The sequence below is a fragment of the Taudactylus pleione genome, unplaced genomic scaffold (assembly GCF_031769625.1).
Source record: "Taudactylus pleione unplaced genomic scaffold, aTauple2 ptg000183l, whole genome shotgun sequence".
NCBI lineage: Eukaryota > Metazoa > Chordata > Amphibia > Anura > Myobatrachidae > Taudactylus > Taudactylus pleione.
In genome coordinates this window covers 1,562,843-1,707,021 of record NW_028284585.1, presented here as the reverse complement: position 1 = coordinate 1,707,021, position 144,179 = coordinate 1,562,843, and the positions used below count along the sequence as shown (strand labels likewise).

Below are 144,179 nucleotides of genomic sequence, written 5' to 3'. Positions count from 1 at the left end.
AGTGCAGCACGCGCTTACTCGTGGGACATCAGACGCGCTGCACTAATGAGAGCAGACTCAACAGAGCAGATAGCAGAATTGCTAGAGGAGGCTGGCCCTGTAATGGTGGATGGCCAAATAGGAGCCTGTCACAGAGAGAGCAACCTGAACAGGAGTGCCCTGGAGAAGACAGACGATAAAAGTTTTATTATAAATGTTTATATTATATTTATTTAATATGGAATTATTTACTGAAGGAAAACTGTTGCGTATTAAAGATAATAGAAGGGGGTCAGGCATGTATATGTGTCTAAATTCAATTTAAATAATTATTATATTATTTATTATACTAATTATGATTATTTAGAATTTAGAATGTATACACATTAATTATTATAATATGTATTATTGTATGCATTGTAGGTATTGCTTTTCTGACAGACCGATTGGAGTAAAGTGACTGTGAGGTAAGCTTCGATTTCTTTTTTTGTTATGTTATTAATGCAGTTTCTACGACATATAGGAGTGAAAATAATGGGGCAATCCAATTAGGAGCAAATTATTCGCGACATTAGAGATGTGTCAAGAGAACGTATTTGTAGGAGGGCGCAAATTTATAGTTTGCAGGGGGGTGCCAAAGACCCTAGCACTAGCCCTGCATATATATAACATAATTGTCATACTGATATCGAGAAGTATAATTATGGAACACAGGAATTTTTGTGGGTTAAAATTTATTCAAACCCATATTTGATAGTGATTGATATAATGCTGTATTAATCTGGAATACTGTTTAATACTTACTGTCACTAAGTAACTGCCTGTATCCAACCTGCTATTTATTATTACATCTTACAATCTAAAGCTGGAATGTAAAATGTTACCATCTGACACTTAACCGCTTAAACTTGGAATTTTGACTTTCGAATTTGTTTTCCTCAATGTGACCTTTCTAACTCCAGTACTCCACTGATAAATATCTCCTTTCTGAGTTATCTCTAATCAAGACATTTTAGTTAATTAGGGAGACGTACATATGAGAGCAAAGTGGCATTTTATTTTATATGTCCTAAAAACATGTGCTAATGATGCCTTCCCTACTTCCACTCCAGCACGTGTACCATGCGTGCCCTCTGCACCACTCCACATCTCATTCATCTGTGAAGTGCAATTGGACGCTTTGAAGTGTGACTTGGAGAGGTGGATGAGTAATGAGACTAATAAGTGGATCAAACTAGTTGAAGCAACTGTTTTTTTTTTTTGCCACCAAAGAAAAGTTTAGCTGGAAGCCTTCTAATTAGGCTAATGATTGCAACACCCATTTTTTTATTACTACTCATGACCTCGAAGAAAGTCATTATGTTAAATAATTTGATATTTTTGTCTGGCACAAGTTAATGGAAATTGCAGAAGACATATCAAATATAGATGGAGTGATGTGCCTGGAAAAGATGATGGTTTCCTGTCTGCTCAGCCTCAATTAATTAAGTAATAGCACCAATAAAGAAAAAAGGCAGCGACTGCAGGAGCAGCAACAGCAGGAGGGATATTGGCCTGACACTCACGAGAAGATTCCTTTCCCATGGATATGAAAATGGAAATCAGGCATGAGCAGGAAGCTATGTTAAATACAACAGACAGGAGACAGCTTGGAGCATTGGGTAGTGTGGGGGTGGGGTGGGAGAATATTTGAAAGAAACTGAGAGACTGATCATCTAAATTATGTGTCAGGAAATAAATTCTTGCAGTATCTCTCAGGCACACAATCCGTTTTTATAACCTCTCACAGATAGAAATTGGAGAGCAGAGACAGGGAGAGAAATTGCCCATGCTGAGGGATATATCAGTGAGATGTGATAGTGGATAGCCCTGTTCTAATGTAAGCAATAATAGTAATTAATTGCTGCTGCTTGGCGATAATGTCATACACATAGACCAAATGTCCTTTCAATCAGTTGGAATGAGGAGGGCTACCAAACGATTTAATGGAGAGGAAAATGCCAGAGAGAGTGTGGGGGAAGTCATAGGGCATTCTTAATGTAGTTTGTATACAGTAGTATATAGTATATAGTTTATGCAGTTTATAATAGACCCTGCAAATGATAAGAAAAGACAAAAAACTTTGGAAAAATTCCAAGAATACTGCATAACTAATTCTGCATGTAATACAGTATGTGTTCAGATTATAGAGCGATGTGATTCACAAAATGTATCTTGATTGTACTGTTTAATCCCTTAAACATTTGGAATAATGTGATGCATTGTATCTATTCATTTTCTGTCGGTCTACCACGTGTACACAATAAAAAAGGCACAATAGTCTGTGATACCCATTGATAATAGTTTTGCCCCTTGACAGCTTTAATGTCTGCCTGTTCTGAGAGCAGCTGTAGGGAGAAAGAGCACATGTGTAATGTGACCCTGGGTCACACGGATATACATAGCGCTGATGGAGACAGGTGATTGTCTTCTGCACCATATCCCCCCTTTCTGTGCTCTCAAATAGAGAACATGGGAGACAGCATGACAGCTTGTGGGTTCTAACTACTACGCAACGTGCACCAATTGTAAAGGAACATTATCTGCTTATAAATCCCTAACAATAAGATAGATAGATGACATTTTGTTATGGGCATACATAATCTGCCTGTCTGAAAATCTGTGCACTATTCAAGTGTGTCTGTCACTTTTACTTGTGTACAAATTTGATTGATTATTGTATATTTGCTTTCTGTGTGAATTAAACATTATAGTGGTTAGTACCACTTTTGCTGTAAATAGCCTCACTACATAATGCTATACAGTATATGTGATAACAGCATACTAAAAAAGCAAAGTTGAGTTTTGCAAGATGATCATGACTGATTATATATACAGACAGGTTGGAAAGTATGCACTGATGTTTAATAATAGCAGTGTGACATTCAGGAAGGAAATAATTGTTTAAAACGAACGCTTACATGAAGACGACATTATTTATCCTCCATATATGTCGTAAATATTTAGACATTCACATTTAATGTACTCTCATATTAAACTTAAAGTTTCCACTATATAACAAATGAAATATAAACGTGTTTTAAAGTATGACAGTTTTTTAAATGGGTAATTTTAATACTCACAATAAGTCAATATTGCACACGGGAATATACCAGTACTCAAATGAAAAATACACCTTCACACTGAAGCAGACTTATACCCCTTTTACACCTAAATTCCAGGTCTGACCTGGAGTTGGAACAGGGTTCCAATCCGGATCAGACCCGAAATTTAGCCGGCGCCGACCCAGGACATAACCGAGTTGGCGCCGTTCACACCGGAGTCAGGTCTGCATAGACCCGGATTTTCCGGCGTTGAAGTGGACGCTTGGAGATTACATCATCTCCAAGCGCCACTGAAGCCGGACCAATCGGACGGCATGCAGCACGCTCCAGGTCATCGTGACCCGAAGCGCGACGTTCACACTTTCGGAGCAGTGAAATTTTGCATTGCCGAGTTTGACTCAGCAGTAATAGTGCACCTCCGTGAACTGGAGCTCACGCAGGCGCAGAAAGCCCCAGCGTCCAGTGGAAGGAGAAGGCCAGGGGACTCCTTGCAACTCGGGACTCCTTCCCATAGAGTGGGTGTTTGGGAGCAAACGCTATCTGAAAATGGTGAATGTTCCTGCAGTCAAATTCCGAAAATATTGTAATTTCGGATCTTGATGAATTTAGGTCCCTATACTAGTGTATGGAGACAGCGGGGCCATTCCGAGAGAGAAAGGTAGGCAGGATATATCTGTGATATCTCCTGCTTTACTTTTATGATGAATGGCCCCAAAACTCAATTTCTTCAAAAGTAGGTGAAAATGTTAAATTTCACCTGTTTTTGTAGAAATTAAGTGATAATGACTAGACCCCCTCAGTTGCATATAGATGTACAAGCCCCAGTGGTCAATTTATGTTAGCAATTCAGTTTGATCACTTCTAGTTGTCTTAATTATGTGAATAAGATGTATATTTTGAGCAAAAAAGATGCTCGGCACGGCAGAATTGCATGGGTCTTGATGCACTGAGAGGGGCTATTTTACGCGACTTGAGTCATAGTGTATGAGGATACACCTGTATATGAAGCCTTCTATATCTTCACTATCGACACAATTATATACTCATTAATACATTACCATCAACCTTATATAGAGATTACGTATCCCATATGCGTCCAAGCTTTTTTCCATATTAATTAATTTGAACAGAGACCAAATGTTTTTTCTCAAAGCTCAGTCCCCGACCCCTCTTGCCCTTATATGCCACCTCAGGTCCCCCTTCAAGAATTTAAATGCCAGCCTATTCCCCCCCTCATGTCCATATAACCAGCTCAGAGCACTCTCATGTCCTTATATACCACTTCAGAGCCCCCTTCATGTCCTTATATGCCAGCTCAGAGACTCTCTAATGTCCTTATATGCCAGCTCAGAGCCCATTTCATGTCCTTATATGCCAGCTTAGAGCTCCCTTCATGTCATTATGTGCGAGCTCAAAGTCCTATTCATGTCCTTATATGCAAGCTCAGAACCCTATTCATGCTCTTATATGCCAGCTCAGAGCTCACTCTCATGTCCTTATATACCAGCTCAGAACCCTATTCATGTTCTTATATGCCAGCTCAGAGCTCACTCTCATGTCCTTATATACCAGCTCAGAGCTCACTCTCATGTCCTTATATACCAGCTCAGAACCCTATTCATGCTTTTATATGCCAGCTCAGAGCTCACTCTCATGTCCTTATATACCAGCTCAGAGCTCACTCTCATGTCCTTATATACCAGCTCAGAACCCTATTCATGCTCTTATATGCCAGCTCAGAGCTCACTCTCATGTCCTTATATACCAGCTCAGAGCTCACTCTCATGTCCTTATATACCAGCTCAGAGCTCACTCTCATGTCCTTATATACCAGCTCAGAGCTCACTCTCATGTCCTTATATACCAGCTCAGAGCTCACTCTCATGTCCTTATATACCAGCTCAGAGCTCACTCTCATGTCCTTATATACCAGCTCAGAACCCTATTCATGCTCTTATATGCCAGCTCAGAGCTCACTCTCATGTCCTTATATGCCAGCTCAGAGCTCACTCTCATGTCCTTATATACCAGCTCAGAGCTCACTCTCATGTCCTTATATGCCAGCTCAGAGCTCACTCTCATGTCCTTATATACCAGCTCAGAGCTCACTCTCATGCCCTTATATACCAGCTCAGAGCTCACTCTCATGTCCTTATATGCCAGCTCAGATCAGAGCTCACTCTCATGTCCTTATATGCCAGCTCAGAGCTCACTCTCATGTCCTTATATGCCAGCTCAGAGCCCTATTCATTCTCTTATATGCCAGCTCAGAGCTCACTCTCATGTCCTTATATGCCAGCTCAGAGCCCTATTCATGTTCTTATATGCCAGCTCAGAGCTCACTCTCATGTCCTTATATGCCAGCTCAGAGCTCACTCTCATGTCCTTATATGCCAGCTCAGAGCCCTATTCATGTTCTTATATACCAGCTCAGAGCTCACTCTCATGTCCTTATATACCAGCTCAGAGCTCACTCTCATGTCCTTATATACCAGCTCAGAGCCCTATTCATGTTCTTATATGCCAGCCCAGAGCTCACTCTTTGATGTCCTTACTGTATATGCCAGTCCAGAGTCCCGCCTCATGTCTTTATTTGCCAGTTCAGAGCCCATATTTTTATATACCAGCTCAGAGTGCCCCCTCATGACATTTGCTATCACTGAGCCCCCTTCACATTCTTATGATCTAGCTCAGAGCTCTGTTCATGTCCTTATATGCCAGTCCAGAGCCCCACCTCATGTCCTTATATGCCAGTCCAGAGCCCCACCTCATGTCTTTATTTGCCAGTCCAGAGCCCTCCTCGGGTCCTTATATGTTAGCTCAGAGACCCATTGCCCCATCTCATTAATTAATATGCCATGTCAGAGCCCCCTCATGTCTTTATATGCCCAGAGACCCCCCTTTCAGCCATATATGCTAGCTCAGAGCCCCCCTTGTGTCCTTATATGCCAGCCCATCCCTTCTCATGTGTTTATATGTCAGCCCTGAGCTCCCCATCATAAACTTATATACCAGCCCTGAGCCCCCCTCATATTTTTAAATCTCAGCCCAAAGTCCTCCTCATGTTACTTAGCTCACTGAAAATGTCCTCCTGTTGACTGCCTCTGGTTCCTACCTTTGTTTGGATCTTATAGTCCAGTCGCCTCAGGCCATAGCACTGACTCCAGTCCAGTGACTATAACAACCACTGATTCTGGAGGGGCAGTGCAGACTGGAGCAAGTTATCCAGAGCTCTAAAGGAATCCCAGATGGGGGGTCAGATTTTAGTAGGTTGTGGGTCACATTTTCCCAAGGAAAGATATGGCTGATCACTAAGGTATAGTTGTTGGAAAAAGACCACTTTTAGTTGGAGCACCTATTGTTGCAATGGTACACAATAACTACCACAATAATATATATTTTGAAAAGAAGACAGATTCTTGAAAATTAAACCCGGCTTGCAAAACAGGAGAGGTGAAAAACAATTATACAGTGCAGACTTCAATTATGGTAGCTAGTGTATAATATAGTACAGTACCTACAATACTCTGATTTAATCCAGAATCACATTCTGTCAACAAGTTTACAAATCACATAGTGTAGCATTTCTGATGTTTAAAAGCAACAATATGCACTGTGACACTAGTAACGTCTGTCACTACTACTGGGGACACTACTAATGGCATTACTACTGGGGGCACTACTAATGGGGGCATTACTACTATTGTATTGCATAAGGGGCACCACTACAGTGGGCATTGCATAAGGGACACTACTGCTGTGGGCATTATGTGTAAGAATCACTACTGTGGGCATTGTGTATAAGGGTACTACTGTGTGTAATAACATGAATAAGGGACACTACTATGTGGTGAAATGTGATTCAGGGGCACTATGGGCTTGAATCAGAGTTGGGAATAGAGAGAGAAATAGCACTTAACTGTGTACCTGGGCAAACCATGCTGCTATGCAAGGGGTGTAAATACAAACTTTTTTTGCATGTAGTGTAAGTAATGGCTGCTTTTGCATGTAGCTCACAAATACTGCACAGCTTTATTATTACACTGCACTTTAGATGTCAGTTTGGACACCTCCCTCCCAAATCTAAATCTCTCTGCACATTATAAATCTGCCCCACCTGCAGTGCAGCATGATTTCACCAAGATGATCATTTGAAAGAGATATCTCTCTCTATTCCCAACTCTGAATCAGGCCCTATGTGTGGTGTAATGTGAATAAGATTGTGATACTGTGTGGCGTAATTTGAATTGGGGATACTATTATGTGACCACGCCCCTTTCTTTTGAGACCACGACCCTTTGTATGGGGCGCTCTGTCACTTTATTGAAATAAGGGAGGGAGGGTGAAATTTATAGTCTGCAGGGGGGTGCCGAGGACAAGGGGGGTACCATTGTGGGGGGGAGTGAGTTCCACCACGTATCTAGGACCACTTATAGCACTGCTCCTGAGTATATAATTATCTGTGTGTATATATATATATATATATATATACATATTATATATATAATATATATATATACTGTATGTATATATGTTAAAATATAGAGCAAAGGGGGCGTTTCATAGTGCATAAAAGTATTATTTATAAAACATGCAGTTAAAAACAACAACTGCTGACGAGAACTCTTGTGCCAGATATCTCACAGAGTGGGCTGATTACCACTTGGTTCAAATGATAAGGACCCAGGCAAATTGCCAACCACTGCTCCTTCAGCTCCGGGGACAAGCCGCGCACCACCCACTCCTTCTGGAGCTGCAGCACGCCTCTCCACCTTAGGTTGGAAGATGGACACCAGGGACGCAGGGTCACATGATTGTAGCGTCAGCCAGCCACGCCCTAATGTGTTTCGTAATCAACTTTGTCAGAGGACTGGCTTGCATGACGCTAGTGTAATGTATAAAAGCAGGCTCTCAGCCAATCGAAATCTCTAACATTAGTTTAATTGCATAGATGAGAATACAGGCTTAATGGAGTAATAAGTGACTTGCTACATTCAGGCTGAATGACTGGCTAAACCAGGGTTTTTATCCCTTTTTTATTATTAATTAGCTCATCCTTACATCGAATACCAGGTTCTAATACCAATTCACTATATGATCTCAATAGTGGATTCCAAGAACAGTAATGCGGGGATACATCAATAGTGAGTTCCCACCTTAACGAGAACCATCGGATGTCCGATGTTGATGGAAAATCCTGCTAAATACAAATTTCTTATAGCAGAAGTTCCAAAATTCATAAAACAGTGGTTAACACTGCCCCCACATTGTGTCCACTTCTATATGTTGCAAAAATAGAGAAGCTATATCAACATCGATGGTCAATTCGATGTTGGGTCTAACTATCCAAATCACCATAAAAATGCTACCCTTTAGTGAGTCACATGGTTCAATCCCACATCTTGTGTACTTATCCTTCACCAGGAGCAGCAACAATATTTTTAGATAGCTGATTCTGGATCCAGTTTCACATCCATCAATATCCACCATGATACTTAAAACAAGTTCACAGTCAGTCGAATTTTTCAACAACATTTACATACAGCATAGACCTGGATGATAGACTTCTTTAGACAACATTTAATACAGCTTATAATGTAGCCAGTGGTTCACTGATGCAGAGTATTTTCCCTTTTAGCTTAGTTTCTAACTTCCCCACCTACCTCCCCCCCTGACATATTATAGACTCCATTATTAATTCACAGGGTTCAATATATTATTATTTTTATTATTATCCACAAGTGTTCCGCAGCGCCTTACATAGTACATAGAACATAGAACTAATAGGTGAACAAGAAACAAGTAACATACATTACAGTACAGGACAAGGACACAACTTATATACATTGCTGAAATAGTGATTAAAGCACTCACAATAAGCTGCCGGGAATTGGCGGTCCCGTGTTAGGTGCCCTAATGGGGAGTAGAGAGTAGAAGAAAATGTAAAGAGAAGCACATGAAGGAAGAGGTCCCTGCTCATGAGAGCTTACATTCTAAGGGGAGGGGCAGACAGACAGGCGTGACACAGAAGGGTAAGATGGGAAGGAAAGAGCATGAGGTGGGTTAGGATGAGTGCTGGAAGGCCTTGATGAAGTAGTGGGTCTTGAGAGCCCGTTTGAAGATTTGTAGAGAGGTGGAGAGTTTGATGGGGAGAGGGAGAGCATTCCAAAGGTAGGGAGCAGCACGGGCAAAATCTCGGATGCGGGAGTGGGAGGAAGTAATCAGTTGGCAAGAGAGGCGGCATGCATTAGTTGAGCGAAGTGGGCGGGCGGGAGTGTGAAGGGAGAGAAAGTCAGAAATGTATGCGGGAGAGGATTTGGTGAGGGCTTTGTAGGCGAATGTAAGAACCTTGAATTGGCATCTGAAGGGGAAGGGGAGCCAGTGTAGGGCTTGAAGGAGAGGGGAAGCAGATGTAGAACGTCTGGAGAGGAAGATGAGCCGAGCATCAGCATTAAGAACCGATTGTAGTGGAGAGAGGTGAGAGACTGGGAGGCCAGCTAGGAGAAGGTTACAGTAGTCCAATCTGGATATGACCAGTGAGTGGATGAGGGTTTTAGTGGCATCCTGGGTGAGGAAGGGTCTAATCCTGGAGATATTTTTTAGGTGAAAATGGCAGGACTGCGAGAGGTGCTGAATGTGTGGTTTAAACGAGAAGGAGGAGTCTAGGATAACTCCAAGACAGCGCACTTTGGGGCTAGAGGAGATAGTTGTGCCTTCAATAGATAATGAAATTGTGGAAAGTGATGTAGTGGAAGAGGGTGGGAAGATGATCAGCTCAGTCTTAGACATGTTAAGTTTAAGAAAGCGCTGGGACATCCACAAAGAGACAGCAGAGAGACAGTTGGAGATACGGTTAAGGAGCTCAGGGGTGAGCTCAGGGGTGGAAAGGTAAATTTGAGTATCATCTGCATAGAGATGATATTGGAGGTCAAAGGAGTTTATGAGTTCACCCAAAGAGGATGTATATAGGGAGAAAAGGAGAGGTCCAAGAACAGAACCTTGGGGAACTCCTACCTTTAGTGGAAGTGGAGGGGAAGAGGAGTCATGAGAGGACACAGTGAAGGAACGATCAGAGAGGTAGGAGGAAAGCCAGGAAAGGGCAGTGTCACGTAGACCAAGAGAGTAAAGGATTTGCAGGAGGAGAGGGTGGTCTACAGTGTCAAATGCAGCAGAGAGGTCAAGGAGAATGAGCAGAGAGTAGTGGCCCTTGGATTTGGCAGCAAGGAGGTCGTTGCTGACTTTCGTGAGGGCAGTTTCAGTGGAGTGGAGAGATCGGAAGCCAGATTGAAATGAGTCAAGGAGGGAGTGGGAAGAAAGAAAGGTGGTAAGGCGGTTGTAGACAATACGCTCAAGGAGTTTGGAAGCAAAAGGGAGAAGAGAGATGGGTCGATAGTTGGAAAGTATGTTAGGATCATGGGTAGGTTTTTTAAGAATGGGGGAGACAAGAGCATGTTTGAATGCAGAAGGGACAGTGCCAGATGATAGGGAGAGATTAAGGAGGTGAGCCAGATGGGAACAGGCAGAAGGAGACAGGTGGGAGAGGAGACGGGAAGGGATAGGGTCAAGAGTGGAGGTGGAAGGGGGGGAGGACCGGATGAGGGCCATGACTTCCTCTCCAGAAGCAGGGGAGAAGGATGTCAGAGTTGGTGAGACAGAAGGGGAGAGGTGGTAAGGGCAAGGAGGGGGAGGAGTGCTGAGGGTCTGATGGGATATGATGTCCTCAGGTATGGAGTAAATTTTAGATGTAAAGTAGGTGGCAAAGTCGAGGGCAGAGAGCGAGGAGGGAAGGCAAGGAGGGGAAGGGCAGAGTAGGGAGTTGAAAGTGGCAAAGAGACGCCGGGGGTTTGAGGACTGGGAGAAGATGAGGTTCTTGAAATATGTTTGTTTGGAGAGAGACAAGGCAGCACTGTAGGAAGAGAGAATAAATTTGAAATGGAGGAAGTCAGCCTTAGAGTGTGACTTTCTCCACTGACGCTCTGCAATTCTTGAACACTTTTGTAGGTATCTGGTGCATTTGGAATGCCAGGGTTGTGGTGTGGATCTGCGAGGGTGAGTGGTTATTGCTGGAGTAACAGAATCAAGAGCAGAAGTAAGGGAGGAATTGTACAGGGAAGTAGCTTGTTCAGGACAGGAGAGAGAAATGATAGGGGAGAGAAGAGAGTCCAGCAGGGAGGAAAAGGCAACAGTGTCAATAGCCTCAATATTACGCTTAGTAATTGTAGCTTTAGGAGTTAGAGGAGGGGAAGGAGAGAGGGATAGGTTAAAAGAGAGAAGGTGATGGTCAGAGAGGGGGAATGGGCAATTGGAGTAATCAGAAATATCACAACGGTGCGTAAAGACCAGGTCAAGTGAGTGCCCACTCAAATGGGAGGGTGAGGGGGTCCATTGGGCGAGACCAAATGAAGAGGTGAGGGTAAGGAGTTTAGCTGCAGAGGATTCTGTGGGAATGTCAATAGGAATATTAAAATCACCTAGGATAATGGAGGGAAGGTCTGAGGAGAGAAAGTGAGGGAGCCAGGAAGCGAAGTTGTCAAGGAATTTGGAGGGAGAGCCAGGGGGACGGTAAATGACAGCTACTCTGAGGTTTACTGGTTGGAAGAGGCGTATAGCATGAACCTCAAATGTGGGGAATGTAAGGGATGGTTCAGAGGGTATTAGCTGGTAGGAGTAACTGGTGGCTAGAAGGACCCCAACACCACCACCATGGCGACCCCCAGGCCGGGGGGTGTGGGAGAAGGCGAGGCCCCCAGAGGATAGAGCAGCAGGAGAAGTGGTGTCAGAGGGTGAGATCCAAGTTTCAGTGATGGCTAGGAGATTCAGAGAGTTGGAGATAAAAAGGTCATGGGTGGGGACCAGTTTATTACAGACTGACCTGGCATTCCAGAGGGCACAGGATAGAGAGATAGCATTTGTGGGGGAGATGTGAATAAGATTATCCGGGTTGCTGTAATGTGGAGGTAAGCTTAATACAGTAGGACCATCACCACCTGGATACATATTAAGTTTGATAATCCAACTCATTAGTCCTAATATATATATTGTCATCATCTCTAGACTACACCAAAAGCAGTAGCAATATATTTAAAACTGAATCTGGATCTAGTTTCACAAACCACTTTAGATTCACAGGTTAATATTGAATCAGTTTGCAACACATCAACCTAACTACCTTTCACCTTCTTGTTCTCTGTAAATGGAGTGATTTTGAATCCCTCATTAAGTCCATTTGGGACAGTGGTATTCAGTGTAATAATATAATGTTTCTCTTTTAATGAGGGCCTTGTCTCTATCCCCTCCTCTTTTATTTTGAGGTTACTGTCTCCATACCTTTGAATCTTAGCCCCTCTGGATTCCCATTAGGGAATTGTTGAAAATGTCTGGGTACACTATGATTAGTGACCCCTTTCTTTATATTGCACTGATGTTCTATTATTTTTACTTTTAAAGGGCGTTTTGTTTTCAATATAGTTGAGTCCGCAAGGACATGTCAATTGATAAACTAAATATATGTGGAATTACAATTGATAAAACTCTGAATGTAATTAGATCTAATCTCGTTTGCACCCTTCGATATATGAGGTCCCTTCTCCCCTAGTGGACAAATTTGACATATTCCACAGGAATAGAAGCCTTTTAAATCCGTTAGAAAACTCTGGTTAAGAATTTTAACTTGCACTGGTTATAGATGACCCCTAGAAAGAATGGACTTAAGGCTTTTGGCTTTTTTGTAAACAATATTACGATGCACAGGTAAATAATTTTACAAAATCGGATCTAATTTCAAAATATCTTATTCATTGTTTCTCTGAACTAATATATTGTGTCACAAAAGGACAATTAAATAATTTATCAGAAGTAATAGTTTTATCCTTATACACCAAAAGCTTGTCTCTTTCAATATATCTCACTCTAGTCCTAGATATTTGTACTAGATGCCTCAGGTAACCTCTTTCTACAAATCTGTTGACATAAATTTGAGCTTGTTCATCATATTTATTAATGTCTGTACAATTGTTCCTCAGACGATGACATTGGGAGAAGGGAATATTTTCTTTTAAAATGAGTATACTGTATGTATCTATTGTATCAATTTTTGGAAATTTTAGAGTACTCAATACTAGATCCGGAAACTCAATTTTCTTTTCATTGATAGTAGAGGTTCACTCTAGATTGTTCTGATTGTTATTGATACTCTCTATAAACCTATTCAGGTCATCTATTTCTCCTTTTCAAATTAGGAGTATATCGGCAATAAAACATTTATACATGACAATATGTTTATTAGTGGTAACTAAATCCCTCTCCCATTCCCCCATATACAGATACACTAGGCTTGGCGCACAAATTGTGCCCATTGCCATTCTGCACACCTGCAGGAACCACTCATCAAGAAAGAGGAAATAACTGTATTTGAGGACAAACCTCAAACAATCACAAATAAATTCTATTTTATCTTTACACACCGATTGATCTTGACTCAGTCTATTGTTGATAACCTCTATTGCTTTATCATGTGGGATAGCAGTATACAGGGATTGCATATGTACACCACTTATACCCTGCTTCCCAGTGAATTTCCTTTAACATTTGTAGGACATGTGTTGTGTCCCTGATATGTGAATCCAAGAGAGGTACATATATTTCTGTACATGAATCCATATATAATATATATATATATATATATATATATATATATATATATATATATACAGTCAGGTCCATAAATATTGGGACATTGACAGAATTTTCATATTTTGGCCTCTATTCACCACCACAATGGCTTTGAAATGAAATAAACAAGATGTGCTTTAACTGCAGACTTTCAGATTTAATTTGAGGGTAATTACATCCAAATCAGGTGAACGATGTAGGAATTACAACGGTTTCTATATGTGCCTCCCACTTTTTAAGGGGCCAAAAGTAATGGGACAAACTAAACAATCCTAAATCTAACTTTCACTTTTTAATACTTTGTTGCAAAACCTTTGCAGGCAATTACAGCCTGAAGTCTGGAACGCATTGACATCACCAGATGCTGGGTTTCATCGCTGGTGATGCTCTGCCAGGCCTCTACTACAAATGTCTTCAGTTCCTGCTTGTTCTTGGGGCATTTTCCCTTCATTTTTGTCTTCATCAAGTGAAATGCATGCTCAATCGGATTCAGGTCTTGGGATTGACTTGGCCATTGCATAACATTCCACTCTTTAGCCTTAAAAAACTGTTTGGTTGCTTTTTCAGTATGCTTCGGGTCATTGTCCATCTGCACTGTGAAGCACCGTCCAATGAGTTCTGAAGCATTTGACTGAATATGAGCATATAATATTGCCTGAAACACTTCAGAATTCATTCTGCTGCTTTTGTCAGTAGTCACATCATCAATAAATACAAGGGAACCAGTTCCATTGGCAGCCATACATGTCCACACCATGACACTACCACCACCATGCTTCACTGATGAGGTGGCATGTTTTGGATCATGAGCAGTTCCTTTCCTTCTCCATACTCTTCTCTTCCCATCACTCTGGTACAAGTTGATCTTTGTCTCATCTGTCCATAGGATGTTGTTCCAGAACTGTAATGGCTTTTTTAGATGTTGTTTGGCAAACTCTAATCTGGTCTTCCTGTTTTTGTGGCTCACCAATGGTTTACATCTTGTGGTGAACCCTCTATATTCACTCTTGTGAAGTCTTCTCTTGATTGTTGACTTTGACACATATACACCTACCACCTGGAGAGTGTTCTTGATTTGGCCAACTGTTGTGAAGGGGTTTTTCTTCACCAGGGAAATAATTCTTCTGTCATCCACCACAGTTGTTTTCCGTGGTCGTCTGGGTCTTTTGGTGTTGCTGAGCTCTCCGGTGCGTTCTTTCTTTTTAAGAATGTTCCAAACAGTTGATTTGGCCACACCTAATGTTTGTGCTATCTCTCTGATGGGTTTGTTTTGATTTTTCAGCCTAATGATGGCTTGCTTCACTGATAGTGACAGCTCTTTGGATCTCATATTGAGAGTCGACAGCAACTGATTCCAAATGCAAATGTCACACCTAGAATCAACTCCAGACCTTTTACCTGCTTAAATGATAATGAAATAATGAGGGAATAGCCCACACCTGTCCATGAAATAGCTTTTGAGTTGATCGTCCCATTACTTTTGGCCCCTTAAAAAGTGGGTGGCACATATAGAAACCGTTGTAATTCCTACACCGTTCACCTGATTTGGATGTAATTATACTCAAATGAAATCTGAAAGTCTGTAGTTAAAGCACATCTTGTTTGTTTCATTTCAAAGCCATTGTGGTGGTGAATAGAGGCCAAAATATAAAAATTCTGTCAATGTCCCAATATTTATGGACCTGACTGTATATATATGTTTGTGTGTGGAAACCCCCCCATGAAAATCCTGCATTTGCCCCAGTATTTGATTTTTTCTTTTGGTGAGGGGTGACACCGTGAGTTGCAGCACCGGGTCACAACAACCCTAGTGACGCCTCTGGCAGTCTCTATTTGCCTACATCTGTCCTAATTTCAGACAAGAGTGTTAACAGTCAATTGAGATTATAGACAAAAAACAAAAAAGAAGTGTGATATTGGATATGTCAAGTTAAGCTAAAGACTAAACAGCAGCATCTCTGACCTACTGTAGGTTTGATACCAAGCAGAACTACACAGCAATTTGGACTGTTTAATTGCTAAATTTCAGAATTTGCCATTAGTCAGTCATATAACTGTTTGTTGTGTGCATGACATTTCGCTATTTGCATCACAAACATTTAGGGATACACAAGCTCAGTAAATGGAGAGAAGAACACTGCACTTATAGATATCTAATACATCCAGTTACTGTAGATCTGTTAAGATAATAAAAGGTATAATACAGTGCTTGCCCTTACAGAGCTACAATCAGTAACAGCAGTGGCTTAATCCTGTCAGTGTCCTTGGGTTACATGTTTTGGAGATCCTTTCTTCAAAAATGTTTTGGAGGCCAGTACTACAAAACAAATTTATATATAGTGTTCAAACAGGCAATCTAATTACCTTAATGGTGTCATAATATAACACCTGCAGAGATCCTCAATTGCCTAATTTACCTACAAATAATACATAGAGGGCCTAATTCAGACCCGCTCGCGAGCGCTGAGCGCTCGCAAGCGGGTGGATGTTGGCCAAGTGCACATGCGCATGACGGAGGCGGCTCCGTCGTGCGCATGCGCGAGATCCGAATAATGATGGCCAAGCCGTCGTTATGGGTCTCGCACCAAAGGGGGCGTGCTGTCGATGGTGATTGACAGCACGCCTCCTTTGGTGGGTGTGCCGGGGGCATGGCTTCCCAGACGGAAGCGCTCCTATGGGAACGCCTACCGTCTGGAGCCAGCTCCCACTGACATCACTAGTGATGTCAGTGGGAGTGCTTTTGGCTCTGATAGAGCCAAAAGCACGCCAGGGCTTGCGGCAACGAGACCCTTCAGCAAGGGTCTCGTCGCAATCCCGATGGTCGTGATGGTCTTGACCATCGCGACCATCATTTTGTCCGCTCGCTATAGCTGTGGGTGGTCACCCACAGCTATGCGAGTGGCCAGGAGGCCGCTCTTAAATTCAGAGGGACGGCCCTGATTCAGAGCGAGCGCTCTGTCAGAGCGTCCAGCTCTGAATCAGGGCCAGAAATCCTAGAAATAATTTATTATCCCTCTCATCATTAAATTCATTGGGAATTAAAGTAAGATATGCAATTGGTCTCACATTTCCTTAATATATCAAGGCGGTCACCACACTGAACAAGCTCCTTGATTCCTACTGGAGAAAAGTGCTATATAAGTAAAAATAATAAAAATAATAATAATAATAATAATAATAACTACAAAAATCATCATCATCATTATTATTACTAATACTGTTTAAGGGTTATGCTCTGTTCCAAAAATATGTTAACTTAATTGGGTGAGCATTATGAGCTTCAGCAAAATGTTGATGTATAGCACAGGTGTTGCTTTAATGTGCATTTGATGTTCAAAAATTATGTCATGAAGTGTCATAATAGTTCAGCCATCATTCCATGAATTCATTACCAGTCAATATAAGCAGACTAACAGTTCAAATCATTCTTTATATGAAAAAGTCACCTTATTCTACGGGAACCATAGCTGTCCAACTTACTGTATTGCATCTTCTTCCTTCCATCAAATTAAAATATTAAAATATATGTAGTCTATCCCTTAAAAAGTTGGAGCCAGTTTCATCTTAAGACTAGTGACTCTGATATGTATAAATCTAAAATGATCTAACTTAATAACTAACTTCATTTTCCTATAATCTTTGTAAAATCTAGAGACAAAACAAAGTGTATCTGAGGAGTCACATTGTTTTTTCTGGTGTTCTCAATAGAGAACCCCTATGAACCATGTCAGCACATTTTGTCCTACTTGTAGTGTTTGGACTTGATAAGGTGTATCCCTGATTAAGTACAATTACTCCCCTCACTGATAAAGTCCAAATACTCTAAGTTAATTGATACAGAGAGACCTTTGGTAAAAACAATCATCCTCAATATTGAGTGAACGCTATTTTCATTTTATGTGATTCCTGTTATGTTCCAGGCAGGAATGATTCTGGTTAGCAAACTAAGCATGACCTTTTTTTTGCAAACACAGAGTTTGTAAAATGCATTCCTTTAAGAATACAGGAAGAAATTGTTTCATTTTTTTTGCTAAACTCAAGTGTTTTTGTAGAATGGAAATGGCTGGGTATTCTTCTGTCTGTAAATATGTGCACCCTTCTATGTAATTTAATAATAATTTTTGTTCATGAAACTGCAAAACAAAGTACTGATGCAGGGGCAGGTACATAATCAGCCTCTGTACTTGGCAAGGAACAATGTTGCTCCATCCAACTCTTCCTATAAATGCTGCTATCTTGCTCCACAAACCCAGGCCATTTGCAGGAAACCTAGTGCAAACTGAGGTACAAAGAGCCAGAATTTTTTTTTTGAGGCTGCATCCTGCTTTTCTCCACAGCATGGGGCTTAAAACATCTCTGGACAAGGAGAGGAAAAAATATTTGACAATGTATAAGCGCTTATTTCTAGAGATGTGCGCCGACCACCAGGATTTGATTTTGGTTCTAATTAATTGTCGGGTTTTTCAGCGACAGGGACTACCACATGTGGCTGAAGTGATTGGTTTGTTTGGGCCCCCTCAAAACAACCAATGGGCAGCTTGACAATGCTGGCAATGATCTCTACCTGCAAACTGGCTATACAGAGGCAAGATGTTGCCATTATCATCCTAACCCTCATCAGTGTGAAGATCATCTTCACACAATATTAATCCCCACTGGAATCCATCATTACAGGTGACTCTGGACTTTGAAGTAATTGCCAGTAAAGGTCTTCCTTGTGGAATTTGTAGTTCATTTTGATGAACATCATCTTTTCCACATTTTGAGCAAGTAGCCTCCTACACCAATCGCTGACAAGGTTCCCGGCTATGCTGAAAACTCTTTCTGAGTACAGACTGGAGTGTGAACAGCTTAAGTAAAGCAAACCCAGTTTGTGCAAGGGCCTCCAAATTACCTTATTTACCTACCAGTAATCAAAGGGAATGTCTCACATGTCTTTTTGGGTGCTATCGTTAAAATAATCCTCAACCAAGCTTTGAATGGTGACCATATCAGCAGCCAGCCAGTGGAGTGGATAGACACAGCACAGCATAGCAGACACTGTAGTAGATGAGCACATCACAACAGAGCAGCCGCTGGAGTGGATGGACACACAGAACAGCACATCACAACAACACAGCAATGTGGAGTCTGTCGAAGCCGGATGATTGGCTGAGACAGAATCTGTAAAAAATCAAAATCTGCACGATGCCATTTTGTGAATGGCATCAAGACACCATTTTGCGAATGGCCACCCAACGCCATTTTAGCGAATCTCACATAATATCAGTACATACGGCGATCTTATTATTTTACGTCGTGCGACTCCTACGCAATAGAACACTATTAAAAGTCCTCATTATATAAATACATACATTTACTAAAACATATAATATGAACAACCCTGCAAAACACCTACCACGGTGTACTCCACAAGCACGTAGACGCACAACACTAACTAGCGTCTTTTCTTAATATCCCTAAAGGTTCCCTAGCATTAAGGTTAATATTCAAGGTTATATTCGTTATTAATTATGTTATGAAGTGACTGTATTTAAGATCTAAGGTTTAGTACATGGTAAGCAGACCGTGTTTAGTGCTATTCTAAACCACTGTTTATTTGCAGACTTCCAGTTCCATCGGCGAGGAAATCGCAACATGCATCTGCGAATTTTGGATCATAGAGAGATAGGCATTGGAATGTACTCTGTAATGTAATGTTTATTAGCAAGTTTAGACTTGTTCTTCGGCGGCAAAACGGACACAAAGAGCTGTTGGAGGCTGAACTATTACAATACAAACTGACCTATAAACTGTATCATAACAGAAGAACCAGGAAGAAGAACCAATGGGATTATGCCAACTTGTACTATTGTATTGCCTATCTTTGTAAGGGAACATAAGCAGGCACTCTGGATCTGATAGTTAGTTATCTTTCTTTTCTGTTGACGGAGGTTTCATAGTTCATGCAGGGAAATTTGGATCCAGAGCACATGCTTATGTATTCGACTGTACCAAGTGTATAATTTGTTTATGCTAATTGTATTTAGATCACAGCATGTAACTATATGCTTTTTGGTGAATAATATCTTTTTGTGCTTTGGAACCACAATCAAAGTCTGGAAAGCAATTATTTCTTGTGCGACTTATAACGCTAAATAGCGACATTTAGGGGGTGTAGATCATTAGGTATTCATAAGTCAGCACAGTGTGAAATGGCACCCGAATCACCGCAGGGAATTCTTTATAATCCAAAACCTGCGAGAATCGGATTGTTTGAATTAGGGTTAGCTCTATTCTCAGAGAACCGAGCCCGCTCTTCTCTACTTATTACAGGTGGACCGATACTGAGCTTGATGCATATGCTTCCACAAAAAAAGCTATACAGAGCTAATTTAAGCCGTATTTACATCCATATGTTTCATTAAGCAAATGGATGTACAGTATGTCCAAATCAGCCTGAGCCCCAGGAAGTATTGTGATCATAGAATATGTTTTATGGATCTATTATACCACTAAACATAATAATAAGGATACAAATAATATTTGCATTATACAAATATATAGCCCACTAGCTGGCTTATATACATACTCATAACGGTGCAAAACATAACACTCTTATTTTTCCCACTCAGCAGGAACATTCATAATTTCATAAAATATAAGCCATTAAAAAAAATTTAAAATTAAAATGAATATATACACTTTTAAATTGGGATGAAGGTTATTTAGTTAATTATTCATTAAAATAATATTTGCATACTTTAGATTTTTGAAACATGAAAATATTTTAAGTAGAAGGGAAGAGAATATGCCTTTATGTTTTTTTAAGTATTACGTTTTGTGCATCCATCTGAAATATTTTGAAAGCAGCGTGAATCAAATATATTCATATACTTTATAATTACTGCAAAGAAATGCTGAAGGTTATGGCACATATTTCACCTCCAGCAGGAAGAAAATACATTTTAGAAGGCATTCCTCTGTGAATGGAAGCTTCGTGAATGTGCCTACTGTTGTGTTTCAGGAAGCAGCATATGTGAAAATTGCAAGTATGAGTTGAATTTCACATCTAATATATACCACAGGATGTGAGTTGCATTCCACTGTAGTATAGACATGTCAAATTGTTCCTGAATTGTGAGCTCATTACTGAATGTTTCATCTGAGAAAGTATATGGTATTTTTCCCTTGTACTGTCAAATATGTATTGCTGATTTTCATGTTCCACTGAAATGCCAGTTTTAAGGCTAGCTAACTGCAGAATTACATGACCCAGGGTGTACTGTACGTATCTATGCATAATCTGTTTATGAGACTGAAATGGACCCATCTACGACTTCTGAATGTCATTTAATGTCTGATTTCCTATAAGTATTTTGAACTTGTCAGAAAGCAGCAGCAATTTGCATAATTTCCACTAAATAACCTTTTTACAATACGTGGCATCCAGATTTATTGATTGAATTCAAAATGTTGTGGTCAAGATGTCTTACTAACTAAACATTAAACTGAAGGGTGAGTGAATTTCCAAAACTATCCTACGGATTATTTACTTCATTCCACTTTTCCTCATGGAACTTAAGACGTTTATCCAGTGGAAATTGAACTTAGGTGTTATGGATGTAGTTCTCCAATTATTTTTATTCTGCCCAGAATTTCCTATTATTATTATTATTATTTCTTTATTATTGCTATTCTTTTACTGTAAAACACTGTTATATAATGCACCTTTATGGATCATGGTACAAATTATGTACAATTACATGAGACAGAAGGTAAAATGTTCCTGCCTAAAAGGAAGAATGTCTAAGATAGTGGGAAAAAATAATTGCAGTGACTGTTGGGAAAGTGAGTGTGGCAACTGTAAAGGCCCCCATAAACGGTGCGATTTGCAAGTGATCCAATGTCTGTTGCAAATTCCCTTGAATTCCTGAACTTTCCCGGTCAAATGATATTGTACCCACACACGGAACGATTGTACAAACGATCAAACGATATAGATGGGTCGTTAACGACTGCCAATCGTTAATGATATATAGTTTGCAGCAAACAACCTCACTATGCAGGTCCAGGAAAAGAGACAACATATCGTCCATCGTATCGTTCATTATGCACACAAACGGAACAATGTGTGCCAAATCATGAACGATAGGTCGAGATCTTTCTGCAGGTTCAGGTGATCAGAAACTACGATGCACGATGGCAGGGGCACGCATCGGCATCGTGATCATGCCCACCGACGGCACTTTTTTACATGATTGGTCGTTCCAATCGATTGAAAACGGCCAAATCGTGTAAAAAAAAATTGCACTGTGTATGGGCCCTTAAGACAGATGCATTATCAGACAACAACATTAACCACTTGCCTGGCACGGTCGTATCAGATACGACTATACTAGACAGGGCTTTACCTGACATGGTCGTATCTGATACGACCAGTCAGAAATGCCCATTGGGCGGCTGCAGGAAGCTAATCTTTCCTCAGCCGCCTATATCAGAGGGACCTCCTGGTCCCTCTACACCCACGGCTGCCTCTCCAGCGTGTCCTGATCACTGCTGGCCACAGTGATCGGGCACCCGGACCCACCCCCCTTCCAGCGCGGCTGATATCCATTGTAGCAGCAGCCATGGCTCCTGTAGCCGCGGCTGCTGCTGAGTCCCGATCACTGTGGCCAGTAGTGATTGGGATGCCGGCATCACCCCTCACGGCGCGGCTGCAGGGCAGCCGATACCTTACCTCCTGCTTCTGCTTCCGGCCGCACTGCCATGTGTCTCCGGCCGGCGCCATCTATCGCTCCACGTGGCTGCAAGGTTAGCTGTCACTCCTCCGCTGAAAGCAGCAGCCGCAGCTCCTGGAAGCCGGCTGCTGCTGTGACCACCCGGCCTCGCCTCTCCCGCTCAGCTGCTCTTTCTCGAGGGCAGCTATATCTTCCTGGCCGTGAGCAACACCACCTCCTCATTCCTTCCTGCCAGGAGCAGCTCCGCCTCTTCTACCTGCCTTGTGCCCGATCACTGCTGGCCACAGTGATCGGGCAGTAAAGAGTCAGACAGTATATACATATACAGTATATATATATATATATGTGCATTGTATATGTATATATATATATCTACAGTATGTAAATGAAAATATATATATATATATATATATGTGTGTGTGTGTGTGTAATATAAATAGACACACACACACACTAGGGATGGCCACTGACCATAAATGTTTTGCAAAACATTGATGGTAAAAAAAAAGTGGTTTTGCCCTGCTGACAGGCACCGATGCTGCGCATCGATGGCAGCCCCACCGATGTTATACCAACATTGGTGACTGCAGTCTCAAATAATAAATTTACTTTTTAAGCAATGGTTTCCCCACTGACCATTGATGGTACACCTGTCAATAACTACCATTACAGTATACCATAAAAATTGCTATTTTTATGGTATACTGTGTTAAAAAAACAAATATAAATAAAATTGTTTTGGATAAGTTGTAAAAAAGATGTTCTTGACCTAATTCAATCATAAAAAAACCCGACAATTTCTGAGCCATTTTTGGAAAAATAATTTGTCAGTGGATTAAACTGTCACTTTCAACTGGCATTTCTCTGCAGATACTGGCAGGGCTGGATTAAGGGCCAAATAGGTGTAGGGTTGAAAATTTTCCTAAGGTCTATACTGAAAAGGGGATGAGCTGTGAATAGTGCTGTGTGGGTGTGGCCAGTGCAATGTGGGAGTGCACAGAATCCACCGCTTCAGCCTCACTGTCTCCTTATACATAGTACATAAAAATAGAAAAAAATTGCAGCATTTTATTAGAAAACTAGAAATTTTGTTACTACTTATGATTTATGCCAACTGTGTGACCAGCTAGGCAGCAGGTCATCCTCATGAAGGGATGATAATTGGTCTATTTTTATGAGGAGGCCTGGAGCTGTAGCTCCATCCATCCCATTGTTAAACTAACTTTCGATACTGGTGGTGCTTCACTGTTGAAGCGAGGAGAGACAACATGAGCCTGTCACTGTAGAATTCAGTTGATGTCAACCAAGACTGTCTCTATTTATCTCAACTGATTCTTCTTCCTCTCACGGTTTTAGAAAAGGAATTTGCTTTGGTGCTGTGCAGGTACTATCAGTGGTCGAAGTGGGAATTTTGAAGTGGGAGTATGGCAAATGTAGAAGTTGTGGCAGTGGTGCAACCAGAAACAACGCTTCAGCAGTGATATGAGTCGAGGGCGTGCAGAAAACAATGAGCATGGGCACGCATCACAAGGGGTGTGTCAGGCAGTGATTGATGGGGAGAGAGTGAACGGAAGAGGCAGAGGGTGATAGAGAGAGGCAAAGAGTAATGGGCAGAGGGTGCCGGGGTGAGGGTGACGGTGAGGCAAAAGGTGACAGGAAAGGCAAAGAGTGATGGGCAGAGGGTGACGGGGTGAGGGTGACGGTGAGGCAAAAGGTGACAGGAAAGGCAAAGAGTGATGGGCAGAGGGTGACAGGGAGAGGGTGAGAGTGAAGGGCAGAGGGTGGCAGTAAAGAAGAGGGTATCAGGGAGAGGCAAAGAGTGAAGGGAAGAGGGTGACAGGGAGAAGCAGAGGGTGATGGAGAGGCAAAGAGTGATGGAGAGGCTGAGGGTGAGGCAGAGGGTATCAGTGAGAGGCAAAGAGTGATGGGCAGAGGGTGACGGGGTGAGGGTGACGGTGAGGCAAAAGGTGACAGGAAAGGTAAAGAGTGATGGGCAGAGGGTGACAGGGAGAGGGTGAGAGTGAAGGGCAGAGGGTGGCAGTAAAGAAGAGGGTATCAGGGAGAGGCAAAGAGTGAAGGGAAGAGGGTGACAGGGAGAAGCAGAGGGTGATGGAGAGGCAAAGAGTGATGGAGAGGCTGAGGGTGAGGCAGAGGGTATCAGTGAGAGGCAAAGAGTGATGGGCAGAGGGTGACGGGGTGAGGGTGACGGTGAGGCAAAAGGTGACAGGAAAGGTAAAGAGTGATGGGCAGAGGGTGACAGGGAGAGGGTGAGAGTGAAGGGCAGAGGGTGGCAGTAAAGAAGAGGGTATCAGGGAGAGGCAAAGAGTGAAGGGAAGAGGGTGACAGGGAGAAGCAGAGGGTGATGGAGAGGCAAAGAGTGATGGAGAGGCTGAGGGTGAGGCAGAGGGTATCAGTGAGAGGCAGAGAGTGGTGGGCAGAGGATGACAGGGAGAGGCAAAGAGTGATGGGCAGAGGGTGACAGGGAGAGGCAAAGGAGTGATGGGCAGAGGGTGACTGAGAGGCCGAGGGTGAGGCAGAGGGTATGCGGGAGAGGCAAAGTGATGGGCAGAGGGGGCTGGGGTGAGGGTGACGGTGAGGCAAAAGGTGACAGGGAGAGGCAAAGAGTGATGGGCAGAGGGTGACAGGGAGAGGGTGAGAGTGAAGGGCAGAGGGTGACAGAGAGAAGCACAGGGTGACGGAGAGGCTGAGGGTGACGGTGAGGCAGAAGATGACAGTGATAGGCAAAGAGTGAAGGGAAGAAGGTGACATGGAGAAGCAGAGGGTGACAGAGAGGCAGAAGGTGACAGGGAGAGGCAAATAGTGATGGGCAGTGGGTGACAGGGAGAGGGTGAGAGTGAAGGGCAGAGGGTGACAGAGAGGCAGAAGGTGACGGTGAAGCAGAGTGTATCAGGGAGAGGCAAAGAGTAATGGGAAGAGGGTGACAGGGAGAGGCTGAGAGTGACAAGGAGAGGCTGAGGGTGAAGGGCAGATGGCGATGAAGAGAAGCAGAGGGTGACAGGGAGAGGCTGAGAGTGAAGAGCAGAGGGTGACGGAGAGAGGCAGAAGGTGATGGTGAGGCAGAGGGAGATGGAGAGGCTGAGGCATAGGGTATCAGGGAGAGGCATGGAGTGATGGGCAGAGGATGACAGGGAGAGGCTGAGGGTGACGGTGAGGCAGAGGGTGACAGGGACAGGCAAAGAGTGATAGGCAGAGGGTGATGGAGAGGCTGAGGGTGAGGCAGAGGGTATCCGGGAGAGGCAAAATAATGGGCAGGGGGGCTGGGGTGAGGGTGACGGTGAGGCAAAAGGTGACAGGGAGAAGCAAAGAGTGATGGGCAGAGGGTGACAAGGAGAGGCTGAGGGTGGTGGTGAGGCAGAGGGTGACAGGGAGAGGCAAAGAGTGATGGGCAGAGGGTGTTGGTGAGGCAGAGGCAAAGATTGATGGGCAGAGGGTGACAGGGAGAGACTGAGAGTGAAGGGTAGAGGGTGACGGAGAGAGCCAGAAGGTGAGGCAGACAGGGACAGGCAAAGAGTGATGGGTAAAGGGAGACGGAGAGGCAAAGAGTGAAGGACAGAGGGGGACTGATAGAAACAGAGGGTGAAGGTCTGTGGGTAGTAAATATAGGGTGCAGAATGACACACATGCCCAGTATACAAGTCACTGTAAAACTGACACCATTTGCACTTACCTAGGTACAGTGTAGTAGGTCAGCAGTGCTGTGGGGCAGAGTCTAGGCAGCAGCGCCTGTCTGTGTGCAGCTGATGCTTGTTTCCTGTGGCTGCATGTGCCGGTGGGCAGGGAATAGGACAGAAGAGCACACACAGGAAGTTGGATTAGAGAGCTCTCTGGGACACCGGATGGAGGAGGCAACGGCTGATAACAGTGCAAGTGTCACCCGGTTAGAGACACTGTGAGGGTCGTGGCCACGTGGACAAGGGGAGTGGCCACACAGTCCAACCACATGCTACAGTATGTTTATTACTGGGGGTGGAGGAGGTGTGGACTGTGTAGTGTGCCGGCTCCCTCAAGGTGTCAGGAGCCTAGTGCTGCACTTAGTACTACAGTGTAGCACTCTTCTCCAGAGGAAGACTGCACCTTGGTGTCACCCCTCGGTGGGTGACTCCCTGGTGGGTCCGCACCCCCCTTGTGACGCGACGATGCCACTGACCTGCAGTCCGGCTGGGTGGCAGAGAGTTTGGCCACTGAGAGGACTCCCAGAGGTCCCCTCCTTCCACCGGCAACACTCACGAGCTCACCTCCCCAGCGGCGCCAGGCAGCTGCTGACAGTGCAGATGACAGTGGGATTGCTTCTGACAGTTTGCACTGTCCGAGGCAATGCCGGAGAGGTGGCAGCGCTGACAGCTGTCAGGCTGATGACTGTCAGTGCTTCGGATCATCAATGATGATCCAATCATCAGGGAGGTCATCAGGGAGGTCCTATCCGGCAAAGTAACAAAAAAAAAAGGTTAGTGCTTGAAGTGCCGGTATGTCGTACCGTTACATACCGGCACACTTCGAGCACTGGGTACTATTATAGTTATCTACTAGGGGTGTGCACCGGCCACTTTTCGTGTTTTGTGTTTTGGTCTTGGATCTGGATCTTTCTTCGTGTTTTGGATCTGGATTGGATTTGCCAAAATTACCCTACCGTGTTTTGGGTTCTGGGTTTTGTGTTTTGGATCTGTATTTTTTTGAAAAAAAGCATAAAAACAGATATAATCACAGAATTTGTGGGTTTTTCTGCTCCTATGCTATTATTAACCTCAATAACCTTAATTTCCACTCATTTACAGTCTATTCTGAACACCTCACAATAGTGTTTTTATGTCCAAAAGGTTGCACCGAGGTAGCTGGATGACTATACTAAGCGACACGAGTGGGCGGCACAAACACGTGGCCCATCTAGGAGTGACAATGCAGTGGCAGACAGGATGGCAGTTTGAAAAACAAGGCCCCAAACAGTGCAAAGAAAAAAAAGAGGTGCAAGATGGAATTGTCCTTGGGCCCTCCCACTCACCCTTATGTTGTATAAACAGGACATGCAAACTTTAGCAAACCAACCATTTCAGCGCCAGGGTCTGCCACACGACTGTGGCTGAAATGATTGGTTTGTTTGGGCCCCCACAAAACAAGCTGGCAATTAATCTGTCCCTGCACAAACTGGCTCTACGGAGGCAAGATGTCATCCTCATCCTCCTCATCCACCGATTCCTCACCCTCCTCAGTGTTGTGTATATCCTCATCCTCACAGACTATTAACTCGTCCCCGCTGGAATCCACCACCACAGGTCCCTCTGTACGTTCTGGAGGCTGGTCTCCCTGGAAGAGTTGATAATTAATTTTTATGAACATCATCTTCTCCACATTTTGTGGAAGCAACCTTCTACGCCTTCCGCTGACAAGGTTCCCAGCTGCACTAAACACTCTTTCGGAGTACACACTGGAGGGGGGGGCAACTCAGGTAAAATAGAGCCAGTTTGTACAGGTGCCTCCAAATTGCCTCTTTTTCCTGCCAGTACAGGTACAGACTGTCTGACATGCCTACTTGGATGCTGTCACCGATGTAATCCTCCACCATTCTGTCAATGGTGACAGGATCATATGCAGTGACAGTAGACATGTCAGAAATTGTTGCCAGGTCCTTCAATCCGGACCAGATGTCCAAACTTGGTCCTGCCTCCTGCCCTGCATCACCGCCAGCGGGTTGCTTAGGATAACTACATTTTTTTCTGGCAGCCCCAGTTGCGGGAGAAAATGAAGAAGGAGCTGTTGACGGGTCACATTCCGCTTCAGCTGACAGTGTTTTCACCAGGAGGTCTTTGCACCTCTGCAGGCTTGTGTCGGCCAGAAAGAGAGACACCACATAGGTTTTAAACTTAGGATCGAGCACAGTGGCCAAAATGTAGTGGTCTGATTTCAACAGATTGACCACCCTGGAATCCTGGCAAAGCGAATTAAGGGCTTCATCCACAAGTCCCACATGCTGAGCGGAATTGCTCCATCTTAGCTCCTCCTTCACTTTCTCCAGCTGCTTCTGCAAAAGCCTGATGAGGGGAATGACCTGACTCAAGCTGGCAGTGTCTGAACTGACTTCACGTGTGGCAAGTTCGAAGGCTGGAGAACCTTGCACAACTCGGAAATCATTCTCCACTGTGCTTGAGCCAGGTGCATACCTCCTCCTTTGCCTATGTCATAGGTGGATGTATAGGCTTGAATGGCCTTTTGCTGCTCCTCCATCCTCTGAAGCATATAGAGGGTTGAGTTCCACCGCGTCACAACCTCTTGCTTCAGGTGTAGGCGGGGCAGGTTCAAGAGTGTTTGCTGGCGCTCCAGTATTCAGCCCGCAGTCGCTGAATGGCAAAAGTGGACAGAAATTTTTCGGGCCACCCAAGGCGTCTTCTACACGCCCCTGTCGCTTTTCAGAAAATTCTGCACCACCAAGTTTATTGTGTGAGCAAAACATGGGACGTGCTGGAATTTGCCCAGATGTAATGCCCGCACAATATTGGTGGCGTTGTCAGATATCACAAATCCCCAGGAGAGTCTAAGTGGGGTAAGCCACTGGGCGATGATTTCCCTCAGTTTCTCTAAGAAGTTGTCGGCAGTGTGCCTCATACTGAAACCGGTGATACACAGCGTAGCTTGCCTTGGATCGAGCTGGCATTTCTGAGATGCTGCTACTGGTGACGCTGCTGTTGTTGCTGCGTAAGGTGATACATCTACCCATTGGGCTGTCACAGTCATATAGTCCTTAGTTTGCCCTGTTCCACTTGTCCACATGTCCGTAGTTAAGTGGACATTGGGTACAACCGCATTTTTCAGGACACTGAGGACTCTTTTTCTCGCGTTTCTGTACAGTCTCGGTATCGCCTGCCTAGTGAAGTGGAATCTAGACGGGATTTGGAACCGGGGACACACTACCTCCATCAATTGTCTAAATTCCACTGCACTAATGGCGGATACTGGAAGCACGTCTGACACCAACATAGTAGTCAAGGCCTCAGTTATACGTTTTGCTTCAGGATGACTGCTGTCGTACTTCATCCTCCTCGCTAAGGACTGTTGGAGGGTCAATTGTTTAGTAAAAGTAGTGGTGTTCCTACTTCCTCTCTGGGATGATGAACGACTCCCAGCAGCAGCAACAGCAGCAGCGGCAGCAGTAGGCGTAGCAATGCAGGATCCTCCGGAGGAATCCCGGATAGGAGAGTCAGTCATGCCAGTGACATGGCCTACAGTACTACTTCCGATCCTGACTAAGGAGGAAATTGACGAGGAGGGAGTTGATGGTGTGGTTTGCAGGCGCTTGGATACAACAGGACAATGGGATTTAGGTGTCCCTGGACTGCTTATGGTCTTAGCCACAGTTTCTGAACTTGACAGTAACTTTGTATGAATGCGCTGCAGGTGCCGTATAAGGGAGGATGTTCCTAGGTGGTTAATGTCCCTACCCCTACTTATTTCACCTTTACATATGGTACATATGGCAAGACAGTTGTCCGGATTTGGATAGAAATATTGCCAGACCAAAGAGGTGGAATGTTTGGTCTTCTGCCCAGGCATGACCGTGATGGGCTTTTTCATCCCACGGACAACAACTGTCTCCCCCGGGGCCTGATTTAAAAAACCACATCACCATCAGAATCCTCCTCGCCAACTTCCTCCTCAGCGCCAGCTACTCCAGTATCCTCATCCTGTTGTACTTCAACAGTGACATCTTCAATTGCTCCTTTCAGCACTTGCAAGGGGCGTGCAAATGGTGGAAAGAGCCACCTCTTCCCGTCCAGTGCTGGGAAGGTCAGGCATCGCAACTGCCACAACACTTGGACTCTCCTTGAGGATTTGTGATATCTTCTTAGAACGCATAGTTCTTCGGTGTGCTTTTGCCAGCTTAACATCATTTGATTCTTTTAGCGGGAGGAGGGCTTCCATCGTCATGTGAAGCTGAACCACTAGTCATGAACATAGGGAAAGACCTTAGCCGTTCCTTGTCACTCCGTGTCGTAAATGGCATATTGGCAAGTTTACATTTCTCCTCAGATGATTTAAATGTTTTTTTAAGGTCATTTTCCTGAACTTTGTCATTTGGGATTGTATGTGCCCTCTACTATGACATTGGGCATCGGCCTTGGCAGACGACGTTGATGGCATGCTATCGTCTATGTCATGACTAGTGGCAGCAGCTTCAGCACTAGGAGGAAGTGGTTCTTGATCTTTCCCTATTTTATTTTTATTGGAGAAAGTTTGGTCCTCCATTTATGTTATATTGATATATACGTGCGGCTAAGGCGCACGCAAACACAGAAAATAATTTTTTATTTTTGTTGGAGACTAGTGCACTTTGTGGGTTACACCACCCTTTAAGAAATGAGCCAGCCGGCTCTTTACTTAAGGGACACAGGCGCACGCTTGGCGCTGCCCCTTTGTTGATGCACGTGCAGCTACAGTGCACACAATTCACAAAGACAGAAAAAAAAAGAAGAATTTTTTATTCTTTGTGGAGCACTTTGAGGGTTACACAACCCTTTAACAGACAGACGCACGATTGGTGCTGCTGCTTTGAGGATGCAGGTGCAGCTACTGCCCACACAATTCACAAAGACAGAAAAAAAAAGAAGAATTTTTTATTCTTTGTGGAGCGCACTTTGGGGGTTACATCACCCTTTAACAGGCAGACGCACGCTTGTCGCTGCTGCTTTGAGGATGCAGGTGCAGCTACAGCCCACACAATTCATAAAGACAGAAAAAAAAAAAGGAGAATTTTTTATTTTTTGTGGAGCGCACTTTGAGGGTTACACCACCCTTTGACGGACAAGCCAGCTGACACCTTAACTTATGGGACACAGGCGCACGCTTGGCGCTGTTCCTTTGTTGATGCACGTGCAGCCACAGTGCACACAATTCACAAACATAGAAAATGTTTTTTTATTTGGTTTGGAGTGCACTTTGGGGGTTACAGCACCCTTTAACGGTCAAGCCAGCTGGCCCTTTACCTATGACACAGGCGCACGCTTGGCGCTACTTTGTTGATGCACGTGCGGCTACTGCGCACACAATTCACAAACACACAATTTTTTTTACTGTTTTTTGCACTTTGGGGGAGCACCCCTGATGGACAGAGCACCCCCTGGACAACACTACAGCACCCCTTTAGGACTGGGACACTGCACAGGACTTTGGAGTGGACACAGCCCCTATGGACAACTGACTGCACAACACAGTACAGCCAGCCCCTATGGACTTTGGAGGGGTGGACACAGCCCCTATGGACAACAGAAGCACAGCACAACACAGCCAGCCCCTATGGACTTTGGAGGAGTGGACACAGCCCCTATGGACAACAGCAGCACAGCACAGCACTACACTGTACTGCACTACACTACACAGCCCAGCCAGCCCTAACTCCCACCCTCCCTCTTCACTGTCCACAGCCGAGTGAGAAAATGGCGCCGACGCGGATACCTTATATAGAATCCAAAACCCGCGAGACCCGGAAGGCGGGATAATGACATTTTGCCTCGATTTCAGATCTGAGTCAGGCGGGAAAAGTCGATCCTGACTCGGATCGGCCTCAGATCGGGGGGGCTCGGGGGGGTTTGGATTTCAGAAATCCGAACCCGCTCACCCCTATTATCTACCAATTTAGAGTAGTTGTGTGCTTGTTGTTTTTGTTTACTATTATTCTCGCTGCTGGCAATGGAGCCAAAAAGCTTTTTCTCCATGATGTGTGGAGGCAGTTGTTGTCAAAAAGGAAGCAGTAAAGTTCACCAAAGGAGGAACAGAGATGGCTACAACAATGAAAGATAACAGCAATGACCAGTGGCGGCTCCAGAGGTGGGGCTGCAGCACAGTCCAAACTTCAAATAGGGGAGCCATTTAAAATGCTGCCAAACATAGATGGCTGGGACTCACTGGCAGTTGGTGTGACTCCCCTATTTGAATTTTGGCCTGCGCTGCAGCCCCACCTCTAGAGCCGCCACTGGCAATGACGTTGTACTCACAAGGTATAACAGCTGAACTGACATGATTGAGGGAGATCCTCTAAACAAATTTGTCAGTGGTGTGATGACACTGTCCGCAAAACCATGTAATTGCCCACTGCCTTTATAGACATGAGTGCACTTCGGCTGCAGTTGACTATCTCTACCTTCCCTGTTTCTCTAGAAGCAATGAGTTGGAAGTGTAACATAACTTACAAAAAGTGCAATTTATGCAAACATACTCTACACTAGCCCCTATGTATGCAACTTAAGATAGAAATCACCATAATTACAGATTTCTTTTATGTCCTGCTATATCATCCCTTGAAACAAATGCAAGCATTCCCTTAGCATCAAACTCCACAGATGATAGCATTGTCCCTTTTATATATTTAGTAGCTGTTCCTGTTGACAACTATTAATTACAAATGTTTAAGGCAGAAAGTGGAAGACTCACATCTGGCTCAATGAGTGACATAGATGTGGCCGAGATAAAGTTGCAGCCAGATGGAACTTCTTTTTTAATTGGATTACACAGCCACCAAGGTCACTAAGGTCATTTCTCTCAAGCACTTGATAAGCTGCACTAATGCAGGATACATTCCATTGACTTGCAAGTTGTCACACAGATGAACCCTTTAAAGTTACCTTTTTGTTCTTCGAGAGGCTTGCCACCTAGCAACAGCATGTGGTTAGGCAGCAAGCCTCCCGAAAAATGCTGAGGTATAGGAAAGTGAAAGAATTTTCACTTCCTCTGCCTGTGAATAATGCAGTGCGCGCGTGCCCGTGTGTCACGGGAATGCTCGTGTCACATGCACGCCCGCGATCATGTGGGCGTGCGCCTAAGCCGCAAATTTTGATTTTTTCTGTCAGCACTGACATGTAGGACACACTATCTGTCTCTGTGACAGACTCACTACAAACGTCCTCCATGGCTGACATTTATAAAGGGAAAAGAGCCCACAAAAGGGCAAGAGCTTCCTACTCTTCAGAGGATATTCATATTAAAAAGAAAAAACCTTTTCCTGTCAGAAGTTTTGACACTTCTGATTCTTCTGACTCTGAGGAAGAAAAATCTCCTCAGCACTGTGACAAGTCACCTCCCTGTTCAGGGAACTCACCAATCCATAAGAAAACAGGTAAAAATAAAAATAAAAGTAAGTTTAGCCCCAGGGAGGCCTGTTCAGGTGTCATTCCCCCATTGGAATTGTCCGTAGCAGACAACAGCATAGTGCTCGGAGCAAGCACATCACCTCTGCCCGTAGCTGGCAAGATACCTCTGCCTGTAGCCGGCAGCACAAAGGTACCCACTCTAAGCATGTGGGGTCACCTGACAGACAGTCGCAAACTCCCATAGGGACCATGGCCACTCTTCCTCGGTAGACTGGGAATCAGAGGAAATTACCAGAACCTCCGCCTCATCCAAACGTGGTGAATATAGCGAGATTCAGATGGCCAGGGTTGCTTTAGCGGGAAAAACATCGCCCATTAAATTGTATTCCACACACTGGGCCTTAAAAAGTAAATCCGAGGTCCAAAAATTTGCCCAGTTGGCGTCTAGAGTGGCACTTGTCAGAGAAGATGAGTTGGTGTTATGATCCTACACGGGTCTACCAGATGTACCGGCACTGTTTTCTCCCAATATTGACCCTGCCCTAGCCTCCATTGTGGGAGAAAAGAGGCACAATGATTCCACAGACCATACCATGAGAAAAATTCAATATAAAATATCCGACGCAGCTGGCCCACTGCTGTTTATATTAGATAAAGCAGAGAGAGAAGGGGAATCCAGCATCTCTCTGGAATCTCTAGTGGCGTCCAAGCTTGCTCTCCTTAAGGCCAATAGCAGAGCAACACTCATAATAGGCCAGACGTTTAACTACATCACCAACACCCGCAGGTCCAGATGGCTTACTGGCGCAGGACTCGCAGACCTAGCGCCTAAATCATTAGAATTCCCTAACCTTACTGACGCAGACCTCTTCAGGGTAAAATAAGACATAAGACAAGGAAGTCCTTCTTAGACCTCAAAAAAGTAAATGAACCTTTCAAGAGGTCCTTTCTTCCAGGGGGTCAGACTTTGCGAGCCACAGGTTCAACTCGAGACTTCCAAGGCACAAGAAGAGCCCAGAGAGGAGGCTTCATTCACCGATCCAACGATGCCCCAAGAGGATCGTACTCTAACACTTAGAACAACGCCAAGAGAGGCCGTAACTATGGTAAGTTCACCCACTTTCCCTTCTCGACACATAACTCTCAAACAATCATATCTAGAGTGGCAGAAGATTACCACAGACAAGTGGTTGCTGAAAACAATCCGTTCAGGGTTAAACCTCCCTCTAATTCGTTTCTCACACCAAGCGGGTCATATTCCTTGTCCAAGGAATTGCAGCCCTCAATTAGACGAGGTACTGACTACAGCCCTCCAACAGGGAAAAATAGAATTGGCAGACCAGACGGCAAAAGGCTGGGTAAGCCACTTATTTCCCATAATAAAGCAAGATGGCTCTATAAGACCGGTATTAAATGTCAAAGCTTTAAATCAATATTTGAAACCAAAACACTTTCACATGGAAGGTATTCCAGACATTCCTTACCTCCTCACAAAAGACAGCTTCTGTGTAAAGATAGACCTGAAAGTAGGTTTCCATTCCATATCAGTTCATCCGAATCACAGGCATCTCCTCAGATTTTTTTGGAGAGACACCTTATTCCAATGGACTGTTATGGTGTTTGGCCTCTTTTCCGCTCCTTACACCTTTACAAGGCTCATGAAAGCCGTAGTGTCCCACTTGCGTCAGCAAAGCATTCAATGTATAATTTACCTAGATGACATACTACTGGTACACTCAGACTATGACACCCTACTAAGACACAAAGACTTGACCCTTTCCCTACTAACAGACCTGGGATTCATAATAAACACTCAAAAGTCAGTGTTAACTCCGACCCGGAACATAACATTCCTCGGTTTCGATCTAGATACCCATTCTTTCTCCCTGGCAGTCCCTCTAGAAAAATGGCTTGATACGAAAGAGTACATACAAAGAACTTCCCAGAAGTGCAGATTATCCCTCCGCTCCTTAGCAAGGATTATTGGAAAAATGATTGCTATGTCCCCTGGTTTCAGACATGTGCACTTGTCATGCAGAGAGCTACAAACGCTCCTAAGATCTCTACTTTACACGCCACTATTCCTGGACGGACACCATTTTCCTCTCCAGAAGAGCAAAAACAGAACTGTCGAAGTGGAACAGTCTCCCTGTACCTCCTCCTCGCCCACTCTTAGACCCAACACCCCATATGATTATCACGACAGACGCATCACTAAAAGGTCGGGGAGGTTTCTCTCGAGAAAGCAGTCAGGGGCACCTGGTCTCCCCCAAGAATCCAGTCTCTTCATAAACGTACTAGAATTATATACAGCAAAACTTGCTCTAAAAGCCCTAGTTCAATAATTTTACTAGCAACCTACATCCCAGGAGAGCTGAACAAACTTGCAGACTGTGAGGTTCTGAATTTGTTGTGGACCCGGGGTGGTGATAGGAGTAGACACAGAAGCAGACTTAAATGAAAAAGTGAGGTTTTTAATAAGTGACTTAGAAGATATGGGAATGGCAAATGAAAAAGTCCAGGTATAGCACTAAAGTGCACTTGATAACTGTAGTGGGGGTTAATGGGATAATGTCCAGATTGTGACAGGCAGGAACAGTCCAGTATACAAATATGGTGAGCTGAACAGAATGCAGGTATAGCTGTAACTGAATGCAGGTATGGTGATCTGTAACTGATGCAGGCAGAGGTAGTGAAGTCCAGCTGGGAGTGAAAGGAGGCAAGGTGCAGGGAACAGCAAGTTCAGGTACTCAGGCAGGTGAATAGGTATATGGAGGGTGCAGGGTAAGTCCAGCAGGCTGGAGCAGGCAAGGTTCAGACTAGAAGCATATAACAAGCAGGCAGGTAAGGCACAGGTACTCTCTCTCTCTCAGCTGCAGCTGAGAAACACATTGCACTGGCAAGGAAAGAAGGCTCTGGACCTTCCTAAATACTCAGTGCCACACTGTGACTGTCTGGAATGAGCAAATGACCTACCGGATTGGACAGCTGGAATCACATGGCCACAGGCAAGATGATGGCGCCCATGCCAATGGAACGGAAACACTGCCAGACCTCACCAGGCCTAGTTACAATGTGCCCGCACAGAACCATGCACAGCAAATGCCCCTCGCCAAACAGCAGCACCGCTGCCAGACACCCCCCGCCATAACGACCTCACAGGTAATACCTGGTGACTACCATGCCAAGAAACCCTGGCCGTGACAAAGACTCACTATCCCGAGAAAGAATCTCTCTGGGATCCGCAGCATTGACAAACCAGGTCTTCCTAAAAATAATCCAAACATTCGGAAACCTAGAAATAGACCTCTTTGCCAGCCCCACAAATGCCCAAGTTCCATATTTCGTATCCAGAATACGGACAAAAGGGGTATGGAGGTTTAACTTCTCCCACACCATTACAATATGGGGACTGAATTGCCACCAGCGAGCTTCTGAAAAAATCTAAATTCGTAGCTCAGGCGCGTGCCCATGTGACTGTGGGCGTGCACGTGACCCACGTGCGCGCGCCGCGTTATTCACAGGCAGAGGAAGTGAACATTCTTTCACTTTCCTCTACCTCAGCATTTTTCGGGAGGCTTGCTGCCTAACCACATGCTGTTGCTAGGTGGCAATCATATTCCCTAGAACAAATCCAGTTTGCAGGTCATAGATTCCTGCAAACTAGTGTTTTTGTCAATACACATGCTCAGGAACAGTGGAGGCCTGATAACAGACTAAAGAAGACTGATGAAGAGCTCATAGAACAATCAGAAATCATGGCTCATGAGAATCTGCCTAATAAGAATATATGGATAGATTTTTAGATGTCTCGGGAACTGCAATGGTGTGTTTTACCACTTGACTGGTTTATTAAAAGCTTCAGGGGCTTGTGTTATACTTTTTACAAAGTTCTAAAAAGTTACTGTGCAAGTTCTGAATTTCCAACAAAGCTCCCATGCAGCCCTCTTCCCTCATGTGCTTTCCCTTCCCTCACTGATACCATTATCTCCTTCCCACTGCCAACAACAGCACCAAACCTTTGGGTTTGGCCACCCTGCCTCTCATTTGGGTATTATAACTGCTGCTCTAGTAATTTTTATAAACCTTGTCCATGTTCTGCGATGATCTCTACTGTAGGTTACTTTTTTCTTGTTTTGTTTATGTACTCTCTACAGCCTTTGTGGAACCATATAAATAGAGGATAATATTAAAAGTAATAATAATAATAACAATAATAATAATCATAGGTTTTGGAAAGGGGGGCAAAGGGCTATCTCGCCCGCTCCCTACCTCCCAGGCATTTCAGAAAGGCGCCAGGAGCACACTGAGTGCATACTGGGAGCTGAGGCTCTGATACAGAGCCGGACGCTCTGACAGAGAACTCGCTGTGAATCAGGGCCGGGCCATTTTTTTTTTTTGAACGGCCTCCTGGCTGCTCGCATAACTGTGGGTGACCACCGACAGCTTTAGCGAGCGGCCAGGAAGATGGTCGCGATAGTCAAGACCATCGCGAGCATCGGGCTTGCGACGAGACCCTTGTGGTAGGGTCTCGTTCCCGCAAGCCCCAGGGAGATTTCGACTCTAACAAAGCCTAAATCTCTCCCACTGACATCACTCGTGATGTCAGTGGGGCCAGCCCCAAATGGAGCCACTCCCCCAGCCCACCCACCATAGGGGGTGTGCTGTCACTCAACATCGACAGCACGCCCCCTTTGGTACGAGACCCAGAGCGACGGCTTGCACGTCGCTATCCGTGTCTCGCGCATGCGCACGACGGAGCCGGCTCCGTCGTGTGCATGCGCTCTGGGCCACCATCGACCCGGTTGCGAGCGCTCAGCGCTTGCAACCAGGTCTGAATCAGGCCCTGAGTCCCATGAGCACTGTTGCCAACTCTGAAATGAGAAACAAGCAATTCTTGAGTGAAAAACAAGCCCAACCCAATCAGATAAAGCCCAAAACATATGCCCAACGTAATGTGGTGGTACGGGGGTGGGGGTAATTTAATGAAAACCACAAATGTTATTGTTTATTGTTCATTTTATTAAAATACATATAAATATTTGCAAAACACGGCTTTTCCCTGCTCTACGAATAAACTCCACTGTGCGAAGTAAAGCGCAGGGCACTCGGGGCCTGATTCGGCATAGGACGGAATTGCAAAGTCATTCACAAGCAGCTTTGAAATTCTGTCCTTCCTAAAAGGCAAATGCAGCAGAAGGTGTCTGAAATCACCTTGCTGCATCTGCGATCCCAGGCTGTGACCAACGTTGCAGTCTGGGATCACCACTGCAAACATTGATTGCGATGGTTGCACCTTTGGTCAGGCTGCGGCAGCTGAAGCTGGCCGTGTTCTGTCATCCTGCAAGGCCAGGAAGTCTGCGTCCATGGATGCAGATCCTAGCCTTGCCACTCCCGGAAAATGGGGGCTATATACCCTAGTTTCCGGGAATGCAGACAACAGAGTCAACATGCCCCTGTTTCCAGGAACGCAGGTCGTCTACACCCCACAAACTCCTCTGCCTGTCAATCAGGTAAATGCATACAGGTGCCTGTGCGATATAGCAGGACCCATTCTGCCCATGCGCAGAATGGATCCTGCGCAGATTCCCAAGCAACTAGTGTGCACTGTTGAATCAGGCCCTGTGCGTTGTAAAGTACAGGACAAAAGAGCAATTCAAACAAACACGTCAAAACAACATAACTGACATATGGGAAAATGTAACTTCTATTGATCGTTTAAACAAGTCATTCTAGTTAACCAAATCTATATAACTACATATACAGAGAGATATACATACAGACAGACAGCTAAACATAAATGAATTGGTGAAGGAGCTATATAACATTTGCTCACCTTAGTAGTGGGACCTGGCTATCAAGCCCAAAAACAAGCTACCTAAAAAAAAATAAGTCCAAAAACAAGAAACAAGCAACCATCCAAAAAAACAAGCAACTGGGGGAAAAAACAAGCCCAATTCTGCTTGTTATAAGCGGACTTGGCAACTATGCCCATGAGACTTAGCACAAAAGGTCAGAGAGGCAGAGCTCTGTGCTGAGCTCTGATTGGTGGAGCTCATCACATGCTTGGTTGACCCATGGAGGAGTGAGCAGCAGCAGCATCTCATGGGAGGGAGGAATGCATCAGAACCAGGCAGCTAAATGCTCAGGAAGAATAGAGCCCCCTGTAATGAATAGAAGCAGTGAGGTAATTACTGAATTAGGTGCACAAATACACATGTATGTAACATGTCTGACTCACTAGAGGATAAAGTTTAGGGAAAATGACTTTGCAAATATTATTTTAACCATATTTGCAAATCACAATACATTCTATTCACACCTTCTATAGTAATAGGACTAAACAAAACCGACTTAAATGTGCAGCTATTTATATCCTACTGAATTTGTGGGTTTTTTTGTTTTTATTTTCTGTAAGAACATTTTTGTTGTTGTTGGTTTTTGGTCATAATAGGTGAAGTCTGAGCATGTCTCCTCCTCTGGGTGTGACCAGCCCAGCATAGTGTGTGCAGTGGTGTGTGATAATAATTCCAATGTGTAGCATGAATGCAATGTGTACTGAGCCTATTGTGCTAAATTTATTGCGTTATTAGTTGCTTCATGAATTGCTGGATTAGAGGGATTGAGAGTCCCTATGTCTGTATTTGGGTGGAGTCTGATGCTGTAGTCACTATATGTGCACGTTCATGTCTGTACATTGGATGACAGATGGAACAAAGTTTGTGGCGTTTGATATGTGTATTTGTTTATTTCATCCTTGTCTTATTTTCTTGGTGTATACCTACAGAATATTTGCAGTGGTGTGTGTATAGTACAGGGAATAGCAGGGGGCAAACACTGGGCTCAGTCCTATTACGTGTGATTAGAGTCCCGCGAGCCATTCTCACTGCAAACTTGCATTGCATGATGGTCTCTGTAGTCCTAGAGCAAAATTCAGTGCACTGTAGTGATAAACTCCATTGCCTATGTCAAACTACAACTCCAGGCAGTACGTGGGTAACTGTCCTCCTCTCTCGGTGCTGGTTGATTTAATTGCCTGCACAGGAATGTATCTGTGGCTGCATGTGTTCCCGGAGCCGCACGGTAGTGCTTTGTTTTTGTTATGTCTGTGAGTGAGGAGATTGGGAGAGAGCAGTGATGTTTGCATACTGAGGCCAACTCAGCAAAAGCAAAGACTTACTGATCTGTCTTCAGGTGGTGTGGCAGGTTACTCCAGCTGACACTGAGGGGGCGACATTCAGTGATTTAGGGGTGCATTTGGTAAGAAATAACCTTTTTTTCACACAAATATCTATTTTGTATGATAGATATTGCTCCTAATACATTCACAGTGCTTCAAAGGTACCATTTAAGTAAAGATTAATTTGTATGCAGAGCCATAACAGAGCTTAAATGCACTCTGTGCTCGCCCGCCCTCTTATCGCTCAATGGCCCTCATTCAGAGCCGTACGCTCTGAGCAGAGCGTACGCTCTGAATGAGGGCCGGCCTCCATTTTCATGGAGCGTCCTCCTGGACGCTCGTATAGCTGTGGGTCACCACCCACAGGCTATACGAGCGTGCATTGTGATGGTCGCGATGGTCGAGACCATCGCGACCATCGAATTTGCGAGCCGGAGCCTGCGGTTGAGGTTGTCAACCGCAAGCTCCGGAGTGATTTTGGCTCTATCAGAGCCAAAATCACTCCCACTGACATCACTAGTGATGTCAGTGGGCCGGCTTCTGACGGGAGGCGTTCCCGTGGGAATGCCCCCGTCAGGGAGGCACGCCCCCGGCACGCCCACCAAAGGGGGCGTGCTGTCAATCAACATTGACAGCACGCCCCCTTTGATCGGACACAACGAGCGAAGGACTTTCCTTCGCTCGTCGCGTCTGGCGCATGCGCACGACGGAGCTCCCTCCGTCGTGCGCATGCTCAGTCCATAACATCGACCCACTTGCGAGCGGACAGCCGCTCGCGAGTGGGTCTGAATCAGGCCCTATGTCATTATGTTGCGAGGGGGCGGGGCCAGCACCAAAAAATACGTTTTTTTTTTCTTTTTAAAATTTTAATTTTCTTGAAAGTTTTGTTTACTGTACTTTTTTAAACTTTTTTTTTGTACACACAGCCACTTGTAAGTCTTGACACTTTAATAAGCAGAGTAGAGCGCAGCATACATTAACATGCAGTATGCACCCTATACAGTCACTTTGCCAGCACAGCTACTTATGAGTCTCTGGACACAGCCACTTAATCAGCAGAGAATAGAGCAGCATACAGCAGCCTGCAGTGTGCCCCCTTACACAGTCACTTTGCCAGCCCAGCCACTTAAACAACAGAGTATAGCGCATCATACATCAGCGTGCAGTGTGCCCCCTTACACAGTCACTTTGCCAGCACAGCCACTTGTGAGTCTCTGGAAACAGCCACTTAATCAGCAGAGAATAGCGCAGCATACAGCAGCCTGCAGTGTGCCCCCTTACACAGTCACTTTGCCAGCACAGCCACTTGTGAGTCCCTGTACGCAGCCAGTGAGTATCACTATCAGCAAAGCAGTGCACAGCCTGTGGAGCGTGGGAGTGAAATGGCGCCGAGTCCCGGTCTCGGCTCCTTATGTAAAGGCGAACTCTCACGAGAATCCGACATCAGGAGGATGAAGTTCGGCCTCGCAGTGGGATCCGAGTCAGACGAGAACACCTGAGCCGCGGCTGGATGGACTCGGATCCCCGCTGTTCTGAGCAGTTCTTATTCCACAGAATCCGACCGCTCATCCCTAATTTAAATTTGTACTTTTTGTAAATTAATCATTTGAATTGATGTTATCCATTCTAGTCCCTATATGGGGTCATTACAAATAAGTTCAAAAATATTTTTGCATACATCTTCTCTGCCTTTTCTAACTGTTTGACAGTGGTTAGTCCTTGTCGCTCTGCTGTGGTGTAGAAAAGGGAAAAAGCAAAAGTGCAGCCATAAACAGAGAGCCGGAACAAGAGCATAATCCTGATTGCTCAGATCAACTGGGTAACATCGGATCTGTGATAATCCAACACACTTTAACATCTCAAATAGATTTATTTGGGGTACCATACTAGGACAGCAGCTCTACTAGGAGTCAGTACTGGTGTAGGGACTGGCAATATTTTGGACTACAATACTTTTCTGGCATTTGACATCTAATTATTTTCTTACTGATAGTCCATTATTTAAAATGTTTATATAGAAATATATAAATATTCCAGAATAGAAAGAGAACCTACATGCTCATGGTACTTCTAAATACATTATCTCAATGACTTTTAGTGGATAAATAATCACAAATATCATTAATAGCCAGATTCTATACACAATGTCATTACACTACATGATTTTATGAATTTGTGATTGTAAGTTATAAAAAAATAAATAAAGGTTTGTGAAACTCTTCCCCTCCCAGTTGCTACAATAGAAATGTGCATTCAGTTTGGAAAGTACCCCATTCATGAAAAAATAGCTGATGTCTTGAGGAAATAGTGCAATGTAAAACACTTACATCACCAGTGGTTTTGACATCTAAACTGCTGGATATATTATTTAGAAATGGCAAAATCACCCAAGCCACATCAAAGCCACCCAAAAGATATTTAGCAAAACAGATGATAAGGAGGCACACTTAGAGGGGAATTCAATTGTTTTTTGGGGCATCTTAAGCAATGGGCGTCTATTAGAACAATTCAATTGTTTGTCTGATAGATGCCCATTAGCTGCAGCAGATACATTTTTCTCGCAGCCTCCTGAGCTGTGAACAAAACGTGTGCAAAGTGTGTAGCAAACTAGGACTATAGATGCCCAAACCAGGAGTTTAGATGCCCAAACCATGAGTTTAGTCGGGTTTAGCTGTTTTGAGTGTCTAAACCTGGTGCATTTGGGTGCGTTAAACACTAATGGGCATCTATCAGAGAAACAATTGAATTGCTCTGATAGACACCCATTAATTAAGACACCTCAAAAAAATGTAATTGCCCCCAAAACTTATTATGTGGGCAACAATTATATATTGAATATGGTTAGATTGATAGATATTAGTTATACATTACATTTAGTTGACAATATTACATGATATTTCATGATTCCTACTAGGCCCAATAAAAACAATATGTTGGGGTAAACAAATAGAATTTTATATCCCAAAAGATCTGCCCGCATCATGAAATAATAATTGTTTTCTCCATCATAAATACACTTTTATTGGTTTTATTAGCAGTCATTAAATATTGATAATTTACAATTGGTCTAAATAATCTGAGTAATCATTAATTTGCCCCTCCCCCCCAATATATTCTTTAAATAATATTCCTCTGCTTAAGTTTAAACTCTGTTTCATGGGCGTGCATAAATTAGCCATTGCCATCTCCTTGGCAGCATGAGAGCTGTCGGCATGTTAGGAGAACCTCAGTGTTTGAGGCAGGTAAGACTTCACTTAAAAGCTGCGTGGCTGGCCGATCTGCATCAATGTTACTGATCTTTACGCTGTTGTATGTCATCGGACAGATATGAGACAGTAGCAGTGGGTGTCCTTATGCTCAGCTATGCTTTAGAAAGCAATAACATATTTTAGCATCTCTGGTCCGTAAGAGATTACAGTGTAAAGCCTATCACAACCGCCTCATTTTGCTGGTAGTTTTTCCATCAGTTTGTCAATGGTATACAAATTAGTACATTTCCCCTTTGCAGTCATCTTCTATCATGTCATAGAAAAAAATCCAGTTTTACATCATAAACATATCTTAATATGTTGAGTATGTAAATGCTCAGAAAATGTTTGCTTCATTGCCAAATGTTTACAATATACTATTTCTCAGACCACTGGCTACCATGGAAACTGATTTATTTCACCATAGGAAAAACATCTAGTAAATATTTATCCCTTTCTGCAAAGTTATCAGACTGCCAAAAAACTGTGTACAACTTTGAGCAGGAAGCATACTAATGCATTTTCTTAGTACAACTGAATATTTTTGGAAACTAATATATTGAATATTTGGATTTTTTTTGCACAAGAGATTCAAAAGCATTTTAAATTAAAAAAACACAGCTTTAAATGTTTTGGGTCCCAGTCTACTTGGAAAACACTTTGGCTCTGAATCTTCCCTGTACTATGTCACCTAGACCACATAGGAGAATTGAAGTAGCCACCTAATTTTTAGGTTTATTAAGTTTCTAAATCCACAAAATGCAATTTTGTCCTCTTAATATATAAACAAATAGAGGGCCTGATTCAGAGCTGAACGCTCTGGCCAGAGCGCACGCTCTGAATCAGGGCCCTCCTACCTTTTTTTGGAGCGTCCTCCAGCACGCCCCCGGCACGCCCACCAAAGGGGGCGTGCTGTCAATCAACATCGACAGCACGCCCCCTTTGGTGCGAGACCCGGAGCGACGGAGAGCCCGTCGCTATCCGGGTCTCACGCATGCGCACGACGGAGCTCCCTCCGTCGTGCACATGCGCAGTGGGGAACATCGACCCGCTTGCGAGCGTACTGCCGCTCACGAGCGGGTCTGAATGACCCCCAGAATTTTATGTACCAAAAAATCTGCCCACATCATAAAATAATAGTTTTCTCCACCATAAATAAATTGTTATTGGTCTTATTAGTAGTCGTTTAATATTGCCAATTTATAATTGGTCTAAATAATCTGATTAATCATTAATTTTCCCCCCTATTATATTCATTAAATAATATTGCTCCCATAAAATAATGATTATGTTTTTTCCACCTTATTAAATATGTGCCTTATTCCGAGATTTAAGCAATGCTGATTTTTATGCAGATGGAGCAATTGCTTTCCATTGCGCGTACATGAATGCCACACCGTGCACGCGCAGTGATTGTATTGCAATTTACAAATTCAGAGCAAATGGTTATTAAATGTCTGCAATATAGGCAGGACAATGGAGCTGTTTTGCACTCTGGACAAATCGGTTGCTGTACTATATGCTGTTGCAGTGGACTTTAACATGTATTTAAAAAATAATGACTATTATTGTATGTTGGTCATCATTTTGTATACTATACATGCTTACAGGAGCTTAGGCATGATCGTAACAATTCTCAGAAGAGCAACTGTGATCAATTGACGTCTATTTGTTATCACTATTTGCTTAATTACACCTTCTATTTTGTAAAGATATTTCACTTCATTAATAAAAAAAATCACGGTATCCCAAAAGTGTCTCTTCTTCAATGATACTGTCACTGTGGAGAAATGCTTATCATGCTTGGGAAGTTGTTTGTCTACATACTGTGTTGCCTTGGGTCTGATGTGTGCAGTATTTACATACTTCCTATAAATCTGCATTAAATATTTGCTCATTTGTCATGCAACGTGACCTATGCAATAAGGTCTCTATTTTTCTTCTAAAAAATGAATTTAAACTCCATATAAAACAGCATTTATGAATACATTATTAAACACTTGAGATTATGTAATTCACAGCTGTCTTATTTTTATTTTAACTAGGTAGAACTGTAAATGCATTTTATAATGGTTAGGGACAGCCTTTCAAAATTAATTAATGCCTTTGCATTAGTTCTGCAACGAGTGGGAGTTTTACACTACAGCAGATATTAATGCTTGTATGCTTCACTGAAACCTGTCCCATCACTGACAGAGAGCCTTTCCTATACTTGCAAAAGATTTCAGTTTATGTCTTCTACTATCTAAACTACATTATACTTTACATTAGTATTGTATTAATTAGTGTTCCTTTATTATTTAAGAATGAAAAAGTTAGTCTTGTGCCCTTTATGGGGCCTATTCATCATCAGAGACCGTATGGGAGATTTGGAAACTAGCACTGTTAGGGGTGCACTGATATAGACCATCTATAGGATCAATTATTTAATACTGTATAATAATACTCTATACAGTGCATAAGGAGACTAACCTGTACACGTACTTGCCTATACTCCCGGAAATTGCGGGAGGCTCACGATTTTTTGGGTAGCCCCCTGCACCCCCAGAAGTGTAGGCTTATCTCCCATATCCTGCCCACTTACTAGTGAAGTGGGCAGGATGGGGAGATTTAATGTGGAATTTGCTGGTCCGCAAGGAGGGGGCAGGGCTAAACGGATGATTTGTGTCATTTAGCCCCTTAATTGTGTCATCAGTCTGGCCCCGCCCCCTGAACCGGCCTCTAGCGGCAGCTCTCGAGGCTGCTCCTGGAAAGAATGTCTATAAAGTAGGTAAGTATGCCTGTACATATATGTCCAGGACAGTGCTAGGATCTTTTGCTGCTCCCCCAGACTCCAGAACTTGCTCAAATGATCTGGAATGGGGCCCACATGAGAAATTAAAACATTCAGCTCAGGCAGGATGGCCCTAATTCTGCATATAATGGCATACTGTGACTGCTGGTCCTGTATATATCAGAATTATTACCTGTACACTATACTTCATATGACGTATAATATAGCTGGTTAAATGCTGATTATGCCTTCTTCATATACTGGTCATGCTTACTTTAAAATCAAGCATTTGGAAACCCCCCTCTAGAAATCCTGCGTTTGCCCTGTCATGATTATTTATACATATACCCCTTAATTGTGGAATTGTGAGAAAACCCAGATATTCTGTTTGTCACTTTTCAGATGAATTTTGGCTCACAAATCATGAATCAAAATTTATTCCTAACTGTGATTTGCCCTGATCACTTTCTATTAGCCATCTACGAACTCTGTGCATACAACAGGCAGCACAACAATAATAGCAATGAACTATTTGACATGTCTAATCTGCAAAATCCATCTATATCCAAAATTATGCAGATTCTTCAAAGGCATCATTTCTAAAGCCATCATTTTTGCTAAGTACATGTACTTGTAAAGTAATCTAGATTATTTAATACATTTTTCACCTGTGCATTGATTTCAGACGTGATGGTTAGAGGCAACAACTAGGGGTTAAAGTGGGCAGGAACAGGGTGGACCTGAGGGCCTGATTCAGACTCACTCGCGAGCGCTCACAAGCGGGTCGATGTTGGCCCAGTGCGCATGCGCACGACAGCGCCGGCTCGGTAATGCGCATGCGCGAGACCCGGATAGCGACGGGCAAACCGTTGCTCTGGGTCTCGTACCAAAGGGGGCATGCTGTTGATGTTGAGTGACAGCACGCCCCCTTTGGTGGGTGTGCCGGTGGCGTGGCTGCCCAGATGGAGGTGTTCCCATGGGAACGCCAACCATCTGGGGCCGGCCCCACTGACATCACAAAGGGGGCGTGCTGTCACTCAACATCAACAGCATGCCCCCTTTGGTACGAGACCCAGAGCAACGGTTTGCCCGTCGCTATCCGGGTCTCGCGCATGCGCATTACAGAGCCGGCGCTGTCGTGCGCATGCGCACTGGGCCAACATCGACCCGCTTGTGAGCGCTCGCGAGTGAGTCTGAATCAGGCCCTCAGGTCACTTGTGATGTCAGTGGGAGTGCTTTCGGCTCTGTTAGAGCCGAAAGCACTCTAGGGCTTGAGGCAATGAGACCCTACCACAAGGGTCTCATCACAAGCCCGATGGTCGAGATGTCACCCACAAGCCCGATGGTCGTGAGGTCGTGAGGTCACCCACAGCTATACGAGCGGCCAGGAGGCCGCTGTAAAAATCAAGAAGGACGGCCCTGATTCAGAGCAAGCGCTCTGTCAGAGCGTCCGGCTCTGAATCACGGCCTGAGTTCCGTCACCTCTAATGTAGGAGGAACTAGTTCCAACTCCACCAAGTCCCAGCACAGAAGACCCACAGACATAGAGCCACTCATTGTCTGCCCAGGGAGGCTCAATTTCTTCAGAGAAACCAGCATATAGGTAAGGAAAGAATCAAGCCAAGGCAATACATAGGAGTTGCAAAAATACATTGGGCATCCAAGTGACATAGATTAGTTTGTGGGGACCTCACAAAAAAAAACACAGTTTTCACACTTGTTTTGGCCTATCAGACTAGTGTGGCGGGGGGTGGGGAGTAGGCGGCGGGAGAGATGAGTTCCACCACCTCTCCAGGACGACTTTAAGCCCTGGCAATAACCATGACACAATTCCCAATGCAAACTGTAGTAAAACACTTTTTTGATATAAGAGCAATCATAAAAATAATTTAAAACCCTTTGTTATAGAATTGGGCAATCAGGGAAGATATGGGGAGAGAACTTTTAAGACCAAACGGTTATCTAATGTTTGCAATGGGAAGTGTTTCCCCTTAAGGATTGAACAAGAATAACAACCACTGTCTTTTTTAAAGCATTACAAAAATCAAACACATTAAATCTTTTTATGAAACAGCCCCGTACAATAATGAGAAGACATATGATTCTAAGAAGGGGAAATATTGAAAACAGAGTTCACAATCTATTGTAATGATATTTTAGTTATTTTGTCATTACAGGTACTTATTATGGTACATAGCAGTAAAGGTCGATCATTTATTATTTAAAGTGGAAATAAGTTTACAAGAAAAAACAATATATGGATATGAATATGATGGTGCATTCAAATCATGTATAATATGAGGATTATAAAAATCATTATACAGGTATGTGACACAAGACTTTAGTACCAATAAAATATAGATCTAGAGAGGAAGAGATTTGCTTACACATCTATATCTTTTGATTAATTACATGGGTTGTTACACAGAGTGGTGGGATCACAATTATTGTTCACACACATTCAGAATGTCGATACCATTAGGGTTAGGCTGTGGGAGGGGTGGGTTAGGGTTAAAATCAGCAGCAGCTCTTGCCCTCTTACCTGAGGGCGGCTACCACTGCTTTTGGTCCCAGCACCTGCACAATGTCTGTCAGGCACCGGAACTTGCGTATGTGCACATGAGCCAAATCATTGCATGAGCCAAATCACTGCATTTAAAGAGTTAAATGTTAAAAAAAATATGTGGGGTTCCTCCCCCAAAAATCACAACCAGCACCAGGCTTTGAGAGCCAGTCCTGTTTAAGGAAGTGCAGGGGAAAAAATGGCGTGCAGGTCCCCCATATTTCAATGAACCAGCACCAGGCTCCTAAGACGGTCTGCGTTGAGGAAATACAGGGAAAAAATGTGTGTGGGTTCCTCCGTATTTCCATCAACCAGCAATGTGCTCCTACTAGCTGGGGTGTAATGCCGCAGCCAGGGAACATGCTTCACGGGAACCCCCAGACAAAGCATAATCACTATACTAGTCAGCCAAGGCTTTGGATCCCTCTGGAGGTGGGGACCCTACCAATACAGGAGTCCAACCTCTCCAGGCTACCCCAGGCCAGTTAATAGTGTTAAGTAATAGGTATAAACTAATATTATATTTTACATGGGGACTATAGGTCCCAGAAAGCCTCCCCTGCAAGCCCGTACTTGGAGAACCACAAGTACTCTACCAGCATATGAGGCATTAAGGGCCCGCTGGTATCTTTATCCCCCCTGTAAAAGAAATATTAACATAATGACATGACATACACATCATAGGTTGTATTATATTATTACACATACACTTACTCACACTCACCCTCACTCACACTAAAGACTTATTTTGTCCCTTTTGCAAGTCTGTCCCCTTGTCCAGTAGAATCCATGATCACTGTAAAAGAAAATTCCATACTCACCCACCCCTTGGTTCAGGTCCTCTTCTGTCCATGTAGGCATCCATGGTCTTGGTAAAATAAAAAATGAAAACATGGAGCCCACAGTACTGTCTTCTAAGGGCAGTACTTACCGAATAACAGTTCTGCCATGGCATTTCCAATAAAAATGTATGGGCTAACTGTTAATTGTCTGAGAGAGGTGAGGCCCCAGCTCTCTCAGCCAATAAATGCTTCTCCCATAGTCTTCAATGGTGGGAACCGCAGGTTTTTCAAGTTCATTCCCATTATTGGTGCCGGGTGTCCCCCGTATTTTTAGAATCAGCACCAGGCTCTAGTTTTTGGGGGGTTTATGCTTCTGCTCAACACACTGCAGCGATTTCATGTGTGATTTAGGGCCAATACTAGTGAACTAGTCCCCCCGGGGGAATCCTAACCCTAACCTCCCACCGGGGGTGCCTAACCCTAACTCTACCTTCACCTAGCCTAAACCTAACCTCGCGGAGGGGTGCCGGACCCTCCCCCCCCCCGCGGCTGTCCGCACCCGGTGCCTGGCTTACTTTCGATTGGTAAGCCGGGTGTTGGGCTCCCGGCATAACAAAAATGACAGACGTCGGGATTTCAACGCCTATCATTTAATCCTTGCCGGGATTATACAGTTGAGAAGCCGACGATCGGAATTCCGTCCATCGGCTTCCCGACTGCTTCCCCCATTATAACCATCGAATGACAATTGCCAGCCCAACACGATTCTTAGTAAATTTGAGACTTGCTGCAGGAAACGTTCTGACGAGAAACTCCGATTTGTAGCAGCTGAACACGATTGATAGTAAATTTCCCCATAGAGTCACAAGCAATATACTTTAGAAAGAAATACACAATAAGCAACAACACTCATCCAGAATATAGAAAAAAAAGTAATATTTTTCTTCCTTGTGTCACATATATTTGTAATTGTAATTTAGAAACCTACCTAAATAGACATTTTTAGATTTTTAGTCTGTAAATAAGAGTTATATTTTAAAGAATATTTTAATATAAAGAAACGAACTGTGGTATAGCAATTTTCTTTTCTTTTTCATTTGTGTTTGCTGAGTAAATTCTAGACTGCCAGTGGTAGCGTCCATAAGGTAGAAGATAAAAGTTTAAAATAACATCACTACAATTAGGGGGTTATACGCAATTCTTACTTTGGGATTTGTGGTATGGAGCCATGCTACTTTCTGGTTTTGTACATTTACAATCCCAATGATCTACCCTGAATTCCTCCAATGGTACATTGCAGGTATACAGTACAAAATAAAATTAACTCCAGTTATCAAGTACAGTACTATGGATAGGACACGCAAAGCGCTATAGGGTATTTGTAAAACCGATTTTAGAGTGTGGTGTCACTGATCAGGGGCCTATTATATTTTATAGGCCAGTCTAGCTACAGTAAGCACATATCTGCCCTCTTCCATGCCATACTTTTGTGTACTGTATATGTGCAACAAGCTTGATTTATTGCATCATTTGAAAGCGCTTCTTTATTAATGTTGTTAATATTTTTGCTTTATAGCTTATTCTAATTTAAAAAATAAAACATGTTTCTACAGTACATTAAAGAAAAGTCTGCTTAAGGATTATGAGGAAAGAACAATCTGTAGTAAAAGCCACAAAAGAATAGAAGTGACAAGATCTACGGGGAGGTTACAATAAAAGGTAGTTACAGTAGATTGCAGTAAAAGAAAGGACAGGGAGTTAAGATTAATAAAACCAAAACAGGGGAGAGCGATTGGGTAGGAATATTAGTGGGAGGGACAGAGGGGTCTATTCAGCAATGATTTTTTTACATGCAAAATACGGAAACTATGATTTCCGTATTTTTTATTTAAATCCCCTATTCAGCAATGGAATAATGGAGAAGATAACGCAATTATCTTCTCCGTTAATTCCCTGCTTGCAGAGTACCGCACTGTAGGGATCAGGCCATTGATCTCTACAGTGCTTTAAGCTTTTTGCTATTCAGCAAAGCAAAAATTATTAATTCACCCGATAAATATTTCCTTTATATAACGCCATCTCAGAATGGTGTTATTTGAAGAAAATACTTAAATATCCCGAAAACTGCAGGGACAGAGGGAAATTTTCCCATAAGTCCCTGCAGCATCTTGTAAGTCCGCCCAGTCTCCGTGCCTGCTTTCCGGTGACCGCCAACAGGTAAGTCCAACTAGAGCATATTAAGCCGAAAGTGATTGACATGTGTATACAGGCTTTATAGTAGACTGTATACATGTATATTTATGTGTGATTATATTTAACATTTATATATAAAGGTACTTGTGTACTTTACGGACTCATTGCAGACAGAACCCAATGAATGTTTTAACTGGTACTTGTGTGCTTTACCTACACAAGTACCGAAAGTTGTCCCCACCTAAAGAAGAAAGTTGTCCCCTCGTGGGCTAGCTGCTCTCACCATGCTTTAGGCTCGGTGCGTGGCTACGCTCGCCACAAGCTTATATTCCCCCTTTTATGCCCACTTGGATGGTAGGGAATGACGCTGGACACTGGGAATGACGCTGGACACTGGCTGATGACGTCAGGGTCCTGTCCGTGAAGGGGATTTAGACATTACCATGATTGATAATAATAATGTGTGTAGGACATTTTTGTTCTCTCTACAATGAGTCCGTAAAGTACACAATTACCTATATAAATGTTAAATATAAAAGCACATAAATATACATGTATACAGGCTAGTATAAAGCCTGTATACACATGTCAATCAATTTGGACAGGCTGGAGATGTACTTACCCCGTCGGCGGTCACCGCGAGCAGGGATGGAGACAATTCCGGAGCGCATGACTGAGCATGCACAGCACAACAAACAGAAGGTATTGTTTTCGGAATCCTGAAAACAATGCCTCCTGTGACATCTGTTACTGCAACCGCTGTCCCTGCAGAAAATATTGCTAAATAGCAGCAATAAAGTATCATAATTGATAAAAACTCGCGACAATGTTGCCCGATAATATTCTGGGTAAAATCGTCACTCTTGCTGAATAGACCCCTGAATGTCAGAATAGGAGGGGGTAAAGCAATGCTAAAATGGGAGGAGAAACACAGAAAATGCAGCAAAACACAGAACATACTTAAAATGAGAACAAGCTGTAAAGAAAGGGAAAAAGGTAAATAGCATAATGAGAGATTTGGCCATTGAAGAAAAGCAAATATTTAGGCACGGTTTATGAATAAAGAAATATCATCAGGATGACAGATAGAAAGAATATAAGTGTTAAGGAAAGCAGTGACGTGCGGTGAGGTCAATGGCTGGGGAGTCACACATGGGGATGGGTCTGAGTGCTTAGAGCCTGTCTCACCCCCTACTAACTGTAACATTCCCCTGAGTATACTAAGCTTTAGTGTCCATTGATTCTCCTACCTGCATCACTGTGTCTTATCTTGCTACTGCTAACTGAGCTCCGATCTCTAAACACTTCCTGGTAACTTCACACCTGACACTTCTTGGTCACATGACACATGATATCTCCCCTGCCTACCCTGACTGCACATCCCTGAAGGAAAGGAGTTTAAAATGAGAGGGACTTGTTATGATTAGAAAAGTTGATAAGGAGAAAATGAGAGATAAGGAGAGACATATAGGTGGAATGAGAGGATAGTTTTACATAAAAGACAAATATTTATTAAGTTGACAGAGCTCTTCAGTGGTAGTGAGGGAGTGTTTGCTGGTGTAGGGTTTAGTGATTAGTGACAGTTATAGCTAACAGAAATTAGTAATAGAGACCACAGTCACATGTACCAAGGCCAGAGTAAACTTCAGCATCTGTCTTCTTTGACCAGAACACAAAGAAACTACACAGACACATCCCAGGATATTGTAATTTAAGAATATTAAATGAACATACCTACATTTTGTCTCAATGTACTGTACTGCTAACTTTTCAGTTTAACAATATAAGAAGTCAGGGGACTATATAGTACAAGTAGAGATGAGCAGTTTGCATTCTGTGGATTCCGAACCGCTCCAAACACTGGGGTTCCGAGTCCACCCGAGCCTAGGCTCGGGTGTTCCCCTCTGTCTCGGATCCCATTTCGAGGCCGAACGTCATCCTTCCGACGTCCGATTCTCGCGAGAGTTCATTTTCATATAAGGCACCGGGAATCGGTGCCATTTCACTGTTCACTCACACGCTGCGCACTGCTCTGCAATGTGTCTCTGCATATGTTAAAGTGGCTGTGTCCAGAGTGGCTGTAAAGTGGTAAAGTGACTGTAGGGGGCACACTGCATGTTGATGTATGCTGTGCTACTCTGCTGATTAAAGTGGCTGTAGTAGCCTGTATCCACTCCAGACTCACAAGTGGCTGTGCTATTAAGTGACTACCTTTCATTTCTGCCACTGCTGTGTGGCAATGTTTCATAGAAGTGCTTTAAACTGCAGTGTCTGTGCCACTGCTCTGTCGCTTAGTAACCAGCCAGCTCACTGCAGCCTTTGGCCAATAATGGTGAAAACTATATTGTGAGCTGTGAGGTGGTCTTGAGATCAATAATACTAAAGGAACAAAAAAGCTCAAATTATATGATTTTAGCTTTTTTTAACAATTTTTGTAAAAAATCCAAATCCAAAACCAGTCACGCCAGTTAGGCAAATCCGAAGCCGGACGATGTAACAGAGCCAAATCCAGCAAAAATGGTCCGGCGCACATCTCTAAGCACAAGGTTATATTTCTTCTCAGTAAACATTCTTACACCATGAAAGAAGACATTTTAATTATAGACTGTAGATGATTTTGAGTTTGTACTAATGTTTCTTCATCAATACATAGCCTGACTGTCTCACTACTAATACTATGGTAGGTTGAAGATTTGGGGGGATGTCTTACTTTATTTTAGTTATCTGCCTCAGCAAAATGAAATTGCATTTCTGCAATGCTCCGCAAAGATAAGCCACCTCTGTGAGGATGCCTTTACTTCATCCATCTCCTTCCCTGTGTAACCATCTATCCTTACACACAAATGTGTCTGTTTTGCTGTGAAACACTAAGACATCTGGACTAGGCAACTGTTTGGCTGCTTTTCAACTTATTCTACTAATAATGAAAAAGTTAAACATCTTGGCAATTTTTCCAAGCAAGGAGCACAGTGTGTCCAGAGCTGTCATTATGCGATAGAGCTCCAATGTTACCCTTTATAACTGACCTATGCACAGTATCTCTGATGCTTAACATTGGACCATTCCATTATAAAAATATCCCTTGAAAATTCATAAAAAAAACATTTTTTAAGTGTGTGTTAGAATAACAATCCTGAATGTTGCCCTTCTTACATTATAGTACTGTTAATTGAGCATGTTTTATGGGGTCCAATTTAAGTTAAATACTCAAATTGTATGGAGCCTTTTCAGACCTATTTTCACTCTATCAGATTTCATATGAATCTTTTGCACAAAGGAAAACATTGCAAGTGCACGGCAGTAATGATGGTGACTACTTCCACAAGCATATGGATAGGGGAGGTGTGGTCACATAGATGCATACAACCATGCATACTGGTGAATGTTGGCATTTATTTGGCCAACTTGTATGCAAATAGGAATTGGCCCCAGTATCTACAAATGTATTGTACAGTTGACCTAAAAAATACATAGATTAATAATAGAGGCAATTATGGCTGAGACACACATGAATGAGGCACACTTGACCATGCACACATGCCTTAAACTGTGTCTTGAAATACAAGTATGAAGTTACTATGAAAAAAGTAATAATTTTATACAGTATATAGTATTTTACTCACATTTTTAATGCTTTTTAACAAACAGTAATAGTTCAGAAGTAATGTAGGTTCAATTATATGAACACTTCTAACAAGAATTTGTTTAATAACAATTTCATCATTTTCTGAATTTTGTTCATAAGTGTTAACAATTGGGTCTTGAGATATATGCAATGTCGATATTTACGCTGATTGAATAATTTTTAGTCATTGCGCATGCATGAAAGCTGTACTGTGCACGATTGGTTTGCAAAGGTAGTAACTGTTTGGGAGGGGTATCGGGGGATGGCTAAGAAAAATCAGGCGTGTCTGGCCATTCAAACTTCATTTCATGGGCATGCATAAATTTGCCATTGCAATCTCCTCAGCGTGCTAGGAGAGACGCTGTGCTTGAGACAGGTCAGACTTCACTCAGAAGCTGCTTGACTGCACGATCTGCGTCAATGTTCCCGATGTTGAGCTGATGCATGTCGTCAGATGGATATGAGAAGGCAGAAATGGGTGTCTCTATGCTCGGGTAAGCTTTGGAAGACATTAGCATATTTTCACAGTTGCGATCCGTAAGAGATCATAGATGTGAATGCATTTGCATAAATCTTGGAATCAGACCCCAGGATCTCTATGGGAATACACATTAAATAGTACACCATGTTGCTGGTAGATTTGTATTGAAACTAGGGGTGTGCACCGGCCACTTTTCGTGTTTTGTGTTTTGGTTTTGGATCTGGATCTTTCTTCGTGTTTTGGATCTGGATTGGTTTTGCCAAAACCACCCTTCCGTGTTTTGGGTTCTGGGTTTTGTGTTTTGGATCTGAGTTTGGAATTTTTCGGGCCACCCAAAGCGTCTCCTGCACGCCCCTGTCGCTTTTCAGAAAATTCTGCACCACCAAGTTTATTGTGTGAGCAAAACATGGGACGTGCTGGAATTTGCCCAGATGTAATGCCCGCACAATATTGGTGGCGTTGTCAGATATCACAAATCCCCAGGAGAGTCTAAGTGGGGTAAGCCACTGGGCGATGATTTCCCTCAGTTTCTCTAAGAGGTTGTCGGCGGTGTGCCTCTTACTGAAACCGGTGATACACAGCGTAGCCTGCCTTGTAACGAGCTGGCATTTCTGAGATGCTGCTACTGGTGACGCTGCTGCTGTTGCTGCGTAAGGTGATACATCTACCCAGTGGGCTGTCACAGTCATATAGTCCTTAGTCTGCCCTGTTCCACTTGTCCACATGTCCGTGGTTAAGTGGATATTGTGTACAACGGCATTTTTCAGGACACTGAGGACACTTTTTCTGACGTTTCTGTACAGTCTCGGTATCGCCTGCCTAGTGAAGTGGAATCTAGACGGGATTTGGAACCGGGGACACACTACCTCCATCAATTGTCTAAATCCCACTGCACTAATGGCGGATACCGGACGCACGTCTAACACCAACATAGCAGTCAAGGCCTCAGTTATACGTTTTGCTTCAGGATGACTGCTGTCGTACTTCATCCTCCTCGCTAAGGACTGTTGGAGGGTCAATTGTTTAGTAAAAGTAGTGGTGTTCCTACTTCCTCTCTGGGATGATGAACGACTCCCAGCAGCAGCAACAGCAGCAGCGGCAGCAGTAGGCGTAGCAATGCAGGATCCTCCAGAGGAATCCCGGATAGGAGAGTCAGTCATGCCAGTGACATGGCCTGCAGGACTACTTCCGATCCTGACTAAGGAGGAAATTGACGAGGAGGGAGTTGACGGTGTGGTTTGCAGGCGCTTGGATACAACAGGACAACGGGATTTAGGTGTCCCTGGACTGCTTACGGTCTTAGCCAAAGTTTCTGAACTTGACAGTAACTTTTTATGAACGCGCTGCAGGTGCCGTATAAGGGAGGATGTTCCTAGGTGGTTGACGTCCCTACCCCTACTTATTTCACCTTTACATATGGTACATATGGCAAGACAGTTGTTGTCCGGATTTGGATAGAAATATTGCCAGACCAAAGAGGTGGAATGTTTGGTCTTCTGCCCAGGCATGACCGTGATGGGCTTTTTCATCCCACGGACAACAACTGTCTCCCCCGGAGCCTGATTTAAACAAACCACATCACCATCAGAATCCTCCTCGCCAACTTCCTCCTCAGCGCCAGCTACACCAGTATCCTCATCCTGTTGTACTTCAACAGTGACATCTTCAATTTGCATATCAGCAAGTGGACTGTGGGTGCTCCTTTCAGCACTTGCAGGGGGCGTGCAAATGGTGGAAAGAGCCACCTCTTCCCGTCCAGTGCTGGGAAGGTCAGGCATCGCAACCACCACCACACTTGGACTCTCCTTGGGGATTTGTGATATCTTCTTAGAAAGCACAGTTCTTCGCTGTGCTTTTGCCAGCTTAACTCTTTTGATTTTTTTAGTGGGAGGAGGGCTTCCATCGTCATGTGAAGCTGAACCACTAGTCATGAACATACTAGGGATCGACCTTAGCCGTTCCTTGCCACTCCGTGTCGTAAATGGCATATTGGCAAGTTTACGTTTCTCTTCAGCTGATTTAAATGTCTTTTTCAAGGTCATTTTCCTGAACTTTGCCATTTGGGATTGTATGTGCCCTCTACTATGACATTGGGCATCGGCCTTGGCAGACGACGTTGATGGCATGTTATCGTCTATGTCATGACTAGTGGCAGCAGCTTCAGCACTAGGAGGAAGTGGTTCTTGATCTTTCTCTATTTTATTTTTATCGGAGAAAGTTTGGTCCTCCATTTATGTTATATCGATTTGATATATACGTGCGGCTAAACACAGAAAATAATTTTTTTTTTGGTTTGGACTGGAGTGTACTTTGGGGGTTACAGCACCCTTTAACGGTCAAGCCAGCCGGCCCTTTACTTATGACACAGGCGCACGCTTGGCACTACTTTGTTGATGCACGTGCGGCTACTGCGCACACAATTCACAAACACAGAAAATAATTTTTTTTTTGGTTTGGACTGGAGTGTACTTTCGGGGGTTACAGCACCCTTAACGGTCAAGCCAGCCGGCCCTTTACTTATGACACAGGCGCACGCTTGGCACTACTTTGTTGATGCACGTGCGGCTACTGCGCACACAATTCACAAACACAGAAAATAATTTTTTTTTGGTTTGGACTGGAGTGTACTTTCGGGGGTTACAGCACCCTTTAACGGTCAAGCCAGCCGGCCCTTTACTTATGACACAGGCGCACGCTTGGCACTACTTTGTTGATGCACGTGCGGCTACTGCGCACACAATTCACAAACACAGAAAATAATTTTTTTTTTGGTTTGGACTGGAGTGTACTTTCGGGGGTTACAGCACCCTTAACGGTCAAGCCAGCCGGCCCTTTACTTATGACACAGGTGCACGCTTGGCACTACTTTGTTGATGCACGTGCGGCTACTGCGCACACAATTCACAAACACAGAAAATAATTTTTTTTTTGGTTTGGACTGGAGTGTACTTTCGGGGGTTACAGCACCCTTAACGGTCAAGCCAGCCGGCCCTTTACTTATGACACAGGCGCACGCTTGGCACTACTTTGTTGATGCACGTGCGGCTACTGCGCACACAATTCACAAACACAGAAAATAATTTTTTTTTTGGTTTGGACTGGAGTGTACTTTCGGGGGTTACAGCACCCTTAACGGTCAAGCCAGCCGGCCCTTTACTTATGACACAGGCGCACGCTTGGCACTACTTTGTTGATGCACGTGCGGCTACTGCGCACACAATTCACAAACACAGAAAATAATTTTTTTTTGGTTTGGACTGGAGTGTACTTTCGGGGGTTACAGCACCCTTTAACGGTCAAGCCAGCCGGCCCTTTACTTATGACACAGGCGCACGCTTGGCACTACTTTGTTGATGCACGTGCGGCTACTGCGCACACAATTCACAAACACAGAAAATATATTATTTTTTTAGCACTTGGGGGGAGCACCCCTGATGGACAGAGCACCCCCTGGACAACACTACAGCACTCCTTTAGGACTGGGACACTGCACAGGACTTTGGAGTGGACACAGCCCCTATGGAGAACTGACTGCACAACACAGTCCAGCCAGCCCCTATGGACTTTGAAGTAGTGGACACAGCCCCTATTAACAACAGCAGCACAGCACAACACAGCCAGCCCCTATGGACTTTGAAGTAGTGGACAACAGCAGCACTACACTACACTACACTACACTACACTACACAGCCCTAACTCCCACCCTCCCTCTTCACTGTCCACAGCCGAGTGAGAAAATGGCGCCGACGCGGGTACCTTATATAGGATCCAAAACCCGCGAGACTCGGAAGGCGGGATGATGACGTTTTGCCTCGATTTCAGATCCGAGTCAGGCGGGAAAAGTCGAGCCTGACTCGGATCGGACTCGGATCGGGGGGGCTCGGGGGGGTTCGGATTTCAGAAATCCGAACCCGCTCACCCCTAATTGAAACATGTTAATGAATGCATCCTTAGCACTTTGCTAAAGTGAGGACTATGTAATACCCCTTTTCCACCAAAAACTCTGGTCCTAACCAGGATTTTGAACATGTTCCAATCCGTGTCACACCCCATTTACACTGCACCTTAGATCCAGGTTATTCTGAATCCAGGTTTGCCCTGTAAAACCTATAGATGTCATAAAAATGGCCTTTTGCAGGCTCACAAAGATGAGCTCATAAAAGGGTGGGTGGGTACTGCTCACTGCAAGTTCCAATCAGCTTCTTTTGAGGTGACCCGGGTTAGATAACTTGGGGTCGGACCGTTTACACTGCAGCATTACCTGGGTCGTTCCCATGTCCAACCCTGGTCACTATCTATCTATTTGTTTGGGCTACACTTTTAACTAGCATAACATTTTAATTTCTGTATGTACCAAACTTAATGGTAGAAAGTAATTTATTAAAATACAAAATTATCCGACTTTTTATTCTTGATTGATTGCTTCAGTATAAAAATGTGATATAAATATTAGACACCTTTTACACTTTTAAAGAGTATCTAAATATAGTATTGACATTAACATTAAATTATTATTAATACAAATAATAATAAATAATAATAATAAAATGTTCTGCACAGAATAATCCAGTTTCATGATTTAGAGAAAATAATAGTAAATGAGTAAATATTTTTAGCTTCACTTACATACTTACAGTAGATGTTGACATTTAGGTTACTTGTACAGTACACTTCATTTCTACTGGCACTATTATTTCAGGCTATTAAAGATAGAGTTAGCGGCAGACATTTATATGTCCTTCTTAGCTAAAGGCACTTCTTCACTACACTTCTTAAACTAATTATGCATGAAACATGTTGATCTGTAAAATAATAAGCTGGCAACGTGTATTTAAAAGGGAAAAACTGAAATAAAGCATATCTGACTTATGATAATAAATAGTATATTGTTTTAGGTTTATATTTTCCACCAATGTGATGAAACTAATGAATTTGGTAAGCAGTGGTCCTTGGTTTTGGAATTGAGTTAATCTTATTGATACAGAAACACATTTGGAACATTCACAGATGCATGTAATTTTTCTCTTGAATTGCTTCTCATACATCTTTTTTATTTTAAAGTAAAACATTGCTAGCAACATCTTTCCTTAGCTTCAGTGGTGTCGTGAAGCTGAATACTGGCATATTTCCAATTTTCTTTTCTTTAATTTTAGCTTTAAATAAAGATTCCCGAACGACAATGTTATGAATGTTTCTAATCAATTCTGTGAAGTTCAAAACTACAGTGAAATTGAATTCAAAGGGAAATTGATATGAGGACAAGATCGTTCTATACTTTTTATCTGCTTTAAGGGAGCACTTATGAAAATGTATTAGCTTTGTCTTTATATCATTACCAGTCATAACAATGGTACATATTAGGTTTGGATGACTAGATAAAAAAGGACCCTCTGATAGGACAAAGCATTCACAATTTCTATATTTAAACAGCAAATATTCAATAGTCATAGTCTGGGCCGGTGCGATGCAGTCCGCAGGGTAAGCATTGCAAGGGAGTGCTGGGCTGGAGAGGCACCCTCCCGGCTGCTTGCTTTCTGGCGCCTTTACCATTTACCTGCACTCACAGTGTACTGGGCAGGCACAGGCGAATCTAGGGGATGGTCCAGGGATGGACCGGACCACCCATTAGCCAGATTGCCAATCCGCCTGAATTTAAATGTAATTTATGTCTGCGGCTGCGCGGTCAGGAACTGATTTGTTTGCCTGGCATTGCCGGCCTCTAAGTTGGAGGAGCAAGTTCATATAACTAGTTTCCCAGCTCCGCCTCCCTGCCTTATAAGCAATAGTAACACATCAAGAGGCGGATCAGAACAGTGAGACAGAGAAAGAGAGAGATAGCTGGCAGCTGCTTGTCCCTGACTAAGGTGAGGGGTCTAGTCAGCTCGCTTTAACATTGTAAAGTCAAGAGGACATATTTGTAGGGGGGAGACAAATTTATAGTTTGCAGAGGGGCATTGAACATCCTAGCATTGGCCCTGTTCATAGTACAATATAAACACCTTTCTGCATTAGCATGAAACAAAGTAACTTCATACAGTAGCTGGGCATTTATCAGGTATAAATTGATGGCCATGTAGCACAATCACTCACCATAACAGTAGCCACATACTCTTTCCCAAATATTTATTCTGCAACCTTATGTTTTAATTGTTCCACACATCTCTTGTAAGCTCATTTGGGCAAGGCATTTTCTGTTTCGTGCAATAGTACAGAGGTGGCCAACGCGAGTTCGCACGCCGTTCTTTTGGTTTTAAGATGTGGTTTCCCCCACTGGAGCTGGGAACGCTGGTCTCTGAAGCGATCAGAGACTAAATAAGTCTCTGATTGCTTCAGAGGCCAGCGTTCCCAGTGATGCATTGCACAGGTAATGTCATGACGTCACCCGCGATGTGAGGAGCCTGCCATGCACACCTGCTGGATCTAATAAGATCCAGTCAGAGGCAGAGGCAGCAGGAGCCAGAGCGGAAACCAGAGCCAGGGTGGTCAAGTAAGTACTGGGCTTTGGGCACTACTTAAGGGGCACTACATTAGGGTGCACAAATATACTGGGCACTGCTTAAGAGGCACTACTTTAGGGGGCACAAATACAGGGGGTACAAATACAGGGGGACAAATACAGGGGGCTCTGCTTAAGGGGCACAAATACAAGGGGCACTCCATAAGGGGCACAAATACAGGGGGCACTACATAAGGGCCAAAATTACAGGGGGCACTGCATAAGGTGTACAAATACAGGGGGTACTGCATAAGGGGCACAACTACAGGGGATACTGAATAAGGGGCAAAACTATAGTGGGCACTGCATATTGGGCACAACTACAGGGGACACTGAATAAGGGGCTCAACTACAGGGGACACTGCATAAGAGGCAAAACTATAGTGGTCACTGCATAATGGGCACAACTACAGGGGCACTGCATAAGAGGCAAAACTATAGTGGTCACTGCATAATGGGCACAACTACAGGGGCACTGCATAAAGGGCACAACTACAGGGGACGCTGCATAAGGGGCACAACTACAGGGGGCGCTGTATAAGGGGCACAACTACAAGTGGCATTGCATAAGGGGCACAAATACAGGGGGAACTGCATAAGGGGCACAAATACAGGGGGCACTGTATAAGAGGCACAAATACAGAGGGTAATGCATAAGGGGCACAAATACAAGGAGCACTACATAAAGGGCACAACTAGAGGTGGCATTGCATAAGAGGCACAACTACAGGGGCACTGCATAAGGGGAACAACTACAGGGGGCATTGCAAAAAGGGCATTCAAAAATGATTGAAAACAAGGATTGTCACAGGTCCCACTAATAAAAAATTACAGCAAAGTAAAAAAGTAAAAAAAAATGTATATTGGGAAGATTATGTAAATGGTGTATTTTCAATGTCCTAGGCTCGCCCCCAGCGTGACTAAAAACAGGAGGTGTGACACAAGGTCATGCTCCTGCAATGTCATACCAAAGGCGTGTGCACAAAAAAGGGGCATGGCCTTGTGACAGCTAGGTTACGCCCCATTTTTGCATAGGCGCGCGCTTCATGTCGGCACTTTAGCTTGGCTACATGTATTTTTCGGCTCTTTGCCTCTGACTTGTTGGCCACCACTGTAATAGTAGGTAATTTGTGTGCTTCATGATCCCCTCAGTGTAGAGTGTTGTGTAATATGTTAGCATTTTATAAAGCAAAATAATTAGTAGCAATAATAAAATAATAATAACACAAATAGTATCTTTTATCAATTTTTTTAAACTAAAAAAACTTTATGGCATGAAAGGCTGCCAGGGGTAACTGTAAAACACATACAGTAGGTTTGGTGGTTTCAAAATCAAAAAAGCATCAGAAAGTATTTATTTTTTTGTAAATCAATGACATTTTTGTTCATATGCCATGTAATAGCAGTAAGTGGTAATGACTGGTGGCTCTCTCATTTTCAGCTCCACTAACTGAAAAAATGAAATAAACAAATAAATAAAACCGTTTACATCTCCAAGAATATTGGCCCTCATTCAGAGGCGCTCGCAAGAAACGAGCGCTCGTTCTGAATGAGGGCGGCCGCTTCTATCTTTAAGTGCGGCCTCCTGGTCGCTAGCTAAGCTGTGGGTTGCCACCCACAGCTTTAGCGACCGACCAGGTTGATGGTCGTGATGGTCAAGACCATCGCGACCATCGGGACTTGCGACGAGACCCTAAGGTTGAGTCTCAGCAGCCGCAAGCCCCAAGGAGCTTCCTGCTCTGATCGAGCAGGAAGCTCCTCACTGACATCACTGCTCATGTCAGTGCGGCTGCCCACAAAACGGCAGGTGTTTGTTAGTGAAACCAGCCCCCGCACCGCCTACAAAATGGGCCGAGCTGTCGATCAACATCGACAGCCGGCCCTTTTGTAGTGAGCTCCTAAGCGAGAGAGTTTCTCTCTCGCTCCGGGGCTTGCGCACGCGCAGTGCAGCCACTGTGCGTGCGCAGGGCCTAAACATCGACCCAGTTGCGAGCGCTCAGCGCTTGCGACCAGGTCTAAATGAGGACCCTTGTTCCAATCAAACATCAAGGGGGAAGTTTATAAAGCATTGGTTTTGTTAATCACCACTTTTAGGTATGTTTTGTCAGGAAATCATTGCACAATCAACATTAAATTGCTGCAAAACCGCCATTTTCAAACCCACCATGCTGAAAGTCCTCAATTTTCAACAGTAAAATCGCCCAAAAAATGGCTCTGGCAGGTGAGAGCCCAAATCGCAGGCATTTATTCGGCATATCTTGCTTGGACAACCTGTGGAAAAGAATACGTTTTAAAACCTTCTTCCGTCCCCATCACAGGATCTATGTGCTGATTTTATATAAAGTCTGTGCTCTCGGTATAGTAAAAAAAAGTAATAGCAATGTCCCCCCCCTATATAATTAAATTAATTATGGTGCCTCCCTAAATCTTAAAATTATTATAATGACACCTATATTTTCAGATAGATGATAGACCACTCCTTATTGGCAGGCCTTCATTTAGGTAGGCGGGCACCTGGTCATTAACTCATTTTGCACTGGAAATCTTTGTTCAGCATTCAGTATCATAACATCATATACTGTATCATACAGAAAAGACACCACCAGTGCCAGATTAAGGTCCACATGAGCCTGGAGCTGATTTTTATGAAAGGTCTACTGTGTATATAGAGGTGAATCCTATTACACGCGATGTACTCGCGGGTGCAAGTAATCGCAATAGGTGCACTTGACGGCGGCCTGTATTCGAATAAAATTGCTCCCCACCCTACAGGGCTCAGAGCAAAACTATGTGAATTTTGGGCTCGGAGCGGGCTGCGAAGGGTTCATGGTGCCGGTCTGTTGCCGGCGTTTTAACACCGTTGCGATGCCTACTCGCACCCTTCGCATGTAATTTGATTGAACCTTATGGCATGTGACCAGCACCAGGTTTGTGTGATTCGTGATGTGGGGGAGTGATCAGTGCTTGCGCCAACCTTCAACCACATCAATCTCCCTCCCTCTTCTCTATGTGAAGCATGCAGCATCTGATATTTTATTGACAATTAAATAAAGGTAAAAAAAGAAAAAAATACACATATACTCAATAGATTATATAGTCCGTGGGGCAGGTACTCCAAGTACAATGTAGTTTACTGTGCCCAGTGCCCTTCTGAGTACAAATCTGAATATATGTGCTAAATTAAAACAAACAAGGTTGGTGGCACTCATAGGCTTTAAAAAAAAGACCAAGTAACCTTGAAACATATTCAGTCTACTTCAGAGGAAATTCAGTTTGCAGCGGTAATTTACTGAGGGTGAAGTAGAGCCCCTTTTCTCGCCCGATAAATTACCCTGTTAACACGAGATAACCCATAGAATCCAGAATAACTTCCCAGACCTGTGGATTAACACGGTTGTGGTACCTGCAAACTGGCTATTTATCACACATTTTTTCGAACCCCGCTAACTGCAGCCTGGGGGCTGCCTTCGGCTATAATTGAATAGTCCCGCTGCTTAAATTAGTCCACGGTAAATTACTGCGGCTAACTGAATTTCCTCCCTGGTCATTTTTTTTCAGCCTACAAGTGCCGACAACTTTGCTTGTTTTTAGAATATACTGTATGTAGCTAATGCCACCTCAAGTTGCCATTAAACAGCGGGACCGAACAATTTGACAAATACAGTAAGCAGCCCCCATAAAAACCTATGGGCTGCTTTGTGGTCAGAAATGGAAAGACTGCGGCAGATATCGGAGATCTCTGATACAGCCCTCCTTCTTAGATCCTGGGGATCCTTTATAGTTGCGGGTACCTCCCAAGAACACCCGCAAATATACTTTTTTAAATCTACACCTTATATACGTACACCTAAAGTGCAGTTACTAACATGTCATTATTAAAGGAGGGCGGCACTGCTGGTTTCAGTGGATGATATGAAGATTCCCTGGGACAACGCAGCCTGTCCTGAGGTATTGAGCAGTCTTCTCTAATGAGGTCAGTGTGCAAAGGTTCCCACTGATGCAGCCTACTTACACCATGGGCCCTGAAATGGTGCAAGCAGCTGCTGCACTGCCGGAAGATCTATCACTGATCTGGATGGAAAGATAAACAGAAGGACTCGGGGAGGTGGATTCTCTTCTAGAGTAATAGAGAGCTGATAGAAAAACCCAGGAAAGGAGGGGGGGTGTCGATTTGAGTGGGCAGGGTCTCTGATGGCAGTGGGAAGCATGTGACAGGGTATTTTTTTATTCCTGTCAACACTGCCAGTCTCTCCAGTGGATCCTGAGGGCCTATTTTCATGGACGGACCTGGAGCTGCAGCTCCACCCTACCCTTTGTTAATCCGGCCCTGGACACCACTGATGTAATAGAAAAATCTAAAAGGTTCTATAATTATGGATAGTGGTGGTGCTCCTCAATGAGTAAACACATTTAGGTAGGAAAAAGTCTCTAAAAGTGTGCCCCCTCTGGAGAATCTTTTTTTCTACCCAGTATAAATGTGGGGAAGGATAAGGTAATCAAAAGTGGTGCTCAAAATGACAGAAAAATATCCTTTGCAGGTAAGTTCATAATAGTACATTCCATGATGCAAATAATATGTATTGTTAAAATAAATTAAATAACTTGGTCCTTAGTGTAGCTTGTAGCTCTATGCCATGTGAAGTAGATATTAGAGTCACTTTAGCTATGATATTCTAATTAGATCAGATTTTATAACCACAGATTGTATTCGGTTACTCCTAAGTACTGAACTGAGTTTTTACCCAGGGGAAATGTTTTTTTTTGCTCTGCTTTAAACCCAACCCTGAATCACATTCATAGGCATTTGCGCATTGCGTGATGTATGTTCCCAGACACATACTAATATTGGATGCAGTCTATGTGCTTGTCATCAACATGACCAGCGCTGCTGGCAGTTTTAATGAATGAGTGGCTGAACGATTAGTGGAGCAGTAGTGCTGACCGCTTCACTTTAGGCCCTAATAATCCTCATCCCCAGCTGAGCAGGGGACACAGCAGTACAGTGAGTTGAACATGTTTGGTATAATGTGAGTTGTTTGCATTTCTGTAGGGCATAATATGAGGGGGCATTACTGTGTGGCACAAAATGGGGTTCCAAAATGTTAAATCTGCTTTGATAGGAAGGGAAGGTTATGTTCTTCTCTTCCCTAAAAAGGAAGATGCAGAGTGTGCAGAGCTGCAACGTGTAGGAGTTGGGGCGGGGGGTTAATAAGGATATGATAACATGGCAGGAGATTGGGGGGACATGATGATGAGACGGGGATTTATGACATACACATCTCTCTGGTGGCGCTCAACAGTGCAGTGTAACTCTCTCTAGATTTCCTTGGGATCACACCCTCTACATACATAGGATCCTAGTGAAAGATATATAAAGCTAAAAATACGCCTAAGCCAAAAGAAAAGGTTGATTTTTATACAACCTATGTATCAGAGTCAGCAGATGTATAATTTCATTTACTTTACAATAACATGTTATTTATTTTCCACCTATATAAAATCATATGTTAAATCAATATATACCACCAGTCTTTATTATTGACTAATTTTCAGGATGCAGTATTTTAAACCAGCAAGTTATGCCGCCTGCTTAATCATATGTGAGATCTGTAACAACGTCAGTAGACTATTCTCCAAGATAGATCAATTACATATACATTTCAAGAGGTTAATTGTGCACACTGTGCATCTGAAGGCAGTGTCTCAAAGGCATTCCACCTCTACTGTTCATAAACCCCTTCTTATATCCCTCAGGCCACATTCTCATGATACATTTTAGCCACTCGGCACTTAATCCTCACCACATGAATATATATAATGTATAATTTACATCACACTGAATTCAGTTATCATATTATACGCATCAATCATGCTACTCAAGTATTTAGCACTTTCACAATAGTACAGTAAACCTCTGTTCATTTATGTGCAAATCAGAAATGTTACTAATAGGTGAACAAACTCAACATAATTCAACATAGTCAACATATTCTGAAACATATTCTAAAACATAGTTAATATTCAACACCATATTATATAAGACTACTGCCAGTGATATCACAATTGGGGTGCAGGCTGCACCCGGGTGTCACCCGCTGAGGGGTGACACCAAGGTGCAGGCAGACTCCCCCTCAGTGACAGGAGCCAAGTGCTGAACTGTAGTATTAAGTGCAGCACTCGGTGCCTGACATTGTGAGGGAGCCGGGACTGCACACAGGACAGTCCACACCTCCTGCCCAGTAGAAGCACTGGACCACAGGGGTTTGGGATGCGGGGCCATGCCCCTTCCAACGTGGCCAAGCCCCATGCATGCGAGACCACACTTCCTTTTTGGCGGTGCATGCCATGCACACAGCATCACTCCATGCACCGGGAGACACAGCGGGGAGGGACGCCACTGACTACTGCCACTTCTGCACCCAAACCAAGCTGCAGGAATTCTGCTTCAATAATCTCAGAAGTGAAATACAGTAGCTGCAACTCATTAACAAGTGTTATGTCACAAAACTGGTGAACTAAGGCTGAAGTTCGGATGGAGAATCCAGTCACATGGTCGACAGTGACCCTGTTGACATCCACAATTTCGACATGCACCGTGCTGAAATCGTCAGAATGTAGACATGTTCACAATGTTGACATCTTAAATGTCACCATGTGAAAAGTCGACATTCTCAGAATGACGATGTTCTGGCTTAGGCTCCGCTGGGAGGGTTAGGGTTTGGCTACAAAGGGAGGTTAGGGTTATGCTGCACTAGGAAGAGGGTTAGGGATTAGGATTAGGGATATGGGAATAATACTTACCGGAACGCCACCCATCAGATGTCTGAGTTGGAATTACTGCACATAGGACTGCCGGTACCCGGAACATCCTGGAGCTGCTACAGTTGCTGGTACCACATAAGTGACCACTGTGTCACCAGGGATGATAGTTCAATATTCAATTTACATCTCATCCAGGTAGACATGGTGAATTTCGACATTGTCACTGTGCTACGCAAAAGAAAACAGGACTGGTGTTGTACAAGTATAATGAGGCTTCAGAAGTACCAGAACTGAAGAAGCCTGCTTGTACACTAATTATTGCTGCTGTCAGTGGGTCAGAAGGAAGACTAAAGCTGGGTACTCACTTCTCCATTCCACGGCAGATCAGACCACAGATCAAACTGTTTATACAATCCTACTGCAGACCTGCTCGCAGATTTAACATCCAATCCTCGCTACTCACTTGTTCAATTTTTCAACAGACCTCCAATCTGTGTTGCTGAAACAGTCTGCTGAAAATATACATTTGGCTGTGCAGGAGAGGGAATTTATTAGTGAGAAATTTAATTAATTATAATGGTGAATAGGGGGAGGTTGAGAATTAATAACCTGATTATTGGATGAGACAGTATTTCAGGTTTCCAAAACAACAAAATACAACTGTGTGAGGTTCCCCCCACAGAGGCATAACCAGCCCCGAGCTCTTTCAGCTGGCCCTGGTTAAAAAAAACAGGGAACAAAACATATAGGGATCCCCCATATTTGATGAACTAGCACTAGACTCTTGGAGAAGGCGCTGTTTCTAAGAATTTGAGAAACAAAACAAGTAGGGGTCCCCCGTATTTTCAGAACCAGCACCGGGTTCCATTAGCAGGGAGCTAATGCTAAGGGACACACTTGACGGGGTCCCCTGACCAAAGCATTCACCCCCCCCTAGCTAGTCAGCCCCCTCCAGGGCACCCAAGGCCAGGGTTGAAGCTCAGGGAGTTAATAGTCCATTAGTAAAAGTGTAATATTGTATTTTACAGGTGGAACTACAGGTCCCAGCAAGCCTCCCCCACATGCTGGTATTTGTGAACCACAAGTTCCAGCAGGCATTGATGACCACAAGTACCAGTGGGGCATTGTTGACCCGTTGGTACTTATAGTACACCTGTAAAAGTAATATAATAATAAAAAACAGTTAATGACAGGGATTGAGAGCAAGGAGACGAGTCCAAAAACAAACCAAGATCAGAGCCAAGTGATAGGTCAGGCTTCATGGACATTTACAGGAAATTCGGCATCAGCACGGAAATTCCAGGCTAGCACCAAACAAAGACTTTGTAAAACTCAGCTTAATTTTTAGAAAGATAACAAGCTTGGATAATCAAGAGGAACCTGGAGTATTGAGCACAAACTGAGCATGCTCAGGAAAACTAAGAGCAGAAGAAAAGCCGACTGAGCATGCTCAGGAAAACTAAGAGCAGAAGAAAAGCCCACTGAGCATGCTCAGGAAATAGGAAACTTAATATGTATCTATTCTTTTTGCAAATAAAGAATCATGACACATTTTATGTAAAATGTAACTACAACAAAATGAATAATGTATATTTAAACAACTTTTAACAACATTATATGAACAAGTTTTAGAGGTAAAAAAGTCCAAGATGATGAAATGAACAAATGTACATTTAAACTTATTTTTAATCTAGAGAGCTTTTTAAATTAAAAAAAATAGCTAAAAAATATTAAACCAAACTGAGTTTCATTAATCTCTTAAATATTTTAATATCGGAACACTTTACTTGTATATTATCAAGTATTGTATATATTTATGGACATAATCATATACAATTATTTGTTTCAAACTGCTTCATGTAAGACCTACAGTAAAAGCAGACACTGGGTACCATTTTAGTTTTCTTAATGTATGACTACAAGATATAAAAATACATTAAGGACCAATAATATACAGTAGTAATATAGGATAACAATACAATATTAATATAACACTGTTATTATACTTTCTACTGAAGTCAGTAGTGCACATACTGTATATGATTCTCTAAAAATACTTTAAAATCCAACTAAAGTTTATGCTTTAAATTCATCTTATTATTTTACTGTATAGTGTTGGAGAGAATTATTATAGTTTTTACTACCTCAACTAAAGTTAATTTGAAACAGATGATCAATTTGCAAGTCTCAAACAGGTGTAATATTCCAGTTATCACAGTTACAGTTAAGTACAAAGGAAGAAGTGTGCTCTCCTTGTGCTGATGCTGTGGAATGTGCACATCTGGCAATGTATATTTGTGCTAACACTGTCTGATGAAATACACCCAATCATTCAAAATCATTACAAATATAGACTAATATAAATGAATTGTGAATGATTTGTGGATTGTGTCTGGAGGCTGTGTGTGGCCTACTTACTTAGCGCATTCTGAATACTTGTTTCTGTTAAATCATCAAAAAAATATTTTTGACCTATTCCTAATCCCAGCATATGTGCCTGATGTGTAGATATACCAAAGTGATAAATTAATAAGATTAGTCATTCTTATGTTTAATTGTTATTTCAAACATTGTTTTCAAACATAAATAAACTCTGTTCCAATATAATCTATGTACCATGATATTTATTAAATCAGGGCAGTAACTAAGCTGGTGCAACATGTGTCATGGCACCACAGGGCAAACCAGTGGCAAACGCAGGATTTTGAAAGGGGGGTTTCCAAATCCTTGGTTACCGAACAATTGAAAAAACATCTAGCCACAAATATAGATAGATAGAGAGAGAGAGAGAGAGAGAGAGAGAGATAGATACAGCTTACAAAGGATTTAGGACCACTACAGTAAAATATACCACTCAGCCTATGAAAGAGTACACACACACACACTGACTAACACAGACAAACACACACACACACCTCTTATCACTTAAAAACATGAATGCAGCAGGCAAATAAATACAGCCAGCATGATTTATTAAACACCCCCTCCCCCAGTAGTGCCCCTTATACAGTGCCCTCAAAAGTACACCTTATGCAATGCCCCATATACAGTGCCCTTAGTAGTGGTCCCCCTTGCAGTGCCTCCAGTAATGTCTCTTGTACAGTGCCCACAGTAGTGCCACTTTTGCAGTGCCCCCAGTAGTGCCCCATATGCAGTGCCACCTGTAGTGGTCCCCCAATGCAGTGCCCCTTATGCAGTGTCCCTAGTAGTGCCCCATATACAGTGCCTGCCTATGCAATGCCCCCAGTAGTGCCCTTTATACAGTGCCCTCAGTAGTGCCCCTTATACAGTGTCCCCAGTAGTGCCCCTTATGCAGTGTCCCATATACAGTGCCTCCAGTAGTAGTCCCCCTATGCAATGCTCACAGTAGTGCCCCTTATACAGTGCCCTCAGTTGTGCCCCTTATACAGTTCCCCAGTAGTGATCCTCCTATGCAGTGCCCCAGTAGTGGTCCTCCTATGCAGTGCCCCCAGTAGTGCCCCCTTATACAGTGCCACCAGTAGTGCCAGTGCCCCCAGTAGAACCCCATATACAGTGCCCCCAGCAGTGGTCCCCCTATGCATTGCCTCCAATAGTGCCCACTTATACAGTGCCCACCGAAGTACCAGTGCCCCCAGTAGTGCCGCTTATGCAGTGTCCCCAGTAGTGCCCCATATACAGTGCCCCCAGTAGTGGTCACCCTATGTAATGCCCCTTATACAGTGCCCTCAGTTGTGCACCTTATACAGAGACCTCAAAAACTCTTGTCAGGTATATTGGTATACATGTATGTACACTCAGGACCTCATTCAGAGTCTCTCGCAAGTGGCCGCATGCTCGCATCCAGCGTATGTAAATTTTTCGAAGCGACGCCATGGGAAGTGATCGCTCGCCAAGGCATAAGCACACGCACACCCACTTTGGCTGTGCGAGCGATCGCTCTGTGTATGCAGGGCCGTTTCTAGGGGCGGGCGACCCGTGCAATCGCACGGGGCGCTCCGCCCTGACCTCTTCTGCTTAGGCGAAACTGCCTCGGCCGCCATTTTGCAGCTGTATTGGCCGGGAATCAGGGCGGCGGTAATGCTGCTCAGACTGACAGGGAGCGGAGAACCTTCACAGTATGTAGCTCCGCCTTCCCTGTGTAGCACCAATCGAATCAACCCTCCGGTGTCTGGTGCACGAGCGCGCGGTGACGACGACGTCGGACCATGCGCGCTCGCGTGTCAGTGAGGAGCGGAGGAAGATGTTTTAACTTGGTTACCTACAACCGGAGGAGGAGGAAGTGCCGCCGTAGCCTCACCCACGCTGTCTCCTTACAGAAGGAAGTGTCAGGTGAGGGAGGGGGATGGTAGTGTCTGGTGAGGGAGGGGGCTGGTAGTGTCTGGTGAGGGAGGGGGCTTTTTTGGGAGTGCACCTTCTGCACGCACACATATTAGTTCTCTATACCCCTACATGAAAATATCCACTTCAACCACTGTGTATGTGTGTATATATATATATATTAGGGGTGTGCACCGGCCACTTTTCGTGTTTTGTGTTTTGGTTTTGGATCTGGATCTTTCTTCGTGTTTTGGATCTGGATTGGTTTTGCCAAAACCACCCTTCCGTGTTTTGGGTTCTGGGTTTTGTGTTTTGGATCTGTATTTTTTTTTTAAAAAGCATAAAAACAGCTAAAATCACAGAATTTGTTGGTTTCTCTGCTCCTATGCTATTATTAACCTCAATAACCTTAATTTCCACTCATTTCCAGTCTATTCTGAACACCTCACACCTCACAATAGTGTTTTCATGTCCAAAAGGTTGCACCGAGGTAGCTGGATGACTATGCTAAGCGACACGAGTGGGCGGCACAAACACGTGACCCATCTAGGAGTGACACTGCAGTGGCAGACAGGATGGCAGTTAGAAAAACTAGGCCCCAAACTGTACATAATGCAAAGAAAAAAAAGAAGTGCAAGATGGAATTGTCCTTGGGCCCTCCCACCCACCCTTATGTTGTATAAACAGGACATGCACACTTTAACAAATCAATCATTTCAGCGCCAGGGTCTGCCACACAACTGTGGCTGAAATGATTGGTTCGTTTGGGCCCCCACAAAACAAGCTGGCAATTAATGTGTCCCTGCACAAACTGGCTCTACGGAGGCAAGATGTCATCCTCATCCTCATCCACCGATTCCTCACCCTCTTCAGTGTGTACATCCTCATCCTCACAAAGTATTAACTCGTCCCCACTTGAATCCACCACCACAGGTCCCTCTGTACCTTCTGGAGGCTGGTCTCCCTGGAAGAGCTGATAATTCATTTTGATGAACATCATCTTCTCCACATTCTGTGGAAGCAACCTCCTACGCCTTTCGCCCGCAAGGTTCCCGGCTGCACTAAACACTCTTTCGGAGTACACACTGGAGGGGGGGCAACTCAGGTAAAATAGAGCCAGCTTGTACAGGGGCCTCCAAATTGCCTCTTTTTCCTGCCAGTACAGGTATGGACTGTCTGACATGCCTACTTGGATGCTGTCACCGATGTAATCCTCCACCATTCTGTCAATGGTGACAGTATCATATGCAGTGACAGTAGACATGTCAGAAATTGTTGCCAGGTCCTTCAGTCCGGACCAGATGTCCAAACTTGGTCCTGCCTGCCCTGCATCACCGCCAGCGGGTTGCTTAGGATACCTAAGTTTTTTCCTGGCAGCCCCAGTTGCGGGAGAAAATGAAGAAGGAGCCGTTGACGTGTCACGTTCCGCTTCAGCTGACAGTGTTTTCACCAGCAGGTCTTTGCACCTCTGCAGGCTTGTGTCGGCCGGAAAGAGAGACACCACATAGGCTTTAAACCTAGGATCAAGCACGGTGGCCAAAATGTAGTGGTCTGATTTCAACAGATTGACCACCCTGGAATCCTGGCAAAGCGAATGAAGGGCTTCATCCACAAGTCCCACATGCCGAGCGGAATCGCTCCGTCTTAGCTCCTCCTTCACTTTCTCCAGCTGCTTCTGCAAAAGCCTGATGAGGGGAATGACCTGACTCAAGCTGGCTGTGTCTGAACTGACTTCACGTGTGGCAAGTTCGAAGGGCTGGAGAACCTTGCACAACACGGAAATCATTCTCCACTGCGCTTGAGTCAGGTGCATACCCCCTCCTTTGCCTATGTCATAGGTGGATGTATAGGCTTGTATGGCCTTTTGCTGCTCCTCCATCCTCTGAAGCATATAGAGGGTTGAGTTCCACCGCGTCACAACCTCTTGCTTCAGGTGATGGCGGGGCAGGTTCAAGAGTGTTTGCTGGCGCTCCAGTCTTCGGCACGCAGTCGCTGAATGGCGAAAGTGGCCAGAAATTTTTCGGGCCACCCAAAGCGTCTCCTGGACGCCCCTGTCGCTTTTCAGAAAATTCTGCACCACCAAGTTTATTGTGTGAGCAAAACATGGGACGTGCTGGAATTTGCCCAGATGTAATGCCCGCACAATATTGGTGGCGTTGTCAGATATCACAAATCCCCAGGAGAGTCTAAGTGGGGTAAGCCACTGGGCGATGATTTCCCTCAGTTTCTCTAAGAGGTTGTCGGCGGTGTGCCTCTTACTGAAACCGGTGATACACAGCGTAGCCTGCCTTGTAACGAGCTGGCGTTTCTGAGATGCTGCTACTGGTGACGCTGCTGCTGTTGCTGCGTAAGGTGATACATCTACCCAGTGGGCTGTCACAGTCATATAGTCCTTAGTCTGCCCTGTTCCACTTGTCCACATGTCCGTGGTTAAGTGGACATTGTGTACAACGGCATTTTTCAGGACACTGAGGACACTTTTTCTGACGTTTCTGTACAGTCTCGGTATCGCCTGCCTAGTGAAGTGGAATCTAGACGGGATTTGGAACCGGGGACACACTACCTCCATCAATTGTCTAAATCCCACTGCACTAATGGCGGATACCGGACGCACGTCTAACACCAACATAGCAGTCAAGGCCTCAGTTATACGTTTTGCTTCAGGATGACTGCTGTCGTACTTCATCCTCCTCGCTAAGGACTGTTGGAGGGTCAATTGTTTAGTAAAAGTAGTGGTGTTCCTACTTCCTCTCTGGGATGATGAACGACTCCCAGCAGCAGCAACAGCAGCAGCGGCAGCAGTAGGCGTAGCAATGCAGGATCCTCCAGAGGAATCCCGGATAGGAGAGTCAGTCATGCCAGTGACATGGCCTGCAGGACTACTTCCGATCCTGACTAAGGAGGAAATTGACGAGGAGGGAGTTGACGGTGTGGTTTGCAGGCGCTTGGATACAACAGGACAACAGGATTTAGGTGTCCCTGGACTGCTTACGGTCTTAGCCAAAGTTTCTGAACTTGACAGTAACTTTTTATGAACGCGCTGCAGGTGCCGTATAAGGGAGGATGTTCCTAGGTGGTTGACGTCCCTACCCCTACTTATTTCACCTTTACATATGGTACATATGGCAAGACAGTTGTTGTCCGGATTTGGATAGAAATATTGCCAGACCAAAGAGGTGGAATGTTTGGTCTTCTGCCCAGGCATGACCGTGATGGGCTTTTTCATCCCACGGACAACAACTGTCTCCCCCGGAGCCTGATTTAAACAAACCACATCACCATCAGAATCCTCCTCGCCAACTTCCTCCTCAGCGCCAGCTACACCAGTATCCTCATCCTGTTGTACTTCAACAGTGACATCTTCAATTTGCATATCAGCAAGTGGACTGTGGGTGCTCCTTTCAGCACTTGCAGGGGGCGTGCAAATGGTGGAAAGAGCCACCTCTTCCCGTCCAGTGCTGGGAAGGTCAGGCATCGCAACCACCACCACACTTGGACTCTCCTTGGGGATTTGTGATATCTTCTTAGAAAGCACAGTTCTTCGCTATGCTTTTGCCAGCTTAACTCTTTTGATTTTTTTAGTGGGAGGAGGGCTTCCATCGTCATGTGAAGCTGAACCACTAGTCATGAACATACTAGGGATCGACCTTAGCCGTTCCTTGCCACTCCGTGTCGTAAATGGCATATTGGCAAGTTTACGTTTCTCTTCAGCTGATTTAAATGTCTTTTTCAAGGTCATTTTCCTGAACTTTGCCATTTGGGATTGTATGTGCCCTCTACTATGACATTGGGCATCGGCCTTGGCAGACGACGTTGATGGCATGTTATCGTCTATGTCATGACTAGTGGCAGCAGCTTCAGCACTAGGAGGAAGTGGTTCTTGATCTTTCTCTATTTTATTTTTATCGGAGAAAGTTTGGTCCTCCATTTATGTTATATCGATTTGATATATACGTGCGGCTAAACACAGAAAATAATTTTTTTTTTGGTTTGGACTGGAGTGTACTTTGGGGGTTACAGCACCCTTTAACGGTCAAGCCAGCCGGCCCTTTACTTATGACACAGGCGCACGCTTGGCACTACTTTGTTGATGCACGTGCGGCTACTGCGCACACAATTCACAAACACAGAAAATAATTTTTTTTTTGGTTTGGACTGGAGTGTACTTTCGGGGGTTACAGCACCCTTAACGGTCAAGCCAGCCGGCCCTTTACTTATGACACAGGCGCACGCTTGGCACTACTTTGTTGATGCACGTGCGGCTACTGCGCACACAATTCACAAACACAGAAAATAATTTTTTTTTTGGTTTGGACTGGAGTGTACTTTGGGGGTTACAGCACCCTTTAACGGTCAAGCCAGCCGGCCCTTATGACACAGGCGCACTCTTGGCACTACTTTGTTGATGCACGTGCGGCTACTGCGCACACAATTCACAAACACAGAAAATAATTTTTTTTTTGGTTTGGACTGGAGTGTACTTTGGGGGTTAAAGCACCCTTTAACGGTCAAGCCAGCCGGCCCTTTACTTATGACACAGGCGCACGCTTGGCACTACTTTGTTGATGCACGTGCGGCTACTGCGCACACAATTCACAAACACAGAAAATAATTTTTTTTTTGGTTTGGACTGGAGTGTACTTTGGGGGTTACAGCACCCTTTAACGGTCAAGCCAGCCGGCCATTTACTTATGACACAGGCGCACGCTTGGCACTACTTTGTTGATGCACGTGCGGCTACTGCGCACACAATTCACAAACACAGAAAATAATTTTTTTTTTGGTTGGGACTGGAGTGTACTTTCGGGGGTTACAGCACCCTTAACGGTCAAGCCAGCCGGCCCTTTACTTATGACACAGGCGCACGCTTGGCACTACTTTGTTGATGCACGTGCGGCTACTGCGCACACAATTCACAAACACAGAAAATAATTTTTTTTTTGGTTTGGACTGGAGTGTACTCTCGGGGGTTACAGCACCCTTAACGGTCAAGCCAGCCGGCCCTTTACTTATGACACAGGCGCACGCTTGGCACTACTTTGTTGATGCACGTGCGGCTACTGCGCACACAATTCACAAACACAGAAAATACTTTTTTTTTGGTTTGGACTGGAGTGTACTTTCGGGGGTTACAGCACCCTTTAACGGTCAAGCCAGCCGGCCCTTTACTTATGACACAGGCGCACGCTTGGCACTACTTTGTTGATGCACGTGCGGCTACTGCGCACACAATTCACAAACACAGAAAATAATTTTTTTTTGGTTTGGACTGGAGTGTACTTTCGGGGGTTACAGCACCCTTTAACGGTCAAGCCAGCCGGCCCTTTACTTTTGACACAGGCGCACGCTTGGCACTAATTTGTTGATGCACGTGCGGCTACTGCGCACACAATTCACAAACACAGAAAATTATTTTTTTTTTGGTTTGGACTGGAGTGTACTTTGGGGGTTACAGCACCCTTTAACGGTCAAGCCAGCCGGCCCTTTACTTATGACACAGGCGCACGCTTGGCACTACTTTGTTGATGCACGTGCGGCTACTGCGCACACAATTCACAAACACAGAAAATAATTTTTTTTTTGGTTTGGACTGGAGTGTACTTTCGGGAGTTACAGCACCCTTAACGGTCAAGCCAGCCGGCCCTTTACTTATGACACAGGCGCACGCTTGGCACTACTTTGTTGATGCACGTGCGGCTACTGCGCACACAATTCACAAACACAGAAAATAATTTTTTTTTTGGTTTGGACTGGAGTGTACTCTCGGGGGTTACAGCACCCTTAACGGTCAAGCCAGCCGGCCCTTTACTTATGACACAGGCGCACGCTTGGCACTACTTTGTTGATGCACGTGCGGCTACTGCGCACACAATTCACAAACACAGAAAATAATTTTTTTTTGGTTTGGACTGGAGTGTACTTTCGGGGGTTACAGCACCCTTTAACGGTCAAGCCAGCCGGCCCTTTACTTATGACACAGGCGCACGCTTGGCACTACTTTGTTGATGCACGTGCGGCTACTGCGCACACAATTCACAAACACAGAAAATAATTTTTTTTTGGTTTGGACTGGAGTGTACTTTCGGGGGTTACAGCACCCTTTAACGGTCAAGCCAGCCGGCCCTTTACTTATGACACAGGCGCACGCTTGGCACTACTTTGTTGATGCACGTGCGGCTACTGCGCACACAATTCACAAACACAGAAAATAATTTTTTTTTTGGTTTGGACTGGAGTGTACTTTGGGGGTTACAGCACCCTTTAACGGTCAAGCCAGCCGGCCCTTTACTTATGACACAGGCGCACGCTTGGCACTACTTTGTTGATGCACGTGCGGCTACTGCGCACACAATTCACAAACACAGAAAATATTTTTTTTTTTGGTTTGGACTGGAGTGTACTTTCGGGGGTTACAGCACCCTTAATGGTCAAGCCAGCCGGCCCTTTACTTATGACACAGGTGCACGCTTGGCACTACTTTGTTGATGCACGTGCGGCTACTGCACACACAATTCACAAACACAGAAAATAATTTTTTTTTTGGTTTGGACTGGAGTGTACTCTCTGGGGTTACAGCACCCTTAACGGTCAAGCCAGCCGGCCCTTTACTTATGACACAGGCGCACGCTTGGCACTACTTTGTTGATGCACGTGCGGCTACTGCGCACACAATTCACAAACACAGAAAAAAATTTTTTTTTGGTTTGGACTGGAGTGTACTTTCGGGGGTTACAGCACCCTTTAACGGTCAAGCCAGCCGGCCCTTTACTTATGACACAGGCGCACGCTTGGCACTACTTTGTTGATGCACGTGCGGCTACTGCGCACACAATTCACAAACACAGAAAATAATTGTTTTTTTGGTTTGGACTGGAGTGTACTTTGGGGGTTACAGCACCCTTTAACGGTCAAGCCAGCCGGCCCTTTACTTATGACACAGGCGCACGCTTGGCACTACTTTGTTGATGCACGTGCGGCTACTGCGCACACAATTCACAAACACAGAAAATAATTTTTTTTTTGGTTTGGACTGGAGTGTACTTTCGGGGGTTACAGCACCCTTAACGGTCAAGCCAGCCGGCCCTTTACTTATGACACAGGTGCACGCTTGGCACTACTTTGTTGATGCACGTGCGGCTACTGCGCACACAATTCACAAACACAGAAAATAATTTTTTTTTTGGTTTGGACTGGAGTGTACTTTGGGGGTTACAGCACCCTTTAACGGTCAAGCCAGCCGGCCCTTTACTTATGACACAGGCGCACGCTTGGCACTACTTTGTTGATGCACGTGCGGCTACTGCGCACACAATTCACAAACACAGAAAATAATTTTTTTTTTGGTTTGGACTGGAGTGTACTTTCGGGGGTTACAGCACCCTTAACGGTCAAGCCAGCCGGCCCTTTACTTATGACACAGGTGCACGCTTGGCACTACTTTGTTGATGCACGTGCGGCTACTGCGCACACAATTCACAAACACAGAAAATAATTTTTTTTTTGGTTTGGACTGGAGTGTACTTTCGGGGGTTACAGCACCCTTAACGGTCAAGCCAGCCGGCCCTTTACTTATGACACAGGCGCACGCTTGGCACTACTTTGTTGATGCACGTGCGGCTACTGCGCACACAATTCACAAACACAGAAAATAATTTTTTTTTTGGTTTGGACTGGAGTGTACTTTCGGGGGTTACAGCACCCTTAACGGTCAAGCCAGCCGGCCCTTTACTTATGACACAGGCGCACGCTTGGCACTACTTTGTTGATGCACGTGCGGCTACTGCGCACACAATTCACAAACACAGAAAATAATTTTTTTTTTGGTTTGGACTGGAGTGTACTTTCGGGGGTTACAGCACCCTTAACGGTCAAGCCAGCCGGCCCTTTACTTATGACACAGGCGCACGCTTGGCACTACTTTGTTGATGCACGTGCGGCTACTGCGCACACAATTCACAAACACAGAAAATAATTTTTTTTTGGTTTGGACTGGAGTGTACTTTCGGGGGTTACAGCACCCTTTAACGGTCAAGCCAGCCGGCCCTTTACTTATGACACAGGCGCACGCTTGGCACTACTTTGTTGATGCACGTGCGGCTACTGCGCACACAATTCACAAACACAGAAAATATATTATTTTTTTAGCACTTGGGGGGAGCACCCCTGATGGACAGAGCACCCCCTGGACAACACTACAGCACTCCTTTAGGACTGGGACACTGCACAGGACTTTGGAGTGGACACAGCCCCTATGGAGAACTGACTGCACAACACAGTCCAGCCAGCCCCTATGGACTTTGAAGTAGTGGACACAGCCCCTATTAACAACAGCAGCACAGCACAACACAGCCAGCCCCTATGGACTTTGAAGTAGTGGACAACAGCAGCACTACACTACACTACACTACACTACACTACACAGCCCTAACTCCCACCCTCCCTCTTCACTGTCCACAGCCGAGTGAGAAAATGGCGCAGACGCGGGTACCTTATATAGGATCCAAAACCCGCGAGACTCGGAAGGCGGGATGATGACGTTTTGCCTCGATTTCAGATCCGAGTCAGGCGGGAAAAGTCGAGCCTGACTCGGATCGGACTCGGATCGGGGGGGCTCGGGGGGGTTCGGATTTCAGAAATCCGAACCCGCTCACCCCTAATATATATATATATATTTACTGTGTATATATATATATATATATATATATATATATATATATACAGACACACGTACACGCAGCAACTAAAAGCTTTTGACAGTTTTAGTGAAAATATTATAACAGGGGGGGGGCGCATTTTGAATGCTCGCACTGGGAGCCAGATTGGCTAGAAACTGCCCTGTGTGTATGCATACACCCATTAGCCTATGTTGAGACGCCCACTTGCACACGTCATCTCCAGGAAGTGTATTAAAACATTGGTACATAAAGCACCATCGGTAGCGATCGCAGCGCTTGTGGTTGCCTTACCCTGCCACAAGCACTGCGAGGACTTCAGTGTAAAAAACAAGCATGTGACGTGTACTATGACGCTGCCTGTTAATTATGCACGCCTTAAAAACGGCAATGAAACACTCAGGCTCGCCTGCGTTCGTACCTCCACTTCCCCGTTTCTAGTGTCCTGCCCCTGTTTCCACCCACAAATGGCCTCTCCTGTCACTCATTTCACTGGGCTGTCTTTGCTGGGCGAGTGAGCTGGCTGCGCTCGCACAGAGTAGTTCGCGCACGCGCAGAACGAAGCATGCGCATGCGCATTCGCAAATCATCTGGCCACTTCTGAGCGCATAGCGCTTGCGAGAGACTCTGAATGAGGTCCTCAGTCCTATACATATGATTATTGAATGGATATATGATAGATAAGACGAAAGGTGTGTAGATTGAACAATTAGTTGTACTTAACACGGGTGTGGTATATTTAGTTGACATTCATCATGCTGACAATTTAACCATGTTCAAATTAAATTTGAAATAGCATTTTACTTATTACCAACCGTGAAACTCAAACAGTAAATTATTCAGTTCAATGAGAATAAAATGATTAAATACTTACTGTATAATATATTTTAAATATTTTTTCCAAAAAAAGCCATCATTTTAAAGTACTAATTTCAAAGCATGATCCACAGTTGATAAACTTTAAAAGGTAACACAGGGGCTGATTCAGGTTTATTCGCAAGGCTGTGTTCACAAGCAGCCAGCCGATGTTTGCATTCTGTGCATGTGTATGAGATGCAGTGCATGTGCACGAACCGGCCACTGCGATTGGGAAGGGACCGCAGTGAGCACGCAGAGTCCACACACAGTGATTGACAGGAAGTGACCATTTGAGGGTGGTGACGGGGGGTGGTCAGAGAAACGCAGGTGTGCCTGGGCGTTTAAACACCATTACAGGGGCGTGCATATTTAAGCCCCTGCAATAGCATACGCTGGCAGAGGTCTAGATGGCGACAGGAAGTGAAGCAATTTGTACAGTAGGGTCAGGTCAACCACAACTGCGCAGATGGTTCCGATGTTACTCAATGCTACAGATGTTTTTGCTGACTTGCGGATGCATGTCATGGGAAGTGGGCGGCTTTATACAGTGGTGGGTGTCTTGGTATAGAGTGGCGATTGCATTCATCAGCATATTTTCGCAGAGAGCGGGGTGGGTGCAAACGCAGCCTTGCGAACCAACCTGAATAAGGCCCATAAGCCGCAAATTTGTAAAATGCCATTTGAATTACAGGATATTGACAATTGTAAAGCAAACAGGTTTTATGCTTTCAATCGAATGTAATTTAAATTAATTATGAAATGTTTAAAAAAAAATTCTTATATGGATGAAAATACAAGGTGAAAAAATATGAAATAAAAAAAAATAATTTACTGTAAATATAACATTTATTATTGTATTTGTTTGCTTTTTATATTTGTTATATTTGTTTTCAGTCCTCCAGCAGTTTGTGTCATACTGACAGCCTGTAAAATTTCCATTGATCATTATTGGACAATGAGAGTTTGAAATCTTTGTCCACAAGTTCTTTCAGGCAGCATTAAAATCTTGAACAGTAACAATATATCTGTCTGCTGCAGGAGAAACTATATGTCTGAGCTGCAATACTGATTTAAACATGTCAGAGATGTTCCCGGTGGAAAACTATATAACATCATGAAAAAAATCTTTGACATACTTTCCGAATAACGTACTTTCATTCGGTCCCAGAGTAGAATGTTTCAAAACTTAATTTAACATGTGTATATAAAACTATCAACTTTATTTCTCAACTTTTGTGAACATGAAATGATCCTTATGCTTTTGAACATTTTAGCTTTCCTCACAAATGAAATAGAATAAAAGTTGCAAACATGCAATTTGTGATTTCTTAATATACCTATGTTTTACATGTTTTGCATCTATTATTAAATAAAAATTACAATTTGAAATCACCTTATGCAGTTATAGCCATCAATTGATATTTTAAGAAAATATATACTATATAGACAATAGTGCACAACTCGTTCCAGGATTATGTATAAGAAGTAATGAGGAAAAAATACATTTTATACCATGAAACTTTGTAGATTCTTGAGGGGGGCAATAATGTTATGATGAACAAAAGTTGACGACAAGCTGCAATTTAGGTACGCTTCGACTTACTGTATACCAGCTTATAGTTTTTTTTATAAAAAACTTTAAACATGCAAACCTATTAAAATAACATCAAAAGGTATTTATTGCTAAAAGTAAGTACTCTATCTGCAATTAGGCCATTTACAACTAAGGAGCTGCCAATAGCAAAACTGGTATTCAATGCATGTAAATTCATAAAACTGACAAGCTCCGAAAACTGCTCTAATTGCAAATCACCATAGAAATGCACTTAAAGCGTGAGAAGCTGGGGAAGGTAACAATTAATCCAGGAGACAACCCAAATACTGATAGGAGAATAGAGCAATTGGAAAAATTGGTTTAGCTGTAAAACAGGAAGTACTGTATATTACATTATCAATGGGAAGGAATCCACAAAGGACATATGGGTAGCCCTGCAAACAACTTATGAAGGTAAGGAGAATAAACTGCAGCTGCACTTTGTATGGGACTAAACTAAGTAAATGTATGGACTAGAACATATACATTGATAAGTTGTTTTCCATCACTCATCAGTTGGCGTCCATTGGAATTAAGGTAGATGACAAAGAGGTTGCTATGGCAATGTTTCAGAACCTGAACCCCTAATTCGAATTTCTGATAGAGGCATTGGAGTCAAATACTTGTAAGTGCAAAGCTGCTACAATTCCAGGAATGGATACCCGTGGACAATATTGCTAGAAACATCTGCCTTATATACTGTACTAAGGACACTAAGGGCCTAATTCAGAGTTGGATATAGGGTAAGAATGAGCAAGTACTGTAACTGTTCATCTTTGTTAAAACCATGCTGCACTGCAGGTGGGCCAGATTTAATATGTACACAGAGATTTAGACTTGGGAGGGGTGTGTCCAAACTGAAATCAAAATTGCAGTTTAAAAATTAAGCTATTCAGCATTTGTGGACTACATGCAAAAACAGCCAGTATTTACCCCTTATTCACAAAAAAATTATGTATTTGCACTCCTTGCATTCCAATATGGTTTTTCCAGGTATACAGATTCTTACTCTATTCCCAACTCTGAATCAGGCCCTAAGTTTAAAAGACCAGTTTACAAATGCTTTATTTACTACAAGGTAGGGCACAAGGCTTCAGTTTGCAGACTAAAAGACTGAATTGGTATGCCGAAAAAGCATTATAATACAAGTGAGTCAGCTTTGAACAAAGCAGACAGTCATAGAAGAGACTGCTTGTATATGGACTCAAGGGCCACTAAAATTTTAGTTGCAATGAGAAACATTTCAACTCATTTAGTGAATGTGAACCCACTACATTCAGAGCAGCACTGCTTAACAGTAAAGAGGATCTTGAGATACCCAAAGGGTACTAGCTCATTAAAACTTATGTTTTTAAAGACTAAGGGCAGAATTTTACAAAGCAGCAGCTTCTGTAAGCCGCTGCTTACCGGTGGGTTGGAGGTGAATATTTTAAATGGCACTCGAAGTCAGTGTAAAGCACGTCGAGCTTTACACTGAACACTGTGTGGAACACTTCTGAGGACTCCTGGACCAAGCCTTGGAATTTGTCCTCAATTATTGTCTGGACTCAATACGGTAAAACTGTCACCTACCATCTTTTCAGCAACTCTAAACCACAAAGATCCATCTATACCAAGGGAGAACCATCATGCAGGATATTCTCTGCTAAGGAACCCGACTTATTGGACCAAAGTGGTAAATATATGAGACCATCTGATTCTGTTTGTGACACCAGCCTAAGACTTTACCATCATAAGAGGCTATAATAGGAACAGGTGTACTTCATATTATATTCTGAATGTCCCAGATGCTTACCATTAATTGATTAAATGTGAATGTTTTTAATAGAAGTCTAATATATGATGTCCACTGACTATATTTATCTCAATTGATGCTAAATGACTTAGATGAATGTCCAAAAAATTTCTATTTATTTTTGTGAAATAATTTTTTATACACAATCCATTCCATTCTTATATATAATACCTATATATTTAAACTGATTACCTAGTTGAATTAGCAGGTGAAGAAATAAGCTGGTAAAGCAAGAAACAACCAACAGTTGCTTTATCTTCATCTAAAGGACTTACATCACAAACAAACTGTATTTGATGAAAATGTGGTGTGAAATGTGATGATTCATGGTGTTTGTTGTTGTTATTATTGCTTGAGGTTGTCATTATGTTTTATGATAGGTGGTTTTAAAAAAGTTTGAGATATTTAGATCTAGTAACAAGAGACATCTCTAAGCGAGTAGGGGTGTTGACATGTAGGTAAAAGGTTAAACACTACAAGCTGTCTCTTAACTGTGTGTATCTAATCTGACTCAATAACATGTCTGTATTATTGACTGTGTGTGACTCAGCAGCCTTAATAACATCACATGTCTATTGTGCATGACTTCTCACATTTCTGAGTCATCAGACTTAAAGTTCAAGCCAATTAGACTGCAGAAGCAATATTTGTTTACTTGGTTCTATAAAAGGGTATACATGTGCCCAAGCCTTACTGTGTTATTGGAGCATCACAGTGCTGTATGGCTGTACCCAGAGAGAGTGCTACCTTATAGTATTGACTGCTGTTTATCTTCTATCACCCATATCCTGTTATCTTCAATAAATCCTACTCTGGTTTGGAGTCCACATGTGGCCTAACCTCCTTGTTAACCTCTGCTATGCTCCTACCAGCAATACCAATAATAAAGATAAGCATGTTCACAAAATACCAAAATGTAACTATATCACAATCCTAACATTTTTGTCTAATCGATTATCTCTTTTTTGATTATTAGTATTCATTACATTATATCACACATGCATTTCAGTCATTTGGACTGTAGGGTTCTCTGAACACACATTTGCCATATGACTTAGTAAACATGATAGCTATTCAAGATTTTAGTGTTCTCAGCTTATGAACATTTCTCCTGTTGATGTTTGGAATTTTAATCCACCACTCTTATCCAGAAACAGGTGATATTTTTTAAAAGATGGGCCCAGGCAAATATGTGCAGTTTATATACAGAGGTAAGACAATATCTTACACATTATGCAATATCATCTTACCTGTGGCACAGTTAACAACATTCATGTCCACCATACAGATGATGCAACTGACTGAATTGTTAAAATGTGATTGTTTTAAACATATTCAACAAAGCTTTCCAAATTAATATAATTTTCTTAATTGTTCTTAAACAAAATATGCAATTAATTTAAATAATATGAAAGAAAGTCTGGCCAACAATCCATTATGCGGACTGTCATTCTACATCATTCCATTGTTGAAGATAACAAGGGACACACTTAAAGTACTGGGAGGCAGATTGGTCTGACTGGGGGGTATATTTACTAAAGTGCAGGTTTTTAAAAGTGGAGATGTTGCCCATAGCAACCAATGAGATTCTAGCTATTATCTTCTAGAAAGCGCTAGATAAATGTTAAGTAGAATCTGATTGGTTGCTATGGGTAACATCTCCATTTCGAAAAACCTGTACTTTAGTAAATATATAACTAGGAGTCATACTGATAGAACTAAACCCAAGATGTCTACCAACTATTTTCTATGCATATCCATTCCCCAGCAGAGGATTAACTAGGACAATTAACAGCAAGCATTCATTCTCAAGACTATATTCTGTAACTTAATTGTTTTGTGTTAGTAATGAACTGATACACTTAAGAGTAGTGTATATAAGGACAAGCTAACAACAGTAAGTCTGATGACAGTTTAATAATTATCTAATTAGTAAACCACTCATAAAGGTAGTTTACACTTATACAACAACTTATATTTATTTTCTGCTCTAAATTAAGACAGTGTGTGATGTATAAGTTACAGTATCACTATATATTACTCAGAACTACCATAGCAAATATTCTAGACATACAATAAAAATAAATAGACATACATGCTTAGATACTGTACATGTAGCACACCACAGTGTCAATGATACACAGTATATTAGAAAAGATTAAGTGCAGATTGCAATTTTCATTTCACCGGTTATAATTTTTATATTCTTGTTAACATAACAATGCTCAAAAACAATATTATGCATAATATAAACAGAGTATAGAACTACATCAACTTTGCATTTTACATATATATTGTCACGCCTGAAGTTAGCAGTTGGTCAGAACAGGCGTGGGAGGCTGAAGAGGAGTAATATGAACTGTAGAGGGTGATGGGCCCACAGGGGAGGATAGTAAAGTAAATGTCTTTATTGAGCAGCAGGTTGGAAAGGGAGCTGAACACATAATAATGAAGAAATGGGCAGTATCGGGTTGGGATCGATTATGCTGGCTTGAGAGATGGATCTGTTTGAGACCGATTTTGATGAATTGAAGAACTTGATTGGTTTGAGTACAATGATCAGTTGAGACTGATGTTGATGAATTGCAGTACTCGATTGAGTTGGGACCAATGTTGATGAATTGCAGTACTGGATTGGGTTGGGATCGATGATGATGAATTGCCATACTGGGTCAGTTTGGAACCGATGATGATGAATTGCAGTACTGGATCGGTTTGGGACTTATGATGGAAGTATTGGATCAGACTGATAGTTGGAGGTAACATCTGGAACCGATATAGGTAAATGTTAACAAGTCTCTGTGGTAAATCCAGACTGGAATGTTAGATGGAATAGGAGACTTGATAACCAGACTTGGAACTGGAATCTAACGGACTGGAACCATTCAGATACAGAGTACCTGGGAGCTCAGCACAGAGTTGTAACTACAGCACAAGCGACATTGTACTAGCAACAGAGGCCAGTCAGGAATTGGAATTTATAGGGGAGGATTCCCAGGGATTAGATGCTGCAATCAGCTGATTTGGGAGCATCGTTGGGTGGAGGAAGAGTGTCAGGTGACAGAGTCCAACATGGCTGCACCCATACTGTTGTCCTATAGGTAAAAAACTGAATAAAATATATATATAAAAAGCGCTCAATGCGTTTCACTGGGAATATCTAGGGTCCAGCTTCCTCAGGAGCATATAGTGATCTGTCCAAATGATCTTTTTATACCTATAGTATGTCCACTCATTAGATGCATCTGTGTACAATTAACATCCAAATAATAGAACCGTCCAAAAACTTAAAATAAATTATCTCATAGGAAGGCAATCCCATTTATTCATATAATATTAATAATACACAGCTAAAACGATAAGTATATTACCTTTATATTAGGTTTACTTAGAAGACTCCATTCCTGAAGTCCGATCACGTGATCGCATCCGATCACGTGAACCGGAAGAACCACATTTAATGGAGGAGAATGAGGGAAGGTAGTCTAATGAATTGGAAGAAATCATGTGGTCGCGAGTCACATGATCGCAAGTAACATGATCGTGGAACACATGATAATCCCAATTCATCAGTAATCACAATAAATAAATGGTCAAAAAAGTATTTTTCGTTCCCATTGTTATAACATATTGAAAATAAACATCCGTTCACGTGATCGCGGAAGAATTCCATTACACATAAACAAAGCGACAAGATATATAATGAGTAATGCTTATAAATGAACACATCCAAACCTAAATGTAAATGGCACAGAAAATAACACTGTTAAACAATACAAATGTTTCATGAGAAAGAGAATCACACACAAAACAATGAACCTATTAACTTATCAATAAGAAGACTTATGTTTTGTATTGATAAGTTCATTGTTTTGTGTGCGATTCTCTTTGTCATGCTGTATTGGTGGGAGTGGTATTATAACCCTATACTCTATTGTATGGTGTCTTAAATTTAGGTATATGGATTATTATTACCATTAATATTATTCTTTAGGATTGTGTTAAGTAGCACTATCTACATAGAGATAAATCTTATAATTTAAATGCAATTTTTTTGAGATGGGATATATATATATGTATATGTTTTTTTATATATATATATATTTAACAATCAAACAATTTTTTACATATTTGCCTTGAGTAACTTATAATGATTGTATGTGCAGATTGTCTATATATAATCTGTTATATTAATCATGAAACATTTGTATTGTTTAACAGTGTTATTTTCTGTGCCATTTAGATTTAGGTTTGGATGTGTAAATTTATAAGCATTACTCATTATATAGCTTGTCGTTTTGTATATTTGTAATGGAATTCTTCCGGGTCATGTGATCAGCGCGATCACGTGGACGGATGCTTATATTCATTATGTTATAACAATGGGAACGAAAAATACTTTTGTGACCATTTATTTATTGAGATTACTAATGAATTGGGATTATCATGTGTTCCGCGATCACGTGACTTGCGACCACGTGACTTGTGACCACATGATTTCTTCCAATTCATCAGACTACGTTACCTCATTCTCGTCCATTGAATGTGGTTCTTCCGTGTCACGTGATCGGATGCGATCACGTGATCGGACTTCAGGAAAGGAGTCTTCTAAATAAACCTAATATAAAGGTAATATACTTATCGTTTTAGCTGTGTGTTATTAATATTATATGAATCTTAGGCTTGCTTGGAAACTTGGTGTGGAATGCTCGGATCAATTGAGGAGCAAGGTCATCAGAGACAAAAGTACAGGAACATTCTTCTAGACCAGTGTTTCTCAAACTCGGTTCTCAGGACCCCACACAGGTCACGTTTTCCAGGTCACCCAGCAGGTACACAGGTGTATTCATTACTCACTGATACATTTTAAAAGATCCACAGGTGGAGCTAATTATTTCCCTTGTGATTCTGTGAGGAGACCTGGAAGACTTGCACTGTTTGGGGTCCTGAGGACCGAGTTTGAGAACCTGTGTTCTAGACCATAGCCCTTTGTCGATCAAGTATTGGAGACATCCATAACAGATTCTAGAGTCCAGAATCTTTGCCTCTTGACTCCACGATGAGTCTGGACTTTGGGTGCCTTTGGAAGTGCAGAATGAAACCGGTTCAGTATGAGTGGTTTCAATAGAGAAATATGGAAGGAATTTGGTATCCTTGGGAATGGAGGTACAGTAGCTTGAGTTTTAATGAAACTGGGTTGATAACACGCTCAATTGCGAATGGCATGGCAGGGCACAAATTTCATGGATGGAACTCCTAACCGCAGGTTTTGTGTAGAGAGTCAAACTCAATCTCCTTGCTTGAGACTGGGGACTGCTCTTCTCTTTCTGTCAACAAACTTCTTGTACCACTCAGAAGCCTTCACCAGGGAGGAGCAGATCCCTTTCCAAATCTTGGAAAAGTGCTGCAAGGTGCAGTCAGCAGCTGGAATCTGTGCTGCATGAAGAGGCTGAAACTCAGAAACTCAAGGGTGGAGGTCATAAGTGGCATAAAAGGGCATGGAACCAGATGAAGAATGATACTGATTGTTGTAACAAAATCCCACCTAAGGAAGCAGTTCAGCCTAGTTGTCCTGAGAGGAGGATACATATAAAAGAATAAATGACTCCAGATCTTGGTTGAATCTTTCCATCTGGCCATTAAACTGGAGGTGGTAGGCATTGGAGAAATTAAGCTTGACTTGAAGTGAAGAACACAAGGAATGCCAAAACTTGGCAACAAACTGCACTTCCTGGTCAGAGATGATTTTCAGAGGTAGTCCATGGAGTCTGAAGATTTCTTGTATGCATAAATTAGCCAACTTGGGAGCTGACGGAAGGCCGGTGAGGGGTATGAAGTGAGCCATATTTGTGAACTGGTCAATTACCACACAGATGGTGTTGACTTTGTTTGAAACCAGGAGATCGGTAATGAAGTCCACTGACAGATGTGACCAGGGTTGATGTGGAACAGAGAGCGTAAGTCACTACCCAGCTGGAGACTCTCAAGGCACGTTATGTTAGGTGCACTTTTTACAAGAGGCAATGAAGTCTTGGACATGGACATCTTTTTTGAGAGAGGGCCACTGGTAAGACCTGAAATGCCTGCATGATCTACGAATCGGGAATCATGAGCCCGATGTAGTAGTTGCTTGCTTAATGTGGGCTTGACAAGAGATTTCCCAACAGGTGGTGAGGATTCTACTCTGACTGCAGAGAAGGCCACTGGAGCAATGATGAGATGCTTCTCTGTGAATGTAGTCTAATTTTCTTGCTCCACAGAGCAAGAGAGAGCATCAGGTTTTAGTTCTGGACCCTTGAAAGAAAACACAATTTGAAGTTAAATTGTGAGAAGAAGAGAGCCCATCTGGCTTGTCTCGGATTCAGACAATAGGCTGTCTTAAGATATAAGAGGTTTTTGTGGTCTGTGAGAATGGAAATGGGATGCACAGCTCCTTCCAAAAGATAGTGCCAATCATCCAAGGCTAACTTAATAGCGAGAAGTTCTTGATCCACAATAGAGTAGTTGCAATCAGCTGAAGAGAATGTTCTTAGAAAAAATCCACAGAGGTGGAGAAGACCATCAGGAGCGCATTGAAAGAGCACAGCTACAAGTCCTACGGAAGTAGCGTCAACTTTCAAGACGAATGACTGTGTGACATCAGGTTAACAAAGAACAGGAGCTGAAATTAACTTCTGTTTGATCCTTTGAAAGGCTTCCTTTGCTTCATCTGACCATTGGGATGGATTGGCACCTTTCTGGGTGAGAGCGGTAATAGGTGCAATGATGGTGGAAAAGTTCTTCATGAATTTGCAATAGTAGTTTGCAAACCCAAGGAAGCACTGAACAGTCCTGAGATAATTAAGAAGCTGCCATATCTGAATTGCTTGGAGCTTTTCTGGGCCAATTTTGAGACCAGAAGCTAAAATAATATATTCCAGGAAGGGAAAAGACTTGACCTCAAAGACACACTTCTCCAATTTGCAGCAAAGATGATTGGAACAGAGACATGTCAGAACCTCCTATACTTGCTGGCTATCTTCTTCCAGATCATTTTCGAATATGAGATAGAGAACAACATGTTGGGGTACAAAGATTATACTTAAATGTCAAGTAAAATGTTCAATGAAATTCATGGTGTATCAATTGTACTGCCCCTATGGAAAAACTTATGTCAGTAAAACCGCCAGCTGGAACTTCAGATAAACCTGTAGCAAGATATTTTGCGGAATTGGGTCACACATTGGCAAGTCTGAAATATACCATTATAAGCAATGTCGCTTGTCCTTTGAGAGTAGGAGAAAAAGGGAGAATTTTCCTACATTCTCCTAAAAAAGGGTGCAAAATGGATATGCAAGTTTCAACAACCATGTTCCAATAAAATGTTTCTCGTATACAATAATAAATCAAAAACAATATACTATATGCAGTAGATAGATAGATAGATAGATAGATAGATAGATAGATAGATAGATAACTTTGTTAATGTGTCGAGTCCTAACTGTGACAAAGTTGAAATATGTACAAATTGAAATGAAGCTGTTAGCACAGATTTTTGCCTGTAAGATGTTTCATGAGTTTATATATGGTCAACTTGTCTCTACAAGACCCTGCACTCTGCATCTACTGGAATCCAGCATTTTATCATCCTGATGTGGTTTACAGGTGTGATAGAGAACTTCATGTTGCTGATGCCCTATCCAGTGCTCACTTGCCTCATTCAGAAGCTTCTGATACTGATGTCATGGAATTGGATGTCTTGCCCTCCAGACATTTGGAGGAACTTTGTGAGGCCATGCTTAATGTTGACCTGTACCAGTGATTGTCTTGAATTGTTCTAAATGTTTGGCATTCTTATTATGTTTGGCCTTCTTATTATAGAGAGTTGCCGCATGATTTACTGTACAGTTCTTTTTGCCATACATGATGAACTCACCCTCTGATGGCATCTTTCTGCGAGGACAGTGGTACATTATCCATCAAACTCTATGAGATTTTTATTCTCAGCAGATCAATTGAGGGCACGTAGGGTGTGAAGCCACGAAGCATAGGTCTAAAGTGGCTTTCTTTTGGCCTTTTGTTCACTGACATTGAATGTATTGTTGTTTTTACTTGTGCTCCTTGCAATGCTCTCTAGGCTTATCTCACAAAGGAACCTCTTACAAAGTGATGAGGTGTCTGACCTTTCCTGATCCATTGTTGCAGCTGGTATCTTTGACTGGAAGGGAAAAGAGCCCCTGATATTAGTGGATCCATACTCTGGCTGGTTTGAAATGGAATATCTACCTAACTTCCCAAGCGCTATAGTTACCAACAAGTTTAAAAGGCACTTGTATTTGACATACCACAATAATTCCTCACAGACAACGATGTGCAATTATGAGCACTGAGTTCCAGAAGTTCACAAGTCAATGGAACATCACTCACATAACCAGCAGTCCTTGTTACTGACAATCCAACTGGCTAGCTCAGAAAACAGTTTGCTGTGCTGAGCACTTGCTATAGAATGTTCCAAAGATAGTTCCAATGTGTTCCTGCCACAACACTCCAAGAGACATACTTCCTTCACCTGCACTATTAATTCTCTCAAAATGCATTTGCGCGTTATTCCAATGGCTAAACCCAAAATGCAGCCATGGATAGAAAGTAGCATACAAAGTGTATTGGTGAATTCTAGGATGTGGCTCAAGGCCAGTTATGACAAATCCTCTCATCATTTGAGTAGTCTACATCCTGGGCAAAAAGTTAATATCCAAACTCCTATGGCATTTGACATGTTAGGCACTATGCAAAGTTGTTCCAACTTCCAACATAACAAACAAGTATGTTGTATAAGCTATGACACTCTATATGAGCACAATAGGTGTGGCGACTATTAAGGGTGTCTGAATTTTCTGATCCACCCACTTCACAACCTGCTGAATGCACAGAAATTATTTTGATAGTGGCCCATCTCATGAGGAACAAGTCCTACTAGCCCCTTTCTTCATTACCAAGTCTGGTAGAGCTTACATGACAAATCCCATGTTACATAATGTTCTGATGTTTGCATTGTTTGATTTTCTTTCTTTTCATCATGGGTGGAGTTTGATTGTTATGTGTTAGAAGCTGTTTTCAGGGAATTTCCCACAACATATTGGTAATAAATAGACCCCTTAAAGATATATATATATATATATATATATATATATACAGTGAGGTCCATAAATATTGGGACATTGACAGAATTTTCAGATTTTGGCCTCTATTCACCACCACAATGGTTTTGAAATGAAACAAACAAGATGTGCTTTAACTGCAGACTTTCAGATTTAATTTGAGGGTAATTACATCCAAATCGGTTGAACGGTGTAGGAATTACAACAGTTTCAATATGTGCCTCCCACTTTTTAAGGGGCCAAAAGTAATGGGACTATCAACTCAACAGCTATTTCATGGACAGGTGTGGGCTATTCCCTCGTTATTTCATTATCAATTAAGCAGGTAAAAGGTCTGGAGTTGATTCTAGGTGTGACATTTGCATTTGGAATCAGTTGCTGTCAACTCTCAATATGAGATCCAAAGAGCTGTCACTATCAATGAAGCAAGCCATCATTAGGCTGAAAAATAAAAAAAAAACCATCAGAGAGATAGCAAAAACATTTGGCCAAATCAACTGTTTGGAACATTCTTAAAAAGAAAAAACGCACCGGAGAGCTCAGCAACACCAAAAGACCCGGAAGACCACGGAAAACAACTGTGGTGGATGACAAAAGCATTATTTCCCTGGTGAAGAAAAACCCCTTCACAACAGATGGCCAAATCAAGAACACTCTCCAGGAGGTAGGTGTATATGTGTCAAAGTCAACAATCAAGAGACTTCACAAGAGTGAATATAGAGGGTTTACCACAATATGCAAACCATTGGTGAGCCACAAAAACAGGAAGACCAGATTAGAGTTTGCCAAACAACATCTAAAAAAGCCATTACAATTCTGGAACAACATCCTATGGACAGATGAGACAAAGATCAACTTGTACCAGAGTGATGGGAAGAGAAGAGTATGGAGAAGGAAAGGAACTGCTCATGATCCAAAACATACCACCTCATCATTGAAGCATGGTGGTGGTAGTGTCATGGCGTGGGCAAGTATGGCTGCCAATGGAACTGGTTCCCTTGTATTTATTGATGATGTGACTGTTGACAAAAGCAGCAGAATGAATTCTGAAGTGTTTTGGGCAATATTATATGCTCATATTCAGTCAAATGCTTCAGAACTCTTTGGACGGCGCTTCACAGTGCAGATGGACAATGACCCGAAGCATACTGCAAAAGCAACCAAAGAGTTTTTTAAGGCTATAAAGTGGAATGTTATGCAATGGCCAAGTCAATCTCCTGACCTGAATCCGATTGAGCATGCATTTTACTTGATGAAGACAAAACTGAAGGGAAAATGCCCCAAGAACCAGCAGGAATTGAAGACATTTGCAGTAGAGGCCTGGCAGAGCATCACCAGGGATGAAACCCAGCGTCTGGTGATGTCTATGCGTTCCAGACTTCAGGCTGTAATTGCCTGCAAATCATTTGCAACAAAGTATTAAAAAGTGAAAGTTAGATTTAGGATTGTTTAGTTTGTCCCATTACTTTTGGCCCCTTAAAAAGTGGGAGGCACATATAGAAACCGTTGTAATTCCTACACCGTTCACCTGATTTGGATATAATTACTCTCAAATTAAATCTGAAAGTCTGCAGTTAAATCACATCTTGTTTGTTTCATTTCAAAGCCATTGTGGTGCTGAATAGAGGCCAAAATATGAACATTCTGTCAATGTCCCAACAATTATGGACCTGACTGTATACATATATATATATATATATATATATATATATATACACATGGGGCCAAATGTAATAGGGTGAGAGTTTACAAAATGTGAGAGTTTTCTCACATTTTTTAAACTCGGCCAATGTAATAGAGTCTGAGAACATGCAAACTCGCATGTTCTTTAGACTCAAAAAACTCTCACGATGTAAACTCTTATCCAGATGTTTTCCCATTTTGAAGTTAAAACTAGACCAATGTGAGAGTTTACTACTGAACTCTCACATTTTCTAAACTCTCACCCTATTACATTTGGCCCATAGATTCATTTTTTCGACCAAACTTGTATGTAGCCTATAAATTTACTAGGAATCAGACATCACAGAAATACTAACTGACATTGAGTAGGGTTTAACAGATAGTCATCAGCAATCTCACATCTGTAGTGGGTGCATTGCTCACAGACCCCTGAGTCAAGGTCTGAACCCATTGCATTAACTTCCCCAGCATCATGTCATTACTCTGGTGATTTCTTCAAAAATATGGCCTCAGTGCCAATTTTTCTGATTAAATCAAAGGATATATGGTGCTGGCACCATATTTCTGAAGTTATTGCTGGAAGTATGTGCAAGAATCTTTCTTATATTCTTTTCAAACACCAGCACCTTATTTTTCAGGTGGTAGGGTTAGGGTACTCATGGAAATTTGCACACGGACTCCCTCCTGTAGTGATTCCTAGCAAATTGATAGGTAACAGTCTCATAAATTTTAGTTAATTTCACAGACACTTAAATGTACACTTTAAACTAATTTTACAGTAATATACACATATAAGTACATGATGATAGGTTCTTGACTCATACATATCAACCTGATCCATTTCTTCAAGGAGATTTGTTTCTGCTCTTGTAAAGTATTTATCATTGACTTTCTAACACTTTGCTTTAGGCTAAAATCATTCGTTCACAATTACTCGGATGCACATGAAAACAGTTTATACTCTCACAGTGAAATGGTTAGCATACATTTATAAAAGCAACAATACACCTCCCAAGAAACTCATGGCCTGATTCAACAAGAATCGCGGTTGCTAATATGCACGCAAATGGCTGATTGTTGCATACTGCGTATGCATCACTGTGTGCGTGGGCAAACTGGCCACTGCGTTCGCAGTGACTACGCAGAACCATCGCATGGTGATTGACAAGAAAAGCTGTTTGTGGGTGGCGACGAGGGGGTGGTCGGCAAAATGCAGGCATGCCAGTGTGTTTCAACGCCGTTACAGGGGCGTGCATAAATTAACCACTACGATGCCCTACGTAGCTTAAGGCCCCATAGCGTGCACTGAAGTTAGAAATTCCTGAGTAAGGTCAGAGCTTGTGCAAGAGTGCATGAGGCTGCGATGGTAGTCGATCGTACCGATGGTTTGGCAGTCTTGCTAGACATTACGGGTGTGTGTTTGGTAAAGTGGGCATCCTTATGTAGTGCTGTGATGTCATAGCGATCGCAATGGATTAGCATACTATCACAGTTGAACTGCATGGGTAATCACAGCTGCGATCGCAATAGTGATCCTTGCTGAATCAGGCCATCAATTTGATTGTACTGTTCTATTTCTTGGGCCCAGTAGCCTATCAGGAAGTGTGCTTGGCTTCACAGGAATTTGAGTCTGATTGGGCAGGTCTGTGTGTTACTCCAGACTAGGCATATTTCAAAACAACTGCATCTTCTGTGGTTTTGGCTACTGAATATGTTTGCCTTTTAAATCCAGTGGCTGAAATAGCTGAAGACACTGTGCCTTTTGAAAGTGCCACACACAGTAGTACATGTAGCCCCAGTGGGGTTTCAGCAGGGATGTGGGATTTTTTTTGTTGTCATAACTTTTTAAACTCTTGTGAGATACAAACAAGGGCACATATAATTACATTTTCACATTGAATATTGAGCAATGGCCAGCCTCTCAATATTGGAGATACTGGATAGAAGAAAGAGAGGAAAAGGTAATACTTCATTAAAACCGACCCTATTCAATTGTTTCATTTTGTAGAAAAGTTGGCAATGGGAAAACACTTTGGCTCATTCCTGGTCAATATATTGTAAAATACTTAAAATATTCATCATTGCAAGAAAGCTTTAGGTAAAGTGAGAGAAATATAATCTGACCGTGTTGTTCAGATGTCCTTCTGTTTCACATTCCTGAGCATAAAATATAACTTGGTTAAAAGTAAAATCAATGCAAACTGACAGTATAAGTGGGATATGCCACAATGCATTTAGCAAAGTGTTTGAGGAATAATTCAAATCTTTTTTTTTTTTTAAGCAATTAATGAATGAATTTTAATGTGAAATTATAACACAGCTGCCCACACATTTTGTTCTCCTTTAAACTCTTTAATATCCAGGACATAAATATAACTTTGCGTTTTAGACAAAACAGCTGTAGAGGGAAGAAATTAAAATATTATGAATTTTAAATGATTTGACCTTTTGAAAGAAAATGACATTCAGGTAAAAAAATAATTGGTAGCTTGTGACAAAAGAGCTCTACATTTTGAACAAATTGACTCAGTCCAATTAAAATCAGAAAGCAATAGACATTCAGTATAGTAGATCACGATCTGAACTTTTAATATAGAGACTCAGAATTCAATTATCTGGTGGAATAACCTGGCACATCAATTGTGTCTTTCTCTAAGCATGAAAGTATGATTGAACTTACCATTTTTTTTTTCATCTTAGGTCAAGAATGTGGCAATTCTGTTTAATATGATGGATACTATATATTTCACTATACAGGTTTTATTATATAGGTAGTGTGTAAAGAAACAGATGTAATAAAGCTAGAAACAAAATAAATATAGTATTAGAAAATAATTAATTATGTACAGTGAATGAATTTGCATCACTGCTCTAAGTGATCATTTAGCAGACTAAAAGAGTTTTTTCAAGGTGGAGGGCACTTTACACCTGAGATATTAGACATTCTGGACCTCATTCAGAGTCAGCTGCAAATGCAAGTCTTGAGCTGTGACTCCCTCTACTTGACTGAGACTCTCTTCCCTTGTTGTGTCAGGATCAGCTTGATACGTACTTGGGGCATGGTTTCACTGTGAGATCACAATTTGATAAAAATTGGAAACACATTACACTTAATAGTCAGATAGAATGGGTAATAAGTACCCAAGCGGATTGGAGCCTGTAAAATGTGAAGACCTGTAGATGAAAATAAGACATTTTATTATTTAATGACAACACTATGTGTGCGGAATCTTCCCCTTCCTCAATTAAATATGAAGCATTCTTTATTTGTGAAAAATAAATAAGACACAGAAAAATAAATAAGGCACAAGTAAAAAAATAAGGGATAGCACAAGAAAAAGGGTGGGTTGTACCAAATGCTACTATGGCCTGTATTCAATTAGCAGCGAGAAGTCGGAATCCGCGAAAAAGTATCGCCGATTGTGACTTTTCGCCAGTCGGAAAAGTATCTCCGTATTCAATTGCAAACACTTTTCGCGTACGCGAAAACGCAATGCAATGTAATAGGTGAAAAATATTCGCCTATGAACAGGTGTCGAAAAAAAGTGCAAAATTGCTATTTTGGGGAGCAAAGGTGGGGAAACCACTCTGCACCCTTGAGGCAACCCCCAAAAGATAACTGTCAAAATAAAATAAAACAAAAAAGAGGAACATCCCAAAAAATGACTTTGAAAAAGGGAGCAAAAAAGTGCAAAGTTGGGGTACAAACTTAAAAACTAGCGAAATAAACTTTTGAGGGGACTGCAAGTATGGGTGAGGTGTTTTTTGGATTGCAGGTGCTTGCTGTAGGTGCATTTTTTAAAACTTGACTTTAGTGACTATAAACCATGCTTGCACCCATTTTCAATTACCCCAAATTTGACAGGACTACTTATTTTCACCAAAATAAAAACGACAATTTTATTCTTCACCACTACTGCAAAGACGCTAATTAGAAGAAATTGACACAACTTAAGTACCCCAAATAGCTTTATTAGGGCTATCAGGTGCATGTACATTGATCCCCAATGTTAGTGCATCTTTTAGGGGGTGTCAGGCTGATTTCTCCAATTCTGACAGTACTTTTCGCCTGGTTCGCATTCGCTGGGTTGAGTTCTCGTGTGTTTTTGAATTGAATACGGCGAATAGCGGGGGTGCGCACGATAAGTTTCTGCAGCTAAAATACACGATGTAGGCGAAAAGTCTGCCATGCGTAAAAGTATCACGGGTACGAAACTAATTGAATACGAGCCTATGTGGGAAAAACAACTGTTTAGGATGTATGATATTATAATGATTTATTAATGCTAGATTGTAAGCTCCTAGGAGCAGGGTCCTCCTCCCCACTGTCTCACAACCTTCTTCTCTAGCACTTATGTGACAGCCTTCACCTTCAGAGCTGTATTGTGTGTGGAGAATTGTGTTGCTAATTGTTACTTGTGTTCTGTTTATATTTTTGTTACTGTATTGTAATGTAATGTTCTGTGTACCCTTTACTGTATGTACGGCGCTGCGAACCACTTGTGGCACCCTATAAATAAAATGTAATAATAATAATAATAATAATAATGCTAAAACATTTGGTTTAGGTGCTTACATAAATATTTACACAATATATTAAGCAATAAATTATTAAATATAAAAATAAAATTAAGTAAAAACTGCATGGTATATTCAGTTGTTTAAGCATCCACCATGCATATGAGATTCAAATTAAGTTCCAATGAAAGTAAATCTACCACTAGTTGCTTGTAACTGATAAAGGGTCCCAGTGAGTGTGTAACTAGAAGTTACCAGATCTTGCATTAGCAATGATTAGCACAGTAAAATAGTCTTAACCGAGAGCCCTGAAGGTGAACTTTGTATACCGCATTTAAAAGAGTTTGAGGAGAAGGTCAGTGTTCATATCTCCTATAGCAGATGAGAATAGCTGCATATGTTTTGATGGAGTCCCCCAACCTCTTCACAGGCATGTCACGGTGGCTGTGCACCAGAGCAAGGGGGGATTAGGAAATGAGGAATGGTCAGTCCTGATGGGCACCACAGCAGTAATAAGGTGACTATACCCTGGTGAGGGCCCAGCCTCCAGCAAGTAGTACACTCATATCAGAACTGGCTATTAGTTACCTAGGGCTAGTAGCACTTTTGGGTACTGTGAATCGGGAGTCCCGGGTCCCCTCGTGGCTTGCTAATCATACACTGGGAAAATAAAGTACATGGCTCCTACATCCATAGAGGGAGGATTAAAGCTACAACCCGCTTTTTAATAATTTTTTTTTTTAAAGATTCTGTTGGTGGCCATCATGTGTTTCATGCACAGGTGGGATTGGGGTTTTTCTAGACAACTGTTGGCCTCCAAAAGTGCCCCCACATATATCAGGTGCTAGGTCTACATTAGGAGATGCAAAATCTAATCATATACCTCATAACAGCAAAAAAGCCAAATAAAGTTATATTGACACGAGGTACAACATCAGACTGATACTGTAACTTGTATTTTTATATTTATGATCAAATGAAAAATCGTGATGGAGAAACAGAACAAAATAAAGAAAAAATATTTATCCCTGACACTACTTGCATAGCTTGTTTGTATCCAAAATGTTTCAATAATTTGCTCCAATTCTGTGTATCAAATTTTTTAGCTATTTGTTTTTGTTTTGTTTTTTGTGCTGGGAGGAGTTTGGTTTTCACACAGAAAGAGCAGTATTTTTATACATATGACAAATGCATAATTATTGGAATAAAAAGCCTGCTATGTAGAAAACTGAAGCTACTCCTTCTAGATGTTTTTTTTTTTACAATTTTTCACTAAATTGTAATTCTCCAAAGCTTTCTACAGAATGTTGACTCTCCTCAGAGGCAACATTAGATTTCTGATGATACACTATTTTTCCATTGTCAGAAAATATAAACTTTCTTTCACTTCCACTGAGAATTGTGCTGACAATACTCTCTAAGCTAAGATATTTTTGAAATAACTAAAATATGGTCCTCTCACTCAGACTGAATTTCTTGACACATCAACAGCTGAGGTGTTTTGAAGTTTAACTTAATAATCTATGATTTGTAAGCTCCATTTATGAGAAACTTGGGAGTTCCTAGAGATATATCACCTGAATTTGTAGACCAGAGGGAAAAAATATTAGTCTCAAAATAAAGTGATTTTTCTTAATTCAAACCCTAGTCAGAAAATGATCAACTAGCTTTAGGCAATAACATGATTGAAAACTCCCAAGATATGTGAACATACTGCTTGCAATCCTTGTGGAATATGTTGGCGAAACAACTGAAAATGGTTTTATGAGCAAAGAACACCTACATGGAGAAACCTATATATTATTTCCCAGAGAAATATGTTGCCCATCATTTACTCAATGGCAGTTTTGCTTGTAGTTTGCAATTTTCCACACCTCAGATGCAGATTTCATATCCAAAGTGCAGGTTTCTTCAGCTTGTGTTTTACGGGATTAAACCTCAAATCACTTCAGCGCAGTAATAACTCCATGAGTTTAGGGCAAACAGCAGTTTTTTGTGTTGCACTTGACGAGATGGCATCTGTCGGCTATTTGGAATTGGTGAATGTCATTTTGCCTGGCTAATCTTTTTTTGTTAAAAAATTAAACTCAATGGCTAGAAGAGTATCGGTCCCCCAGTTAGTAGCAATCAACAACAGGGAAATAAAGGCTGAGCATGGAATAAACATGGAAACAGTAAGCATGTGTCTCTCTTTCATAGCATAAAGAAGATCTACATACTGCAAAATGTGGCTTTATTTGATGAAAAAAAAAATTATTAACTTCCTTCTTTACTTTGGGGTCTATGTACTAAGCCTTGGAGAGAGATAAAGTGGACGGAGATAAAATATAGACCAATCAGCTCCTAACTGTCACTTTACAGGCTGTGTCTGAAAAGTGATAGTTAGGAGCTGATTGGTTGGCACTTTATCTCCATCCATTTTTTCCTCTCCAAGGCTTAGTACATAGACCCCAAAGTGAAGAAGGAAGTTAATAATTTTTTTATTAACTTTATATCACTGGGTATACAATAAATATTCAAAATGACTGCTTTATATTATTATTAGTTTGTTTTTATTTTACCATTGTTTGAGAGTGATACGGTCAAAACAGTGCTGAAAGTAATTGATCATTTATTAGTAATTTTTCTCCTGGTTTTCCCCTTTATTGGATAAAGACCACACCTTGTAGATTATTTCAATCATATGCTGTTACTTCAATTAAGACAGTTACTGTATGTGCCTTCATAAAAAAGTGCACCCAACTCCACTTTGCGTTTGTATTATACACCCTTACATTAATTCTGCTATACCTAAGCCTTTAGAAGTAAAGCTGTTCCCTATCTTCTTTTTTATAAGGAATGTATTCTCCTTTATATTCTCCGATGTATTGTACAAATTGTAGGCCAAAATATGTAGCTCAATATTTTTGGATATAAGATATATCCCATTTAATAAAAAGCTTCTCTACTTAAAAATTTATAAACTTGAAAACAAGCATATTTAGGTGCATTTAAGATGTTTAGCGAAAATGTGTCCCTACCGAATAAAGGCGAAGAGCAGTCATCTATATAATAAGCGAGAAAGCAAGTCTGTCTGTTTTTTTGTTCTTTTTACACTACCAGAGTTTTAAACCTAGCTACACCAAATTTGGCATGGTGGTGTAGTTTGACCAGGATTAGGTTTTGGTCTAGGTTTGAACTTCAGCAGGGCCACACACTGTCACACAATCCCTAAAAATGGGGTTATGCCACACAGTAATGCCCCTTACACTACACAGTAATGCCCCATAAACATTAAGCCACACCATAATGCCCTTTACAGATTATGCCATATAATAGTAGTGCCCCATATAACACATTATTCCACACAATAGTAGTACCCCTTACATATTATGCCACACAGTAATGTCCCTTACACATTATACACCCCCAGCAACTCACCTCCCTCTGTCCCTGCAGCAGCCTCTTGTCTATCCCTATGTGTCATCAGCAGCCAGAAGGTGTAGATTTGGTGACGGGATGCCAGCTAATTATAGCCAATCATAGCTCACGGACTGGCAGCCAAAAAAGGGGGTGCCATTACTGATTGGCTGTCGATCCACGAGCTGAAAACTTTGTGACCGGCGGCCCTGTCTCCATCACTACCTGCCAGTGCGCCATCTGTAATCAGCTGGTGGGCCAGAACCAAATCAACATTGCTGACACCTGGGCCCCCCTCAACAGCCCTGACAGGACTGGCTCACCTTGTGTGCATGACTGGGTGAAGGGGGAGAGGTGGGCCACAGAGGCAGCTCGGGCACCATAGCAGCCGCACCCCTTGCACCCACTGTAGTTATGCTACTGTTTGCATGCATGTTACAAAACAATGGGGTCCTTTTTCAGGATCAATGGAATGGGGTTACAGGCGAGGACAATGTAAACAAATAAAGGCTGCAGGTGTACTTCAGAGTCCAGTCTGCAACCCGTGCAATACCGGGTATCCCAGCTAGTGTAACAATATGACAAGAAATCCCAAGTTTCTCTGTCCTGTTAAAGCCTTCTCCTTGTCAAATGGTCCCTGTGGTCCTCCCTCACTCCAATGCATTTCGGATTAAAGTTTTTAAATTTTTTGCAAAGCCAGTAGTGAGGATGGAGACTTCCCTGTCCTTTTACGTACTAAGGCATATTTATTATGTTAATTAACATTCTTAACATGATCAATATATTATGGCAAGCATCGCCACAAATCATCATTGTTCCGCTGCGGAAATAGCTGATCTTAAAATCATCTGTCTCCATGAATGTTTTCACTGCTGCTTTTGTAGCAGTGTAAATTTGCATTGCCAAGTCTGTCTTGGCAGAGCTAGGGTTCATGCATGCACACAAAGCCTTGGCATCTGGCGGAAAGAGCCGGATGGGCAGAGGGATCCATAAGGATCCCTCTTTGCAACCTGGGACTCTTTCCCATAAGGAAGGAGTGGGGGAGTGAGAGCAAATAGCGAATGTTCCCGCAGTCAAGCTCCGAAAATATTGTATTTTCAGAGCTTGATGAATTTAGGTCCCCATACTACGATATAGGGACAGAGCGACAGATTGGGGCTGAAAGGTACACAGGATATATCAGTGATATGCCCTGCGCTACCTTTATGATGAATGACCCCAAAACTTCATTTCTACAAAAACCCTTCTTTTGAAAGAAAGTGATGATAAATATGGCCCTAACTAACCAATCACAATGATCCTATTTGATTGTGTAACATACATAAACAGAAAACAAACATGGACAGCATCTCAGTTTTGTTTTAAATGGAAGACAGAATTTCTTTGAGTTCCAACATGGATCACTTCTTTGCTTGTCACTTCATGGTGTTAAAAGGAGGATGTTAATGTACATGTGCCCTTTGAATATGTAAATGTGAACAGTGTTCATTCCATTATTCAAATGTGTCAAACGTTACTGTTTTTTTATCTCAGATGCAAATTTACTTTTTGCCTATGAGATGTTCACTTTTATATTTCAATTACATTTAACATACAATAAACACAACAGGAACCACAGAGTGAGAGTAAATCATTATTTTGAATAGATACATTATACAGATATAAGATCTTTTTTTATTTTGTTCTTAAACACTTGCATGTATTGTATCAAATATGTAAATAACTGTTCTCAGCATGTCTAAGGCACTAATAGAAAACATCATACTGTATACAACCACAGAGAACCAGGACATTTGTGAATGTCCAGTTGAAACTACAGTACATGACGTAAAATTTCTTGCAAGCCTGGCATGACATTGAATGCCATGTCATGCCAGACTTACCCCTGTTTGCTTGACCTATGCCCTCTTACCCCCCTTTAATAAATTTGCTAGATTGTTCTATTTATCAAGACTGTCAAGTTATGTAATTTTATTGTGTCAATTTGCCTAGCAGGGCCGTAACTAGGTAGTGCGACCAGTGCCATGGCACAGGGCACAGTAGGGCAGGGGGCGCTGTTTGGAACTGTCAATTTTCCTGTTTATATTATCATTCCCACTTGTAGTTTCCTCTTCTTTTATTCCCAGCAGCTCCTGGCCTCCCCTATGTCCAGCAGCTCCTGGTCCTTACCCATGAGGCCATGACCCTTTTTCAGGTACTCTATATTATGTCCCTATTTAAAAAATGGGAGGGGGGACGCCAATGCTCTCTCTGGCACAGGGCACCAAAAAGTCTAGTTACGGCTCTGGGGCCTAGCCTCTCTGCTACAGCTTGTGCAGTTGTTGCCAGAGAGAGAAAGATAAGATTCGCTAGAGCTGTCGTCTCTTTGGTACCATCTAGACCTAACTTATCTGTTCCTACCACAACACCATTGGTATCACATGCAAATAAACATGTGCTACTTTTTTTTGCTGTGATATGGCAGTACTGTTTTTTTTAGGAAATGATTATAGTGTTGTCTCCCAGATAAATAAATATTGCTATTTCTCTGAAAAAATCTCCCAACTCAAAATATGACTGAAATTTTTAAAATAAATACAGCTCACATATCCAAAATGCTTGGAAACAGAAGTATTTTGGATATCAGAATATTCCGTACTTTGGAATATTTGCATAACATACAGTAACAGGACATCTTGGGAATGGGACCCAAGTCTAAACACAGAATACATTTATGTTTTATATACTCCTTATACACATAACCCAAAAGTAATTTTATACAATATTTTTAATAATTTGGTGCATCAAACAAAGTTTGTCTACGTACACAGAATTCATTTCTGTTTCATATACACCTTATACACACAGCCTGAAGATAATTTTATACAATATTTGTAATCATTTTGTGCAGTAAACAAAGTTTGTGCACAATTAGCCATCAGAAAGCAAAGATGTCACTATCTCAGTCACACTCAAAAATTTCCGTATTTCGGAATATTCCGTATTTCAACCTGTATGATTAGAACTAGATGGAAGAGGATGGGGTTCCACATCATCTACTCTCCAACTTTGGACTTAGTGGTTGATAAATGTGGCTGCTTTTATATTTAATGTTATATTTAATGTTATAAAAATGTACTTCAATGGCATAATTATAAACATTGAAACCGATGGAACTAAAATAAAGCTCCACAGTGTAGAGCTCCTAAGTCCATGGTAAAATCATTTGCTATATAACTACATATGCATATATATATATATATATATATATATAAATTTGACATGAAACATTTGTCTCAATGCTCCAATACATGTTAATTTATATATTTGGCAGACTAGGTAAAATGTGTTTCCCTAAAGCGACAACACCAGTTACATTGTCGCTCCATGCAACCATTTTTTCCAGGCTTCATGGTTATTTAAATACTGGGGCAGTGTGATGATATGGGGGGGTGGGGGACCACAATCACGGATAGTGCAGCTATTGTGTACTCTTAGTTTTCACACCCCCTTTTGCATCTATTTTAAAATAAGGAAAATAAGGAATACAGTAATTCAGCATTTAGTGATATGTAAAATAACAAACCATGTACTGATAACATGTTGTCCCTGAAATTCCAATAACAGTATAGTTTTGTATTGCTGTAAATTATCTACAGCAATCTACTGTATGCCTAGATTTATAGAGATCTCATACCTCCCATGCTTTTACATTGAATATTTAGTCATTCACATCAGTCCCTGCGCCAGAGGAACTTAAAGTGTAATACAAACACACACTGAGGCATAGGAACCAGCTCTATGGGTGCTTGAGCACTGCCAATATTTGAGCTGCTATCTACTAGTATATTTTGGAATGTGCAGCACCCAGGCGGAACCCATGCAAATAATGGGAAAACAATGTCCATACATAAACTTTAAATGACACTTTCATAAAGAAAAACAAATTTGATTACACATGTCTTGTTTCTTTCAGGTGACTTCTCACAGTTAAAATATTTTGGAATCCATTTGTTTTCTTTATAGGAAATTATATAAAGCCTGCAATAGTAGAAATCAAATAGCTAACAAAGTTCTGCCCAATTTTACCCATATCCTCAATGTGTATTTGTCATGGAAATAATATTTTATCAAAAATACAGTTTTTAACACAATATTCTAGATTAGAAAAGGAGATACAAATAAGAGTCATTCTGCAAAATAGGTGATCACAAAAATCAAATTTGTATTTTGCTAATTCTATTTTTGTGATCCATCATGTTTAGTGTAGGTAATTCTCTACATGACTGGAGTAGCAAGAATACATTCACAGTCTAATGCAGAAACAGAAACCTACAAGCTATTATCAATAAAACATCAACCATTGCAAGTGGCAACAAAATAGAAAATGCAGGTGGGATTATCCTATATCTTCATCTAAAATTGTAATCTCTCTCTCTCTCCCTCTACCCTGTGATTAGAGGAACCGGCAACCAATCAACAGGTGCTTCTGTAGGTGCAGCCCACTGATTGGCTATGAGCTGGCAGGCTGCCTGTCAAACTTTCCCCCATAGACTTCAATAAATACGCTACATTGTATCCTATGATAGGAACCACAAGGTTAATAAAGGTGAACCTTGTGGTCCCCAATATAGGATACAATGTAGCATTTCCACCATAGACTTTGATAGCACTGTCCCACCATTGAAATCTATGGGGGAAAGTTTGTCATATAGCCTACCCGCTCATAGCCAATCAGCGGGCAGCTCCTATGGAGGCGACTGCTTATTGGCTGCCAGCTCCTCTGATGACAGGAGTCACCGAGGTCCTGCTCATTCGAGTGGAGGAAGTGTATGTGTAAACACATATTCTTCTTGTCTGCCTTGGTTCGAGTGCCCATTTTATTTTTTTCACCCCTTGGATGCCTACTTGGACTGAAGAGGATGTGATCTACATTAGGAATTGGTGAGTATGGAAACTTTTTTTTACAGGTTACATGGATGCTACATGGACAAGAGGACGTGAATGGCTATAGAGATTATAGGTGAGTGTGAGTAAATGAGTGAATGCATGTGAAATAAAATAATAAAACATTCAGTGTCCATGTCTTGTGTAAATTATAATATTTCTATTGCAGGTGAACTAGGTACCAGCAGGGCTTAAAGTGGTCCTGCAGAGGTGGTGGAATTCCCCTGCTGCATACTCTCCCCCCCCCACACTAGGCGGTGCTACTCTGAGAGGCCAGAACAATGTGACAACTTTTCTTTACACACACAGTGTTGATGCTTAGGAAACTTTACAGTGAATGGTCGGGTGCATGGGGGCCGTCTAAGCCCCCAGAAGCTTTGGGAGCTATGACAGTGTGAAATACATTTTAGATCCATTTTTAGCACTCCTTGCTCCTCTTCATGTCATGGAGGGGCAGGCCACAGGCGGAGGAGAAACAAGGAGCCAGAAACCGAGGATGGGGAGGCAGGCACCGCCAGACAGAGTGGGACTTCTGTACAGGAACTAGTTCCGCCTACCATTTGAGGTGACAGAACCCAGTTTCACCCCGTCCCTGCCCACTTTAACCCATGGGTACCAGTGGGCCCTTAATGCCCCACATGCTGGTTCTTGTGGTTCTCCAAAAACCACATGCATCTGCGGGTTGCTGGGACCTCTAGTTCTACTGTAAAATACAATATTATTTCTTCTATTTTTACACAATTAACCTGTCACCCACTATCATCCAGGCCTGGAGTGCCCTGGAGAGAGGGAATCTCTTTATTTTGGGGTCCCCACCTCCCCAGGGATCCCCAGCCTGGGCTGACTAGTGGTCAAGTGCTGAATGCATTGGCCGGGGGTACATGGTGAAAGGTTCCCACATATTTGGAATTACACCCCACTAGAAAGAGTCTGGTTGTGGAAAATACAGGGGACCCCTACTCATTTTGTCCCCTGTATTTTCACAACCAGGACTGGCTCACTAAGCCTGGTGCTGGTTGATGAAAATACAGAGGAACATTATGTTTTGTTTTCCCTGTATTTTCACAACCAGGACCGGCTCAGAAAAGCCCAGTGCTGTTTGTGTTTTTAGGAGGGACCCCACATATTTTTTTCATTTTTAACATTTTAGTATTTCTTTTAACACAGAAGCAAGCATGGATCTCTTAAATCTGCGCATGTTCTTTGTAACTCAGACCTGCTCAGGCTATACTCGCTAGCCTGAAGCAGGTCTGTTTTTTACAAGTTTTAGGTCAGTAATAGTGTGTGAGTTAAAAACTTGCACTTTGTTGTATTGGCCGCGTTGTATCCTCACAATGGCAAAACATCTGGATCTGTGTTTTGCCATTGCGTGTTGTGGGGGTGTGAGAAACATGCAAGTTTGCATGTTCTCACACCCTCTTACATAGGGAGAGTTCTGAAAATGTGCAAGTATAGCTCTATACTCGCACATTTTCAAAACTCGAACCCTATTACATTTTGCCCCTGGCCTCCTTCCCCGGTGTTTTTGTGGGTCCAAATGCTTTGCAGATTACATTCTACTGTTTGTAACCAGCCCAGGGAGCTCCTGCATGCTGTAATTGATATGCATAGCGGGACTTTCATGAACAAACTGGACACCACCAGAACTGAAACTTTGGCTTTAATATGTCAGATGCTGCACTATCCCACCTCATATCTAGATATAAATATAATTGGAAATCAGACTTCCTTTATCTTGGAAATAAAATACTGAATAATATTGCAGATTTACGGGAATCTGTTGAAGAACTGGTTGGGCTTTGATGTCTCCTGGCTGAGTCACTTGGCAGCATTTAGGATGTTGTTGCTGACAAATGTAATGTATGTTGTACCATTCCCTATATGATTCCTAAGCACTTATGATTAGGGCACATAAGTTGATAGAGTGTTATATCTGGAAGGGTAGAATCCCACGGTTGGCTTATTACCACTTGACAAGATCTAAAATTCAGGGCAGATTAATGGTTAATGGTTCCCAATTTGTCCACGTCTCATTCTGCATGTCTAGTGTCACAGATTAATGACTGGGCACTTAAACCTAATTCTAAAGTTTGAGTAGACCTAGTAGGGGTAGAAGTTTTACACTACCATCTTTGAGATCTAATCTTGACACCCAAATAACTAGTTTGTCCTCTTCCCTTTAACACTCACAAAGTTGTTTTGGACTCCCTTAGAATGTGGGATGACATGTTGTATGAATCTAAGGAGAATATTTATAAAAGCTTGGAGAAAGAAAAAGTGGAGAGAGATAAAGTACCAACCAATCAGCTCCTAACTGTCATTTTACAAACACAGACTGTACAATTACAGTTAGAAGCTTATTGGTGCTTTATCATCCTGCACATTATCTCTCTCCAAGACTTAGTACATCTCACTAACTGTCATACAGCTTTCTTTGACTGCGCTCTCTCATCTGATACCTGACTTAAATGTCTCTATTTGGTGTTTTAGGGTTAGCACAGGAGTTGCAGATGACCTTTGTGCCACAACTTTAAGTCTTTTTTTCCAACTATTGTTTCAATGTCACCTCCCTTCTAGTGAACTAGTCACATATTACCGAATTTGACACTGCGTAGCTAGCTCTGTTAGGGTAGGTGGACCTTTGGGCCCTTCGGGATGACCCTCACCCAACTTTCTGTCTAAAAGTATGAGAGTCAACTCTAGAGGGAGCATCAGGTTCTGCTATAGTTATTGTCTTGGCAAGGGCCCTATTGACAAGACTAAGCTACTACAATGGGAGTCTGACCTCCAAACAACCTTTATACCCCATCAATGGAAATCCATTTATTTAACTACAACCAATCATCACAATGTAATTGCTTGTTACATGTTATTTTGATTTAATTGTTGTACATTGTTGTTTTTCTTTATATTATTATGTACAGATTATGTTTTTGTGGTCTATGGTTTCCTCCTCTCACCCTTTTTTAAAACATTTTCTTTGTACCTAACCGTGTCCTTAAATATGCTTTTTGAAAATTCAATAGACCATTGATATTAAAAAAATATCACATTCAGAAATGATAAACCAATAATGAAAGATATGTGAATTGATTCATCTGAAATGGAATAACAATACAGTATGTGTTAGAAGTGGAGTGTGCTACTGTACAGTCCCCAACAAAATGGTTCAAGGGACACTTCTTTTATCTTATCAAGATGGCCGCCAATATTATACCTGCACATGCATGGCACCATCTTGTTTACAATACAGTGGAGGACGACTGTCCTCCCCTTAGCTCCTGAGACCTGAAACATCTACTTGCATATGACCGCAGTTCCAGAGCCTTCAACAAGATTGCAATACCTGAACCAGTCACTGGCTGCTGACCTGCCTATTTCCACTCCACTACAAGCTCTGCTTAATGCCCGTGGACAAACCAGTGTAACAGTGAGTACTGCTGTATTAAAAAAAAGTACAATGGACTAGTCACCTGAATTCCTTTATATATCCGCTGGTGTCTACACAATTGTGCTAAAAGTTGTACACACATTTCCAACACTTTGTGCCCAACATCATCTAAAATCTAATACTAAAGATTCCAGTGAAAAATCACATCATTTTATCTCTGTCCCGCTATTGGTGCATTAAGTGCAGGGCCATGATGGTGCAATTCATTGCAAATAAGATCATCAGGTTCCCGGTCCATTCAGTTCACTGGGGATACAAGAGGCTGATCTACTCTCCCGGGAGTACAGGAAAACTCAATGATATTCATGAGTCGGGAGAATATAAAAGTATTACCGATGTAATAATTAATAAATTGTTGTTAAAATAGATTACCTAATAGCTCGCAGGAAAATATGTTTTTTTGTTGAAATTAGAGATGTGCAGTTCCGGATTTCTGAAATCTGAACACACCCGAATTTAGGGGTTCCGAGTAGAACAGGTTCAAGGTTCGGATTAACTTTTGTGATCCAATTTGAACCAAATCCCGGCCTGGATCTTTTGCCGGTTCGGGAACTCGGATCTAAAAAACGAACTTTGGTTTTGGATTCGAACATTTTAACTGTTTTTATTGATTTTTATAAAATTTTATTCAAATCCTAAACCAAAACACTTGAGGGTGGTTTTGCAAAACCAAACCCAAAACACTAAGATGAATCCAGATTCAAAACCAAAACACAGGGTTGGCGCACATTTCTAGGTGAAATAGCTACTGTATCTTAAGCAACAAACTACATTTTTCTCTACTTTATATTTTTACTAAGTTTGTTCTTGCTAAACGGATAAATGGCAAAAATGTGAAATAGCATAAAAAACAGGTATTAGCTAAATTTTCCTCCTATGTCTCCTTTTATCTGAAGTAGGTCCAATTTTTATTTATAAGCTTTCAACTTTAAACAGCATACATGTTTCACTTCTGGCTAAAAAAAGAAAAAGAGAAAAGGACAGCATTGAAATAATATACAGTATAATGTATTTAGAGCAAGGTGACTGTAATGTTTTACTTTGCATCCTAAGATGTACAGTATATATCCAGAATACTTTCTTATGAAGGGGTATATTTTTACACTCATAAGGGTAAATTTACATACAGGTAGGTTGTTTAAAATTTAAACGGCTGTTTTCAATGTCCTGCTTAAACATGCCAATAAGTGGCAGCTTTTGCCAGTCTTTACCCATGAACTCCTTACTGTATATCATCTAAAGAAAGTGTAACTGATTTAATATTAAGGGGTCTGTTCATGATGTTAATTACCAGGGATCGGACCCCGATAATTAACATTCTAAATTGTCACGGAATCCGGAGCAATTCAGCATTGCTCCGGCGCGGTGACAGCTGATGCAAAAATCAGATGTCCCGGCGGTGACAGCTGAAGCGAAAATCAGATGTTTCACAAGCGGCTTCACTGCTCCTTTCAGAAGAGTGAATCCTTTCTAGGCACCTCTCGGAGCAGTGAAGGTAGTGCGCATGAGTGACCTACAATACAGGTCATCTGTAGGTTGTGCGCATGCGTGACCTACAGATCACATGTGCACTACGGAGCCGGCTCCGTCGTGCGCATGCGTGAGACCCGGCTAGCGACGGGTGCTCCGTCGCTCTGGATCTTGCACCAAAGGGGGCGAGCTGTCGATGGTGATTGACGGCTCACCCATTTGGTAGGCGTGCCCGGGAGGTGGCTTCACAAACGGAGGCGTTCCCAAGCGAACGCTGCCGTTTGTGGGCGGCCCCACTGACATCACCAGTGATGTCAGTGGGACAGCTTCCGGCTCTATTGGAGCCAGAAGCTCTCTGGGGCTTACGGCCACGAGATCCTAACACAAGATCCTACCACAAGGGTCTTGTCGCAAGCCCGATGGTCGCAATGGTCACCCACAGCAATGCGAGCGGCCAGGGGGCCGAACAAAAAAAAAAACGCCCTGATTCAGAGCGAGCGCTCGTTCAGAGCGTCTGTCTCTGAATCAGGCCCTATGTTCGGTTGTTTTCCTACTCCATGTAAGGTGAGAGTAGTAGAGTATAATACAAGCATGTTGTGAATACTTTACAATTGTAAAATGACTATTTATTATGGTCACTCTCCTTATCCCACCTGATATATGAACTTGAGAATGAAATGTGCTGATTTTCTCAAACCACTTGACTGCAGGCTGAGGCCCACCTTCTAGTATACTCTTTTCTAAAATAACTATTCATTATGACTGCTCTTGATATACCTCTCCATGTCAAACATGGTGCTTTATAAAGCATCTTATTAAATCAGTATTTGCAAAACTTAGCTACTCAAAAATACAAATGAAAGTCACCGATTTAATTTAATTTCTGGGTTTTGGCAAGCTACCGTATCTTGTTGGTGTCTCTTCTTTATTTCAAATGATTACTATGATACCCCTCTGCATGCCAGACATATTGCTGTATTATCTATTGTAAGTGAAAGATACTAATTGCATACTTGCCTACCTTTTACTTGTCCTCCTCGGGAGAAGCCTGGGGAGGACAAGCAGCTGGGCTGTGATGGGGGCGGGGCCTGTCACGTCAGTAAGCCCCACCCCATTCACAGTAAATTGCGATTGGCTTAAATGTACATGGAAAGTCGCATCATTAGCCCCGCCCCCTACACGGGGACCCGCAATCGCCGCAGAAATTCTCCCCATTCTGCGCACTTCACTAGGAAGTGGGCAGATTGCGGGAGAAATGCCTATCCTTCCGGGGGTGCGGGGGGTTACCCGAAAAAATCATGAGCCTTCCGCGAAAACCAGGAGGGTAGGCATGTATGACATAATTGGCTTTCTCAAACCTTTTAAAATCTGTGCTTTACCAGGAAAGGATGTTGGTGTCTCTTCTTTTTTCAAATAATCACTGTAATGCTGAAAACACCCTGCAAGTCAGACATATCTATGCATAGTATGAAATAAAGTCCTTGGTAGGCATCTGTCTGTATGTTTGGGCTAATCTCGAGAACCAATTGACGGATTTTTATGCAATTTTCATTATACTATAGAGCATTTGTCGAGGAAGGTTTAGGTGTACGAAGCATAAATGTACAGTATAACAAAAGGGAGCTGAGCAGTGATGTTTTTACTGAAGCAAGTCAATAAAACGGACATCTAAGCGCTTTCTTGAATACCCTGCCTAAACCGTTAAAGATACAGTATATCACAATGATGGACTTTATTTTATACCATGAAGAGATTAATATGTATTATCTAGTTTCTCCAGAAAATTTGATGTAAGCCCTGTTTACTGATACAAAATTTTAGGGTTTCCCTTTTTTACCATTTCTATTTCATTTATGTGACAAAAGAATCAAACGAGTCCAATGCCTGGTAAGTCTGCTATGACAATAAAAGATAACTTTACAAGGCCCTTTTGCGTGTCACATCAAAAACTAAGGACCTGATTCAGACCCGCTTGCTAGGATGTGTTCGCTCGTAGCTGGCCGATTTTTGCATTCTGCACAGTGCGCGTGTGCAAACCAGTGCGAGAGATCAGGATGCGTTCGCACGCTGCGCATAGACAGCCCGGCAGAGTGACAAAAGAAGCCATTTGTGGGTGTAACAGGGGCTGGCCATTAAAAATGGGGGAGTGGAGGTGCGAATGCAGGCTTGCCTGAGTGTCTCAACGCCATTTCAGAGGCGTGCGTAATTAAGAGACAGCATCATAGTACACGTCACCTGGCTGGATTTTACACTGAAGTGCTCGCAGTGCTTGCGGAAGGGTATGGTTTGCCTCATGCGCTGCGATCGCATCCGATGGTACCTGATGTACCGATGATTACATACACTTCCTGGAGGTGATGTATGCAAGTAGGTGTCTTAATGCAGGCTAGTGGTGGTCTTTATATACAAAGCGTTTGCGTGCCTAGACGTAGTGGGTGTGCTAATGCCTTGCCGTGTAATCACCTGCTTTGCTGTGTTTTGGCCAGATTTGCATACGCTGGGTGTGAGCGTACACATCTAGAGAGTGGGTCTGAATCAAGCCCTAAGTCTTTTCGTGTTGACGTCAGGAGGAAATACTACTAAATGTCATCTACAGTACAAGGCAATCTTATAAGACCTCATTAAAAAGACTATCAGCATGAATTCAAAATTGCTCCCATGCAAAGCAGGGGAGTGTCGCTAGATGCTGTATGGTGTAATGTTAATGAAAGACACCAATTTGCTTTTTCAAACCAGTACACTTTTGGAATTTGCTTGGATGGTTTGTTGAAGTATATTCAATTGAATTTAGTGTGTTTATCAGCTGAATTAATATGGTTTTCCAGCTGATCTACAAAACAGGTTTGATGATTGCTTGCATCCACATCTGGTATTGACCCTTGCCTTGCTGACTATACTCATTGTAGTCCATCTACTTATAATCTGCCAAACTACTCATCATGTCTTTTTATGTTAGTTCCTGTCTTGGGGCTTCATTCTCTCAGTTACTGAAGAGCAATCCCCTGCTAATTGTTTAAAATATATTCTTTGTCAGTGTCAGACTGGCCATTTGGCAATTCTGGCCAATGGCTTGATGACCCAGTCCAGCCACCTGGGTGTACTGGGTGAACGGTTCAACCTACTGGTGCTCTTCTCAGCTGGCATACAGAGTCAGGGCATGTCGTGAGGCTTCCCGCAATATGCCCATGAGACATGGCTATGTCCCTTTTAAGTGTGCAGTAAGGGATGCTGGGGCCAAATTAATGTCCCAGTCAGTCCCTGTTCTTTAGTCAAATTGTCATTCAAAGTTTTTATTGAGCAACCACACTGCTAGAAACTGGTTGATAAATAGTTAAGACAGTAGACAGAGAAATCACTATATAATGTAAACAATCTGTAAATGATCAAATTGTGGAAAAGAGCCAAGATCAAACAAAAAGCTTTTGGAACAATATTTTTTGGTCAAGTAAAAACACAACTCCAAAAATGTAAAGCTATTTGAAATGTACAATTTGTTCTTGCTCTATTCTTTTGCAAATAACATTGCATGCTAATTTGAAGTGTATGTAAAATGATTAAAGTATACTATGAGTAGAAAAGCTACAAAGAATATGTCAACTTCAGAATTCAGTATAGTGTTTACCTTATATGACCTGCCTAATACAGGCCTGGCCAACCTGTGGCTCTCCAGTTGTTGTGAAACTACAAGTCACAGCATACCCCCCAACTGATCAGCTGGCAAAGCATGCTGGGAGGTGGCTATTCAGATGCACAGAGGTGGTCGGTCTTATGGGTGTGTTATGGGATTGTTGCGGTTGTGTTGATGAAGTGTGTGTGTACTCAGATGCTTAATTGCTCACATAAGTGGCCATACAAAATTTGACTTACATATGGGAACTTGGGGCCAGCACTTAAACCCATGGTTGGTCAGCTTGACAAATTATTGCAATACTTTGTAACTAACATTCCTTGGAATTAAATGAAGTACAGTTTGGAATGTAATGGTGAGTGCTGAGTTTGTAGTTTTTATTTAAATGGTGTCGTCTCATACCACAAACACCGCAGATGTTTGAGTGCCGTGGATCAACGCTAATTGTTTATGTAAAATTTTTGTGGTCACACTTGCTCTTGCACCCCAAGTTCCCATAGTGTATGTAAGTCAAATTTTGTCAGCTTATCACACAGGTGTCATTAATTAGTATGCTTGGGTGTGGCTCTGTCTCTTTAAGCCAGTGAGCCAGCACTTAACCCCACAAAAGAAGCATAATGTGCATTTAAAATATATGATAATATGATACCTGGAGCGAAATGATGCAGAGCAATGCTCATATTATTGAGAGTCAGTGTAGGGCATACTTACCTACTCTTGAACAAGCATTTCAGGGAGATTGTGAAAGCACCACCTATGAGTGCGGCCTTAAAATGGACGTGTGCTGTCCCGTCTGAGAGGTGTGTCATAAAGTTGACTTGCATCCAAATGGAAAAGAGCCCCAAAGCAGCAGTAGTTGCTCAGTAAGATATACTTGTTGGTGGAAACACACTGATACACCATTGCACCTTCTTATAAGCAATGCAGGGAAATGGCACTGATGAACCCATTTGAATGTATATACAGTATGGTATATCTTATTTCTAGAGATGTGCAGGTTAGGATTAGTTTGGATCTTCCTGCCAAATTCTAATTTTTCACACCAAAAATTGGGTCTCAGAAACAGACAAAACGCCATCTTTCATGGGCAAGCATCATCTTTCGTGGACTTTTGTCCAGGAAAGATGATGTTTGCCCATTATAAATGACGTTTTGCCTCTTTCTAAAACCCAATTTTATGAAGGGAAAAATCTGAATTTGGCGGGAAAATCTGAACTAATCTGAGTCTGCACATCTCCACTTATTTTTTTTTCCAAGTATATAACAGCTACATAATGGGGGTAATGTGCAATCAGGGAGATTGTTAGAATCTTGAGGGAGTAAGGGAGACTGCTATTATCTCAGCAGGGAGTCTCCCTTACATTCAGGGAAAGTTGGAAAGTATGGTGTAGGGACTGACCAGAATGGGAAGACCGTGACATCATTAGTCAGCTTGACAAATTATTGCAATACTTTGGAACTAACATACCACTGTCAATGGACATGTTTGAGTGCCATGGATAAAAGCCAATTGTGTGTATATATATATATATATATATATAAATATATATATATATATATATATTTAAGATGATGGTGTGGCCATATACCAAGGACACCCCAGATGGTTGAGTGCCATGGATTAAGCCTGTCATTTCTATCTATCTATCTATCTATCTATCTATCTATCTATCTATCTATCTATCTATCTATCCATCCATCCATCCATCCATCTATCTATCAATAATCCGCACTCACATTCCAACACAATTCATCAAAGAGGTGCTCCACTAAGGTAACAGGCAGTCCATGTACCAAATATATATTTATAATCTAAGAGCATGATGTCACAAAATAGATTTGCATGGCAGACTTTTGTACATTCGTAAAAAATCATTACATAATTTCTTAAAGATTTAATCTGAAACTGATGGCTTGTGGTATGTAAAATGGAGTGTTGCAGTTTAAATTAGAATGATACTTTATCTCAATATAGAAGCTATTTAAAGAAATTTGTAATTCATGTATGTATTCTTATTGCTGTCATTTTTATTAGTTAATATAGCCTAAAAAGCATGATTTTCACTACATATTTGGACACAGCATGAATTTGAAAATGAAGAATCAGTTTTGATGTCCCATGGACTATCACAGCGCTGATATAGCTAATTACAAGAAGGAAATAAAAAAAAAATAATTAAAAATGCATTAAGTCAAATGAAATATAAACATCAATAATTAATATGTCATTAATACAACAGAATCATAATAATTAGCGACATTTCATATTTTAAACAAACTATTAAAAAATATATTTTGTAGCCGTTTCCTGCTTTACATAATGAAGTTACTTTAATTGCTGGTAGATTCCTCATTAAATAAATACTGTAATTCATTTGTACAGTGTAATATTTTCCCTTGGAGAGTTGGGATGGTATTGTAAAATACTTTTTATTTAGGTAATAATTAATTTATACTGACAAATACAATTGGTGGCATGGTAAAACAGCAAAAAACTAATTCAGAGGGGTATAAGTGGAGATGTTGCCCATATCAACCAGTCATATTATAGCTATTATCTTCTATAAGGGGGCTACATACATTTTAAGTAGAATCTAATTGATTGCTATGGGCAACATCTCCACTTCTAAAAACCCACAATTTAGTAAATATACCCCAGAACATCTTGGTCCTCAATTAAAAAAGGCATAGAATGCCCACTTCAAATGTTTTTGTAGACCACACATCAAGGTATGTACCTACTGTTTATTGTATACTTGCTGACCCTCTCAGAATTTCCAGGAGACTCCAAAAATAGTGAGTAATCTCCTGGACCTCTGAGGTTGTCTGGCAATCTCCATGAAGCAGGGCTGTACAGCAAAGCAGTGGGTTGAGCACAGCATTATAATGTTTTTCATGTTTTTGCTATCAACCCACAGCAGAGGAAACACTATTGAGACAAATAAGTAATGACTACGTCTGTGTGCTAAAGAGCTGAAGACATTGTTTTGTAGCTGAAAAAAGTTCACAGTTAAAATGTGACAGTTATCCTGACAAAATATTGCAATTTCTCCCAGGCAACACTCCCAAACTCTCCCAGACAACTGAGAACAAGCCAGTCGTGGTGAAACATGCAGTACAGTATTTTAGATCACAAGGGCAGCTGTTGTGCACACAACAGCACCCCAGCACTAGTGATATCACCCACCCACCCACGTGTCAGGTATCTCTTTGCCCTCCCTCTATTTTTTATTCTACAATTGTACTCTCATCAGTTTGGGAGGGACATTGATAGCTGACAGCAGATGCAATCTTCAAACTTTAGCTAGGTGCGTTCCAGACTCTCTCATTCCACCTTCAGCACATGGGAGAGAGCAGAAGGCTGAGCTTAATGTGCACAATGCTTACCTTATTCTCGTATATACTACATGTACATCCTAATATTTGAGATGCTTCTTTTTTGTAAATAGATACCAGTGATAGTGAGAAAAATCTAATGAAATTCATGCCAATCACACTACATGAATATTCTCTTCCAAATTAGTTGGCCAGGGATGTGCAACTGAAAAAACATTATGTTCCTTCTTTCACACTTCCAGTTAGGGGTTCGCAAGACTGGGATGTAGTCAGCATATCTAAATTTAGAATGTCAACATTCAAAATGTTTACACCATTACATGGTCTGATATTCGCCATTCATGATGTCTACATTTTCAGAATGTTGACATTCAAAAATGAACATTTTCATAATATTGACATTGGGCCCGATTCAGCATGGATCGCTATTGAATTAGCGTATGCAGATGGCCGATTGTTGTGTACTGCTAATGCGTATGCACCACAGTGCCCATGTGTGAGCATTGCGATTGCTCTGCAATCACTCACGAAGACACAAAGCCATCACAGAGTGAGTAATGTCAGGTCAGCGTTTGGGGGTGGTGATAGGGGAGTAGTCGGAGAAACGCAGACGTGCCTGTCCATTTGAACGCTGCAATTTGGGGTAGAGTTAGGATGCAGTTAGGGTTAGGCTTAAGGCTAGGTTTAGGCTAAAACTGCACTGTCGTTTTGTCTGTCGATATTCACATCTGGTTATGTCGATATTATGGAGAAGAGAGAAGAAAGTGCTCTCTAGCAGGGGTAGATTTGAAGATCGATTACGGTTTAGGCAAGGTTGCTTAAAGAATTACAGATGTGTAAAAAAAATACCTGTACCAGTAACTGAGTGATGCTTGGCTTAGTTGTGAGGGGTCCTTTGAGCATCCAAAGGAACCCCTAGAGGACAAGCCCACAGCATACCGCACATCGAACCTATCCTCTAGAGGTTCCTATGAGCGCTCAAAGGACCCCTCACAACTAAGCTGAGCATCATTGAGTTACTGGTACAAGTATTTTCTTTTACAATTGTGGGCTATGTATGGATAAGGATACCTGTTTTCTGATGGATCTTTTGCACCAGTGTATTGGTTTGTGCAATGGCGCACTGATATGAATCAAGCATATGGCCAGTGGAGACCAGGGTCAGAGAAATCCAGTGTGGTAAATAGCCCCCAACACCTGTCTGGAAAAGGGGTGTGGTCTAATTTGGAAGGTAATGTGGCTTCTTCAACCCGGTGACATGGCTTTGCTGGAAACCCCTGTTTACATCATTCTGCGGGCATGCTCAGCATTCCCGGAGATGATGGGCTGCCCCCGGAAAATGTGCCTGCACTGCTGGCTCCTCCCCAGTTACAGGAGCCGTGTGCAGCACCCCACTCCCTGTCACTGTGGAGGACCTGGCATTTTGGTGTCACCCTCTGCATATGGATAGAGGTGTTTTGACCACAGAAATGCATACAACTCTAAAATGTCTGGCACTGGATTGAAGAAAATGGTTGGGAAACTTTAAATTAATAGGGCTTATGGTAGGGTCTATAAATCTAGGGTCGTCTGATGGAACTATTTTCTTAATGTTGCAATAATAAATAAATGTGGGGCTGATTTTAAGGAGGTGGGTTATTTATTAAATGTAAATGCTATTAACCTAATGTCAGGGCTTGTTACAGTTAAGAAGGCCTATGTAGTAAATGTGATTGCTATTGATTTAAATTCAGGATTATTAGGGAAAGGGATTTCTGGAGGGTTAACTTGTTTCTAGACCTAATGTATCACATTTTATATGGAATCGGTATGTAATACCGCCGGCCGCATGGCCAGCAGTTTGAATCCCGGCAGCGTCAGGCCGACAGAGGAACAGATCCCGGCAGCGGCAGCCCGACAGCGCAGGAAATCCAGATCGTCCCCAGGTAAGTACTAACTAATCTATCCTACCCCTTAACCCCCCCATAGAGGTGCCTAACCCTAACCTCCCCCCCTGTGCCTAACCCTAATCCCCCCTCTAAGTGCCTAAACCTAATCCCCCCCTTCCCTAACCCTAACCTCCCCCAGGGGGTGCCTAACCCTAGCACTCCCTCCCCCTAGCCTAACCCTAACCTCCCAGGGGGTGCCTAACCCTGTCCCCCCCTGGAGCCCTAAACCTAACCCTCACCCTCCTGACCGGCTGTCCGCTCACGGCTTCGATCGCTTCGGCATCCCGATCGCTTCGATCGGGATGCCGGGCGCCAGTCTCCCGGTGTCGGTAAAGTGAGCGGCGTCTACATCTATATGCCGGTCATTTCACCCTTGCTGGGATATGACAGTCGGGTAGCCGGCTGTCGGGATAATGTCAGCCGGCTTCCCGATTGCATCCCTTTTAGATTTCATGTACCTATCCCTTTTTCCAAAGAGGGCTCTAACATTCCAGGATGCAAGCAAGCAACTACTGAGCTTAAGACACCAACTGCAGCAAGTGGTAAATGCTGCAAAAAATGTTAGGAGCTGATGACAAGAACTGGCCCTGTACCAGCAATTAACAACTTCTGGAAACTAGTGCTCTATCTATAGTTAACAACTGCCCAGACAGGAGCAAACAAAGCCCCTGAACAAGCAAAGAATTAGCAAAGAGCCGGTATCCACGGACATGTATATCCATCAATAGCTAATATTGTTACTATGATATCTTAGATACTGTATGAAGTGTTGCCAACCACTTCTTAATTCACTGCTTTGTGCAAGGTCATCTTTACCTTCCATTTCAATTTACTTTAGGTCAAGTTTAAGTATCACAATATTATTTATGTACAATACTAAGTAGTATCTTGGCACTTTTTAAATAAAAGATAATAAGGATAGCCATGCATGATATAGAGTTCATTCTGGTGGCAAGTATGCAAAGCTAAACCTTGTGACTAGTTTGCATAGCAGGCGCTACTTAATACATACAGTAGGCAGGGCCAAAACTAGGATTTTGGTCACCCGGGGCAAGGCCATAATTTGGCACCCCCCAAAAAAATACAACATAGAGGACGAAAAGGGTGTGTGATTTTGTGACACAGTAATGCCCCTTATAACACATTATGCCACACATTAATGACCCTTATAACACATTATGCCACAGTAATGCCCCTTACAACAGATTCTGCCACACAGTAATGTCCCTTATAACACATTATGCAAAAGTAATGTCCCTTACAACACATTATGCAACACAGTAATGCCCCTTACAACACATTCTGCCATAATAATGCCCCTTACAACACATTATGCCACAGTAATGTCCCTTATACATTAAGCCACAGTAATGCCCCTTATTAATTAAGCCACAGTAATGCCCCTTATACATTATGCCACATTATTCCCCAATAAGGCCCCATCTCCCTTCTCTTACCTTGCGGTGGGTGAGCATGGGGTGGCGCGGGACGGGGCTGCCACACCCTGGTGAACTGTCAGCACTGCTGTCATTGTAATGTGCCGCCGCTTGCGAACCAATTGGAGCTCACAGACCGGCAGCCTCTGCTGATTAGCTTGCAACCGGCACCACATTAGACTGATGGAGTCTCTGTGCCACTCAAGGCCGGGATGTGGCTCCAAAGCTACAAGAACAGCAACCTAGCCTCCCAGGAGCCTCTCCCCAGCACCCCCTCAAGTCTGGCACCCAGGTCACATGCCCCATTAGCTTTGGAATCAGTATGAATGACCGCCGGACTACAGGCTGGCTGTTCAAATCCCGATGCCTGCTGCCCGATGGTTCAAAATCCCAACAGCGCATGTAAGTTTACTATCCCTAAAACCCATCTACCCCCTAACCCTTCCTTAGGGGTGCCTAACCCTAACATCCCGCCTAGTGCCTAACCCTAACCTCCCCCTGTTAGTGCCTAAACCTAATCCCCCCTCCCCGCTCCCTAAACCTAACCCTCCCAGGGGGGTGCCTAACCCTAACCTCCCCCTAGTGCTGAAACCTAACCCCCCCCCTTCCCCTAGCCTAACCCTAACCTTCCCCAGGGGGTGCCTAACCCTAAGTCCCCCTGGGGGGTCCCTAAACCTAACCCCCCCATCTCCGTCTAAGTGTCTACTTACCCTCTGCTGAGGAAGATCAGTCAGGCATCCTGTTGGCGTTCTGGCATTGGGATTAACATAGGCGTTGGTATTTCGACGCATATGTTAAATCCCTTGCCGGGATTCCTGTGTCTGGATTGAGACTGGTGGCCTCTCATAAGTACATCCCCTAAGCTTCCCCTAGTTGCGGCCCTGCAGTACGACAAATTTACCAATGTGATGGCTAGTAGGAAGCAGATTAACAGATGGAGACTATGTTTAGCGAACCCTCAAATGTGGTGACTTGACTGCAGAGTACAACTCCTTTGTAGGCTACAACTTCAAGCAAAGTATATTCAGCCCATTCACTAACATCTATCTTCTGTAGTCCTGGCAGTGACAAAACAAAGTCATTGTTGAACTGTTTTTTCACTTCCAGAACTGCAGCAGTTTATGACAGGGAGCTGGCTCTACAGGGCATTCTCACATGTGGCATCTACCGGGACCTGGCAGTCATGTGACCGTGACATCCGGGTTAGAGCTGTGATCCTCCAGCACTCCAGTAAGTAATCAATCCCTATCCTCAACCCTAATCCCTAACCCTCCCTCTAGTGCCTAACCTCCCTCCCCCCCATAGCTTAAACCTAAGCTTCCCCTAGTGCCTAACTCCCCAGCCCACAGCCTAACCCCAATGTGGACATTCATCATTTCACATGTCAACAATCAGACAATGTTGGCATGTTGCCTGTGCACATTTTAACAATGTTAACATCATAACTGTCAACATCATCAATGTCAATAATTGTTAACCTAATGACTACATCCCCTGTAAATACTGTAGCTAGACAGAGGCAAATGAGAATCATGAAGAGACAGGGAAAAAGCTATAAACAATGTTACACCAACAACAGATATGTCACAGCTGAATATTTTCCAAACTTAGTGCTGTATGTAGGCATATATTGAGTAACATTTTTGTATATTGTAGTCTAACATATAAGGTGATCATTTTGGAAACATTTTATTTAAATAAATAATGTTGACAGAGACATAATGATATGTGTAATGGAAATAGTAACCAATGTGGTGATGTAGTGTTCTTATTAAGTTTTTGAACAGACTAGTAGTGTTGGGGCTTCCCTGGGACTCTTTGTGGATACATGCTGACTGCACTTTGGAGGACATTCTCTTCGCCAGGAATGCACTACTTTGGTGTAAATATAAGAATCTCTTATAAGCAGTTTTTATAAATATTGGGCATGATTCAGCAAGGAATGCAGTTGCTTATATGCACACAATCAGTCGATTAATTCATCACAGTGCATGTGCGCGAGCCAGATGCTGCGATTGGGACTGCGATCACAAAGGATATGCAGACCCATGACAGAGTGATTGACAGGAAGTGCCATTTGTGGGCGGTGATGGGGGGTGGTCGGCCAAACGCAGGCGTGCCAGTGCGTTTTAACGCTGTTGCATGGGCATGCATAAATTAGCCAATGCGACATCATCTGAAGTCTCTTAGCGTGCGCAGAAGTAAATTATTCCTGAGTAAGGCCTGAGCTTCATTAACTGTGCATATGGGTCCGATGTTACTCAATGTTACCGACTGTTTTTCGGTGTTGGCCAAGTATATGGATGTGTGTAAGGGGAAGTAGGTGTCCTTATGTCAGGCTGCGACTGCAATGCAAATACAAACATTTAAATATCACCACTGATATTAGCAACTGCGTTGCATGCGTATAAGTAGAATAGCGATCTGGTGAATACCAGATCCTGGGCTCCATTATTGGATCTAGCGGTGTCCCTCAACATCAAACAGTTACCTGCACATGGTGTCCTCCACCGGTGTTTTCCACGACACTGGTCTGTGGGTGCCACCATCTTGGAATGATGTCACCTGGATGTCCAATTTATCAGAGTACAGCAGGTCCTGATCATAGTATTGGATGGACTAATCACCAGTCAATGTGCCCTATTTAAAGCAGGAATCCTCCCAGTACATTGCCAGTACAATAAGTCTCCCAGAGGCTAGAACCTTGACTCCAAGTTCCTTCTCTGCATTAGTGTGCACACACTGTAGAACCTGAAAACCTACTCCAGTATTCCTATACTGAAGCTCCTGCTAACCTGTATCAGTGTTCCTACTCTGAAGATCCTGCTAACCTGCATCACTGTGAAGATCATATGAACCTGCATCAGTTATCCTGCAGTAATGATCCTGAGAACCTGCATCTGCATTCCTACACTGAAGATTCTGCTTACCAGCATTAGTGTTCCTATACTGAAGATCCTGAAACCTACATCAGTGTTCTTACACTGAATATCCTGAAAACCTACACCAGTGTTCATACACTGAATTTCCAGAAAACCTGTACCTGTGTTCCTACAGGGAATATTCTGAAAACCTGAACCAGTGTTCCTATACTGTATATCCTGGAAACTAGTTTTTGTCTTCGAGTGCCTACATATGGGCAATCCCATAAAAATGGCATTCTGCTTCACTGCCTACACATTCTCTAATTCCCTCTGTGCAGCTAATACAGCTCATCCTATTTGTGATCCAGTCGTGATGTTCTGTGTTATGAAGCAGCCAGCCCACCTTCTCAATCCCTACTAGTCCTCTTGAGAAACTGCATTTAAGTCCATCAAGATTCTCTAGTGCACCAGAATGCCCAGATTTTCAAGGACCTAATATTGTGACAGTTTGTACTGGCCTAATGGATTCAACAGGTAAACTGACCCCAAAAAAGGATCCTGTCCAATATTTGACTAGCAGACTGGAAAAGTACAACGCCAAACAAGGCCAAATCAACTAGTCCTTCCTCAATGTACTACTTCTTTTTCTGAGAAACCTGCAATTCCTCCAGCCTATAAAGTGTTCCAAGATGTATGTAACAAGGAAGCTGCTGAAACCACCCCCACACCAAGACTGGATCTGTCCCATAGATCTTATGCCAGGAAGACATCTTCCAGAGAACAAGTTTAGTCTCTCTCTCTTCCTGAAACCCACTCCATGTCAGAATACATTAAAGAAAACCTGGAAAGGGGTTTCATCAGCACTTCCACCTATGCAACTCGTGCTGGATTCTTCTTTTGTTAAGAAAAAGGACAGGGATTTCCATCCATGCATACATTTTCACAGCCTGAACTACATCACAAATATAAACCAGTATCCTCTTCCATTAATTTTCAAGTTATTTGATTGAATCAAAGGGCTTTATTTACAAAGTAACAGCTTCTGCAAGCCGCTGCTTACCGATGGGTTGCAGGTGAAAATGTAAAAAAACACCCATAGTCAGTGTGAAACACAGTGTGCATTGCACTGACTGCCGGTGCTTTTATTATATATTTTCACCTGCATCCTGCCAGAAGCAACTGCTTTGTAAATAAATCCCAAAAGATGTTCGAGGCATATGCAAACATTCTTATGGGTTTTATTATATACAGTATGTTATGTGAAACACACCTATAGTAAATAGGTTTAAATAAATTCTCCTCATTGAACATGCAACTCTATATCCCTTTTATGTCCTTGAAGGTACAGCAATAGACAGGCAATAGGTCGATAGGGACAAAAGTCGACATGAACTAAGGTCTACAGGGTAAAAGATCAACATGGTCAAAAGGTTGACACATAAAAGGTTGACACTGTTTTTGTTATTTTTACCCTAAGCCTAACCCTGTCCCTGGTGCTTAACCCTAGCCCTCCTCATAGTGCATAAACATATCTGTCCCCTTCCGCAGACTAAACCTAACCCTCTGCCAAATGCCTAACTGAAAATAGCGATAAACCACGTGTCTACCTTTTTTGTGTCCACCATTGTGTCGACTCTCTGCAAAATCTTGCCTGAAGACTGTGATTAAAGCTTAATAATTACACTGGAGTTCAGAAGACAGAGGGTCTGATTCGGATTTTGGAATAGAGTAAGATAGAGCAAGTAACTGTGTACCTGGGCAAACCATGTTGCAAAGGGTATGCATTCGGGAAACCGGCTGCCTTAATACCAAAGAGCCAGCTTCCCGACTGCTTTATCCCGGCGTGGGATAAATGACCGGCGTCTATATCTAGACGCCTGTCATTTACCCCACGCCAGGAGACTGACGCCCGGCATCCCGATTGAAGGCACTTAGAGGGGGAATTAGGGTTAGGCATTTGGGGGGGAGGTTAAGGTTAGGCACCCCTAAGGAAGGTTAGGGTTAGGGGGTTAGGTTAGGTTAGTTTATACTTACCTTGGGGACGATCGGGATTTCCAGCGCTGGCCATGTGGCAGCCAGGATTACATACCGATTCCGTTGCAAAGTGAGGGGTGCAAACTGCAAATACATACATTTTTTTTCATGTGGGGTAAATACTGGCTGCTTTTGCATGTAGCCCACAAATACTGCACAGCTTTATTTTTAAGAGGACAAAAGAAGAAAAGGAACTTTAACATTAACACATGTACTCTCAGGGGAGCACCTCCACATGAGTGACTATTGTTTATTCATAATAGTAATTTATTCTGCAATTGTGGATAACTATAACATTATTACATATAAATTGATATACATTTCAGATCAGTTCCAACCCGCCTGTGCTCAGATCTCCCAGCTTTCCCCTGATTTCCCTGTAAACCTAACAGCTTTATTTTTACACTGCAATTTTAGTTAGGAGACACCCCTCCCAAATCTAAAGCGGCCCATACACGGTGCGATTTTTTACACAATGTGGACGATTTAGATCGATTGTAACGATCAATCGTGCACATCGTGTGTAGTTTTTGGACATTTACGATGACAAAGCGCGTTCCTGCCGTCATAGATCTGCATCGTACATCCTATGGGAAAACTGTAAAATTACGACCTGTTGTGTACGATGTGACACACATTGTACGAGGTCTTGCAAAATCCTTGGCCACTCCCCTTCTCCATTTTGAGATTGAGAGACAACAGAACGGAGAACAGCTAGCAGCATTGTGCGCATCGTGAGCCTTGGCAAGTGAGTATATGTACTATACTGCCTACTCTGTAACCACTGTGGAACCAATGTTTATTCCCCTGTCACACTATTGTTTAGACCACTGTCCCACCAATGTGAAATTTAACCCTGGCACACCCTTGTTTTTGTCACTGTGCCACCAATTTTTTATTGTACCCTGGCAAACCCTTGTTTTTGCCACTGTGCCACCAATGTTTTATTGTACCCTTGCACACCCTTGTTTTTGCCACTGTGCCACCACTGTTTTATTGTACCCTGGCACACTCTTGTTTTTGCCACTGTGCCACCAGTGTTTTATTGTACCCTGGCACACCCTGCCGCCAATGTTTTATTGTACCCTGGAACACCCTTGTTTAAATATTAAGGAGCATTATATTTTTTGGAATCTTATATTTATTATTTAAACTATTCAACTTTATAAACTTTAGAACTGAAACCGTCATAAACATTTTCAAACAAACTGTGTTAAAGCAGATGTTTTTACAGTTTTAATGTGAACTGCTATATCTTTTTACAGTTTATGTTTTTTATTTCACCAGAAATGACAAGCATTAGAAAATGGCAGTTCATCACGGGCTTCCTGGAGTTGTACAGGGCCCATGAGTGCCTATGGAAAATTAAGTCAAAGGATTATAGCAACAAGTAGAAAAAGGCTGCTGCTATTGATGAGATGGTGACCTTCAGCCTCAGGTATCATGACGAGGCAACCCCCAAATGGGTCAAACTGAGGATCCAGAACTTGTGGACCGTTTATGTGAGGGAGAGGAAGAAGGAAAGTGACTCCCAGGCATCTGGAGCGGGGGCAGATGATATCTATACTAGTATGTTATGGTACCATAAACTTCTGGAATTCCTCCATGAAGTGGAACCCCAGCGTGAATCCAGAAGTCTTTTAATGGACACAGTCCCCGAGGAGAACTCTTCTGAGAACCCAGGGAGTGAACCACCGTCCTCTCTGGATCTATTAAGTTTATTTAAAATTGTCTTTTAACGTATGCTGTCCTTGCCCTCTTGAATCCATCACAAACCCTGCAGCTGGCTATCTATTGGGCAGCCAAAAAATGGTTGATACACCTGTTATTTTGTGTGAAATTTATACGTGTGTTCCTGTAAAGGGAAAAAGTTTCTTGAAGGAATATTTCCTCTGTATCAGGCAGTTTTTGGTTGGCCAATACCTGTTGCAGGGTATAGGGTGTGGACAATGCGGTTTGGAGAGGGTGACCAAACCGATGGTGCAAGGGCAGATTGTGGTTTGCGGGGGCCTCAATCTGCACTTGCGCCATGCGCTTCTTGCCCTCTTCAATCCATCATCTGACACACCTTATACCCTGCATGCAGCTGGCTATCTATTGGTTAACAGAAAAAACTTGCAGATGTAAGATATATCTATATCAGGCACAATTAAAATCTAATAAGAATAAAAAATCAACAGATAAATAGATTTATATTATCCACTATGCTCCCAATGAGGTTTCTGGAAACACTGGTAAATAAACACACATATTAAATGAATTTGTAATATTCTATCTTTGGGCTCCCAATTGCCTCTTTATAAAGTATAATTACCATAACATACAATTAGAACATAAAATTTTGTTTAAAACCACAAAAAATGGCCCAAAAAGATTATTTGTTAACCCTCAATAGGTACATAAAAGGGAGACGTATAATGTAAAGGAGAACATCCTAATATATAGTCCAACAAAAGTCTCTAGAAATCCGGTGTGATTTAGAAATCCGCTGATGTTAAATTCAACCTTACTACCATGAGTGCACCTCACCACCGCTGTAGATCTTGCTCCCCAGTAACGATCCCGGAATTGCGGCAGCGTGAGGGCAGAACCTCGGCTCCCCTAGAGCTATTGATAGCAACCACCTGATATTGTTGTGGAGCCAGGTCAGCGGGAGCAACACGTCATCGGCCGGTGTAAGGAGGGAATGCATGGCTTGTGCTGAAATCAGAGATGGCAACTTTATATCCAAGGAGTCCCGGTTGTTGTAACGCGTACTACTGGAGAACTTTGGCAATAATGGACCAACATGCAAGTGAATCCTCAATCCTTAACGCATTTCTCCGTTGTACTGTTTTAACGATTTCATCAGAAACCGTTAAAACTCTTTATATGTTTGGCTATCTATTGGGCAGCCAAAAAATGGTTGATACACCTGTTATTTTGTGTGAAACTTATATGTGTCTTCCTGTAAAGGCAAAAAGTTTCTTGAAGGAATATTTCCTCGCCACTCTATCAGCAAGTGTTTGTTGATATACTAGTTTGGCTAAAATAAAGACCATGTTGGTTTTGTTGTACCCCCAAAAAACAGTAATGTTGGTTATACACTGTTAAATACAGCCATGTTGGTTGTTACATATGTGTTTACAAATAAAAAATTTTCAAAAATTACACAAAAATACATTGTTGTGTTTTTAATAACATTAAAGTACTGGAACTTCAGGACTTTCACAATGGCCTCACAGGTGTCCGGGATGATGTGCCCCAATGCCTGGGCGGAATTGAGGGTCCCGAACTTCAGGTCTTCAAAAGACCATCCTGTAGTCAGGTACCTCAGGGTAGCCACCAACCACTCCTCAGCCGGAATGGCCCTCCTCATGCTGGTATCCTGCCTCTGGATATAGGGGATCACCAGACGCAGCAACTCCTGGAATGTGGTGTCATCCATCCGGAGGTAGTTGCGATATCGTCCGGGTTGTTCTCCTGAATCTCCATCAGCAGGGGCATATGGGAGCGGGTCTCATTGTTGTACCCCAAAAAAACAGTAATGTTGGTTATACACTGTTAAATACAGCCATGTTGGTTGTTACATATGTGTTTACAAATAAAAAATTTAAAAAAATTACACAAAAATACATTGTTGTGTTTTTAATAACATTAAAGTACTGGAACTTCAGGACTTTCACAATGGCCTCACAGGTGTCCGGGATGATGTGCCCCAATGCCTGGGCGGAATTGAGGGTCCCGAACTTCAGGTCTTCAAAAGACCATCCTGTAGTCAGGTACCTCAGGGTAGCCACCAACCACTCCTCAGCCGGAATGGCCCTCCTCATGCTGGTATCCTGCCTCTGGATATAGGGGATCACCAGACGCAGCAACTCCTGGAATGTGGTGTCATCCATCCGGAGGTAGTTGCGATATCGTCCGGGTTGTTCTCCTGAATCTCCATCAGCAGGGGCATATGGGAGCGGGTCTCCCTCCTCGTCAGCAACTCCTTGGTCCAGCAGGACTGCATCCTCCTCCTCTCCTATATATTCTACACCTTTTAGCCTCAGAAAGCCATAGGCTAACAGAAGCTTATGGCGTTAGGAATCCATCAGAAAGTAGAGAAATAACACACTTTGTAAAGGGCAAGCCTTAAAACAAAGCAAAACACACTAGCAAAGTACAGCGTTCAGCAGAGTATAAAACCAAGCCTCACTAGTCACTGAGCAGAGTGTGCACAGATTTAAAATGGATGCTGCCTTTTATACCCCCCTAGCTAAGTCCTCACCTATTCAAATTCCAGAAGATTTATTGCGAGGTGCTTAGCAATAAACGATGCATTGTTAATGATTTGAAATCGCAAACAACGCATCGGATCATATGATCATATGTCCAATCGTACACCATTTGTACACATCGTAGAGATAATTTCAAGGGAAGAATTTCAGGGGCTAATCTTACCAACTGAAAATGGCACTGTGTATGGACAGCTTAACTCCCTCTGCACATTTTAAATCTGCCTCACCTGCAGTGCAACATGGTTTTACCAAGGTACATAGTTACTTGCTGTTTCTTAAGCTGGTCATACAGCAGACCAACTTTCCTCCAATCCACCTGGTAATGTGTAGGAGCAAATGACAGTTGATCATATGGTTTTAAACACTGAAAAAAGGACAAAAAAATTTGTTCAAATTGGTTAAATTTGTGTGTTTTAACCGATTTGTCTGAACGACCATTTATGCTATTTTCTGGTGTTTGTGAGCAAATGGACGATTGTCATTTGCGCCCATTCATTACCAGGTTTTCATTCTAACCAGCCAGATTGGACAGATATCTGACAGAAAATTGTATAGTGGATGCCCAGCTTTAGAATGAGGCCTATAAAGTTGTCCTTCTTAACACAATGTACTAAGACAATTCCATCAGAAACATCAGGGAAAAAACCCTAACATGATAACTGGGACTGAGAATCATTGCATTGACCCCTGAGGTAAGATTGCTATTGATAACTGTCTTAGGGAGCAGTGTTAGGAGGCAGAGTGAAAAGTGATAGGAAAGTGATAATTTGCCATCCAATCCACTCCCAACTGTCATTTTTCAAACACAGCCTGCGAGTTGGGAGCTGATTGGCTGGCACCTTATCACTAACACTGCTTAGTAAATAGACCCCATAATCTTAGAACTTTTATTTATTTATACATCTTTATTTATTTGGATATATGGAGCAATAATTTGTAGCTTAGATCTGAAAATTTATAAGATTCATGGCAGTTGCTGCCGTACTTCAAGTAAGACATTTCCATCATTAGCTTAAATTTAATAATAAATTAAATTGTTGGAAATGCTATCTTGTTTAAGAGGTTTTTACCTTAGCACCACATTGTGCATGCACGCTCCTCCAATCTTCAGTGTTACTAGGCAATGCTGTAGATTTGCTCTCTCCAGACTGGACTTTATGCAGCTGATCTCTAGTGATTCAACTGATCTGGAAGCTGATTCTCCAGATCTCCTCATATCCTCATATTGGCTGACTTAAGCTTCCTGTCCAACACATCTGTGCTGATGATAGTTTATGCAGACCCAGTGTGATAACTTGAGTAATAATTTGTTGTGACCAGGATTCTGATTCTGTTTACTGCCCTGACTTATGCCTTTTAACTGGACAAGTGAGGACAGTCTAAGTTCAATCCGTAAGGGTGCAGAGTTTTTAGTTTATGAATCCATCGCATTTCAGTATGTACTGAAGAACTATCATCTCAATAATAGAAGATAATATCAGGGATGATTTACTCATGTGGGGTCATTTCCGGTGAAGCTTTATGCGGCTCAGAAGCGTTCCAAATACCGGAAGTTAAGGCGGGGGCTGCATAACAAATATGTAGGACAAAATAAAGAAACCAAGGATCGATTAGGGAGGAGATGAAAGGCAAAAAAATTCAATGCCCATACTAGGAATATGAACAATAAGTATTAAGGGCAGAAGAGCCCTCGAATAGTATAATGACTGTCCACTTCCGGTTTGTGCGGAGAAGAAATTTTAATGATTTTATGATGGTATTCACTGTTGTCCATATGTGTTAAATGTGAACCATATATGCATCAACCACGGCTGTTATAATTAGTTCAAAGTGCGATTTAGTGCCGGTAGCACATACAAACTTTCACCCGGAAGTGATTACCATCTATCTTAGAAATGAACAGTCATTTCATTCCTCCTGTCATACTGCCCCGATGAAGAGTTAAGCTCGATACGCATTGGCCTATGGCAGGAGACATTTCTGTTGTCTTGGTGGCAGAGGAGTTATGTTGTTGCTCTATGTGATGGGAGCAAGTGAGGTTTGAAGGTTCCGGAGCCACCAACTTGGAAAAAGTTCTATCCACTTGCGATACCAATCACATGCATCTGGTAACGTCCTCATCTGTACCATTGTGATTGAAGTTTATTGTATTTGATACTTTATTTGCAACTTATAAGGAAGCATCTATTTATATGCTATTAACTAGGTTCATGGATGAACATACTAAATATTTGTTTTTTATATGATACACTATGAGAATTTCCATTCTCTTGTCTTTCATATTTACGACACAAGATTTATCATACTGTTATAAGGCGACAAGAGGAGAATCGCCATCTTAAGGAAAGTTTTAAGTATATACCTCATCACGTTACATGATTGTGCTGTATGTTCACCTGTTTGCTGATATATGTATAAGGAGTAAGCTAGGTTAAACATTAGAACCAGCGGCAAGTATCTAAACACCTTCCTTGTACTTGACCTATGCTTGTCCTCCCTTACTTGCCCTCATTCTGCCTCTCCATTTATAAGGCGATGAAAATCAGCAAAACGCCAAAATAAATATATATGGATACACGTGTGTACATTTTTTTTGGTGCGTATATGTACAATTCAAAAATGCATATTTTATTAAAAACAAACCCCAGACATATACTGTACGTAACACTAAATGAGCCCGAATGTCTATGGTAATTATGTAATATAAACAGACGATTGGATCTTCAATAACAAGAGTTAAACTGCAGTCATAAAATATTGCTCTGGAAACTCATTGTGCAAAAACTTGAATCCACAATACAGTCTATTTTTTATGTCTGGTGAAAATTATACTTTATTTTAACTGATAGTCTATTGATAACTAGTACTATTGTCCGAGCATATAACAGGTCACTTCGGCCCAACCCCTGCTCTTACCCCACTATACTTACCCTGCGCAGGTCACGTGCTGCAATGTTCTCCCTTCTCCTAGTCTTTTCCATGTCTGTAATTACAGTGAGAGCCATTGGTAGGGAGGCAGGGGAAGGAATTTGATCCTTGATTATAGTATAGATCGGCAGCCATGTTGTTGTTTTTCACACAAGAGAGTTTATCCCTGGACTGATTGCTTATACCCATATATATAAAGTAATATTATGCCCATATAAATATAAGTCAAGTTGGAACCTGACCAAAATAGTGAAATTAAAAATATACCACCATGTAGGGAACAGAACTCCTCTATCTACTGAATACAGTAATTGTTTTGCCTACATTGATAAAACATTCATTTACCAGCAGCTATATTTACTCTTTTTACAGGTATGGTATTTCTTATCAGTAAATGTATAATGATGACTATTCCTACAGACACTCAGAGGAGCTCTGCTAAATGCTTAATGAGGACAATACCATCTTATCTATAGAACACTAATACCAAGCATTCGGAATAATAGAGCAAACGTATACTGAAAATAGTAAAGTAGTTTTATAGTTTTGGGTGGATTTGGAGTGACACTTATTGCCTAAACATTTCTAAAGCACACAGTTATTTTGTAAATTTATTTAGTCAATAAACTGTAGATTAAAATTACGTTGGAGATGTGTTCTTAGCACTTTTTCTATTTTGTGTGCTATATTTTTGCATTTGTAACTATAAATGTAAAATGATATGTTATTCTAAAGTAAACTAGAATTATCCCACATATGAATATGGTCTATAAATAGTGCTTCATGCCATAATTTAGATTATTTCTTTCTTCTTAAGTCAAGGAAAGATCAACAAAATCACACAGTGAAATGGAAACCAGATGGCACATCCGGCTTTTAGAATTGTGTGATGTGGGATTTTCCCACAGAAACATCCGCATTGCCTACTAAAGCATAAAAGAGCACATAATTTATTTTTAGAAACTATAAATATAATTAATCTAGTTACTACATATTTATTAGCATGTATTTGAAAAATATCATGCAAATAATAAATAAATAAATGGTACATTATATTTAAACAAAACAAAGCTATTATTAAACTACACTGACTGGCCAGGAGTCATATGACTTATTGTAAGAGTGTTCCATGAGGGAACACATTTCTGTCAGTGAAGGTAAAACACATCTGGAAATTGAGGATCACCTCATACAAGAAAATTGCATTGCTTCATATTGAAATGCATTTATTTTAAGGAAAAATAAGACCCTACCATAAAATAAATATTATATTACAGGTTACCTCATAGCTTTATTACCTGCATAAAATGACTCAATGTGTCTATTCTTTATTTATTTAAGGTTATTTATATAGTGCACATTATACAGAGCATATTTTAGTCATTCACATTAGTCCCAGCTCTAGTACAGCTTAGCATTTATGTTCCCCATCACATGAACACACATACAAACTATGGTTAAGTTTAAGTTTTAGTATGGGAGGAATCTGGAGCACCAAGCACAGGGTGAACATACAAACTTTATACAGATAGTACATTGGTAAGGAATTTAACTAATGACCAACAGGGCTATGAAGCAGTAATGCTCACCACTACACCAGCCATGCCCATTATAGATTTCCTTTCATTAATAAAATGGGGGGCATGACTTAACACCAAACTGCATGATTTATTAAATTAAAAATCAGCATATCCTTCCAACTTTGTTTATACCTAAGTAGCTACCTACTGGTAAGGACAAGAGGTATCAGTCTGCCGACCGTTGGTCAACTCTCATGTGAGGATCACAGTTTTCAAACTGATAATGATCTGTCTGTCTATCCACAAATCTCAACAGCAACTTATACAGTACCTCTGCTGGAAGCTAATAATTAGCACACACCAGCATTGGAGCCAGGTCAATGATGTGAAAAAAGTTGGCCTATGCCATTACATAGAGTAGATATACAAAGTATATACACCATTATTCAATTGCGTCATGTCAGACAATTTCCCACCTTAATGGTGGGCCTTATCGTGCCAATATGTGACATTAATAAACCTACAATACACTGGTTGCATAATTATGCACACCTCTAAACTAATATTTTCTGAAAACACCTATTAATTTTATTTTAGCATTGAGTAAATTTGAATAAGGCAATATCCTTGTTGGTTCAAATGTTCTCCATTTATTGATGATAAAAATGTTTGAAATTCATTTATAAACCTCTCTTGATTCGTATTTTTTTTTTAAATACATAAAATACATTCTGTAGATGTTTTGAAAGCTCCTGGCAGACCATAGCTATCCCAGTAGGATGCAACCAAGAAAATTGCAAGAATAGCTGACCTTAGGTTAATCACATTGACTCTCATTACTGCACATAACTAAAGCCCCATTATAAAAAAGTGTGTATTATGCAACCAGGATATTGTAGTTTTTGTATTTCAGTTCTAAAAATTGTCTATATATTGTTCACTTGAATTTTGTTGGCTTGAAGGTCACATTAAAGGAGGAAAGAGGTCTGACATGACTCATCTTGATATCATGCTTTGCATTAAAAAGAACCTGAAATTTCAATAAGGGTGTGTAGAAGTTTTATATCTACAGTATTTCTTAACATGAGGTTAGTCTTGATCTTCTTCTAGTCTATTCTTTTGTCCAGCTGTCATTCTGTAATGAGATATTTCTCTTGCTTGCTTCTCTATCCTATCAAAGGATGACCTGATAGGTGTCAGTTACCTTGGAAGATTCCTTTTGTTCTTTCTGACTGATCCAGAGATTTATTCATACATTCAGGTTTCCACAAGACTCTATTTTTTATATTTCACTATATTCACATAATCTGATGGCTTTATGTGCTACTTACCTGTCACTATTATATAATTCTCATGTAGATATAATTCAGTAAGTGCATGTTGATGGAATTTCATGCCATGCAGTGTTGGGCACTGTGAATCATGAATAGGTCAGTTTCCAGGTGTGTCATTTCAACCAAGTATAGGACTGCAACACGTGTGCCTCGATAATAATGGCTATTACAGTCTACCTGCCGCCATGGGTATGACTCTGCATACAGGTGAAAATATGAATTCAATACCTGCGAAGGGAGTCATTTTGGCTCAACATCAGTTTCTAAATGTTTTGTCAACTTATCGAAATTTAAAATCAACAGCTGAAAAACTGAAGCTATAAATGTATCTCTACCTGAGACTTTGCTTCTTAAAACTGCAAACAAAATGTTATATCAAATTGAAATTTCTGACAACATGGAAATTAAGTGTCATCATTACACCTAGGAACATCACTAGTTTTAAAATAAAACTATCTTCATAAGCTAGAACTTTACCGCAAACCTTGTATAATTATTATTATTATTAATATTATTATTATTAGCACTTTTCTGCCAATTGGACTCAAAGTACTGCTCACGGTTCTTCATCTACAGATTGAAGTGAGCGAGCGGGGCAGTAAGGAATCAAAAGCTGTTTCAGGTACGTACCTTGTTCCATAATTATGTAGGGTTTTGAAAGCCAGAAAGCCTATCTTGAAATAGATTCCCCATCTTACAGACAGTCAGTGAAGGGTGTAGAGAATGGGTGTTATGTGGTAAGAACAGGGCTGGTTTGCTAACAGCCAGTCTGCTGTGTTTTGTACTATCTGCAAGCAGTGCACTTCATTTGCTGGGATACCCAGCTAGAGAACATTGCAGTAGTGATGATAAAAATGTATGTATGACTTTAAGCAGATCTTCTGATGGAATAAAGTGCTTGATTCTGGCTATGGCCTGATTCAGCAAGGATCGATATTGCGATTGCAGCTGCCATTACGCATGCAGTTCAACTGCTATAGTATGCTAATCCTTTGCGATCGCTATGTCGCCGCAGCATTACATAAGTATGCCCACTTTACCTTACACACATCTGTAATCCTTAGCAAGACTGTGAAACCATCGGTACAATCGACTACTAGCGCAGCCTCACGCTCACTTGCAAAAGCCCTGACCTTGCTCAGAAGTTGCTAACAGCCACACTGTGTAGGCTATCACAGTGGAAAATGTATGCACACCCTGAAACAGCATGTAAACACCTTTGCATGCCTGCATTCAGGCGACCACCCCCCGTCACCACCCACAAATGACACTTCCTGTCATTCACTCTGCGATGGGTCTGCGTAGCCTCTGTGATTGCAGTCCCGATTGCAGTGGTCGGTTCGCGCACGTGCAGTGCGATGAATACGCATGCGCAGAATGCAACAATCGGCCGATTGCGTGCGCATTAGCAATTGTGATTCTTGCTGAATCAGTCCCTATGTTCCTCAGATAAAAGAATGAGGATTAGATTGTGTTTAAGTGTCATGCCACACTCCAGGACAATAAAGATACCAAGAGTCTGCATATGTTCAGTTGTTTTGTAAATCTGAACCACCAAGCATTAGTTGGTTGGCTAAGCTGTATTCTTGTTCTTTGATGTTAAGCTCCTGTCAGAAGGTCCTCTGTTTTATCAGGATTCAGTCGCAGCCAATTTGTGCTTATCTATTTCTGGAGCTCAGATAGACAGCCATTTAGGATTGGTATTGGGGTCTCAGTACCCAAAGAAAAATACGGGTATAGTTGTATATCATCTGCGTAGCAATAGTAGACCAGGCCATGGCGGAATCGGTATATAATAATCCCGGCGGCTGTTTAGCTGCCAGATCAAATACCGACAGTGGCAGCCCGACGGGTCGAAATCGCGACAGCTGAATGTAAGTACCCTAACCCTCCCCTCTCCCCCCCTAACCATCCCTTAGGGGTGCCTAACCCTAACCTCCCACCCTAGTGTCTAACCCTAACCTCCCCATGTTAGTGCCTAAACCTACCCCCCCACCCCGCACACTAAACCTAACCCTCCCAGGGGGGGTGCCTAACCCCCTTAGTGGTGCCTAAGCCCAACCCCCCTTTCCCCTACCCTAACCCTCCCAGGGGGATGCCTCACCCTAAATCACCCCGGGTGTCCCTAAACCTAACCCTCCCCCCTACGGCTAGATGCTAAGACACCCGGCATACCTTCGTTCGGTAAGCCGGGTGTCGGGATTCCATAGTGGAATCCCGACACCCGGCATCAGGATTTCGACACCTACCTTTAGTCCGATGTCGTGATGTAAGTGTCGGGATATCGGTGGGTGGGATAATGCCCGCCGGTATCCTGACTGCATCCCGGCCATGACGTCTAAATATTTGAACTATTATTATTATTATTATTATTAGGCATTGTTGTATTTTAAATGGTTCATTAAATAAATTATTAACATACAATGACATGAAGCAGTAGTTAATGGTGACCCTGTCCATTATAAACATGTATCTGATGCTTCATACAGGCTTTAAAAATGTTTCCCTGTGCTTAAAAGTCAACAGACTTTTCTCTTTTACAAATTACACTTATACAGGTTGTTCCATGTGGTACTTTTTATTGTAAACCAACAGGTGTTAAAGTACATTCTCCAATAAATAGTTCCTTATTTGTCTGCAGATTAAAAAAAAAGAAAAATGCTGCTTGTAAAAGTATTTAACCCCTTTGCTGTGGAATCTCTAAGATTAAACAAATGAAAAATATTGCTCTTACAACTGGCTTTTAATTAGCCTCTAACTGTGAATATGCAGAACAAATATGTGTACTCACATAATTCTAGGCACTCAGTGAAAAATATGAGTGAAAATAAATCTATTGAATAGAAGTACAGTCGAACCTGGATACGTGGGATCTCAAGGGACTGTACATTTAGTCTCACTTAGGGCTCTATTTATTAACATTATTTTTACTAAAATAAAGTGAAAAAGGGTGTTTTCACACCCTTTTCACATTATTTTAGTTTCACCTACAGTTACTATAGGGCAATTGGAGTAGAATTCGTAAAATTCTACTCCAACCCCTAAGTATCACTTATTTTTAGTAATCAGATCGCATTTCCCATAATTGAAATGTGAAATGTGATCCGACCAAAGTTACTAAAAATAAATTGTAAAAAAATACCGGGGAAAGCCCTGTCATAATAACGCCACCTGGAGGTGGCGTTACCCAGGGTCTCCCCGGGTTACTGGGCTCCTACTCTGCTCTACAAGGCAGAGCCGGGAGCCGGCCCCAGTGATCAGATGTGTGGTCTAAACAGACCACACGCTGATACACTGCAAAAAAAACAGTAAAAAAAAAATTTACTTACCTGATTCCATGGACCAGTGGTCGGGGCTCCGGTGATGACTCCCTCCAGTCAGCTGGTCTCCCATGCTGCACTGCGGCCCGGTCATCAACTGACTGGGTCATGTTGCAGGAT

General features: G+C 42.3%; 1 pseudogene; it reads left to right on the top strand.

Moving 5' to 3' along the window:
• The first annotated feature begins 33,331 nt into the window (after positions 1-33,331).
• Positions 33,332-132,089, top strand: LOC148519754 (uncharacterized; annotated as a pseudogene).
• Positions 132,090-144,179: the final 12,090 nt, after the last annotated feature.